Here is a 140913-nt window from a genome sequence, read left to right as displayed (position 1 = left end):
GTCGCTGATTTTGAGACAGCATATCACGCTATACTCGGACGACCGGCTCTAGCCAAGTTCATGGCCGTCCCACACTACACCTACATGATGATGAAGATGCCTGATCCTCGAGGGGTCATATCACTACGGAGCGACATCAAGCAGGCTGTCACATGTGACAAAGAAAGCTGCGAGATGGCCCAAACCCATGAGACTACTCTTGCTCGCAAAGAGATCCGACTGGCTGCAACCACGGCAAGCGAGGGAGAACTGCCTGCAACCAAGCTGACGAAGACCGAAGAAAGTGATGCCAAGACGAAAAAGATTCCCCTAGATCCCTCCGATCCTAATAAGACTGCTGTAATAGACGCTGAGTTAGATTGTAAATAGGAAAGCGCGCTCATCACCTTTGTTCAGAATAATAAAGATATTTTTGCGTGGAAACCATCCGATATGCCTGGTATCCCCAGAGAGGTGATTGAGCACTCTTTACATGTTAAGGAAGACACCAAACCCATCAAGCAATGACTCCATCGTTTTGCACAAGACAGGAAGGATGCGATCAAGGAGGAATTAACCAAGCTGTTAGTAGCAGGCTTCATAAAGGAAGTCCTTCATCCCGACTGGCTGGCTAACCCAGTCCTGGTTCGGAAAAAGACGGGGCAATGGCGCATGTGCGTCGATTATGCCGACCTCAACAAATCTTGTCCCAAAGACCCTTTTGGGTTACCTCGCATTGACCAGGTGGTTGACTCAACGGCCGGCTGCGAGTTACTCAGCTTCTTGGACTGTTACTCGGGATATCATCAAATCCGACTAAAAGAATCCGACTGCTTGAAGACCTCGTTTATTACACCTTTTGGGGCCTACTGCTACATCATCATGCCCTTTGGATTGAAGAACGCAGGAGCAACCTATCAACGCATGATTCAGAGGTGTTTTTCAACTCAAATCGGTAGCGATGTTGAAGCCTATGTTGATGATGTAGTCGTCAAGACCAAGCAGAAGGATGACCTGATTCTGGATTTAGAAGAAACTTTTACAAGCATTCGTGCTTTCAAGATGAAACTAAACCTGGAAAAATGCGTCTTCGGAGTGCCGTCAAGGAAGTTGCTTGGATTTATGGTATCTCAGAGAGGCATACAGGCCAACCCGGAGAAAATCAACGCCATCCTCAACATGAAACCGCCAAGCTCCCAGAAAGACGTCCAAAAGCTGACTGGTTGCATGGCGGCGCTCAGCCGGTTCGTCTCGCGACTCGGCGAGCGGGGGATGCCCTTCTTCAAGCTGCTGAAGAAAACTGACAATTTCCAGTGGGGACCCGAAGCACAAAAAGCCTTCGAAGACTTCAAGGAACTCCTCACCACTCCACCAGTTTTGGCCTCACCACATCCACAAGAGCCACTACTGTTATATGTGTCAGTAACCTCCCAGGTTGTGAGTACGGTCCTGGTTGTCGAGCGTGAAGAGGAAGGCCATATTCAAAAAGTCCAACGACCAATCTATTTTGTCAGCGAGGTTTTAGCCGACTCCAAGACAAGGTATCCTCGGGTTCAAAAGTTATTATATGGTGTCTTAATTACCGTCAGGAAATTATCTCACTATTTTCAAAGTCACTCGGTCACGGTGGTCACATCTTTTCCACTCGGGGATATACTTCATAATTGCAAAGCAAACGGACGGATTGCAAAGTGGGCCTTAGAATTGATGTCTTTGGACATATCTTTCAAACCACGAACTTCGATCAAGTCACAAGCTTTGGTTGATTTCCTTGCTGAGTGGACCGAGCGCCAAGAAGGCATGCCAGAGGAAAAGATGGAATATTGGACTATGCATTTTGATGGGTCGAAGAGGCTTACCAGCACTGGAGCTGGGGTCGTCCTGATTTCCCCGACTGGAGAAAGATTGAGCTACGTATTATGGATACATTTTTCTACGTCCCACAACGTGGCGGAATACGAGGCGCTACTCCATGGATTAAGGATTGCAATCTCTTTAGGCATTCGCCGATTAATCGTCCGTGGAGACTCTCAGTTGGTTGTTAATCAAGTCATGAAAGAGTGGTCTTGTCTAGATGATAATATGACTGCTTATCGACAAGAGGTACGCAAGTTGGAAGACAAATTCGATGGACTCGAGCTCACCCATGTCCTCCGACATAATAATGAGGCAGCCGACAGACTAGCCAATTTTGGTTCAAAACGGGAAGCAGCTCCTTCAGATGTATTCGTCGAACATCTTTACGAACCGACCGTGCCCAGAAAAGAGACAACCGAAGCCATGGATACTCAAGGCGTAAGCATGATTGAAGCCGACTGGAGAGAACCTCTCATAGAATTTTTGACCAAACAAGAACTTCCTCAAGACAAAAATGAAGCCGAGCGGATTTCCAGGCGCAGCAGACTTTACATTATTCACGAAGCTAAACTATACAAGAAAAGTTCATCAGGAATACTTCAGCGCTGTGTATCTTTGGAGGAAGGGAGACAATTGTTGAAGGATATACATTCTGGTATTTGTGGTAATCATGCGGCTGCACGGACCATCGTCGGCAAAGCTTATCGACAAGGTTTTTTCTGGCCTACAGCTGTGTCCGATGCGGACAAGATTGTGCGGACATGTGAAGGTTGCCAATTTTTTGTCAGACAAACTCATTTGCCAGCCCAAGAGTTGCAAACCATCCCGTTGTCCTGGCCGTTTGCGGTCTGGGGGCTTGACATGGTCGGCCCATTTAAAAGGGCAGTCGGTGGTTACACACATCTCTTTGTGGCTATCGACAAATTCTCCAAGTGGATTGAGGCTAAACCGGTCATCACGATCACAGCAGATAAAGCTAGAGATTTTTTCATCAACATTGTGCATCGGTTTGGGGTACCTAATCGGATCATCACTGATAATGGCACTCAATTCACCGGCGGAGCATTTAAAGACTTTTGTGAAGACTTCGGCATTAAAATTTGTGATGCCTCCGTGGCACACCCCATGAGTAACGGACAAGTTGAGCGTGCTAACGGCATGATACTGTAAGGGATCAAAGCACGAGTTTTCGACCGACTATGCCCTTATGCTGGCAAGTGGGTAGATCAGCTGTCGTCCGTACTTTGGTCTTTACGCACTACTCCTAGTCGGGCTACCGGCCAGTCGCCGTTCTTTTTGGTTTATGGCGCAGAAGCAATGTTGCCGAGTGAAGTGGAATTTGAATCACTACGATTTCGGAACTTCAACGAGGAGGGCTATAAAGAGGGCCGAGTAGACGACATCAACCGACTAGAAGAAGCCCGAGAAGCAGCTTTAATTCAATCGACTCGATATTTGCAAGGGTTGCGTCGTTATCATAATCGGAATGTTCGATCGCGAGCCTTTCAAATCTTGTCAACGAGTATGACAGTAGCGTGAGCGTTTACGACATTCAGGGCGTTAGCAATGCAATCGACGTGTTGTTCCGTACCCATGGCGCAAAAAAGGAAAAAAAATATTCGACGCTATGTCGTCCATATGCGGAGTCAAACGAAGAACACGGAACTAAAGATAGACACGTGTTCTCTGTCTACATGGAGAGCATGCGACGTAGGGAGATGGGCACACCGCCGTGTTGTGGAGGGCGGATCCTAGCGTGGCGTGGTTTTGCCAGGCGTACACGAGCGATGTAGTGTGAAGCTTGTTACTTACAACGATCTTGGGCATAGTTGGTCTCTTGGGCCTCTTGAATGCGTAGCCCGCATTGTGAACACCCTCACGATACACTTACGTGGAAAGTGAGACCTCCTTGTCAATTTTAAATCTTATTTTAGTTCAATACGTCCATCTAAGATACTCACCATTGGTTTTCGTCTCGTAGATACGACTCCTACTACCAAGGACACCAATATGGCATTCTATGATGTCTGCCCTAGCTATCTAGGGACTTGGGTACCTCACCCCTCTTCTCTCGAAGCGTCGGTTGAATGGAAGACAAACAAACGGTATTGTCGTCTCCTAGACGGATGGAAAGGCCCGTGTGTTCTATATCGAGGTTGAGCGAGTATGATATGTGTTGAGTGGTTGATTATGTAATTGTCCGTTGGCCCACTTCGTTTTATCTCAATTATCAACTCCAAATAGATTACAATCTCAGGAGCCGACAACATAACATTCTCAAAATTTTAATGTTTCTGTTGACAGCTAAATTTAGCACTAGATCAATTTTAGTCTAAATTTAGAAAAAGGATTGTAAACTTTACTGCCAGGCCGGCCTGACCGCTAATCTTTGAGCAATCAGACTGGACAATAATATGTGTTCAGATCAGTGTCCAAACGGTCAGACCTTCAACCCCTAGTCAAAGTCCAATTTAGTGTTTTTTTTTTGTGTGTGTGTTTTAGCTTAGGACCCAGGTTTTTGAGTTATAATCGATCTACAAGCTAAATAGGATCTGGTGAAGGCCTTGTAGATTATAAGACCATCCCTCTTATAAGGTCTCGGTTGGTAGAGCTCCAAACTCTAAACTTCAACTCCAGTAAGAGTTGGCTCCTTTAGGAGCTGAGGTAGGTATAGAAAGTGTTTGACTAGATTACTCAGCTCCATGTTACCATATCCCTCGTCACCATTTTGTCGAACATCTTGTAGGTGTCACCCTGCCGTTGCCGCCGCCGGGCAGCCTGCGAGCCGTCGGCATCGGTCAGCTTGCGAGCCACTGCCGCCGTAGCTCGCGCGCCGCCTCCCATGCTACCGCGCACGCGCCGCCGCCTGTCGACGCCGTCACCCGTGAGCCGCCCGTTGCGGCCGCCGCGCCACCGCCCACGGCTGCCGACACCGCCTGCCGCCGCCGACGTAGATGCCGCTGCCACCACCACAACCGGCCGTCGGAGGAGGATGGGGAAGAAGATGGAGAGGAGAGAGAACGGGAGGACAGAAGTAGGAAGGGGTATTTCAGTGGCATTTTGTATAAATACACTAAAAAATTAAAGGGTAGTGGGTCTTTTGGGGTGGAGTGGAGCTGTGGAGCAGAAAAACCCAGCTCCACCCCCGTAGTACAAATTTGTGGAGCAGCTCTGTAAACTCCGCTAAAAAAGGAAAAAACCGTTTGGCACAATATAAAAGTTGTTTTACAATTTTCTATATAAAAGTTGTTTTACAATATTACATAAATCTAATTTTATGTTTAAACTCATTAAATCACATGTTAAAAGGGTTTCTCGTTTTGCATGCCCATACTTAATATCTCCATCAGATTCAACCACAGGGCCAAGTGGGCACGCCGATTTCAAATATCGATCGATGGTAACAGCTCTGCTAGCATGTTTATCGGACATATCGTTGCACGTGGTATCATATGCTCAAACATAAAACTCCTCGATAAACCGGTGAACCAAAAAAATAATATTTTTAATAAAATTTAACTCAAACTCAAATTTGTTTTTTTGGTTGAGGGAGTTGTTATTCATCAGGTCCGGTTGTTGGGGATTTAATCCCAACGGAAACTACTATCAAGGGAGTAGGCCTCAAGTCATGGCCTTAGGCCACCCAGGCCATGGCCCAAGGCCAGGAAACGAAGCCCATTAGGTCTAGCAAAGTTTCACCATACTAGCTAAATCCATGTGCTTTGCTACATATAAAAGAAAAAAAATATCACAATATTTACTACAATAAATCATATTTACCATGAAATATGTAGCCCACTTTTTCCCTATAGGAAAATGTGGCTATCCATTTAAATCTAGTTGTATGTAATATTAAGAGGTTTAAAGCGTAATATGTAAAAATTACAACGGGGTAGGTGGGGTGACATATTCACTGTCAACACCATTGGATTATTTTTAAAGGAGTATATCTAATGGTGGTCTTGATCTAAAAATGCTATGGGCTTACGTAGGCCTCCAATAAAACCTAGTAGATCCGTGGAGTAATAACGGTAATTTCCAATTAATATCTTGTCGTACAAACAAAATACACTTAGTGGAGTAATAACTGTAATTTCCAATTAAGATCAAATATCACTTTTGCCATATTAGTTGAAACATAGCATTATTTAATATAGTTAGAATATCAACAGTCCTATGAGTCTATGCTTACTACTTTAGACACTGTGAAAGAAATGTGGGGCTATTCAGATTTATGCCATTTTCAACCATACAATTTTTTCTGGTAAAGTTATAAAAAAAGTGTCTACGTGTAGTTTATTGCTGAATTTGGTAAATACATAAGAAATCCTACCAAAATTTTCGTAAATAGGCCCTGCATTGCAGACGCATAATTGATCCTTCAGCACCCCTACAAAAAGATCCTACAGCCTTCCATTACATGATTTACACCATTATCTTCATCTTCTCCAACTGCCATCACAGGAGAATTTAAAAAAAAATTATGTAAGACCATAATATAGAAAGAGCACATCATGTAATGTGGCAATTCGAAATTTTAGCAATTGACAACTGCTTGTGGATAACGCCAAAGAGAGGTAAACTATAACAACTGAAATTAAGCATTATCTAATATAGTTTGCATGGAAGACCATACAAACTACTTGCAGCAATTTTCTGAAGTTTAACCATGGTCAAAACAATCTTTCCGAAATTAAGCAATCATGCTCCTATTCCCCCATGCATTTATATGGTGACATTAGTATACACAAAATGCCATTAACTTCAATCTACAGTACTTTGAGGAACTTATGCAACTAAACAAATAGCCTTTTGCAATGCCACAAACAAAAACTGTTTTTTTTTCTTCTAAAAATAGCATATAAGTTAGTTGTAAATGATCATTCTCCATCATGCATGATTAATATATATTCACAATAACACTTAAGACAAGAAAATAATTTACTGAGAAAATATTATATTCACATCACCAGAATGAATATTTATTATAGGGGAAATTGGTTCTATAACACTGAAAGTTCCCGACATCAGATATATAGCACCGAAAGATTCTAGTTCACTTTAATAGCATCGAAAGTTAACCTCCGTTCTTCACAGTAGCACTCCAGCCAACTTTTTGTTAAGTTTGAATATGTTCACATCACTAGGATGAATATGTTGTCAACTTTCAGTATTCTTAAACATGTTGAACATGACATGAAGTACTGAAGTTAATATTAGGATCTGTTTGCAACAATCTATTTATTGTTGTACATACATAGAAAAAACAGTCAACTGAAAAATGCTTTGCACATTACTACTACATCCTCCAAACAAACTCGTAATGTGTTCAATTAATTATATGCCTGCTACATAAATTCCACTCGAATTAGATTTGCACTGCTTAAAATTTGCAATGGCAGTACCATCTGCGGGCCAATTATACATGAGAAAAACAAAAGCTCTCCACCAAGTAGTTCACTCACACATACTTCTATGGATAAGGATCCGGTGCAGTCATAGTAGTGACTACTTCTATGTGTTTATCTGTACTGCATCAAGCATTGTGATTATTAAAAGCTCATCCCCATATAGATAGCCAAATGGGCCGCCGGCCCAACCCGGCCCAGGCATAATCAGGCATGGCCTGAGATCAGTCGGGCCGGCACAGCAGACACACCGTGCTCCTTTTTTAGAATAAGTCTATTTTAGCTCCCTCAATACCGTGTCTTATATGTCTCGTATCATGAGTTCGTGACATCAGAAATGAAAAAAAAAGAGAAAATCTTAAAAAAAAAGATACGGAAAATTATTACTAGCATTTTTAACGATGAAACCACAACACAGACCGAGAACATACACGGGCACGAGCTCCAGGGCCAGTGATGACCTGCCACGTCAGCACCTACTGACACTGGGCCCGGTAGCCAACCTGACACATTTTTATTGGAGCCCAATTCATTACACAACACACACGTACGCCGCCGCCGCCGCCGCCGCCGCCGGCAGCCATCAGCTACATCTCCGGCTCGCCATCTCTCGCCAGCTCACTCGGTGGCCTCGACGGCAGCCACCTCGGGTGCGGCCGGTGGCGCCGCCTCAGCCTCCTCCGCCACCTCGACGGGCGCCGCAGCAGCTTCTTCGACGGGAGCGGCCGCCGCCTCTGCCTCTGCCTCTGGCTCCGGTTCTTTCGCCTCACCTGCCTCGGCCTCGGCGATCGCCGGCGGCGGCGCCGTCTCCGCCTCCGGCTCGGCCTCCTCGGCGGCTGCAGGCTCTGCCTCTTTGGCCTCTGCCTCGGCCTCAGCCACAGTCTCCGCCGGAGCAGCCACAGCCTGATCATCTGCCGGCTTTGTCTCTTCGACCTGCGCAGCCGCAGCCGCAGCGGCGGCGGCGGTGGCTTCTTCTTCCTCAACGGCGGCGACGACCAGCTCCTGGTCCTGGACAGCCTCCACCACGGCCGGAGCCTCCTCCGCCGCCAGACTAGGCGCGGCGGCGACTGCTTGGACCTGCAGCATTTGAGCAGGTATAAGCCAGCTATAAACACATTTCGAGAAGATAAAAGAGAAGATAGAAGATCAGTGGACTATAGTGGACTATAGATTTGTAGCCAGCTGTAGCACAAACTTCAAAATACATGTGTGTTGTGATATGTATGGCCAAATATGAATTGTGTAGTAGTATATGTTTATAGGTAACTATTACTCCCTCCATCCTATACTGTTACAACCTAGGATGGGTCTCAGGACTATGAATCTGGACATGTCTCGTAGTCGTAGGATGGCATGTCCAGATTCGTAGTCTTAGGATGGGTCTCATCCAATCTTAGGTTGCAACATTATGGGACGGATGGAGTACATAAATTGGTTACTAAATTGACTCAAATGATTTGGAGCCGGTAGTTGGTTTTACTATTAAACTTGCTCTTAAGCAAAGCAACCATGCATGCATTCATCTCATCATCAGCACAACAAAATCACGAGATCGATTTCGATCGAATCGAAATTCAAACCTCGTCTTGTCACAGGATGAATGAATATGAATGAATGATCAGTAGCTAGCTACTTGCCTCGACGGTGGCCATTGGTGATGAACTGATGATGATGACAAGCGATGCGAGCAGTGGAAGCTAGTGCTCACTGCGTCACTGTGACTGATCGATGAGATCTCGTGTGTGTGTGTGTGTGAAGCGATGTGTTGAGGTGGAGGGGCTATTTATAGAGGGGTTTCGAGGCCAAAATGGTCCCAACTAATTCAATTATTTTCGAGATGAACTACTGCGATTAATTAAAAGCAATTAATCCAGCTTTAATTTGTGGCCCTGCGTGACCGGATCAAAAATACTGCTCCCATTCACTAATCAAAAACTGATCGGCCTTTTTGCTAGCTAGGCCTGTTTGACACCGCTCAGGCCAACTTAAGCTTCATTTCTTCTGAAGCTAAAGTACAATCAAAACGTTTCAGCTCCACATAAAAAAACGGAATAAGCTGGCATGCTCTTATAAAATGATCTAGAGAAGTAAAGCTCTATATCTAACTTTTAAAGTTAAATTTATGAGTTAGAGCATAATTAAACGAGTCTCTAATCTGTGCTGGGAATCTTGGAGAACAAAGCTGTACATACACTCCTACAAGCTCACATTGATTACATGATGCACTACTATTTTACATTGGATCCAAAAATTGATTAGTCTTGTTTATTTTTTTCCTATGGAAATTGATTTATTTGCACAGTTAAAGAACAAAGAGGCATAAATGGGGTGAAGAAAAAGCCAAGATCAAGCTGGACATGGCCATGAGGGGAAGCAGAGCTTTTGAGTTGTAAGGATTGGGTCATCGTGCTCATGACAGTGCAATGCATGCAGCCACGCACCGCCCTGACCTGACCACTTGTTTGTTCCTGCATCTGCATGCACGTTCTATAGTGCCAGCCCTTGTATCCTAGCCTCTTAATTTGCCAGCTACACTTTGGTTTTCGATTTCTCCAGCACTACACAAAAAAAGTAACCGTCTATATCCTGACATACATGGTACATTATTTATGAAATTTAGGGTATCTCTGGGATTTCAAACGTCTGAAAATTTGGAAGTTTTCAATCATCTAAAGCTGTATTACCTCCGTCCTAAAATAATTATAATTCTATGTTGTTTAGCATATATTTCTAATGTATGCAAGGTGTAATTTTATTTCTTTCTAACTGTAGTTTTGTTATTACATATGACTTTACTTTGTTGTTATCAGTTTGAATAATTTTTTCATGTAACTTTGTAAATTTACTTCATATGTGTGTGTGTTGAAGTATATCCAACATCTACCAATTGATCTTTAATTATGGCATTACTCAAATCATTTTCTTTTGTGCGCACGATCGAGAGATCAGGGAGATCGATCTTCATCACTCGATCGACACTAGCGTGAAGACATTGCAACTTGAGCCGATCGAAGAATGTGCGCTCGAATTCAGATCTGTGATTTGAATTGAAACGGGTGCAAACGCCTAGAGCTACGCATCAGCCGTAGCTAGTTTATTCGAGCTTGTGATGTGTTTGGAAATTAGCTCATCTTTTTCATCCCCAAAATGATGAGGTAAGTGTGTGTGCTAATCTACTGAGCTTATTATTCCCTAGCTAGCTTTTGGATGCATGTGCCCCAGCTTCTTCTTCTTAATTATCTAGTGTCATATTACTGATTTACAGCAATATAATGGTTGGGATTTGAGTTAGAAACAAAGAAATAATCCATGGACAGATTTTGTTAAGTGGATTATACTGATGATCGAGAAGTTGACATCAGAGGCCAAGAATTGTTCCAGGATGCAATAATGATATGTAAAGTAGCTTAGGATAGGAGTGTTATACGTTGCAGCTAGCAACATATAACTACTCCGTTATACGGCTGAAGTATTGGTTGACTGTAAATTAAAATGTTGGATATAAGAGAAAAAACTCTGATATTAAAATTTATTAATTAAGAGAAGGTTGAGGCTTGAACTCGAGTCGGCTAGCCCACAATTTATATTACGGTGCTAGCTAGCCGGAAGACCAGGGCCTTTCTCGCGACTAGCTTAACTAGATGGGATTATTGGCCATTTGGACTGTATCAATCACACTAATTATATATTCTTGTGATTTATTCAATATTGATCGATTGATGAGTTGTTTTTCATGTCATTGGATGGAAGTTCATTAATTTGGGATGATTAGCCCTAATTTGCCATGAAAATATGAAATACTACAGGTAGAGCGTTTTACAGCGAGGGTTGGGGGGTGAAGTGGTCGCATGTGTCATGTGGGAGGCTCCGTTGGCAACAATAATAATTACGGCATATGGAGCTGAGATCTTCTTCATTCCTCTGCTTTGAATATACTACTACGGCACTGAAACTTTCTTGCACCTTTTCCCAAAAGCAGCTGCATGGATGGATGGATCCGGGTGCCTTTGTAAAAGATGGGGAAATTTTATCATACAACATTGACACATTGTATGAATGATATTGATCGCCGCCAGTTCATCAGATTGATCGAACCATGCTGGAGGAGCTTTTCATAACTACACCCTTTTTTTTTTTCTAAGTCTTCGGTTTTCCCATACGGTCTAAATGTTAAGATTTTAAGAATTTGTAATTGTAGAATTTAGAAAATAAATAAGAAGCTAAAAACTAGAAAAAAAATTGTAGGTTTTTTATATTTTTACGAGCTGATTTCTCATTAGTTTCTTTTCGGAATTTCAAGCTCTTCAAACAAAACCATGGTAGAAAAGAGCTGAATTGTTTTAAGCGAAATTCTGACGATGCATTTTGGTTTGATTTTCATTCATTATAACTACAAATGCAGTTTGGAATCGAATTTTAATTTTTGGTTGGAGAAGAAAGTCAGGAGAATTATAGAGCTATAGTATCTATCTACATCATCGATCTTGAAGATGAACGTGGTTGGACAACTTTTTGTAATGAATTTGTAAGCTCTAAAAGCATAGACTAGTACGTATGAGGAGAGGCCAAAGGACGATAGCGAAATAGAGAAAATGAGAAAAAAGCGTTGTTTGGGAGAGTCCAAATTAAACCAAACGTCCAACGTGCAGAGTAGGATAGGTTGACAGAATTGGTACAGATTCGCTGGTGATGGATATGGCCGGTGATCAGCGTTGGCCCCACGGCCACGTACACGCCTACTGCCTCGCTTGATCTACCGTGGCAAGTACTCTGTTGTATTAATTGTTCTGTGGGCAATCGTGTTGTTGGAGCTGAAAACATTCATGTTGTAGTTTGAGTTAGAATGCTGGTGATTTTAGTTTAAATTGGGTTAACGTTTATTTAAAAGTTGCCTTGTCTATCATTTTCAAAAAAGAAACAGGAAATAGAAAACAAAATAAACCAATCCTCAAGGGCTTAAATTTATTATACAAGTAGCAATGGATGAGGTTCAGGGCCGGCCCTGAGGCAATGCGGACGATGCGCACTGGGCTTTCAAAAATTAGAGACGTCCAAAATATGTATATTACGATATCAGGTCTGATAGACTTAGAGGAAAGACAAGACTAATCGGTGATCGAACATATCGTGACTGCTTGATTGTACTTTAAACTTTTTAAACTTATTAGTGTGAAATTCGTTAATGACAAATTAGATTTTAAATATTATCTTGTATTTTTATGGTGAATGGGGGCCTTTTTTTTTCGCACCGGGCCACAAAAGTCAGGGCCAGCCTTGATGAGGTTGGCTATGATGTTTCAGCCTACCAGTTATGCGATCAACCAATTGTAGCAGCTACATGTTTAATGCGTCAGCTATATTTGCCTAGCGATAACTAGTTCATCCATGCATGAATATCTCTATTATTTTAAAAGTATTGTCATTCTCCCTCCATCCCCTCCCCCACCATGCGCAGCGAGCTTGCACGCGTGAAGTAACATATGTACGTAACCACCGGATCCACTGTTTTATTTTACAATCACACTTACAGTCTATTTTTATTTATGGTTCTATCCTATTATAACGTAAGAGCATGTAGTGTTTAAGAAAGGGTGAAGCTATTTTTTCTAACTCCACAACTCCAGCTTCATATCAGATTGGAAGCCTTCGGCCTTAGCTAGATATTATGCTACAAATAATTGAATTTTTCATCTTCAAAACAGCACAAAACAAGCATTTTTTAAAATCATTTTGCAGCATCGTTTTATTTTGGTAGGGCAACACATGTGGCCATGGAATGGCAGGCCACAGAGATCAAAGGAGGCAGATTATTGGAGCCAAACGGCAACCCAACTCTGACGTGGCAACAGAGCTAGGGCGGTGGAAGGGCCCCACATGCGTCCTCACAATGAACAGTACTTTGCACGGAGTACTATGGTGCCAACATGGCATGTCGCAGTAGGCGTGTATCCAGCTCATTTTGTATGCTAGATAAACCATAAACCACTTTAGTATCGATAGTCAAGTCACGTTCCTAACATGAAAATCTACTTTCGAATGTTTTATCTGTCAAGCTAGCTTGAGTTGTATTCTATCCGTCCCATAATATAAAAAATTTTCGTCCTATAATATAAAAAATTTTCGTCCTATAATATAAAAAATTTTGAGTTTTTGTTTGTACTGTTTAACCACTCGTCTTATTTAAAAAATCTGTGCAAATATAAAAAAATAAAAAGTTGTGCTTAAAGTACTTGGGATAATAAAGTAAATCAAAAAAATCTAAAATTTTTTAAATAAAACGAGTGGTCAAACAATACAAGTAAAAACTCAAAATCCCTTATATTATGGGACGGAGGGAGTAAGTTGTAACATAATCCAACTGGCCGTTCGTTTGAGCGTAAAGGTTTTGATTTTTTGCTAGTAATACGAGATGAATCATTAACTCATAACTAATTAACAATTAATTATTAAATATTTTGAAAAGTGATTTAATTTAAATAAAATCACTTTGAAAAACTTCTATATGGAAAGATTTTGAAGTAGCTTGGCGTGAACTAAACTTCATAATATATAATTTGCATGTTATTAAACTCTATAAATTTCTATAAATGATATCAAAGATAGAAATATTTAACTTAAAAGGAAACTGGAGTAACAAATAACTTAAAACAAGAGAGTATGATAGTATTTTTAAGACAAATCTCCCCCGTGTCATTTCTTTCTTTTTAAGCCTAGCTAGCATTTGATAGAATATCGACGAATAAAGCTTCAAAAGTTTGAATCAAATATTTCTCAATAGAGGTGTGTAATTATTCCAGGCTTCGGGACAGTCTGGACGAGATTTCAATTTCCTACCGGATAAGTCTATTTTACCTCCCTCTATCTTGATCTGATTGAATCGCATCCCTCGAAAACAAATTGTATAACACATATCCCATCTTTAAAAACCAGTGCAAATAGACTCCTTCGACGATTTGGAAAGCAGTTTCTCCTGACGTGGTAGGTTACCCATGGTTGACTCGCTGAATCAGCAAGTGGGTCCCACATGTCAGTGACTTCCACCTTATCCCATCTTCTTCCTCACCTCTCCCTCTCTCTCTCTCTTTCCTTTCTTACTCCTCTCCCACCTTTCATTAGTAACAAAGGCTGGGCGGCAACGACGGTACCAATCTTTGTAGCTCGTAGGGGAGTAGCTTGCCAGTCGGCTGCGCGCGGAAGGAGGAGCTCATCGACCAAGTACACAAGTGGGGAGGACCTGGCCTGTCGGGCACGCACAGGGGAGGTTTCACTAGCCGCAACTTGCGCAGGGAGGAGCTTGTTGGCCGGTCACGCTAGGAGGGAGGACTTGCTGGCTGGCAGCATGTGAGGGGAGGAGACGTCGGCCGGCCGTGCGCAGATGGGGGGAAGCTCGTTGTGTCCTCCACCACCTTAACGGGGGCGGTCAAAGAACCAATCCACGGCACCACCACTATGTCCGCTAACTCCCTTCAGTGTCGAGGCCTCGTTGCCACCGAGCGTCGCCTCCTCGTGCGAGTCAACTCGCCAAGACGACCATCGTCGCTTCTGCATGAGTAAACTCAGCCAGTGTGTGATGGTTGTGGATGTGTTTGGCGGCGGCTTCCTCTCTCTCCCTCAAAGGCCTCTCAACGACGACGATATTTACCAATTGGGGCACCTCTGGGTATGGCGGTTTCTGGGGCACGGACCTAGGACCGACGATTCGGGTGCAGGAAGGCGCTCCTGGGGACACAAGCGGCACCCAAGCGGTGGAGATCGAGCACAAGTTGCAACGACAACCTCCACGGCAGGAAGGTGCCGTGGCCTTGGGCGTCACGGCAGCAGTCCTGGTTAAGCACGTCGGAAAGAGTGGTGGTGGTCAGGGACGCCGAGGGTGCCATGTAGGCAAGAGGAGAAGGGGAACGATGCGCGCACAGTGTAGTAGCATGGGGTGGGGGTAGACATCACATGGGCGGAGATGAAACCGATAGGGCCCACCACATATGTTTATCCATATCTCACTGACATGTGAGCCCCACCTGCAAAAACTACTTCCAAACCACCGGAGTCTATTTGCACTGGTTTTTAAAGATGAGGGATACATTATACCCGGTTTTGTGGCAAGTGACACAACTCAATCTAGAGTAAAAGATGAGGAAGGCAAAATAGGCATATTCCTTTGCTATCCTGTCCAAGCACCAATAGTGCGGTACTGGGCTGCAACTTACGGTACTGGGTGTTGGTTCGAATCAGGGGTTGAGACCAGCTTTTTAGTGGCTATTCAATAAACATAGTTTATTTGATTTTTCAAGAAACTATTCAATAAAAAAATACATATACAGCTTAATATAGTTTAATAGTTTAGGAAGTGTGCTCATGAAAAAACGAGGCAATAGTCATCCCGAGAAGCTGAAGAGCACATCAAATTCCAATAAACTTCTACAAAAGTTTCAGGCATTTCGAAATTTTTAGACTGGCAAAAATAATGTACGAGGCGGCGCCGAGTTTGAATTGCACCCGCTACTTGTGCATGTCGACACCGTTCTCGTTGTACAGTGCTAAATCTTCATTGTTTTTAAACTCGAAACATTTTTTTCCCTTTTCTTTTTCTCTATTTTCTGAGACCTATTTCAGTATTTTGGAAAATTTTTGGCAAGTTCAGTAGTGGGCTATTGGCCAGCAGTGCAAGTGTGTAGTCCCTCCATCTCATAGAAAATCAATTTATTACTGGATATGACACATCCTAATACTATAAATTTAGATAATATTTATCCAGATTCATTGTACTAAAATATGTCGCATTCACTTGTAGTTTGTTTTTCGGGGAGGGAGTACAACGCTAAAGCTACTGCACTCACACCTAGAAAATAAGAAAAAAAAGATGCGCCCTTTTCTCCCTACAGCTTCACTCACCAATAATTTACAGCATCTTGATTCTTGCAGTGTGACCCAGCCACCGCCAAAAAAAGAAAACAGAAGAAGGACGACCTTCTCATGGAAGATTTACCCAGGCTATTAATCTGAAGACGATTGTTTCAAATTAGAACGATATATATTACTTTCATAATATTCTATAAGCTCTTGGAGTCGCTTAAAGCGATTGATGGCTCAGATAATTTCCATTATCGTTTGTACACTGTCAATCAAAGGAATTCGGTGGCCTGGGGATCAAAAATCTTCAGATGCAAAATGATGCATTACTACTCAAGCGCCTTTTCAGCCTCTACCGGGTAAACTCCTCCTGGTCCAATTGGCTCTGGTCAGAAGCAAATTCGAATTCAAAATCTCTCGTCGAACTCGGCAAGCTTGGACCTCACTGGCATTCTATATCTAGGCTGTGTTTAGATCTAAAGTTTAGATCCAAACTTCAGTCCTTTTCCATCACATCAACCTGTCATACACACATAACTTTTCAGTCACATCATCTCCAATTTCAATCAAAATCTAAACTTTGCGCTGAACTAAACACAGCTAGATATCTAAGCTCATTCCCCAGCTGGAAATCCTAACGAGGGCGCAGGTCAACAATGGACTTCGCACATCCTTTTGGAATGACTGCTGGCTCCCAGACAAATGCTTACGTCTACAGTACCCTGCTCTCTTCTCGCACTATCTGTTCCAAGCGGCGTCGGTTTCCTGAAGATCCATCTGTTCTACTCTGGCGCCAAGACTTTCCACAGCCGCTTCACAGGAGCTATCCCAGCTTACAATGACATTGCAAGGTACTCCCTCCGTTTCGAAATGTTTGATACCGTTGACTTTTTAGCACATGTTTGACCGTTCGTCTTATTTAAAAACTTTTGTGAAATATGTAAAATTATATGCCTACATAAAAATATATTTAGCAATGAATTAAATGATAGGAAAAGAATTAATAATTACTTAAATTTTTGGAATAAGACGAACGGTCAAACATGTGGTAAAAAGTCAACGGCGTCAAACCTTTCGAAACGGAGGGAGTATTTCCCTCTCTGAGGAGGAGGACCTCAGATTCTCGACGCTTTCACAGCAAGGTGATCTCACTGCCAGGGGGATATACCATGCCCTATTGCCTCCGTCAGAAATGGATCCAGTTCACACCTTCATCGGGAAGAATGCTTCACCGCCAAAGGTTCAATTCTTTGCATGGTTGCTCTCAAAGGATCGATTGCCAACTGCCAAAAACCTTTTTACAAAAACAAACCTGCAGTCACCTCTACTTCCTCCGTCCCAAAAAAAGACAAACCCTGGTTTCCGTGCCCAACATTTGACCGTTCGTCTTATTTGAAAAAATTATGAAAAATATTAAAAAGACAAGTCACGCATAAAATATTAATCATGTTTTATCATCTAACAACAATGAAAATACGAATTATAAAAAAATTTCATATAAGACGGACAGTCAAAGTTGGACACGGAAACATAGGATTTGACTTTTTTTTGGGACGGGGGGAGTATGTGCCATCTACTAGACAGGGGACGAAACGTCGAATCATCTCTTCTTCATGTGCCCCTTCACATCAGCTTTTTGGACGACCATCGGAGTTATACCCAATGTGGCCGAAGTGAGTAACATTCATCTTTTAGCCCGGCCACCAAACATACCTTCAAAACACTACAAGACCTTCTATCTACTCTGCTTATGGTTATGGCGTCTCTGGAATCACCGACACGATGTCGTCTTCCGCGACCTTCAGCCGTCAGTCCAACGGCTGATCCTGCGCTGCAAAGAAGAATCATCGCTCTGGGCAGAGCGTCTTAAAGTTAACGACAGATTAGAGGCTGATGCTTGGTGTAGTATTTTTTTCAAATAGTCTGTCTTCTCTACATCCATAATAGCTAGCCCTAGGGCTAATGCATGTACCCCCATGTAATCTAAACAATGCTTTTTCAATGGAAGATTCAGGTGGGGACCTCTCCCCTCCGGTGACAATTCAAAAAAAAAAACTATTTCACTCTATATGTTGTGTTGAGGTATTGTAAAAAAAATAAAAAAAAATAAACTATTTCACTCTATATGTTGTGTTGAGGCATTGTAAAGTACTACTTCCTCCATTCCACAATATAAGTTTTTCTAGCATTACCCAAATTCATAAAAATGTTAATGAATCTAGGCACATATACATTAATCAATGGATGAATCTAAGTAAGACAAAAAAAAAATCTTATAATATAAAACGGATGGAGTATAAAGAAGGAAAAGTATATTTAGGTCATCGGGGAATAACTATATCTCATCAGTGCCTTTCAGTGATATAAAAAAGATAAATGGTAAAAACAATTCAGGCTCCATAATAGGGTAAAATAATTCACATTAAGGCTGTGTACCTCATCGTACCGAAAATGGAACAGTTCATTAGTCCGTGATTAATTCAGTATTAGCTAATATTTTTGAAAAGTGGATAAATATAATTTTCTAAAAGCAAATTTCGTATAGAAAAAAATTTTGGCAAAAAAAACACATTGTTTAGCAGTTTGAAAAGCGTACGCACGGAAAACGATGTGAGCGAGTTGGGAATCAAAGAAAAGAACGAAGCCATCTGAATAGCACTATGCACTAACCAGTGATGACAATAAACATTGTCATGTGCCATGTTAAACCTGGAGATGAAGCTTTCTGAAGCATATTTTCAGCTATAGCCATGAAATGGCATGTAGCATTTGTAGGGCAATGGACCTCAAGCCAAGTTTGGAAGAGCATCCCTGCCTTGCCAACCTCGCAACCTCTTCTACTGCGGGCATCTCCTTCAATCGCATTCCATTCCATTCCATTCCATCCGATCCTTTGCTTTCTTCGCCGGAATAGTCCACGGATCGAATTCCAAACCCGCGAGGAATTCGATCATATATCTAGCTAGCTCCCCCTCGAACCGATCAACCTCGCGATCCCCAAGAAAATCCAAACATCCGAGACGCCATGGATGCAGCTCTTCTCTCGGCTTCGACGACAGCGCCATGTCGTCATCTTCGTCTTCGTCTTCTTCTTCTCCCATCGGCGGCGCCGCCGCGTGCCGGGACACGGAGCAGCAAGAGCGCGGCGGCGGCGGGGGTGAGGGGGCGAGTGCGCGTGAATTCGCTGTTCGGCGACGGCGGCGGCGGAGATGACGGGTTCCGGGCGGTGAGGAGGCTGGTGAAGCTCAACTCCGCCGTGCAGAACAGGAGCGTCAGGGAGTTGCTCGAGCTCGCCGGCGACGAGTGCCTCTACTTCTTCGGTAGAATCTCCTCCATTGACGTTTCACAAGTGAGCAAGGTACAAATTAACTACTCCCTCCGTCCCGTAAAAACCGAATCAGAACTGGACGTGACACATCCTAGGACAGAGATATGTTCATATTCGTTGTATTAGAATATGTCACATCTAGTACTAAATTGGTTTTTATTAGACGGAGGGGTAATAAGTGGATACATATATATATGGAACCAATGCTATCTTTTTTTTTCTTCAAAACAAAAGGAATCAATATTCAACTCTAGAAAAAAAAATGGGGTTCTTTTCAGGTGAGTGATTGCTCTGTTTCGAAATTAGAAAAATAAATGTGGTTCTTAAGAGGTAGTATACCAATTATTTTAGAATGAACTTTAGTACTTTTTTATATCTAAGAAGTGCTCCCTCCGTTTCACAATGTAAGTCATTTTAGCATTTTCCACATTCATATTGATGTGTTCACATCAATATGAATGTGGAAAATGCTAGAATGACTTACATTGTGAAACGGAGGGAGTACCAAATTTAACAGTTTAAAACTATGATATCTCCCTATCTCCTTTAGGACCGTAAAATCACACTGTCAAGAAATTGATTTAGCTGTCTCTATTGTTCAAATTTTAACCAAAATTTTCAAAAGTTCTCAATTAATCAGTTTAATAAAGAACAATATGGTTAGATTTATAGAAGATATGAGGTAGCATCCAACGAGTTTGGAGCAAGTAAAGGGCAGCATTTTTTTACACATTTCCTGATTTTAACAGAACATGTTTCTGCTCCTCCACGCAATGATGCTTAGGCACCACGTATCGTTCGTGCTCAAGCCGACTGAAAACGAAGGCTTCGACCTAGGCGTCAAATGGTCTCTAGGTTTGTTCAGAAATAACCTCACCTGAATTGGCTTTTGTTACTGCATTACAAATTAGTTTCAGAAAGAAAAAATTACTGCATTTAACTGCGTTTTGCCTTGCAGAATGGAAGGGCAAGAAGCTGCCTTGGGACCTAGACTGCAACATCACCACCAATCACGTCTACAGGGGCATGCTGCTCATTAAGTAAACTAATTTCAGATTATTATTTTTCAGTCTGATTAAATTGAACCTTGGGTCAACTTGTTACTATTTGGCTTACCCAGTAGTATAAACCATGATTAGCAATTTAGCAATATACATGTGAACATTTTTACATTAGTTAACAATGTTGGATTTACGGCAGAAAAAAAAAAAGAGATGAAGAAACTGATAGGATTGTATTCTTGTTTTGTTGTTGCAGTGAAGTGAACAAGGTTTATGTGCCACTACTTCAGAGGATTCTTGAGATAATTCACCAGGCAAGCATTTACAGTGCAGAAACATGCTAGCATTCAATAAAACTTTCTTGACCAAAATCCAAACACCTTAAAATTTTAACCTTTTTTTAACCGCTGCAGAATTTGGATGCGGTAATTTTGACATTGGCGAATAAGCTTCTGCCAGAAGGTACTCTTGATGAGAGTAACAGGAGGACAATAGTCGCATGTGCCATCATTGGTCTGGTGGTCATGGTAGTTTTCTACAATATGTTCAAGAACTTGTAGGTCTATTGGGACAGCAATAACACTTCATAAATCATAAGCATGGTCTACTGTGTAGAGCTACAAGAACATGTTGTAAATAATCAGCAGCAGATGTAGAACTGGTGGCAGGTGAAGCCACAACAGATTCTGAAACACCACAGCACTATGCAAGAAAACTTCAACTGATGCGTATAAGCAAAGGCTGCAAGAGTGCCTGTCTGATGATGGTTAGGAGCAACAACCATTCATTAATACGATGAACAGGAGCAAATGATTGATGTGTTGATGACAATCTAAAACTGTAAATTTAAATTAAGCATCACCGACAACATAATACAGGGAGAGCACAGGTGTCCTTTTAACAAGAGCACTAACAATGTAAGAGGCTTTCAAGCAACAAAGGTGAAAGCAACTACTTACCATAGAACGCACCTATGCTTGCTGATTTTTACATCAAACAAAGTTCATCAGCTTTAACTTTGCTTCGGTGCTGCTTTCTACTCAGTATTTAACAAGCTAGAAATTCAAGATAGCCTACCACATGTGACTCTTCCAAGAAGACTCAAGACTACATAATATGCAACAACTATCATTCTTTTTCCTTGCTACTGTGAAGAGATTAGCCTACAGCCTTTTTCTCATAAGTAAATCAGTTTGATGGATACAAAGCATAGAATAAACACTTTCAGCATTTTCTGTTGTTTCATCAGCGCCTACTACCAGGGTGTTAGACCAACTAGAGTCCAGTAAGACGATTCATCTGCAAAACAAAACAAAACACCATCAACTTCTGCCTTAACATATAAGATATGCAAGATAACACCTTGCTATAGATGAAATAGATTGAGTAGTTTCCAGCACCTAAGAGCCATTATAATAAAATTAAGGTGCGAACTCGGTGCAAGGAACAAACAGGGAAGGAGCAGATCCAGTTACTTTAAAAAATTCTGATATTGTTCAACATCTTCCTATACTAACTAGGAGTTGCAAGCAGGGATGGATGTCAGTCATCTAGCAAACACTAACCAGTGCAAGTCTCAATACATGATGTTGTTCTGAAAGGAAATAACTAACCAGTTAGAGCTTGTTAGGTTGCTTGAAAAGGTGTTGTGACAGCAACTCCGAAACACTCACGGCAGTTAGACTTTCACATCCAAAGAGTTGTTTAAGTTTTGAGTCGCACAATATCATGGTGGGATTTGCTGGATCCTGCAACAAAATCAAGCAAGATAGATATAAGACTGAATCCGCAGTAGTTTAATTGAACTAGAACAGCAAGATACAAGGATCTCTTGTGTGCTTTACAGAGAACATTGAAAATGGCTTCAGTGAGGAAGAGAAGTCACAAATATAAGCAAAAGCAATTTATACATTATAGTTTATGTTAATGAAATCCTGGATGGAAAATATAAAATCTCTTGCTAACCAGATGACTGAAAAATCCAACCTATAAATGCCTAGCGGCAACCTCTTGTCTTCATCTAGGTATGCCAACAGGCAGATTTTCAATAACTACCATACTGGACCATCTCCATGAACAGCAAAACAAACTAATATGGAGAAACTAGAAGTGGCGAATTCTTTTGCATGATGGATAAAATAGACCACAAACTAAGAGCAGCCAATACGTATACTCAGATTTTGCTTATGCTATGATTTATCAGTCATTACCTTCTTAGGTGGCAAACCACTAGTATTTAGCTATGAATGGGACACTAAAGTAAGGAGGAAAGTGACTTAAATGGGACATGCTTTGCTTATGCTTCACTCCTGTCAAAGGTCAAAAGATATAATAAACCAACTTGCACACAGAAGCAACTTGCGAAATCCTCGCAAATGGCTACACTGGATTTTATATAAGGTATGATAATCTATACAAAATTATATTGACCACCATGTACCAGTTCTGAGTTCAAAAATGAAAAGCACATGGGAATATACACCCAACAACTTATATCCGATACAACCACCATATGCATCTAGTTGATCAACCACCAACAACCATTCTACCAACCAACAAACAAAAGAAAAACTAAAAGAGAGAATAGAAAGTGAGAGATCTGCCAAGAAAATCAAAATAGACCAAGAAGGGCATCCAGTATACAAAATTCAGTTCATGAAACAGATCAGAAAAATCTACAGGCATATAACAGCATTGATACGAAATTAAAGAGCACTATTATCCTTATCTTAGCACTTACATTTGTTCCCTAGTAAGTAGTTCTTAGTTCTAACTACCTCACATCAACTTGATATGCTTTGATCCTAAAACACAATTTAGGTACTCGTTTATAACTGAAATATGCATTGCCTGTTGTAGTTCTCCATGCTTGGACATTTGAAATGACCACAAGTTTATTATAGCACAACAAATTCAAATGAGATGATGAGAACTATGTAATACACAAAAGTTTGGTAATAATCACTAACCTCTAAATTATTGCTTTTGATGTGGTCCCAAACACGCTTAACAGCCTCAGACGAGGGCATCTCTTTCTCTCCAGTCCCAAAAAAGCTCACAAGAGCATCAGACAAGATAATTGGAAGCTGGTTAACATCAGTTTCAGCAGGAGAAATGGGTTCGCTGTCGACAGGCTTCAACTTCTTTGAATCTCGATTTGAATCTTCTGCAAGAATTTTGAGCACTTATTCCACAAACAAAAGCTTGATTATTTTGCAGAACATAGCTTGAGAGTGAAGAAGACCTACTTTTTGCCTCAAGTGGTCTAATATGCTTAGCTAAAAGCTTGTTCATCTTGAACATATCAGTGCTATCTGTCTCAAAGACTAGACGCAGCTCATCATTGCAGATAATCTTTCTCTTATTGTTTGGGTCCTGCAAGTTGTTCCTGCGAATGTATGCCCAAAGCTGCTTAACGATCTGCAGTTGAGTCACAACGTCAGGGTTTCATACATGATGTAATAGTTAATACAAGATAATTCACTAGAGAGGTGAGCCAGCAGAACAAACCTCAGTTCTAGCCATGGTTGGTTCACCAACAATAGCTTGCAGCTCAGGAGAAACACCACAGACTTTGTTTAGCCCACCTGGACCACCTCTTCTCTTTACTCCAGTACTTGCACTGGTTCGTAAACACGACCAAGGAAAAAAAAAAGGTTCAATGAATAGACCGAGCAGTAAAATATGCTAGCATTTAGCAAGATAAGGGCACATTTATCTCTCTCATAGTCTGTACACCGGATTTCATATCAGGAACATTCTTCCATAAAGACACACTGATGCTTCTTGGACATTATGTCTGAACAAGCACATGCCGAATAGCAAATCTAAGAGAAGTTCCTTTTTTGAAAGTCAATCTAAATGAAGTAAACACAAATAATATGATTTGGAAGTTACTCAAGTGGAGTAAACAAACATGATAAATATGATCTGGAGGTTAAATTCCAGTTTCCAGATGAAATAATATGGAAAATCCATTTGTTTAGCACAATGAACTTTATTGTTACGATTCTTAGTTTCTAGGCCAAAGGAGGTTGCTTGCATGGCAATCATTTTGAGGAGAATGACGGGATCCATTATTGCCCCCCAACAAGTTCAGAGGCATTAATTATGCTGGTATGGTTGACATCCCTACGGCAGTATTCAAAGATTTTCTCAAGTACACTAGAAGTGATTCCACAAGCGTCCGTGGACATTAAAGATGTAGTACAAGCAGGCAAACCAATTGAATCGCTCGGAAACCAGTTCCTTCCAGATTACCCCACCCCCACTAAATCATCGTGATAAATATCTCGATCCACAGTAGTAATAAAGATTAAACTCATCAAGAACTTTGTGAGCGTTAAAGAGAAAAAAAAACTAGTAGTAGCGTTTTTAGTCTTGACCTAACCTCAATGCGCCAACCAAATCTGAAAAATCGGAGCGAGAACCTAAAAGAACATCTAATCCAAACCCTAACTCGAAGCGAAGGTATGGGAAATCGAAGAGGAAAAACAAAGCGTGGGAGGCACCACCTCTCTTTCTTCGATGCCGCCGCGGGGCGCGGGCTCTCCACAGCCGTGGGCGGCGCAGCGGCCACCCCCGCCGCCGCCGCCGCCATCTGCTGCTGCTGCTGCTGCTGCTGCTGCTGGTGATGATGCATCTGGACGAGCCTCTGCAGATGCGCCCCTTCGTCCTGCGGGAACGGCTGCCCGTACCTGTACCCCGCCGCCGCCGCCGCGACGCCGTACGCCGACGGTGGCGCCGCGGCGGCCCCCGCGCCGCCGCGGTGCTGGTACTGCTGCGACGCCGTCAGGAACGTCTGCAGCTGCTGCTGCTGCTGCTGCTGGGAGAAGAAGTGGCCAGCAGCGGCGGCGGAGGCGGAGGCGGAGGCGGAGGGGGAGGGAGCGGAGGAGGTGAAGGGGGCCCCCTGCGGCGGGGGGGAGAAGAGGGCGAGGAGGATGTCGCGGATGAGGGGGGCCTTGGGGGTGAGGTCGAGGCCGAGCTGGGGGCCGAGCTGGCGCGCCACGGACTCCGCCGATATGCCCCCCGCCGCCGCCACGGCGCCCGGGACGGCCGCCGCCTGGCGCACGAACGACTCCACGTACCGGGCCAGCTCCTGGTCGGACAACATCGGTGACCCCTCCTCGTCGGCGGCGGCGGCGGAGGCGGAGGCGGAGGCGGCGGGGTTATTTTGAAATGGGGATCGCGGAGGGGGTTGGTTTTTTTGGGGTGGGTGGTTTTGTGGTTTTCTCCGGTGGGAGCTCAGGTGGGGATGGATGGATGAGGCCGTGTGAGAGAGGGAGGGGAAGGGTTGTTTTGATGGTTAGCCCCTCGTTTTATTGTGGTCTTACGTCTGTACCCCTGACTTTCCAATTACTCCCTGATTACCGGTTTATGCGGGCTCATATTTTCGCTTATACTTATACTTATCAGTTAAAATTTAAATTTTCAACCTTAAATTTGAAGCTGATTTTAAGGTTTTTCATCGAAGTTTATTTTTTAGCCTTTTAGATTGCTAAGAACACGTATATAAAAGTTTTATTTACAAATTAGTTTTTATTTATAAATATACCGTTTCGCTTATACTTAAAATCAGCCAAACAATGGCTCTGATGGAGTAGGGGGGAAAAGTTATGGACTCATCAATTACCCAAAAGTATTTATAAGTCGTAACGGTTTAGTAATGAATAAAAAAATTATATGTAAAAAATTTATATATTTTTTATCATAAAAGCTAATATAAAAAAATAAGTTGAAAGTATTTACTTTCAACTTAAAGTTTTAAAACTATTTTAATGTTCTAAAATTCAAATTTTGATTTTGGCTTATTCTTTTCGGGTAACCTATGGGATGGTTAGACAAACAATAGTTTTGACCTTCAGTGTTGGTGGTTTCATAGTGTTGGATTTTGTAGGTTATTCTCTGCCCACCTAGCTATTGTTAAAGGGGGTTAGTTACAGTTGTTTATTAAATTGAACTATGGTAAAATGAGAACTACACAATTAGTTGGTTGCTAGTTATGAGGTTATGTTTTACGCATGATAAGGAAGCCATGTAAAGTGGTGAAGCATACAATAAATAGTGTGAGGGGATATAGAAATAATGAGGAATGAGTCGTTTATGTTGGTAGTATCTCCTGCTTTAACAGTCTATTCATTGGATCTTGATCCATGGTTTTACTGGAAATGATCGAAAATTATCATGTCCTGTATTTGGAGATAGTAGTTGTGCTCAGTGGCGAATCTACCATGGGGCGGCAGGGTCTCGAACCTCCGACCCCTCACTACCAACGTTTTAACCATGGAAGTCTCTATTTAAGCCCCGCTAAAATTTTCTGTCATACATCTATTAAAAAGGTTATATAGTTTTGTATAGTTTATTCAACCTCTCCTTTCTGGATCTACACCTGGTTGTTCTATATACAATGTGCTGCTTCGTACTATAGTTAATAACTTCAATCGAAGACTCAACATCTCAAATTGATTCACTAAACAAATCCTAGGATATCCTCTCTTCCAGTACCGATTGCATTGATAAGTTAATATCAAAGATAATGTCGTTTAGCATTAATTCCTTGAAGCAGCTAAATTCATCACAATAGCATGTTACCTTACCTAGCGTAGAAAGTGGATACTCGTTGATACGGTGGTCTTGTTAATTAAATTTCTCACTTTGGCAAAAAAAAGTCCATACAAAAATGAATATGAACACCAATAATTTGAGGACCTGGCTTTTTTGAAGCCTAATTAGTCCTGCTAACAGAAAAACCACCTTTGATTCCCTATTTGCTAGAAATTTAACCACCGAGAAAGATTTTGTACATAACTAATCGAGCTAACCGATATTTCATAATATTTTTATCGACCCATATATAAAAACCGATATACATCTGACAATCAAGACTTACATGTACACATCGCCAACCATCTCAAGGAGATATCACTTCCTCCCTCCATTTCAAATATATATATATATATATTCCTGCGTGTTTTTAATACGAATTTGGGCCAAATTAATTTTGAAAAACACGTGAAAAACGCTGGCATGTTCCAAACTTTCACAAAGCCTTAGAAAATGAGCCGAAAAACCCAGGTCAGAGTTCTCAAAAAAAAGAAGAAAAGGTCAGCTATCACACCTTGCTACTCACACAGGTCAACCTACCAAACATACACAACACAGAAGAGAAACTTTTAGAAAGAGGAGAAAAAGAAAATGGGTAAAACCCCATCAGAAGCCACAGTGCCGGATAGGGTCCAAACCGCAAAAGGCGCAAGGGCGTTGGCACCGCAAGACGCAAACGCAACCACCCCGGCCCCGAGTTGGCAGAAGCGCACCACCACCCCAGTCTCCCAGAGTCCCAGACCTCCTCGCCGTACACAACCCCCCCTGCACCCAGTCCACCGTGCACCACCCCCGGCCCTATGGAAAATCATTCCCTCTGGACGAAAAATGGAGCGATTCATTAGCGCATAATTAATTAAGTATTAACTATTTTTTAAAAAAATAGATCAATATGATTTTTTTAAACAACTTTCGTATAGCAATCTTGTTAAAAAACACACAGTTAAGTAGTTAAAAAAAGTACGCGCGGAAAACGAAAGAGAGGGATTGGACGAACGCAGAATTTTCCATCATCATATGTACGAAATAAACTCCCTTTAATTATTTCCACTTTCTTTAAGGTTAACCGAACAGTGCCTCACGCTGCTCGCAGGCAGCTGCAGTGTTTACCGTTTCAGGCAGCTACGAAAATATGTAGTACAGACCACGTATATAGTAGAAACTTGAAAACTGTCGTTGGATCGAGAAATGGACGTCCGAGATTCGTCCATGTCACCATGAGTTAAAATTTAACTCGTGGATTCACTCATGAGTTAAAATTTTATTGGGAGTTAAATTTTAACTCACGGTGACGTGGACGATCTCGGACGTCCATTTCTCGATCCAACGGTAATTTTTAAGTTTTCACTATATATGTGGTTTGCATTACATATTTTTCCTGCCTGCATTGCATGGCCATGCTATTGGATTTCTTTTTACCTTTTTAATTTTAAATTTTAAGAATGAACTCTTTTAAAACTTATTTTCAAGACATGAATCTTTAGGCCACGTAAGCTGAATTGTGTGCAGTGTCAATATTTTTTTTTCACGTTAGACGGACTAATGTGATCTCGAAATAAGTTTAGAATCTCAAAATAAGTTTTTGAAGATTTTATTTTTAAAATTAAAAATAAAAAATTTCACAAAAGAAAAAGAAAAAATCCATATTTTTGTGTAGGAGTAGTACGGTAGTATCAGTCAGGGCCTGTTTAGTTCACGAAAAGAAAATTTTTTGGATATCATATCGGATGTTTGACCGGATGTCGGAAGGAGTTTTTAGACACGAATGAAAAAACTAATTTCATAACTCGCTTGGAAAACGTGAGACGAATCCTTTAAGCCTAATTAATCCGTCATTAGCACATGTGAGCTATTGTAGCACTTATGGCTAATCATGTACTCCCTCAATTCTAAATTGATCTACATAGATACACCAAGACCAAGTAAGACTAATAACTCTCTCATACTATATTTACTCTAGCAACAAACTCGATACATGCAACATCCCCAATATTTCCTAGCCAATAGCAAATCAAGATATTGCATGTGGGTTATAAATACTTGTGTGCATGGATGCATGCATCAATGTCCATTTACTCCAATGCACAAATAACGAAAAGACTTAATAAATGAACACAAATATGTAGATCATTTAAGAATAACCTAAAAAAAACTATATGTAGATCAATTTGGAATGGAGGGAGTACTAATTAGGCTTAAAAGATTCATCTCGTGATTTCCCCCTAATTGCACAATTAGTATTTTTAATCTATATTTAATGTTTTATGCATGTGTTAAAAGATTTGATGTGATATTTTTTAAGAAAAATTTTTGGGGACTAAACCAGCCCTAAGCTTGCAGCTTGCAGCGCCATCATGCCTGTCTGTCTCGCGACGAGAGGCAGGCAGGGGCCGCAGGGCAGGCATCCGATGCCAAGCGAGCATAGTAGAACAACAGCACAAACACCTTTTGATCATAGTAGCAGCAGAAGCTGGATTATCAGTTCTGAATATATTTGTGATGTTGTGCTCCTGATCTGTAGTAGAAGAGATCAGAATGATGCGTGTGCTCGGTTCAGTGCTGCGCGCGCGCAGCAGGCCAGCAGCATTGCTGCTGAAATCGGCCCCTTTCATTTGCAGTACTCCCGGTAAAAACATACGAAATTTCAGGGATTTCAAAGGCAAAATGCTTAGGAAGCTTTTGAAATAAATGATTGAATCACATCTCTTATTTGAAATTCATATGAAATGAACAATTCCATAGAGATTTTGAAAGAGGGTTAGCAAGAGCTCTAGTCTCTTTGGAAAATTTCCATTCAAGTCTATATGTCTCATCTGATTCCTATATTTTTCCCGTGGTCTATTCAAACGATCATTCTATTTTTTTCATGTATGTTTTGCAATCATCTATTTTACACTTGTGTTCTTATCAAAATCTTACATTTCTTCATATGATTTTTTTTCAATCATGTGTTTGCAAGGAAGCCTAATAGAAGTATGTAAACATAGTCATGTTGAGAGGTTTTCTTCGACGCGTGACCGTTGGCAGAGACCAGAAATGTAAACCATTTCCATCGTTGAAAGAAAAGTTAGAGAGTTTTTCATTAAGTCGCATTCAAAAAAAAATCCATCTTTTTCAGTCCGGTGAATCCTGCATGATCAAGGCATGATCCTGATTCAGTTCTTGATCCTGTTTCAATTCTTGATGGATTTGTTCATGTGCAGTGATAGTGCTGCTAATACGTTGTCTATATGTAGGAAAAGGAGAACATCCGTATATCCGCATGGCATGCAGAATCTTCTTGGTCCACGGTCTCCTCTGCACTCTGCACTATACCACCCTTTTGCTTTCTCGTTCTTTCTTTCTTTCTTTCTCTCTCCCTTGCTCTTTTTTTGCATGTTCCAAGGTGACCAGTTCTGGAATTTGGGCGTAGGATTTGTCGACGCAATCATTGAGCCACAAAGAAATGCAGATGTTTCCTCCTGCGAAAATGGACCCGTCGGAGACGAAATTTGTTTCTGCCTTTTTGGGGTCCAACGAAACAAACTTGGAAGCTGGTTGGGATTTGAAGGTGAAGAATTTGTTCATGGGGAGCAAGGTTTTTAGTCCATGTTCAAAATTCAGAGACTATGAATTGCTCCCTGGCCGACCGTTGTAGTAGCTTTCTTGGTTACCAAATGGAGAGGCTGAGGAAAGAAAGGACTAGTTTTAAGACATAAAGGGCCTCATTGTTTTTTTCTCTACAAAGAATCAGCCCAAAATTTGAATTTGAAAAGTTAACTTTAGAATTATTTTTACGATATTGTCAACGTGTTTCTTTTTTAACATTGTCTTTACACACAAATTTTTTTTCTTCCCCTAATAACTCTTAGCCAACCGAATGACCGATAGAACCGAAAGAAACTTCATGCCCGGTTGGGAGGGCTTATTTTTGAAGGCTACAGTTTGAAAGTCTCCATTTTTTCGTTCTGGCATAAAAATTGAACTTTTCTTTCTTTAAGCCTTTTAGCTGTAAACACAACTTTAATACCCAATTGGGTATCACTTGCATGTGGTTCTTCCTTGAGAGTACATATGATCAGTATTCAGACTTCGTATGTCTGAACATGCGCTATGCGTCTAATTAAGAAAAAAAGCCCAGTAGCCCACTTTTCAGGTTATGTAACATTTTTTTTAGAAAATAGATTAAAATGCGGCCTCTACATCTACAATGGATATACACAGCCCAGGTTCTGTAACATATGGAACAGATACCATGAACTCATCAGAATAACGAGCAAAAGGTTCATATTTCAGAATTCAATCTTTTCTCGGCTTCAGCTACAGCTACAGCCTCACTCAAGTCACTGCATCAACGGACATGCTAAAGCCAACCTAGACACAACATAGTTCATACAAAGGCGAAAAACATCAAAGCGTATAAGTGAATCGCCTGATTTTTTTCTCAGGTTTTAAAGGAGAAAGTTCATACGAAGGCGATAAATATCAAAGTAAAAAGTGAATTGCCCGATTTTTCTCACGATAAAATCTCGTCGGTACAGCTCGATTCCATTTCCACCTACACTAGCTATCACCTTCCTCCCATCTGTTCGTTTGTGGCCTCGCCGTCATCCTCTCCCTCTCAACCTTCTCCAAGCATATGGCGATTACAATTTAACATCATCTTTTGTCTTGACCTCACCTCTGAAAATAAAAACGAAGGGAGAAGGAAAAAAAATTGCTGGGTTTCCACGGACACCGCAAAGCGAGATGGTAGGGGATAACATCCGACGTGGACGCTCCTGCGCCCTTGGCTTGCAGATTGGCTCTGCTTGGACTCAACCAAACCTGTCATTTTTCTCACTCACTCACTAACTCACAGGCCATACAGCTCTATCGCCTCAGCCAGCCAGCAAGCAAAGCGAAACCGGATTATTATTATTTCTCTCCCCTTTCTAGCTCCAATTTCTACTCAAACAGTAAGATCACCTCTGCAGCTTGCTTAACTAATTATCTCTGATGCAAAGCTTTCAACAAAAAAGAAAAAAGAAAAATAATTTCTGGTGCAGCTAACACCTTATCAGATACAGGGAAATTAAGCAGACATATACATGGGATTGACGAAGCCAGATTACTGTGTATGAGTAGTCGTTACACACTCTCAAAATCCGTGCACTTTGTTAGCATGCTATGCCAGTGATGGCTGCAGCTAGAGCTAGAGCAGAGCTAAGTAGCAGCTAAGCACCACTCCATGAGGCGAGCTACGAGGGCCTCACGAACAGAAGGCACCGGCAAGGCCCCTTATCTGCCACGTCGGACGGGTGTGGGCCCCACGAAAGGACACCATGGCTCCCTATATAGCCTTCTTCAGCACCCTATCCATCCTCCCTGCCTCCTCCTTCGCACGTATTACGTGCGAAAAAAAAAAAATCATCAGCACAAGATCGAGGAGGCTTTATCTGAACAAGGTACACACATCCATCTCCATTAGCGTCTTCTATTAGATCATCAATGATCGTAGGTGTATGAGTAAATTCAGTTTAGCCATATGGTTGGATTTTGTATGTGCAAGAAGAAATTGAAACTTAGACTAAGTTCAGAGAAATTTTGCTTTGTTATTGTCTAGAGCTAGCAACTTGAATTTTCAAAACAGAGAGCCAGTAGCCGCATGAATTGATTTCTTCTGGATAAGCACGAGTTAATCTGTCAAGTAGGATCAGAGCACGCACTAATAGTCGTTTCTTTAATTAAAAAAAAGGAAGAAAGGACTAATGGTTTCCTTGGATAAGTGAAACTGTCCAAATTGATAACGTCTTCTGCGTTATTAGTGACAACTAGTACTAGCAAGTACTCCTGCCTTTGTTTTTCTTTCGAGATAGTAGTGTACTGTTATGTCTAACTAAAGCCATGTATTAATTATATGTTTGCTATGTTATATAGTCGGATAATTAGAGCAAAACAATTAACAAACCGTATATAGTACAACTAAGATAGTAAGATGAGATTATCACTAGTCATTTTTCAAAGAACACTTTCAGAAGTATATTAGGCAGGAGTTTTTATTGCTGTGGGACGAATAATTATTTTTTGTTTGGGCCTGATGGGCCTTTGTGTGTGTGTGTGTGTGGGCAGGGAGATGGCGGACTACGTGTATGGGCCGGGGCGGAACCACCTGTTCGTGCCTGGGCCGGTGAACATCCCGGACCAGGTGATCCGCGCCATGAGCCGTCAGAACGAGGACTACCGCTCGCCGGCGGTGCCCGCCCTCACCAAGACCCTCCTCGAGGACGTCAAGCAGATCTTCAAGACCACCACCGGCACCCCCTTCCTCTTCCCCACCACCGGTAACCCAACCAACCTACCTACCTAGCTTCATCGATCGACCACGTCCATAGCTAAGGGTTTTAACTGGCTAACCCGCAAACCCGCTTACAGGTCAATAAATGGGTTTACGGTTTATTTTAATTTATAAGTGGGATCGTAGGTTAACCGTTTACACCTTTTTTATCTATGGTGGCGCCCGAAGATTGATTGATTGCTTGCTTGCAGGGACGGGGGCGTGGGAGAGCGCGCTGACGAACACGCTGTCGCCGGGGGACAAGATCGTGTCGTTCCTGATCGGGCAGTTCAGCCTGCTGTGGATCGACCAGCAGCAACGCCTCAACTTCAACGTGGACGTGGTGGAGAGCGACTGGGGCTACGGCGCCGACCTCGCCGCCCTCGACTACAAGCTCCGCCAGGACCCCTCCCACTCCATCAAGGCCATCTGCATCGTCCACAACGAGACCGCCACTGGAGTCACCAACGACCTTTCCGCCGTCCGCAAAATCCTCGGTAACATCTTGAGCTTTTTATCACTTTCTTGTCTTCTTTCTCTTGATGAATTACTCATGCTCATCCATGGCAACGATGGACGACGATACGCGCAGACAAGCACAGGCACCCGGCGCTACTACTGGTGGACGGGGTGTCATCGATATGCGCGTTGGACTTCCGCATGGATGAGTGGGGAGTGGACGTGGCGCTGACGGGTTCGCAGAAGGCGCTCTCGCTACCGACGGGTCTGGGCATCGTGTGCGCGAGCCCCAAGGCGCTGGAGGCGAGCAAGACGGCCAAGTCGGTGCGGGTCTTCTTCGACTGGAAGGACTACCTCAAGTTCTACAAGATGGGCACCTACTGGCCCTACACCCCATCCATCCAGCTCCTCTACGGCCTCCGCACCGCCCTCGACCTCATCTTCGAGGAAGGCCTCGAGAACGTCATCAAGAGGCACAACCGCCTCGGCACCGCCACCAGGTCGGTCACCGAGGAAGAACATTTTGACGTTTAGAACAAGATTCGGTCAAACTTTTGAACGTGAGATTCTGACGGCGTGATGTGCATATATAGGCTGGCCGTGGAGGCGTGGGGGCTCAAGAACTGCACGCAGAAGGAGGAGTGGTTCAGCGACACCGTCACCGCCGTCGTCGTGCCGCCGTACATCGACAGCGCCGAGATCGTGAAGCACGCCTGGAAGCGGTACAACCTCAGCCTCGGCCTCGGCCTCAACAAGGTCGCCGGCAAGGTGTTCAGGATCGGCCACCTCGGCCACCTCAACGAGGTCAGTACACACACAACTCTGCAGATCGATTTGCAGATGAAAATTATTGCAGCAACATCTGACTCATCTCATTGATCTCCATAACTCTGCAGCTGCAATTGATGGGTGCCCTGAGTGGAGTGGAGATGGTGCTCAAGGACATCGGCTACCCGGTGAAGCTCGGCTCCGGCGTGGCGGCGGCGGCGGCGTACCTGTCGAATTCGACGCCGCTCATCCCGTCCAGGATCTGAAGCACAACGAACGAACGAAGGAAAGCAATTCTCAGCAGCGATGGTTCTGCCTGCAGTTTGGCAGAACGGAACAGCGGCAAATTAATCCTATTGCATATAATTTGGTCTCTGTATGTAAAGTTAAATTTTTATACGCTCCATCGATCAGCTCTATGCTAAGGAGTAAGGAGTATAATTTTGTGAAGGTACTGCAGCTTTTACTTAATTAATCTTGAACCTCGATGTATACAACAGTGAACAGTTAAATTAATCATCATTCCCTAATGCCTCTTAATTTTAACTATATATAGATCGATCGACTGATCTGTTTCTTTCTTCTTGTTCTTCATAACAAAAGTACCTACTCCATTTTATACTGTAGTTGCTTCAATTTTTTTCATAATCAAACCTTTTAAATTTAATCAAATTTATAGAAAAATATATTAATATTTCTAATACAAAACAAACATATTATCGAAATATATTTTATGTTGTATTTAGTGAAATTAACTTGGTGTTGTAGATACTACTAATATATTTTTTTATAAATTTGGTTAAACCTAAATAAATTTGACTCAGAAAAAAAGTCAACGACTTATAATATGAAACAGAGGGAGCAGTGCTCCGTAAGATTGTAACAATGCAGTAGTTCAAATCCAAATTAACACCAAATTCAATAAAATTTACCAAACAAAGTACTCAAATTAATCGTCGTGGGCTAGTTCAATGTGGTTAATTAGCTAGCTAGGTTATTGAATTAGGCGGCCTTGGCGAGCTCCCTGTCGACGGCCACCTTGAGGAAGCTGCCATCCTCGACGACCATCTGGACGGGGAGGAAGCCGAGGCCATTGGCGACGGCGAGCATGACCTCCTTCATCTCGGCGCGGAACTCGTGGAGGCCGACCTTGCCGTCGCCGTCGCGGTCGAAGCGGGCGAAGAGGCCGCGGTAGAGCCCGTCGTCGGCGCCGCCGTGGCCGTCGTCGACGCCGAAGTGGGTGTCCAGCACGCGGAGCGCCATGAGCTCCCCGGACATGTCGGCGTAGGAGAGGACGCCGTCGCGGTCGGCGTCCAGCGCCGCGAAGCGCCCGTCCACCGACGCGTTGAAGGCGGCCTCGTCGTCCACGAAGCTCCGCACCGTGCTCCCGTCCACGATCTCCACGCTCATCTTGACAAATGTTGTTGTTGTTGTTGTTGTTCTTGATCTTGGGGGTGGTTTGTTGTGTGAGTGAGATGCAAGCGTGATCGCCGCGTTTTATAGCGACGCCGGCGAGATGGAGAGATGGCGCGTTTGTGCGCGCGTATGGTTTTTGAAAGGCTGAGAGAGATCAGAGATGCTATGGGCGCCGCCGCCGGGGCGTGTGTGCTTGGAGCGAATTGAAGCGAAGATTTCACGGGATTCGCCGTGTTTTTCTTTTTCTTTTTGGCGTGAGATTTGTGGGCGAATGAAGGATGTGCGGAGACACGGAGTTAGTATCAGTTGGGGTGTCATGGTTTCTAACACTTTTGGTTGTGTTTGGATAATGGGAAATGAGGGGTGGGATTGCGATAGTAAAATGAATGAAGGGTTTGGATTAAATGGAAAAGGGAGAATGAATGGTTAGGATTTAAAAATGGATGGGAAATCATTTCCCTTTCCCATTTGACAAACACTTCCTTTGTTCACGTGTGGGTCACTAAAACCTCTACCATGAATAGAAATTTAAGCGGATGTGTAAAGACATGCAATTCACTTATATTCCAACATTCTTTCTCACGCGAGAATCCTTAAGCCTCTAGCGCAGAATATAAATAGGTTGTAACTTTTATTAAAAATCAATCAGGATTTGAACTCGAGACATTGAACTCTGATATCATGTCGAGTTATAAACACATAACAGCTTAACTCGAGAGTTTAAAATAATAAGAAAATATGGATAATTTATTTATTTTTGAGTGTCATTATGCAAGAATAATGAGTGTATTTTTATAACTTGTTAAGATATGTTTGTGTTCGATTGAATTGGTGTAATAATTGATCGTAACTATTTGAGTAACGACCTAGATTATATTTCATTATTACAAAAAGAAATAGCTAGAGCAAAGGGCTTTGGAGTTTGGAGGTGGTGGACGGCGGTTGGGAATCAAAAAAAGGCGGGGCAGAGGTGTCAAGGTCGGCACGGTGCATTTGGCAGTGTGACCGCGTGGGAGCGAAATGCGGTGGCTTTGCCGGGTTGCCCCCGGCGACAAGCATGGAACTTTCGGCCGACGAGGCAACGAGAACGATGGGCTGCCGCTGCGTTTTATGTTAGGCCGAAAGAAAACCACCAGGGGTTCACGATTGAGCATGCTGTACGCTGTCAGCTGTGATGTGCGTATGTACATGGTTGCTTGCTTGTGCATTCCGCCATCTGATTCGGCCCATATGGTTGGATTTCTTTTCTAAATGAAAATATATACATTAACCAAATAATTACGGGAAATTCTGAAAGAAAAGATGCCCTTGTTCCTTATTAAAAAAAAGAAAGAAAGATCGCACAACTACAAAACCCCTAATAGGGACACCCTTATATGTATCGGTTCATTTAAAACCGACACATATGAAGCTTTTCCCGTCCATCCGACATCTCACATAAGGCTAAAATTTAAAACCAGCACATATAAGTATCTATATGTGCCGGTTCGTATTAAAAACCTGTATATATAAGGTTGTCATATTATATGTGTTGGGTTTTTTTTTTAAAAAAAAGCCCGAAACATTAAATCACCAAGCTGAGCTAAGCCACGGTCCGTTCGCCCTGACTTATCTATCACCCACCTCATTTTCGGTTTTGGCATCTCCTCACTTTTCTCCCCACACTCTCTCTCAGCTCTTCACTCTTTTCTCCTCAGCTTCTCCTCGCTTTTCTCTACCGAGTCATCAGCAACGCGTGATTCTCTCCTCAGCGGCAGGCACCTTCCCCACAACGGCGCCTCGGCGGCGGCGCCCTCCTCAAGGCGATGGAGACCTCACCACGGTGGTGGCACCCTCCTCTCGGGCAACGCCACTCTCATGGTCTCACCACGAATGCGCCTCATCAGTGGCACCCTCATCACGATGGTTGTGGCAACCTATCCACAACACGGTGCCCTCCCCTTGGCCCTGCGTCCCCACAAGGTCAGGGTTGCCAGATCTAATTGCCACAAGCTCGAGGTCAGTGAGATCCAAGCGATACGGTGAGCTCGACAACGATAGTTCCCCGACCCGATCTAATGGTGGTAATTGCGGTCGAGCAACAACGACAGATACACCTCGTCCTATCCCCCAAAATCCCCCTCTCGGATCTCTCCCACCACCCACTAGATTTGGTCATGGCCTATTGGATTTTTGAGCAGTGATGATGGTGGGCGGCGGTAACGACCTCAGCCTCCAGTGAGATGCGGCGGCGGCGGTGGCCTTGGCCTTTGGTGGGCTACGACAATTAGGCTTCCATGTATTGATTTGTTATTTTGTTTTGTATGAATGGTATGGGTTTGTAATGTTTGGGATGATTCTGATTCATTGCAGTTGGATTTGCGATGATTTTGAGGCTCAATTTCTGAATATTGATCTTGGTTCGAAGCAATCAACTCGTCTTGATGAATCGAGTCGGGCCCGATGCTTTTTTTTAGTCATGAACTCCCCATAGATGCCGATTCCCAATCCGGCTGCGATGAGTCCCCTCATCGTACCGTCTTCGTGTTACTGGTTGGAGAGTCCGATATCTATGTGAGATTCCCAACATCTATTAGGTTTTCTATAGTAGTGTCAGGAAAAGTTATAACTTAACTTTATTTTAAACGTACCCTTATTTTTATCTTAAAATTGAAGTTACCACATACGTCCTATACTTTGCTCTAAGTTTCCATCAGTACCACAATTTTGGACTTTCTAATGGCAGACGCATCCTGAATTTGTGGAGGTTTTGCTTTGATCCAGATGGGCCAGATTGACGTAGGCCCATAGGCAAACTTTGTCCAATAAATGGGCCAATCCAAGTCTAGAACACACTCTTGCTCAGTTGGTTGCTCTTGCTTGGTCCGTGAGGAACAACACATTACCTCATCTATGGCGCATCCAATCCAGTATGACGGCGTCCAGTCCAGTACCAAAAGCAACACAGGATTAGCTCGTCGTACCCACACGTACTAGAGTTGTAGTACTACTACGTTGCGATCAACAAACGAAACGGACGCCGCTGATTGCCGATTTGGCATGGCTTGGAAGAGAGCAAAAACACAGAGAGAGAAAAAATCAGAAATAGTACTAACCTGATTTAAAATGTTGTTACATAGTATTGGATGTGACACATCACAGCATAATAAATCTGAATATGAACCAATAGTCCAATTAGTATGTAGCAATATTTTAGGACAGAGCTACTAGTTCATTAGCGGCCAAATAATTGAACCGGTGATTATGCTTGGGACGTCTCAAACCCGCATTTGAATGCTCTTCAGGCATCACAGGGATGGGAGCTACAACTATTACGACAAGCCTGAAGTGGTAGGAGCAGTCAGTGCTTCACAATTTGTTCAATTTGCTGGAAGTTTTGATAGAGTTGCAATGCATCCGAAACTGTGTGATTTTGATAGGAGAACCGATAATTTTCGTAGCACACAAACCGATAATTTTGATAGGACTGTCCTGTTTATTTCCAGTAAGATAAAGTTTTGGATATTCGTGGCACACTTTTCAAACTACTAAACGGTATGTTTCGTGCGAAAACTTTCTATGTGAAAGGTGTTCTAAAATATTAGATTAATCTATTTTTTAAGTTTGTAATATTAAAACTCAATTAATCACACGCTATTACCACATCGTTTTACGTAAAACACTTAATCTTTATCTTCATCTATATCTTCAGGAGATTCAACCAGTCCCGTTCTCTTCTCCAACAAAAGTTGGATGAAGACTGAGATTTTCGTGGCACGCTTTTCAAACTGCTAAACGATGTGTTTCGTGCGAAAACTTTATATATGAAAACTGCTCTAAAATATCATATTAATCTATTTTTTAAGTTTGTAATAATTAAAACTCAATCAATTATACGTTAATACCACCTGCGTAAAAAACTTAATCTTCATCTTTAGTAAAAAAGAACACTAAAGATGAAGATAAAGAAGTGTGCATTTTGCAGATCAAGTAAACCTTGTAGTCTTGTAGTAGTTGGTGAAAAGCAGAGGAGGCATACTGAAAGCCCCCAAGAGGCCAAGAACAAGGACCAAGGTCTCTGCTCTTCAAGTGGTCCAAGAGAGCATCAAAACCTGGAACACTAGTACTAGTACTCCTACTCCAAGATTAAGAGAGAGGTTAAAGAAATTGAAAGTTGCTGTGGGTCATTAATGGCAGTCTTAAAGTGCAGTAACACAGATGCCGCTCTGGTTTCTTCAAACTGAAGGGAAAGCAAAACAAGAGTTGAGTAGGAGTACAATGTGGAATGATACAGCATGTGATTGTGTCCATGAAGAAAAAACTTGTGCTTAATTTCGGCATGCTGGGCTTTACGTTCTCACTAATTCTGCTTTTGTACACCATGTGATCCCCATTTCCAAGCCATTTGATTATGTCGATTGCAAAGTAAGTTATAGGAGTGATGCTTGGTTTAAGCTTGAGAATTGAGAGCCCAGCTGAGCATGACAGCTCAAGAAATGCATGCTAAGTCCCCTTTCATGATCAAGCCTTCCTCACCTACCGCCGGAAACAGCTAATGACTCTGCAAATTTTGTCTGATTAAGTACTATACTTAACTACACCGGATACGAGCCACCGTCAGGGCAGGCAGCTGGTCCTCCACCGACACAATCTGCTGCGACCTCACGTAATCAAATCCAGTTTAGAGCTTAATTACATGGAGCTTGTCGAATTAGAGTTAGAGGTAGTAGTTCAGAACTTCAGAATTCAGATTCAGGAATGTTTAGAGTTTCAGACTGTCATGCACTGTCAATCGTGTGGAAAGAAAAAAAAAAGAAAAAAAGGAAAAGGAGAAGAGAAGGCAAGAAAGAGAGGAGACATAGGACATGTTAATCTTATACTACATTTTGCTTGTATGACTTCTAGTGGTATACAGCAATGCAAAAGCTGTTACTTATATGGCTGTATTAAGCATGTGCAGTTGAGCATCCTTCAGAAGACTGAAGGTTCTATTCAGAACTAAAATTCTCCAGACAATAACTCTGAAAAAGCAGCAGGTTTCTTCTACCCTCGATTTTTTTTAATGGTGGTGTCCGGTCTGTTTCAGGAAAATTGCCGATGGTGTGTTTGTCACACTCTTCCTTTCCCTAGACAAATAGAATGAATTCAGTAGTGCTTTGCTGTTCAGCACATGTTTCGCCTACAACAGATTATATTATGTCATAACACTTATTAACGATCAAAAAATTATTTATGTATAAAACTTTTATATGTATTCTTAGCAGTTTAAAAGCCACTATAAAAAATAAAGAGTAAAATGTATCAGCGGTTCTTAAACTTGTCAGGAGGTTTCAGTTAGGTCCACGAACTTGCAAAGCGCACATCGAAGTCTCTAAACTTGGCTTATTGTATCATCCCGGTCCAAAACCGCGTTTGACCGTGGTCTTGCCTACATGGCATGCCAAGTGTACGATGACATGGAATAATTTTATTTTTTTCTCTCTTCTTCCTTTTTTTTCTCTCGTGCCTCCGCCGGTCGACGCGGGAGCAAGGACGGCGCGGCACCGGAGGGAGTGGAGGTAGAGGACCTCCTCGGCAAGGAGGCGTTCGCGGTCGGCCTTGGGAGGCAGCTGGTCACGGTGCCGCCCCCGTGGCGACGAGTGGCCGGAGATCGGCGGTGTGCGGCGGAAAAAAAAAGGAAGGTGGTGCCACGAGCAGGGCGGGCGCGAGCTCGACGGCGGCAGGGCGAGCTTGAGCCGACCGCGCCTAGGGGGAGGGGTTGCCGACAGCGGACACGTGGGGGCCAGCGCCGGAGTTGTGGGGCGAAGAGGCCGGCGGCGAGCGCGGGGGGAGGCATCGGCGAGCTTGGTGCACGCGGGGGGAGGTGTCGCCGGCTGCGCCCGAGGGGAGGGTGCCCTTGCGTGCTCACCTCCGACATGGTGGCTCGGCGAAACCGCGGCAGTGGTGGCGCCCATGGCGTGCAATGGCGGTGGCACGCGCGCCCACAGAGGAGAGGAGAGGGCGGCGGCTCGGTTGCACAGGAGGGAGAAAAAATAAAAAAAAATTACATGTCATCGTCCATGTGGCATGCCATGTAGGCAAGACCACGGTCAAACGTGGCTTTGGAACGGGATGATACAATAAACCAAGTTTAGGGACTTCAATGTGCGCTTTGCAAGTTCGTGGACCCAAGTGAAACCTCCTGAAAAGTTTAAGGTCCGTTGGTGCATTTTACTCAAAAATAAATTACAATAAAAACATAACAATCAAATTTAAAATTAGATAAATTTTAGCTGCGGCTGACAACACGATGACCAAACAAAAGAGCTGGTGAGGAAGTTTGAGGAATCCTGCTATCTAGATTTTATAAAGAAGGCCAAAAGAGGCACATTAGTGCTTTTGTCAGTACATTCACATGAACTCACTGAGTCACTGGGTGGTTTGTTGCATTGATCATCTTTATAACTTGATAAAGCAATAAGTTAAGCAAGCATTGTTCATCTTTACAACATCACCCTTTTTGGATCACCACATTCCAGCTCTCCTGCTTTTTTTATTTACACTAAAGCAAAGGATGATCAAAGAAGCAAACAATTCAGTTTTTTTTTTGGAAAAGCAAGAAACTTCCTTACTTGCAAGCATTGCAATGCCACTGAAAAGTACCAGCAGTTTATGGATGCTAATGCCATCACTAATCATCCACCAGAAGCAAATGCAATCTACTCCTACTCCCCCAGAAAACAAACAACAGAGAGCCAGGACAGAAAGGGGCAGCTCCTATCTGGCCAGCTTTTATTTAGCTGTTCTTCTTTTGGATTTACTATCTTTTTATTTTCTCCAGATGAAAGCCTGAAAACAGTAGTGAGCCCTCTCTGTCCTCTACTCAATCCTCATCAACAGCTGCCACCCATGATTTCATTATCTTTTAACTTTCCCCACATTTTATATAGCCACTCTCCTCCTTAACTCCCCTCCTACTCTCCTCCTTTCCTTCACTGCCTTCACTTCCCTGCTCAGCTCAGCAGCTCAGGTCAGTCTCCTCAGCATTGTTTCAGCTGCAATGCCATGCTCAGAATCTCTTCTCTTAATTTTTTGGTTTCCATGAGTTCCAGTATGATGTTTCATGGGTTGGTCGTCTTGGAGGCAGCCATTTGTTTAGGGCGCATTTGGATCTGTTCCTCGCAGTTCTTGGCCCGAGGAAAGAACAGATCTTTGCGCCTCTCTTGAGCTTGGCGTCTCTTCTTGGTGCTCTGCGTTTATGTTCCTTCAGGTTGAAGGGAAATGCTAATGCAAAGCTTAGCACTTAACTGTTCTTGGCTCCCAAATTCCAGAGATTTGGATGCTTCCAGTGGTGCTGAGATCTGCAGGATGTAGTAGTAGGAGTACTGTTTTTGTTCTTGTGTTAGATTATGTGGTCTCCTGATTTGGTTGGTGGCACCTAACAGTTGAAGTAGTAGTATAATGCAGTGGTCAATTCGGACTAGATCGAGTCTTGAAAGTGCCCCATCTTGTGCATTTGTCTCTCTTGGTGACAGGGAAAGGGCCATTAATTTGTGCTAAATTTCAGTAATCTGAAAACTCTGCTCTAGGAGCTAGAAAGATCTGAACAATAATGAGCCTGGTTAAAATTCTCAATGTTCAGAATTACCACGAACTGTAGTAATCTGAAGCACAAGAAGTTGGTTTTCTGGCATTTCAGAATACAGAACAACATTACAGATCTCTTGTATGTTGATTTGAACTTAAGTACTCTACTAAATGTGTTCAGTAAACACTGTAGAATTCACAAGATTAAGAGTAATTCTATTCAGCAGTTACAGACTTGTGCTCCAGAAACGCATGACAAAAAAAATTCAGTGCTGAATGCTTCACTTCACTGTTCTTGCGTGACATCAGGGACTTCGAGGATGATGGAATCCAAAGCAGCCATGATGGTGACCATCCTGCTCTGCTGCTCCTCCATCTCACCGGCGTTCGCGCAGAAGCACAAAGGCCCGCCCGCCGCGGCGGCCGTGAGCCTCCCGCCGTCGCCGGCGCCGTCCCCGGCGGCGCCGCGCCACGTGGACCTCGCCGACCTCCTGAGCGTGGCGGGTCCGTTCCACACGTTCCTCGACCTCCTGGAGAAGACGGACGTGCTCAGGACGTTCCAGAGCCAGGCGAACGGCAGCAAGGACGGGATCACGGTGTTCGTCCCCAAGGACGCGGCGTTCGCGTCGCTGGCGAGGTCGGCGACGGCGAACCTCACCTCCGACCAGCTCAAGTCGCTGGCGCTGTACCACGCGCTGCCGAGGTACTACTCCCTCGCCGAGTTCAACAGGCTGGGCGGCGCGGCCAGCCCGGTGCCCACGCTCGCCGGCGGCGAGTACACGGTCAACGTCACCGACGACATGGGCACCGTCCATGTCGGGTCGATGTGGTCCAACCCCAAGATCAGCAGCAGCGTCTACTCCACCCGCCCCGTCGCCGTCTACGAGGTGGACAGGGTGCTCCTCCCGATGCAGATCTTCAGGACCGACCCGCCCATGGCGCCGTCGCCGGCGCCGGCGCCGGACGCCAAGCCGGCCTCCGACGCCGCCAGCCCGCTCCCCGGGAAGTCGTCGAGCGCCAAGGCGAAGGCGGACGACAAGAAGAGCTCGTCGTCGCCGCCGTCGTCGCGCCGCGGCGCCGGCATTGCCGGCTACTTCTTGGCTCTTGCTGCATCTGCCTCAGCTGGATTGCTGCTCCTGTGTTGATGCTAAGAAACTTTTCTAATTCTTTTTTTTTTTGCATGAATTGTTGGTTGCTGGATAATTTTATTCTTTGGACATAGTAGGGGCATTGTGTTAGGATTAAGTTTTATGGGAGTATTTCCGTCATATGCTTGTATGATTAGTCGATGATTACTTGTTTATCCGATGCATGTTGCGAATTGCAGAAGGTATTTTATAGGGTTAATTTGATCCATGCCACTCTAAATATGGCAAATAAAAAAATACCACTACTATTCGCGTTATCGGCCGAGTGCCACTGAAAATTTTTAAAATTGGATCCATGCTACTCCTGTCACTTTTACCGTCCTCCTTCCTCATGTCGGCATCCTCACCGTCACCAGCAGCAGCAGTGGAAGTAGCAGTGGGAGCGGGAGTAGCGGCGGCGGTGGCACGGTGCACGCGAGGCGCGGGAGGAGAAGTGGCGGCGGCCCTCGCCGACCGGAGCTGGAGGAGGAGACAGGGATCGGGAGGAGCGGCAGCGGCGGCGGCCCTTGTCGGCAAGGTCGGCGGTGCCTGAGCTAAAGGAGGAGATGGGGATCGAGAGGAGCAGTAGCGGCGGCAGCCCTCGTCGGTGGGGTTGGCGGCGACGGAGCTGGAGGAGGAGACGGGGATTGGGAGGAGCAGCGGCGGAAGTCCATCATCCGCGGTGCCGTCGGTGTGGAACCTAGTGCTCGCCGGAAGCCCATCCTCCTCGCCGCGGTTGTGGGGTGTGGAAGGTGGCGCAAAGGGCTGCGAGGTCGGGGCAACGTCCTACACGGAGCCCCCTCGTCCCATGGGCGTTCGGGACGCGACCTCGTCGGCGGCAACCACGGTGAGGTTGGCGGCGTGAGAGAGGAGGACGGAAATAATGATGGGAGTGGCATGATTTTAATTTTAAAAATTTTCAGTGGCACCCAGTCGATAACACGAATAGTAGTAGCATTTTTTTATTTACCACATTTGCAGTGGCATGGATCAAATTAACCCTATTTTATACTGCACCGGCAGTGATATGCATGCTCATGATCTGTAGAAACAAACCGGCGGCTAAAAACGAAAACTGTTTTGTTTTAAGATAATATATATGATTTTCTAGCATTTTTTTATTTACCACATTTACAGTGGCATGGATCAAATTAACCCTATTTTATACTGCACCGGCAGTGATATGCATGCTCATGATCTGTAGAAACAAACCGGCGGCTAAAAACGAAAACTGTTTTGTTTTAAGATAATATATATGATTTTCTATTAAAGTTGGTTAATTATATATCGAGATGATATAACTACGGTGCACACTCGCGGTCCCTTAGTAAAAACAAAAACAAAAACTAATGGTCGGGTGGCCGACGGCTAGGGCTAGTCTTCCTGCGCATCTTCGTAAGGTTTCGACTCTCTAATCCTCATGGTTTACCGTAGCTTTGGAAAGAGCGGAACGTTAGGGTTTTCGATTCTTTCGTTTCACCAGGGTTCTTGATTCTTCCGTTTCATCGGTCTCGATGGTTATGGGGTTCATCCGCTTCATTGGGGACCTATTTGGAGATTAGGAAGCTCCTCCTCCTCCGCCACCCCCTCCCGCTAGATAAAAGCAACAGCTTTTAGTTTTTACTCTTTTTTCGGTTCGAAATCCTTTCCTTGTAACTGGCAACGACCAGTCTGGTCGGCTGCATTGCGTAACAACAACTCTATTTTCTTCTAATATACTGATGTGTAATATCTATTTTGCGTGTTTACGGAAAAAAAAACTATTGGTGTGTGGTTAAACGTAGGCCCCTTGAAACGTTTTGACAGTGCGAATGCTAATTAATATTAATGAAAATTGTTTGGCGATTCAAGAATATTCTCAGGGGGGGTAAAAACGCTACAGACAAGGAACACATTTTCATCTTTGAGCCAAAACCTGGCTACTTATCAGTTCACCGCCGGAGCATGGCTGATATCTTCGGTGGCCGCCGGCGGCGGCGAGGCTGAGGCCGGCGCAGTGTGATTAGTGGGCCAACGTTGGATCAGCCAATGGCCCGGCCCAGATACCACAAGATTAGCCATCAATTAGCAAACCGTTGGTTGTTTGGCAGATAAAGTTTATTTTAGATCCCTCAGCTAAGCATCGAGTTTAAATTGTGTTCGTTAACCATAAAACCGGATATAAAACATCCCTTATCTTTTAAAACTAATTATTAGAAGAGAGACCTAAAGTGAACATTTTTCTTGTTCAGCGGCCTATTTGTCTAACCATAATTTTCCAAGCTAGGCCTTTGCTCGAAAGGCCGAAACAGTGATGAATGGAGTGGTAAGAGAAGTACTAGCGGTAGAGGCCAAAGCGGTTGGTCGGATGACACGTCACCTCTCGTGCTAAGTTGGTTAACTTTGGTTATTACTCGCACCGATTAGGCGAAGAGTGCATTGCAAATTTAAAATGCTTATGTAAGTACTCCCTCTGTCCACAACTACAGGGGATAAATGGCCCTTTGGTTTGTCCAAGATTATAAGGGATTTTAGTTATCCCGAGAGAATGGTACAACAGAGATCAGTATTATCCCGAGACAATGGTACAATAGAAATTAGTAGTCACCCGTTTCCATCTGAAAAAAGAACCATAGAGAAAATCACGTGTAGTATGCGGAAAGAAACATATAGAAATATAGAGTCCCCACCACCCCTTATCCGAAAAGGAAAAATATACGAGAAAAAAAATCCCAGCCTCTCACTTGTTATCCTATTGTATATCATGCACCACAGCACCAGCGATGCTGATGCCGGTCCTCGCTCCTCCCTCCTAGCGGTGGCTGTGCCATTCGAGAGCCTCCTCCTCCTTCCTAGCGGTGGTTGCGGTGCTTGAGATCCGCCTCCTCCCTCCTAGTAGTGGCCGTGCCACCGACTTCTCCAGCCCGCTCTGCCTTTCTCCACCAATGGCAACGCCTCTCGGTGCTCTATACCTCTTCCCTCCCTTTTGTCGGTGCCTGAACACTATACCCCTCACTACCTCCCCTTCCCAAGCTGATGCGGCGCGACGCTCCTCCTGCCACCCTTCCTCGTGAAGGGATCCATCATCTCCTTCCTTTCAACCTTCCTCTCCGGAACCATATGGCAACCGTCGAAACAAGTGATTCTAGGGTGGCAGCGGGCTTGGAGGGTGTTGTCCTTGCAAATTAGATGGCTATATCGGCGTTAGAGGGATGTGGCTCAAATGCACGTGTTGAGGTACGACGGCTTAGCCCAGGGTTGGAGTGTGGGGCTGTGAGAAGCAGTGTCGCACGCTGTTGCAGGCTTGCCGCCACGATAAACGGCGGGACACTTGGTGGAGCCACACTAACGAGTACCCTGTTCAAGGAGTGGATTTTGTCTAAGATACAGAAGATGTGGGCAGCGATGAGTTCATTTTCATCCTCAATGGCAAGTTTTTGGTTGAGATCATGAATTCCTTCCTGTTCCTCTATTAGGGGCAATTTTAGATCGATTGGCATGAATTAATGGTTATGTTATAGAACTTAGAAATATGATTGCTATTGATTGTATTTTTTAAACAGGAATACTAGATCCAGGGAGTAAAGAGGAGAAATGTTAGGCAAATAAGCTCATATTTATAGTAGTGTTGTTTCATTCTGGCGGCATGTTTGACATTTGAGTTTTAAACTGTGATATCTGTAAGTCGCGCCAATTTGCAGATGTGGTAGAAAATATGTTCTGACAGACTCATTAGTGTTAATTTGGTCTGATTTTTTAAGTTCATTCCCAACCCGCCAAATGCAACAGTTTATTCTCCAAATGAATATATTTTGCAATTCAATTAATATGCCATTGTGTACTGCGAGTGCGAAGAATAAAATGCTTGGCTCTTTCTGTCAAGCGGAAGCCGACGGAGTTATTTACTGCGAGAGAGAAAGGGGCAAAAGGGAGCAGTAAAAAAAAAAAAAAGCTTCAGCTCAGCCTCGTTTCCACGGGACAAAAAAGGGGGTCACACAGTAAAAAGAATCCCGACGCTGCACCTTCCTCCACGGCTCCATCCACGCCGTCCACGAAACACGTCCAACCCAATCCCCACCGTCCGTTCCTTTCACCAGCACGGCCACCTGCCCGCAACGCAGCCTCCCCGCCTCACGTGTCAGAGCCCATCCCGATCCGACGGCCCACGCGAGCTCTACGCCCCCGGAAGGCTGGCCTATCCTACGGCCTACGTCGCCCGGCCCTACCCCCATGCATCCGGAGCCGTTCCACCCTCACTGACAGGTCGGCCCCACCGGAGGATCCGCGACTCCTCCCCACGTCGATGGAGGCTACGCTTAGCCCATGACCACGTGGGCCCCACGGGTGGTGGGGCCCACCTGTCAGTGAGGTGGTGGGTGGACGGGTCGGTAAGTGAGGAGGAGAGAGAGGCGAGCATGAATTGGACGTGACCCTCTCTCCTCTCTCTCTCCCACTTCGTTCAAAGCGTGCGTGGTGTTCAGTTCATCTCTGTGCGAGAGAGAGAGAGAGAGAGAGAGAGAGAGAGAAGTGGTTGGGTTTTTGGCTTGTGGGTTTTGTGCAGGAGGAGGGGATTCGGATTCGGATTCGTCTCTCCGCGGCGATCGAAACCCTAGCGAGCGCATCCCGATGGTTTCCTGCTGCGAGCTGCTCGAATCGTGAGGTATGCGTGCTCGATGATCGTTTTCGTGTTGTTCGTGGCGAATTTTGGGGGTGATCGGTTGGCTCCGGTTTTTTGGGAGGGATTTTTGGGCGGAATGCTTGCGGTTTTTCGGGGAGGAGATTTTTCTGGGTGTGGTTGAGGAAGGTTCTGATCGATTGAGGTGAGGAGGCACAGCTTCGTCGGATGACCTCTTGGCTTCCTCCGTGGTTGGTTTCACGGTTCGTCTCCTCCTCACCGGAGAGGAGCGCTCGGAATCAGCCGGCGGTGGAGCAGCGGTGAGGTGGGCGACGCGTCGGCGGAGGCGCACTGGCGCCGAAATGTTTTGTGGCTCCGCGGCTTCCGCCATTGACGCGTTTCTCCACTTCCGGCTTCCGCGGCTCGTGTTCGACTCCCGACTTCACTGGCCTGCATTTTTCAGTTTAGATGAGCTGAGGGAAATAAGGATGTCGTAGACTCTTAATAATCGCATATCCACTTTCTGTGCACAAATGTGGCCATGTGGTGTGGCATGCCTGATTGCTTCGGCGAGCGGTTCTCCCTGTTAGACATCATGCACGGTGTTTCTTTTTTTTTTTTTCTGGTCGATGGCGTAAAAAAGCAAGTATAATATATTTTTCCATTTGAAGCGGTTTGGATCCTGATCCTGCAGTTTGGTAGTTTCCCTCAATTTTGGGATGTGTCGGGTGGATTTTGGTTCGTCCATTTGCAGATGTGCTGTTTCAAGTTCATCTGTAAACCGAGTCTGTAGCTTTCCGATGGAATGTTTATGCCATGCCATAATTTTTGCATGACAAATAGTAAGAAACTAGAGGCTGCACTAAAAAAACAAAGGAAAGAAACTAGAGGCTGATAGGAGAAGGCAGATTACCTTGTTCATATTCTTCATGGATATTGCGCTCTGGTGGAGAAGGCAGGTTAACTTGTTCATATTCTTCATGGATATTGCGCTCCGGAGGAACTAGATGAGCTTTTCTTCGTACTTACTAGGTGGGGTCCATGGGTGTAAGGTTGTTGCTTTCTATTTGCTATTTCTTTGGAAAGAAAATGATTGTTTGGATCATTTCATCCAACAATGAACTGCTAATGCCTTGAGCCTGTCTGTATAACCAATGGAGTGGTCAACTGGTCTCTGCTTTAAATTTATACTCCTGTTTGCAGCCAAGTGGGAACTTCTTGTATTCTGCATACTTGTAGTTTTAACTTTGACAGGCATAGCTACAGCCTATTAATTTAAGATATACTTACATGTTGCCACTTGTACTGTTTATAGTGCTTATTTGGATGAAATGCACTTCATTTTTGGCAGTTGTTAACTTTGCTATGAGAAAAAAAGAATCCTGTTTCTATAACAAACAATGTAGAACATTTAGTTTCATTCTGTAGTTAATTACTTTAATGAGGGTCTCATCATACAGCATTACTTTTGATTTATTGGTATTGTTTCAGCCAGAATAATTTGACTAAAGCAAAACATATGTTATAGAATATGCTACGGAAAGAGAAATAATTGTAAATTTCAATTACAGTGCTAAATAATATACTGTTTGGATGCTTAAACAGGTTTTATAAAAGGCATAAGAGTGAAGCAAGAATTTGCAATTGTAAACTCGAAGATATGACTGATAACGCTGAAGGCGAGAGTTCTGCTAATGTTGATTTGGTTTGTGCTTTATGTGATAATGGTGGTGAAATTGCAAGGTGCACGTCCTTTTCTTTGCTCTTGGATAATTTTTATATACAGCAAACAGATATAGTTCCTGCATTTAGAAATTCCTGAACCTTGCTCCCAACATTTATACTGGTCATTAAACATTTCTTGTCAAGTTATAGAAACTGTTTACAATTCTGGCTATGGATTTATTTCATTAATTCAAAGAGGTCTTATATTTTGGATTTTCTGTCTTTACAACTTAGTGTCCATCAGGGATTGAAATTTGGAGAATTTCGGCTGGATTTTTTCAATCCGTTGTGAATTTGGCCAAAATTTATTCAAATTCAGTCAAAACTTGTTTAAATTTTAAATACTTTCATACCAATATTTTCTGGAATTCCCGAAATTGCGGTCTTTTACGGAATAGTAAACACTGGTGTCCATTAGTCTGCAGAATTGGATTTAACTGCACCATACTTCGTAATTCTGATCTTGCAATAATGTATGTATACCAACAATTTCGTTCCTATACCTATATGTTGCCACTTACTAGTTATTCTTGTGCTATGGAATTGGCCACTTTACTGGCAACCTTGGTTTTTAATTCCTGTACAATGAACTACAGAAAATAAGGAGAAATAATTGATTTAATGGGTGAGTAAGATAGGTTATTCTACTTTGCGCTCACCTGGAATAATTTGTTGTCACCACCTATATGATCTGTTGTGCACCCTTTTGTTCGCTGAAACATAATTTGTATGTTTATCTTATCGATAGCACTATTGTGCTTGTAAGTGTGGTATATTATTCAATTAATCAGTAAAAATCCTCACGATTTTGTTTGAGTAAAGCATAAGCTATTGACACATGTATGCCAAGAGTAAAAAGTATACAACCTGAGAAAATGAGTAAAGTCCATCACCGGTCCCTAAACTTGTACCGCTGTGTCATCCCGGTCCCTAAACTCGCAAATCGACCGTTCAGGTCCTCAAACTTGTTCGACTGTGTCATCCCGGTCCCTAAACTTGCAGATCACTCGTTTAGGTCCTCCAACTTGTTTAGTTGTGTCACCCTGGTCCCTAAACAGGACGGCCTAAAAACTTTATATCAAAAAATAATTCATAACTTTTTCATGTGAACTCTAATGAAGACAAACTTTATATCAAAATTGTAGCCCTCGACACGACCTACAACTTTGTAGTTGAAAAGTTTTTTAATTAAAACTGTTTAGGGTCCCAAAATATTGTTGCATGTTTATAGATTTTGAAATTTTAATTTTAAAATTACATTTTGGGACAAAAAATGACTTAAAAATAAAAAAAAATCAACTACAAAGTTGTAGATCACGTAGAGGGCTACAAGTTTGATATAAAGTTTGTCTTCATTAGAGTTTACATGAAAAAGTTAAGGACGGCCTAAAAACTTTATATCAAAAAATAATTCATAACTTTTTCATGTGAACTCTAATGAAGACAAACTTTATATCAAAATTGTAGCCCTCGACACGACCTACAACTTTGTAGTTGAAAAGTTTTTTAATTAAAACTGTTTAGGGTCCCAAAATATTGTTGCATGTTTATAGATTTTGAAATTTTAATTTTAAAATTACATTTTGGGACAAAAAATGACTTAAAAATAAAAAAATTCAACTACAAAGTTGTAGATCGCGTAGAGGGCTACAAGTTTGATATAAAGTTTGTCTTCATTAGAGTTTACATGAAAAAGTTATGAATTATTTTTAAATATAAAGTCTTTAGACCGTCCTATTTGACCCAGATAATATTCAAATCCAAGTTTAGGGACTGGGGTGACACAACTGAACAAGTTGGAGGACCTAAACGAGTGATCTGTAAGTTTAGGGACCGGGATGACACAGTCGAACAAGTTTGAGGACCTGAACGGTCGATTTGCGAGTTTAGGGACCGGGATGACACAGCGGTATAAGTTTAGGGACCGGTGATGGACTTTACTCTGAGAAAATCTTATGTGCTGTGTAGCAAAACTTCTGGGTGTAGAGGAAGTTTTTTTTTGCTCAATTTTACAGCAGGATGTTTTGGATGGGAGCAAACATTACACATTCTTAGTGGCTAAAACTATTGTGCCATTGCGTCAATTTTTTTTAATTGCGTAAAAAAAAAACACTATTGTGCCAAGCAGCACTTTTGGAGAGGGCTGTTATGGAGCTCTTCAAGATGCATGAATGGAGATCTAGTATGGTTATGTGCGAGTTGAAATTTTGTATATCATATATTGGTATAGCTTCTTGTCTTAAATTTGTGAATCCCATTTGGTGTGGACGGTTTGTAGTGATTTACATTGACTTTGTGCAGCATTAGATGCAGTGGCCAGAATTAATAGAAAATTACACATTCTTTGTACTTCTCGTAAAATTTATGTGTTCTTTATTGATTGTATATTAGAGGCTTGAACCTCAACTATTGTCACTTGTTTGCTGTGAAAAATGCTCTGTGATGTATTCATTCATAACTTACCAATCGTGATGTGCATTTCTGCGACACTCTTGCAGCTGCGAAGGCAAGTGCCTCAGATCTTTTCATGCCATCAGGGATGCTGGTGAAGATTGTCAAACACTAGGCTACACTAGGCGTCAATTTGATGTATCTGTTCTGAATCTTCCACTCATGAATGATACCGTTTTTACTTCACATGTTTTACACATATTAGATGGTAACATTCACTTAGCTTTCCCATATTTACAGGCATTGAATCCTTTTTTGTGCAAGAATTGTGAGCTTGAAAAATATCAATGTTTTGCATGCATGAGGTTGGGTTCAGCTAAAACAGATACTCCTGAGGTTAATCTCTTTTAGCCCTTTTGTTATGGAATTCCAAGATTAGTAATTGATTGCACTCCTTCAAAATTATTCTATAAGTCTAATATGTGATTTATTCCTTCCTTTTAAAACTGTCTGAATTTCTTTTGATCTTCTGACCTGATAAATTGCTTTTATTTTTTAGGTATTTCCCTGTGCATCTGCGAATTGTGGTTATTTCTACCATGCTAAATGCGTTGCACAGTTACTCTTTACTGAAAATGAAGCCAAAGCATTGGAATATACAACAAAGATAGCCAGTGGGGTAAAATTTGCATGCCCACTGCACAAATGTGATGTTTGCAAGTATGGTGAAAACAAGGATGAAAAGGAGCTACAGTTTGCTGTGTGCCGACGGTGTCCCAAGGCATATCATAGAAGATGCTTGCCAAGGCAAGGATTTCTCTCTTTTTCATATTTTGCAGGAAGTGGATTACTAATGCATATTCTTTATGAGTTGATCATGAATGCATTCTTTGTGAGTTGATATTTATTTAACTTTATTCTTAAACTAATACATGCAAATCTATACATAGGAAAATCGCCTTTGATGACTTCGTTGACAATGGTGTATTTCATTTCCAAAGGGCGTGGGAGGGCCTTCTTCCCAATAACCGAATATTAATATTTTGCCTGTATGATTTCTCAGTTTTTTTTTATAAAATTGTTGCATTTGTTATTCAAGTCCACAAATTTCTGACTAAATCTTGTAATTTTTGCATAGGAAACATGATATTGATCCTAAACTTAGAACACCGACAAGAGATCATATTAAATTTCCTGATAATCCTGCTGTCACGAGAAAGCCCTTCGATGTAAATGGAATGAACAAGAAGGTGGTTAAGATACGGCTTCTTGAGGATTGTCCACCTGCCCCATTGTCCAGTGACAAAAAATCATTTGGTACAGTCAACCGTTTTTCCTCAAGTGATGTGATAACCAAAAAGAGGAAAGTGCTTGTGTCTGGAGGTACAAAACATTGTGCTCTTAGTGCTGTGGCTAGGGAAAAAACATCAGTTCCGTCATTTATCCCCTTGAGCTCATTCCCTGTTATTGATAAAAGCACTGAGAGGAGGTAAATCTTGCGCACTTCTACTGTTAATTGTTTTCCTCTTTCTTTCAGTTCTCATTGTTTCCTTTTGTTATGCAATCAACTTTGACTGCAAAAGTGAAAACCAAATGTTTGTTCCGCATAAAAACAACTCTAGTAAAGCTGTTGAAACTAAAAATTATACAGTTATAATTTGGGAGTGGCTATGGTACATGTGTAGTTAGTTTTATGCAATCTTGTAAACTTATCACATAATCCACTGATCATCCTACGAGTGGGAATGGTAGGAAGCAGAAGCAATATTTTAGGAGGGAAAACGAATCTTTGGTGGAAAATTTTACCATGTACCATAGCTACTCCTTTTATGTTTTGCTGTTCAACTATGTTTGAAAAAAAAATAAACTGCAATTTTTTGGATTGGTGTACCAGCAGTGAGTGCCAAGTTTATTTTGCTTAACTGCTTTGGGGTTTATTTACACTCTGTTGTAAAGGTACTGACTACTGAATCACATTGAGAAAAGTTGAAGAGGTAAACAGAATACAGAAATTTATTACAAATCATATGGGGACACCTGGAATTTCCGACAAGATTAGCATCCATTGTGGATGATTAAATGGTTGTATTCAAATTTGTTGGATTTCTGGCTGCTAACAAAGAATTCAGAAATGATTTGTTCCATGGTTTATTCAACAGACAAAATTTCATTGTACATGCAGTTTGCATGATACCCTTTAAAATGTCTGTTGAAGCTGAACTTAGGTGATGTTGTGTTTTTATTTACTGCAATCCGCAAAAGCTGAGATTATCCTTTAATTCAGGATTCATGAGTTCGCACAGAAAGTGTCATCTGATATAACCATTGAGGATATACAAAAAAAGCTAGTGGTTCCATCTACACACACACCGGTTTCGAAGAATACTGATAAGATTACATTGGGAATGGTGCAAAGATCTGTTGAGGTACTCTTCTGCGCTTCCTTAAAAGAAATGCCATGAATTTGGTTGATTCTTACATATTGTCCTTGCAGGCTATAAATGCTGCTCTGCATATGTTAGAAAATGGTGCATCCATAGAAGATGTCAAATCTGTATGTGCACCTAGTGATCTTTTCCAACTTGCAAGGTGGAAGGTACATGAATATATTGAAAACACACTTCCTTGCTGTAACAATGGTTTACTGCTGAATATTATGAACTCCTGTGTCTCATTCTTATATGTAATAGGCCTTATAGTTTGTTTCTCTTTATGCACAATGAGAATGGTCAACATCACACCAGATAATAGAAAAATTCCTATGATTCTAACATGCTTGTAATTGCTTATGATTGTGTGGAGTGATATATGCTAAAAGCAAGTTTGTAGTCTGTATAGAAATAACAAAACCTCTTCTATCCATGATATCATGAGCTATTGTCTGCAGAATAAACTGAATATATATCTTGCACCATTTCTTCATGGCATGCGCTACACATCTTATGGGCGCCACTTCACCAAACTGGACAAACTCGAGCAGGTTGGTATGCAGATCAGTAATACTGTGGGTTGGTTATTTTGCTGTACTGATCTATCATCCTTTTAATTTTCCTTTGGAAGAATAACATTTTGATTTCGGAAGTTATAAATATTATTTTTAAATGTTAACCCAAAACAGTCTTGTCATGAAATAAATATTCTTGCGAACGGGTCTGTAGCCAGTGGCCACAACACTCTAGTAGCACCTACCAGCGTCTAGTTCAACTCCCCTTGGGAGCAAGTTTTCAGGGTTGGTTTTAAAAAGGACACTCGCTGGCCCCTCGGTTAAAACACGTGTTAGAAAACAACCTGTGGGCAAGCCCTCGTGTACGGGACAGGGGCCTCAAAGCACAGATTAAGGCCCGAACCATGGGGGGCAGGTCCTCGTGTCAAGGGACCAGGGTTCATGGCCTTTCTTGGCTGGCTTTGGCTGCTGAGGCTTCTTCGTGAAAAAGCCGTGGGGGTGGTCTTTCCCCCACCGGTCAAGTTTCTTTTAAATGGATATTCTTGCCAATTCTTTGCTCATTATCGTCAGTTTTAACAAAGTTGTACTTGATTTTGTAATTGGAAAAAGAAATCTATATCTCGTCCTTCAACTCTTGTTCAGTTTACTCTTCATTACTCAACTATAAATTGTTTGAGGTTCTGCATGAATTAAATTGTTTCGTGATGAATACTTGGAAAAACAATGTTCCAATTATCAAATAGCCCTGCAAATATTACTTGTGAATCCAAAGTTCCAGACAATTACTGTGTCAATGAGGTTTATGTTTGGACCTCTGCACATTCATATGCAGTGGTACACATCACTTGTCAAATATTTTAATTACCACTCCCTTTGTCTCAAGATGGAGAGATGATCATCATTTCATAGAAGGAACTGTTTGGCCTCCCGCTGTTTAGAGAAGAAGTTGCCATGATTAAAATTAAGCAAGAACAAATTATGCTACCCCTCTACCATTCCTTGGCATGTACCATTTTTCTGTATTTTTATGTGCTGAGAGTTAAACGTGGACAAATGAATCAAACACATTTTTTTTTAAATCTTATTCAAGTGTCAATCTTGTCTTGTGATTTGCTTGCATAAATATGTCCACTGCACCAATAAACAAAAGTAGGAATTTGTTTCATTTGGTATTACCAATGGAAATTTCTAGAGATCTATATCCTTTTGCTACTTTTTACCACTTGTGAATTCAATTGTGATGAATGAAAACCAAACTTCACATTTCAATTTTCATAACCACTGTTGTTTGATTTCATGCCCTGTTTTTATTAGCACTGAAAAATAGTGGTTATTCTTACCTCGGGGTTATTGTTATGCTTAACTATTATATACTCTAGTTTCTACCTTCTTCTGATGCTGTTTTTAGTACTGACATAACAATGTTTAAATTATGCAGATTGTAGATAGGCTACAATGGTATATTGAAAGTGGTGATACGGTACATGTTTGTTCTGCTTTGTTATGTAAATCTGGTCATCATGAATGTGCATAAGTGATGCAACATACAGGTTTCAATGTGCTTGCTTTTTGTGTCATGCATCTGCATAAATTCTGGTGTTCGATTGTAGCGATATTGTATCGATGCTTTATCCTTGCCAAGCTTAGATATCCAGGTTCAAATGAAGTAAATTAGCTCGAGCAGTTGTTTATTTGTACTGGGAGTCTGGGAAGAGCCTGCTGGCTCTCAAAAACTAACACGGAGATATATTTTCATTTATTCGTGCTAATCTTGCTCTATGGATTTTGATATTATGCCGAGTCATGACAATGGATAACCTCAATGTCCTAATTTCGATACTATGCAAACAATTACCCTAGCTGCTTAGCATAGATACTAAATGATTGCAATAATGTAATAGTAGGATTTATGTGTCACCGTCTGCTCGATCTGTCAAGTGTTTAATGTCACTTGCTTTATACCCTTGGATTAACCTCTCAAATCTTCATACTGTGTTTCAAGAGAAGTAGATGATGGCAGATTTTCTATTTTATTGATGTCTTGATTTGACTCTTTGTAATCGTGCTTGCAATGCTGTTGATCTACCAACTTAATGCTATGTTTAGTTTTCCATCTGATATTGATTGTACCAATTTTTTTGGGTTCATAATAAAAATAGAAGACCTTTACACATGATCTAGATGTGCCACTTCTAACAATTCACTACACATTCCTTTTCCTGTCTGTTTTAGGTTGTTGACTTTTGCTGTGGCTCAAATGATTTTAGCTTATTATTGAAGGAAAAGCTTGAAGCTTCTGAAAAAAGTTGCTTCTATAAAAATTTTGATCTCATTCAACCAAAGGTGGGGGTAATATATGATGTTTTTTTTTTTAATATTGAACAAGTTACCATGCATGAAATAGATACGTTCAGTAAGATGGAAATACCGGGGAGATTAAAAGGGTAAAAGCTACATATATGAGGGCCTAGTCATGCACATGATAAATATTTTTGTCACACCCTATCCTGTGTTGAAGCTGAGACAACATACCTCTTTCCCTAGAATGACTTCAATTTTGAGAGACGAGACTGGATGACCGTTCAACCAGATGAATTGCCCACAGGATGTCGATTGGTATACTCACAACCCAGCCATTCATTTTATTTGTTCTCACAGATTGTCCTAGTCAAATTCTCAGTTTTCTCTACTTGATATTTGCTATTTCCCTCAGATCATGGGATTGAATCCTCCGTTTGGGTTTAAAGCTTCTCTTGCTAATCAATTCATTAATAAAGCCCTCACTTTCAAGCCCAAGCTGATCATACTCATTGTTCCCAAGGAAACTGAAAGGTACTGTCCCACTCTCCATATATACTTGTGGCTGTCATTGATTGTTAACACAGCTCCATTTTTTAATGTCTGGTAGGCTGGACAGGAAATACCCACCATATGAGCTAATATGGGAGGATTCTCATCAGCTTGCAGGAAAGGTACGATAGTACTCTCCTTGGTACAGTTGCATGTTATCCTTTACATGGTGTTGCAAAATTCCGTTCTGACTGTTTCTTTGGAAAACTGTAGTCGTTCTATTTGCCTGGGTCGCTTGATGCTGATAACAAGGTTATGGAACAATGGAATATGTCACCACCTCCTCTTTCTCTATGGAGCCGTAGTGATTGGGCTCGGAAACACAAGGAAATAGCTAAAACAATGGGGCACATCAGTAAAAATGTGTGGTACTTAGATGATACTCAAAGGTCTGTTGTAAACACAGGGCATGCACAAATGGCTAATGAGGGGGATGATGACCTTGACAACAAAGAAAGACAAGAAGAGGCACCACTAAATGCCTCTGTTATAGATCAGTTGTTGTCTGACACATACCATGATCCTACTAGCTCGCCAGGGGACTACTGGACAGATACCAATGGAAGATCACGGCAGCCTTGCAACTACGAGGGAAGAAATGATCCAACCCATGAATATCATGCAGGCATGGGTTGTGGATCTGACATGAGCATTTCATCATCTGACAAGAGCGATTGTGAAAAACAAACCGAAACTATGTCAAACTCAGAGCATGGGCATACTGGTTCAGAAGCCCACGATCATGTTGGAAGTGCACCTGTGGAACAACCAACTGGTTTTGCGGATTGTGATGAGGTGACATCAGCTGGCATTGAGTACCATAGCCTGGAAAATTCACCACTCACAGAGAGACCTGCAGATGCAGCTGGAGTTCAATACAAGATGCTGGAAGACACACCACCTCCTCTGGATGAACTCGTACCTGGCTTTTCTGTGCAGCCGATCGTTTCACTTCCTGGAGGAGGCAGGCTTTCAGCTGGGTTGCAATATCAAAGGCTGGAAGACACACTGTCCAGAGGGACACCTGAAGCTGGTGCTGGTTGCAGACAGCTGGAAGATTCACTACCTGCACCCCCTGCTGCTTCTGAGGTCGATGCAGTGGTTGCAAAATATCTGCCACAGACAACGAGTGATCTCCCTGCATTACCGTTCGTTCCTGCTCCAAGAATTCCCTTCCCTGGACTCCAGTTCGCCCCAAGAAATGACTTGTGGCAAGGATGGTACCCACCTCCAGAATTTCTGTCCAGAGGCATGGACCATCCGCCTTTCATGCACGGCTCCTCTGGTTGGCTCGACGACTAGAGGAGTGAGACATTAACCCAAGCCCTAGTAAAGATTACTGACAGCCGCTGTTAGCAAAGACCCACTTGTGCAGTTGTGCTTCAACCTGGCGAGGAAGGTGAAAAGGTGAAAACACCAGACTTGGTTCTTCTCTTGTCACGAGCCACCGTGTAGAGTGTGTAGAGTACAGCTACTTGTGCTGTGCCTCGGCCTATCTTTTCAAGGTGCGAGCTTGTTTTGTTCTACGGCCTGCTTTTAGAATACGCTGAGGCTACATGCTACTACCAATTTTCTGGACAGGAAACTTCCAAAACTCTCCTTGCCAATCCACGCCTGTTGATGTACTAGGACGTATTTTGCCTCTTTCCTTGTTGGTTGGTTGGTTGGTTGCACTCTGATGATGTGTGTGTGTGTTTTTTTTTTGGGTCATGGTGGTGGATTGGTGCGCTGCGCCCCTTGTATTTCTCCACAGTTGCCGTTTTGTCTCTAAGCCTAAGGTGATGCTGCTGGCCGGTTTGGGAGTTGGGACGGCGACAACGCAACGCTGCTACTGCTATACTTGCTGTAGTATGGCATGGACGGGAGGGAGACGGAGGTTGGCGTCGGGATTGGGAGGAATCGGAATGGAAGCTGTGTGTCCATCGAGTCATGGACCATCATGTTTGTGTAGCCGCGGGGGCATTATCGGTGGAAGAGCCGGGCCGATGTCGCGGGATTCGGTCCCGCCAACGTCCGACCGGTGGGCCCGATCCCCCGCACGTGCGACCTCCGTATGGGCAATTGCAATTCATGGCGCGCGAAATGACCTTCCTGCCCCTCCTCCTTACTGACCTCAACGCCTGCGAGCGAATTCGCGTCGCGATTGAACCAACCGACTGAGAGTCTGAGAGAGTGAGGGGGGCCTGCGACGGTGGGCCTACCACCGGTGGTGGGCCCGGGGTGCACGTGATGCGGCAGGGCCGGGAGGGGAGTGAAGCCATGAAGTGGCGGCCCCGGCGGTGGTGGTGGTCAAAGTGGTGCCCCCGTTGTTGCTCTGTACACCGCTTTGTGCCGCGGTGCATGGTGGCCCATGGCCTTGCCCTTTCCCTACCTTTCTCATCTCCTCAATCCTCATCTTATTTGGACTATTATACTCCTATCAATAAATATAGACATTTGTAAGTTGTTTAGTAGAGATGTTTGCTTTTTTAAAACAAAGGATAAATGGGGTGGGTGGTTAATGGTAAGGTAAGACGAAATTCAAATAAGAGGTGATTGATGAATAAGTTTTACTTTGGAATGCTTATATATTTGTGAACGAACTTTAGATACTTCGAATACTTATATCTATGAATAGAGGGAGTAGCTTTCTCGGTTTGGTTTGGTCCTATTTCTTCCTCACACACGTAGCCAGATTCTACTCCTTCTCTCTATGCCAAAAATTATTTTGCTTATGTTGGTATCCGTGAAAGGGCATATAGCCTAGTGGTTGCAATGAGCTGAATAACACTCCAAGGTCCCGAGTTAAAATCTCCATAGGAGCGAATTTCGGATTGGGTTATTTGAGGACTAAGTTTCTTATTCAATAGGCTAAGTTCCTAATTTAAAAAAGACTGCATATATCTGGTTGGGCCCAACCCGTCTCTCTGCATGCTCTACTCACAGCCAATTTGAAACTGCATGCATGCATCATTAACAGGGCTAATCTCGGGAGAAACAGAACAAATTTGAACATGCGCCTTCTATTGTGGGACACCGGTAGAAATATTTAGCGCCCTCTAAACTGGGACGGAGGGAGTATTTATTTTCCACGGGGACATCTCACTGTTCCATTTCTTCTCATGGTGATATCTCACGCGATCTGCTTTTGCTTCCTTATCCATAAAAATAATGTGAGATAACAACACGAGGGAACAATATTTCCATGCACCTAGTTTCGCTATAAGAGGGCGAATATGGTGAGGTAGGCCCTAGTTAGCTGTTCATGTGAGGAATCTTTATTGTATTTTATCCTCTATAATTTATATTTTCTCTGAGACATTTAGAAATAAACATTGTAAGTAAAGGTACCATTTCAATGTTTTTTCCCTACTAGGTTATGTGCTCTTTAGACCGTTGGATCACCTATTATATATGACAACTCTAATAGTGGACCATTGGATCTCAAGTACCTACGGCAACCCTAATATATAAAGCACTACCAAGTTGCCTTCTCTCTATTCCCTCGTCGCTGTTTTGACTATTCATCCACGTCATTGCACCATCACCAACCTAGCCCACCTATGAGCCTTCTCCATGGATCACTCTTAGATCTAGCTTTTTGCGGTCTTCGATTATGGATGAAGAAAATAGGTTGCAACTACCAGTGATTTCATCACCCAATGTTTTGGTGAAAATCAGGTACTACCTCCGTTATATGTTATAAGACTTTCTAGCATTGCCCACATTCATATAGATGTTAATGAATCTAGACACATATATATCTAGATTCATTAATATATATATGAATGTGGATGATGCTAGAAAGTCTTATAATATAAAACGGAGGAAGTGCATTTTTTTACTAGGTTATCCCTTCTTTGCAAGTTTATATTTTACAATTACAAGGAAAGTGCACATGCACAAACATCACCACATGTACATGTGGAATCGCAACGTGTTACCACATATCAACATATGAATCGTACCCTACTACTGCTTATTGGAGCTAGGATAAAAATCTAGAGGTGATTTTGAATATTGTTATTTTTGTTGTCTGGCTATCATGATCGCTAGAAAACAAGTACAAAAGCTAGCTAATTAAAATTATTCTTTTAAGAAATCAAACCTAAAATTCAAAATCGACTCAAACCCAAGACAAGCATGGCCAACTATTATTTCTTACAGTTCTAGGCTTCCAACATGATTAGAACTGCAGGCTTGCAATCTAGAGGAAATGTTTGATTTTTTTTAATGGAAAACCAAATGATTAGATTTACTTTTAAACACACTCATATATCTTACAAAAATAGGGATTTGCTATTGCTTGTGTTCCACATGAAAAGGTGCTGGTCAACAGCACATGCATACACATATTGTTCAACTCTCTTCTCAAACAGAGATTTGAATGGCAAAACAGAAGTCACCCCTGCTAACTGGCAAGCCTAAAAAAACCCTTCTCTTAGAAACTCACTGTGTGAAAGATGGAATTGATCCCACGTGAGATTGGAGAAAAAAGACGGTGTTCTTTCACTTTTGGACCCCTACACTTCTGCTTTGATCAGCAAGCCAAAGCCTTATAACTCGTTCTCTTGGTCAGCTCCTTATGGGAACAATCTTCTCCCTTATCTCTCCTAAAAGGCTTTGATTTTCTGCATCATAGTCTAGAATTAGAGCGAGCTCATTGGTAGTCATTGCATTTGTGTATGGTCTGGTTATCTGACAAATTACTAAAGTCTAAAGGCAACTGATTTCTTTTCTTATAGTTGTAGCAATGTTTTCTTCTTTGGTTATTTGACAAATAACAATAGATTTAAACCATTTTGCGAGTAGTTATAATTTTCGCATTATGTGAAAGACAAACATACACATGCAAATGCAAGTTGTCACTTGTTCGTTACTAAATAATATAAAAAAGTTCCTTATGTACAATTTTTATGCATTTTATATTTGTCCCCTCCAATCAATTAACCTCCATATCTCTAGCAATCTGCTAAATTATACTTCCACTGCTTTGTATTTTGGAAATATGTCGCATTAGATGTTTCATATATCCATTCACATTTCCTTTATATGACAACATTATAGTATCTGGGTTTGTACAACAATAATATAGAGCGGGGTTTTCTCTTGTACCTAGAAAAAACAACATTGCAGTATTGTTCATCTAGATTTCATTTTTCTTCTTGAATTGTTGATAGTGGTAAAGTGTAACAGAGGTAAACATCCAATAGTTTTTACACCCTTTTAGAAAAAGATACAGTAGAGGGCTCCATAAAACCTTATTTTTTTTATGGTATGGTTAGTGAACATGAGCTGATAGCTGTCCACATGGACTGCGGCCACAGATGATCCTGATGTGTAAACTCATGCTACTGCTAAGCTAGGTTGTGTGTGCTTAAAAACCTCTAGTATTCTAACCAAAAATACATTTACATCTAGGTGCAGAGAGAAACCTCCCTCCCTCCACTCTCTCTCTCTCTCTCTCTAACCCACACGCTTGTGCTTTGTGCAAGTAGCACCAGTTCATTGGGACATATGAAGAAGGAAGAGGAGGATGCCAATGCCACCATCTCCTTCAACCTGCCTTCCCTTCCTCACCATGCTTCCCTGCTCCTCCTCGTCTCCGGGAGGCCATTCCGGTGACCTCGTCGTTGCCGCCGCCGCCGCCGCCGGTCGTCTTCTCTCAGTAGTTCTTCTGCAGAGCCAAGGCATGGAGGCCGCCATGCGAGCTTAGCTCAACAAAATGGAGGAGATCGAGTTTTGGTGAAGAAGAAACCGTTCCATGGTACTGATCATATGATGGTATGCAGGAAGGCCAGGCATTTTTTTTCTCTCTCTGAATTAATTCAAATCCTCTCTTTTTTCTTTCTTTTTCTTTTCTGCTTTCCTCTCCTTGGCACCTGTTGCCGTTCTTGCTGCTTTAATTAGCTTGCTGAGACTGTCTTTTAGCTCGTTTGATTATGATGTAAGGCCATTGGTCTTATCACCAGAAATTGAGATGGTCCTGAAGATTTCATATATATGACTATATATATGTATAAAGTCACCTTTTAATTAGTATGGAGCTCAAGTGCAATATTACAGCTTTATAATTTAATCATTTGCTTCTGCATTTGAGATGTTATTGTAATGTTCTTCAAGGAAGAATCATCCATGAGACCATGAGCATACATGTGAATCATACACGTCTCTATCTACTCTAGAATCTAGATTATTCCCTGGTTCTGGAGTGCAATGCAGTTACTGTTTACTAACATAAGTACTGAAATATATTATGAATTTTCTCTCTCTAGTCTCTATGCAGTAGTTTCCAGTAACCATATTATGTCAGTCTAGAGTAAAATCTTCAAGAAACTTAGTCCTGCATATAATTTTGCAATGCAAAATTGATATCTCCTGTCATTGCAAAGAATCATTGAGCAAACGTTATGCTCATAGCCTTTTTGTCTTTTAGGTGCCTTTAGCGTGTGGTTTTGAGACTCTTGATCACTCTTGACTAATGGACCAGTCATGCACTTTGTGTTCTGTTGTGACATAGCTTCTATGATTGAGAAGTGGTTGTTGAGAACTACTAATAGTTTTTTTTAGCTAGCTTATATACATTTGATTGTTTTGTCATTTATTTCTACTGGTTTTTATACACACTTGCATTTTGTCATTTTTTTCTTGTAGTTTGGTTTAATATGCTGGTGATGTACAGCTAGCCTCCTTCTACACATCTACTTGTTTGTGCCCTAACAACCACCACCAAGGACACTTCTCATAAATATTTGTTTTCTCTCTTATGTTGCATCACATCCTTGTCCATAACCTGTTGACACCACAACTGTTCAAAGCTTCCCTTTTCCTGTTACTCCCCTGTAAGCTCTTTTTGACTGGTCAAGCCACTTAATTAGCTTACCAGACTTACAATTTAGAGTTTGTTTTGCTAGTGTTTTCGACTTTAGAGGATAAACAAGGTCAATATCCTTAACTTTTTATGGTCCTCCTCATGTATCAAACCTTTCTCTATGCATAGTAAATTTGCAGTAGTACAGACAATTGCAGCCACTACATATGTGTTTTCAAAGTACTCCCCATTTTAGGGGATAAAGATAATAATATCTTAGTTCGAATTATTTTTTCTTGGCTGCACACGCACACTATATATACTCATGCACAAACACACACACCTATAAGTGCGCTTTCAAACACACGCCTACTGTATCTGTAGCTTTACTAAATTCTTATCGAAGCCTACTCACCATATGCGTAATATATGTGGACACCAAACTTTATACGTTGATTAGTAGAGTTGTTAACCCTGATGACTGAAGTCATGTACCCCTAACACATCATCATATTATCTATGCTTCCTTTGAACCCACGAAAAAAACTTAAGCACTCATATGTAAATAACTGAATTGCTAATTTGAATTCCCAAATAACATTAAATGTGTCTGTTTTTCATTGTAAATGAATCAATTATTTGGAAACTCAACTAACTTGCATGGAAAAAAACGTCTTCCCTTAACTCCTTATGAACTTCGCACCGTCTTGTGGGAGTCGTTAAAAAAAAAAAGAAACATTGAATAATTTTTATAATGGAAAAAATTAACCAGCAATCTCTTACAAAGTTACTGTAGAAATTCTGTAAAATTCCTATGGCTACAGCGCTGTGTGCTCCGTTCACAGCGCCACGGCAACATCGCTCGAGGAATTAATCCATTTTAAGAAATGGACACGAATCCAAGAATTTACCGTCCTCGGGATTCACACTCTCCCCGACCAAGCGTATGACGAGAAATATACAAAGGGTAGAGCAATATGCAGCACGAAACGTGGATCACTATTAATTACTAATTAAGGCGCGGCATTAGCGTCGCTATCTTCATCACCTTTGTTTAGTCCATATATACGAGATACTGCCTGTGTTCTTGAGCTGCTGGTTTTGACTTTTGGATCTGATGCTGGCTACCTACTTACTGCAAAAGTTTACCTGCCAATGTGAGAAATTGGCGACCTAAGGGGTTGAAAATTTTTAAGACCTATAGCTGCTGGTAGCATCTACTAGTGTTTACACTTGCACTTTTTAAGAGTTTTTTTTAGCCAAATATGTTCCATTGATCTGCATTTTGTCATAGTTAAAGTCGGAGATAGTGGTGGATCATATCGATAGCTAGGACTTCATGGGGATGTTTTAAGGAGCTTTAAGATTATTAGAAGCAACTAGTGAGAATTTATAGAGTAAGATCTGGATAAGCTGAAAAAATGTTTTCTGGTTTCTAATTCATTATCAGATTATGCAACTATATCATCATAATTTGGACGAAAAGCTAACTGTTGAGGAAAACTTTTGATTTGAGAAAAATTTGCAACTCCCAGAAGCTCTCCAAAAAGGCTCATGTGTCTCTATCCATACATAGAGTATCTAATCACCTGATAAATATTTGTGTGATATACTATCTCCATTCCAAAATATAAGGCACAGCCATCCTTAACCCAAAGACCAAGAAATAATTATTATCATCTTGTAGTTTGGATCATCCTAATAAATACAATGCATGTATCCAATAGGATTAGATAACATGAGAGTGGAGGATTTAAAAAAGTTATAATTTAATAGAGAAGATGTTATAGTTAATTGCATGCTTGCATGCATGCCTTATATTATGGAACATTTAAGAAAAGTGGTTGTGCCTTATATTATGGGATGGAGGGAGTAGATACGTGGATCTATAGCTGATGTAAAGAATAGAAGGTACCTTTATTATCAAAGAAATTTATTGTGTAATTACTGAAAATAGGAATATGAAATCCGAACCTAATATATGTTAGCTCGGAGGTGCATTTGAGTTTGTTTTAGCTATGCCCCCCAAAGAGTCCTATGTTCTATTCTTTTACCTAAATGCACTTGTGGTTGATTTGTTTACTGATAAATTAGCCATATTCTTTTATTAAGTTTTACTCATACTCAAAAAGTTTTATATATTAGTACATTTTGCACTTTTAATACTTTAGCCATTTTAGAAACAAACCTCTGAAAAACTTATTCGGGTCCTGAAGCCATGGAGCTGGAGTCCCTGTCACCGAGCCCCAACACATGTGGTGGACCAAGCCAACCTAGCGTGCCTAGAGATCGGTACTAATGGCTCTGGTGCCGACCCCCGTCCCCCATGCTGCGTTACCAGCTGCCATGGATGTTGCAAGTAGAGGTGAGGTCCAACCTAGTAAGGGACAACACATGCGGAGACCTAGCTTGGGGACGACAAGGGTGGAAACTGAGCTCGAGCCTATGATAGAAGGGGGGGGGGGGGGGAGCTCAAGCCTGAGAGGGCATGGGAAGATCCCGATGTCAAGCTGGCTAGCTACGCTGGCAGAAATGGATGTCAAGCTCAAGAATGGCCAAGCCCGAGATGGTACGGGCATAGGATTACATATTGAGCCTGAGACAACTTGGGCAGAGATTGAGCTTAGAGATGTCTTAGATGGAGGCTGGCGTCAAGCCTAGGGATAACCTGTCTGGAGGCTAGAGGCTTGGACGATTCTAGACGTGGTGTTTGTGGAGGGCAAGGTCGAGCCAGGTGCCCATGGACGATGTCAATGGAGGGCAAGGTCGAGCTAGTTACCTAGAGATGGTGGGTCTGTAATTTTGCGCTACATCTCATGAGATGGCCTTCACCTTTGACCATCTGTGCTAGGCTTCTTGAAGCAACCTCTAGCCATGTCAACACCAGTGTGACTCTTGGCAACTACATGTTGGTGCCAACGTCTATCATGTATATACATATAACATCGATACCAATGTCTTTGGTGGCAAGCTATGGGTCTATTTTTAAAGAGTAAATTGCATGTTGGGCCACATATTTTTACCATGGTTGCAAGTTGGACTGGGGTAAACACACATTATCACTTTGGACCATCTGTCTTTACCAATTATTTCAACTCGGACCTGTTCTTCCTCCAGCAGTCCAGCTCCATCTCTCTCTTCTCTCCCTCTAATGGCTCTCTTCTCTCCATATGGCCAAAGCCAAGCACTGTCGATGAGGTCGTCAGTTCCGGTTGGCACCATTCCGATGCTCGATCTTGAGTCTAGTCGGTGACACCACTATGCTCAACCTTCAGCCTGCAAACCACCCGTCGCCTTGCATGACCTCAAGTTAGAGCTTGTCCATGGGCTTGGTGACATCCCAAGTACACAGCTAATGCCCTTGGGGGGAATACTACTATGTCCCCCACTACGATCTCCACAAAATCCTCCTCACTGCCGACATCGATCAGAACACCTTCACCAAGCCAAAGCCAAGCCAGCCCGAGAAGCAGGTCGCTCATGTCCTTGGCCAAGGATGTACACGGAAACTTGCTCTTCTCACACCCCCACCTGACCACTAAACACCCTCTCCACAGCAATGGGGGAAGTTTTTCTCTCTTTTCTCTTGTTCATTCCTAAGCTTAAGTACGAACCCAGATAGGGAGATTGACCTCCATCATGAGTATGCGCCTTCAATGCTAAGTAGCTGACCCTAGGAGAGCTTGGCACGAGCACGGTGCTGACGCTAGCTAGGTATAGAAGAACCAGGACCAAAGTGAATCATTTGGTAAATATAACCAGTCCAATATAAAAATGTTGCTTTACCCTGGTTCAGGCTACCACAATGGTCTCATAAGGGGATCTAATACACAATTTACTCATTTCTAAATTAGTTTTTAGAGCATATTTTATAAAATAAGTTTTATATGAGGACCATAATGTCAAAAATCGCGATGGAACCTCGGTCATGCTGAATAGGGGAGGATGGAAACAAAGGCTTTCTTTCATCTACCTACCTCAAGTCCTTCAAATAAATCTATCTATTGCCATGTCACTCGGTATGACAACTGACTTCACTTTCAGGCCAGTGAAATTAGGCAGGCATAAAAGGAGAAGAAAGAAAAGAAAAGGCTTCTTTGCTTCCAACAAATCTACTTTCCCCAAATGATTAGCTATTTGACTGAGAAATGAAGGCAGAGATGCGCAGCCGACAGCTAGTGCGATGGACAAATCTTGCTTAGTACTAATTGTACTATATGCACCCAAAAGTACACATTTTCTCCACATGATTGCTGTATTATTTAACAAGAGATTCTACAAACCTATGATGAAACACCATGTACAGTACAACCTCTTCCAATTATACCACATGTTAATTTAACAAGACGCACTCATAACAGGAAAATTAATTTATGCCTTTAATACTAATTAATACGAGTAACTTACTGATATGTTTCAACGGGCCTGTATAATTAGAAATGGGATCAACGGGCCTGTATAATTAGAAATGGGCTGGTAGCGAGGAAAGCAACTAATACAGCCAGTTTTTTTTATTAATCAATTGCTTGGTTTTTTTTGGTGAAGACAATGGTTGGGTGCTAATATATATATATGGGGAGCAGCGAATGGGCTTTAAATTAATAGAGATATAATGATGGTTTTTTAAACATCACCATAATATTATATGCTACTCATTCCTTCCAAAAATCTGAGACCTATTTCTTTTTCATCAAAACCAAGAAGCAATTAACTCACTCACCATGTGGCAAAAACAATGAACATGCAACCAATAAGTACTAGAATAGCTTCTTGGTTTCTGGTCAACAATTTAATTTAGCACATAGTGACTCCAAATATGACTCAGATTTTTAGAGAAACCAAAGAATAAAATAGGTCTCAGATTTTTGGAAGGAGAAAGTACTATGCTAGTCTGGTTATGACCATGAAAGCATACTATCTCTAAAGTCAAACTTTTAAAATGAAAAAAAAACACGCATTCTTTTAATATCGTAAGCTCTTCCAGTTATATGTGCAAATATTTACGATAGGAGTTAAAATTGTATTTCCGAGCTGTACAGATACATAAAAAATTAAAAATGACATGTTAAAATTGAATATATGTTGAGACCGTGCCAATATCTAAAACGGCGCATTTTCATAACCAAAGAGGATGGAAAACGTCCATGAATCAGGAAAAGAAAAAAGAAACAGGATCTATCTAGGGGAACTCGAGAGAGTGGTCGTGTGGGGATAGCACTAGCACTAGCACTGGCCGGGCTGATTGGTGCATGGTCGTCCACCGTACATTTGACTCACGAATCATTCATTCATGTCGTCGTTGTCGATCGACCTCGCCGGAAAGGGAAGAAAAAGCGAGCAACACCAGCGATCGATCCGGCCTGTCGCGTCGCCGTCGCCGCCGCGGCCGGCAAGCGCCCGCATGCATCGGCTCGATCGCACGCACGCCGTTGATGGCCATGCATGAATCATGATGTGATTGGACTCGTCGAGAAAGAAAGAAAGAAAGAAAGAGAGATATTCCATTGACAAACGGTCGCGGCCAATCGACCGGGAGTGTCCTGTCATCGTCGGCGACGACCTAATATCGATCGATCGATCGATTTTGCATGCTTGCGTATGTGCGTGCTTGCAGTGGGGGTTATCTGCAGTACTGTATATGTAGTAGCTGCCACTGACATGTGGGACCGGTCCATCTGTCAGTGGCAGCTACTGTATGTGCAGTACTGCAGAGGATCCATATCCGCGTGCTTGAGGCTGTCGCGCAAATGTATGATCTAATCATTGTAGAAAAATTCATCGAAAATTTCAAGTTCAAAATCTCCTTTCTATATTTTGCTTGTTTTTGAATAGAGAAACTTCCTATAAACTCTACAAAGCTCGACTCGGGGAGGAAGAATACTATATAGGTCAATCTTCTCATGCGGACGAGATAACACGCTGCCTACAAAGATATAAGCGGAGCTCTTAAGATGGATATCTTCCTAGACGGACGGTCATCTTGCCCCTCGCCCCTATATTGCAGGCGGACATATGGTGCAAAAAAAAAAAAAGACCACCTGAAAAGTTAAAAGCACATCGTCTACGAATTTTTTTTTCTAGTAGTGTCGGGTAGGATAAGCTGTTTGTCTATCTCTAGACGACGAAGAGGCAGCTCGTGACTATTGCATGGTCGAGTATGGAACACATATCCTCTGTACTGTAGTACTTTTTTTTTTTTTGTCTAACTTTAAGTATGGCTGATATGTAAACCGTTTAGAGGGTATATATATCAGTGACCAATGTTGCGTGGATTGAGATGGAAATTAACTGGTTGTTTTTGTGGCTGTTCCTTTGTCCATCCGTCGACCGATCGTCCGTGTGTCCGTGAGAGGTTGAGATGGAGATGGGCCAGATGGCTGCGAGCTGCCTGCCGGTGGTGTCGGCTAGTGGTGCCTTCGTTTCAGTTTCATTTCACCGTGTTCGGAACTTAGGGCTCTTTTGTAACAAAGAAAAAATAAAGAAAATTTAGGGGATTAAAATTCTTTGGAACACATTAATTCCTATAGGGTCCTTTTCGAGAAAAGAAATGTCCCTCTCGAAATTGTTTAAAATTCCTATCGAATAGCTTATTTCATAGAAATTTTAAAGAAAATTTATCAGGAAGATACGTAGATCTTATTGTTTCTCTTCTCCTTTCTCAAAATTCCCATGTTCTCCGATAGTGCTATTGACCACATTCCAAAATATAAATGATTTACCGGCTTTCTTTTTTCTTTTTCTGTTTTGTACAGTTTTCATATTTTTGTACATTGTTTCTCTCTCTATTCAATGAAATTGGCATATTCTAAGTGCATGTTTGTTAAAATTTTATCTATGTAGTACGAAACATTTATTTTAGAAAACAAACTTGTGGATTCATTTTCTGTAGGATTCAATGAGCCGTCAGGAGTAACATTATATATTTCTATTTTTTAAAATCTTGTGTTTCAAAGAGAAACTGCTGCAGGTGTCTTGGATCCATCCGAAAATTTTCCAGGGAAAATTTTGGATTTCAAGATGGACACAAGTGCCGGCAACTTCACCGGCGGCTGTGCTGATGGGTAGGGGGTATCTTTGGTTGGGGTCGGTGAATTGTTCTCCGAACCCCTGGTTTGCTCGTCTCATCCGTTGGATGGAAATTATCTGGCTGAGATTCAGGTTTAGAAAATGCAGGAGTGATTCATTTTCTTTTCCACCTTTCCCTGTCATTTCCTTGAGCAGACATGAAAAACATTTCATGGGATTTTTTTTTTCTAGAAGGAACAAAGCTATTCTGAAACTGTTTACCTCAACAAAGCACTTGATGTTGTTGAGGCAAAGACAGCTACAAAATTCTTATAGTCATATACTGGTATTCTGCACTTTTCAGAGCAGTGCAACACCTCCAGAAATCAGAATTCTTGCATGTCAGACATATCTTTCTTATCTTTTTTCGCTAAGAAAGCAATAGTTCTGAATTTCCATTGTTGCACATGTTCTTTACAACAGTAGATACATCAGTGATCCCTGTAAATTGATCAGCAAGATTGCATACTCTACAAGAAAAAGTTCCCTTCTGATTTCTTCTGTTTCTTTTCATAATATATCATGATTAACAGGAGCGTACCTAGCTTGATCAGTTCTCTCTGCAATTTGCACCAGTTCCACTCTTCAGATCCTGCATGTTTCACTGCCACTAGAATCATCGTCTGAATCTGTCCTTGTAGGAATGATAAACACATCGGACTCATAAAGCGTTCTGAACTTAGTTACTAATGAATTACTATTCAGTCACCTTGTGTTGGTGCACTGACAATGTATAACTGAATATCCATTGTAAGTTCAGTTAACTGTTCGGCATAGAACATATCAGTTTGGCAGATCTATGGTGATAACTGCAAGGATCAAAGGGAGGCAAACATGTTGCTTCGTTTGAACTACTCCTAAAAAGCTAGTAATCTTTTTCTTCGTAGTGCTAGAATGTGTCACATTCCGTATTAGATTTATTTTTTTGGACGGAGGAAGTATAAGTTATTACACGAACAGTACAGGACTGCAGGGAAGTGTCAAGTTCTCAAGTTTTGTTGAAATCGCGCTGAGTTGTGGAGGATCCTACTAATACAGCTTGGAAGTTCCTTGCAATTGCAGATGTTCCATGAGAAACTTATAAAAAACACCAACAAAACAAAAAACCTTATGAGCTGGATGAGAAACAAGCTTGTCAATAGGGATGGCAACAGGGTGGATCGGGAGCGGTTGGGCTGGAACAACCCTGGCCCCGCCCCGACCCCCGAACTCTCCACCCGCCCTCGCCCCCGAGTGGACATGCTGTGAAGAGGAGCTGCTGCCGAGTCCAACTGTTGCCGTTGGTGGCACCGGTGGACGGGGACGCGGGCGGTGCCGGAGGATGGACGGCGAGACGGGGCCAGTGCCGGCGAATGGACCCGAGGGGAGGGGAGGGGGCGCCGACGGATAGAAGGGGATGCGAGCGGCAGCAGACGGATGAACGAGACGAGGACTGACATCGGACGGAGTGGCATAGAGTGAAGAAAATTCACGTCCCAGTGACATATTTTAAAAGTAGTACGAATTGGATGGCATATCCTAAAGACGGTGCGTATTGGATGGCAAATTCTGAAAATTCTCCGGAGATGGAGCGGAGAAAAAATGGTAAAGGGAAGATGGAGGACTCGATTTTCTAGAGAGAAATGGGCCGAGCGGAGAGGCGTCCGGAGCCTCGGACACTCCGGCCGAAGCATTATTTTCACCGCTTCGAGGGTGATAGGACATAGTTTTCATTCCATCCATGTTAAAAAAAAAATAAGTAGAAGTGAGTTTTTTCCCTTTTTATTCTATAAGAAAGAACGAAATTATCTTTCTTCGCGGGTGCGATAGATAAACTGTAAAAATGAACGCCTACAGAGCCGATGGGCTCTGCAGCCGCTAGCAGAATAATTCAATGAATAATGAAAACACAAACGGCACTCTGCAATTTCAGTCCATTAGAGCAAACTGATCGAATCAGATGCTTAATCAACATGAACTAAACCACAAGTACTTCAAAGTTCTGACACGACACAATTTTTCTGTTGCATTATTATTGTTTTACAGCAAAATTACTTTAGCAATCATTTAGAACAGAACAGGATCGATGTAACTAAGTTTCCGGCTTTCTTGCAAGGCGTTCTCGTTCAGGACAGAGAATGATTATCGAGAAAACCTTGACGACAATGGTATTTCCTCTTCCGTGCTGCTTTTTGTAATTGTAATTGTTTTGTCCTTGGTAACTCCTTCGATCGACATGTAAAGAGCTGAAATTCGATTTTCATCAGATCTACTACTTGATTGACTGTTCTTGTTATAGAAGGAGCTTTTCTTTGAAACTATGCTTTCTAGTGCCATCTCTACTTCTCTCATCGTAGGCCGCTCTTCTCCTTTAAACTTAGTACATGTTGTGGCTAGTGTTGCCACTTCTAGGACTTCTCCATCTTCCTCTTCTTTAACTTGAGAATCTATTATATTATAAAGATTACCTTTTGAGAGAAGTGAGATAAAATGTGAAACAAGACCATCGCCATTATCAAATGTACCACCGATGGGTTTCTTTCGAGTAAGTACCTCCATAAGAAGAACACTAAAACTAAAAACATCACTCTTGCTCGTAAGTCGTCCCGTATAATAGTACATAGGATCCAAGTAGCCAATCGTTCCTTGAACTGCAGTAGTTATTCCTGTTTCATTGATTGAGATATACCTTGAAGCTCCAAAGTCGGATACCTTTGCTGTTAGGTTGTCATCAAGAAGTATATTGGAAGATTTAATATCTCTATGAAATATTGGCATTGATGCCGATGAATGCAGATATGAAAGAGCTCTAGCAACTTCAAGAGCTATCCTTAATCTATCATCCCAAGGTAATGATATAGATCCTTCAACATGAAGATGATGGTAAAGGGTTCCATTTGAAATGAACTCATAAACTAATAATGGAACTTCTGTCTCAAGGCAACATCCGAGGAGCTTTACCACATTTCTATGGTTCACTTGGGAAAGAATTGCGACTTCATTTATGAATTCATCTATTTCTCTTTGCACAACAATCTTTGATTTCTTGATGGCCAGAACATGTAGATCTATAATCCCTTTATACACGACCCCATGTCCTCCAGTACCAACCTCACGAGATTTGTCAAAATTGTTTGTAGCAATCTCAAGCTCTTGTAAGGTAATGATCATTCTTTCGGCGAAGTCTGTGTTTCGTGATATTAACTGTTGTAATAATAACCCATGGTTTTGCATAAAGAATTTATCCCTCATTTTCTTTACCCTTTGTAGCTTGACCTTGCGAACTATGAAGGGAGCAGCAAGCCCTAGAAGTAGAAGGACTGAACCACCATTGACTATTAGACCAATGGTCAAACCTGAAGAAAGGATACATTAAGAAACTAATTTCATGATTATGCAGGGATGAACTTTTAATTGCGGAACGAGAGTTACATTAGCACAATGATAAAAATAAATAATTGGGGCATTGTGGTGCGCCTCGGTACACCTCCTTTGAAAAATCTATACTACATTATGAAAAGAAGGCTAAAAGCGCACGTACGCACACAAAAGAATTTCGTCTAGTTAAACATCTTACTTGGCAATGATTTTGTTCTTTTTTGAAAGTAAACTTGGCAATGGTTTTGTTGACATATTTTGTCACCATATCCCTTAGTTCTTCCTCGATCGACCCCTTTCTTTCATGCCCATCACTGTAGCCATGGCTAGAGTGGCACAGTCGCAGCTGAAGACTGTACTAACTACACAAATTTTGACAATTTAACTTTTTGCAAAAACTAATTTTACAAATAAACCGCCGCCAAAACTTATTTCAAAAATGATCATTTTTTTCAGCGCCAAATCATGTGGCGTTGAATTTAGACACCTCAGCGTCACGTCAACTGTCGCTGAATGCCGTGCCACCGCGGATGGGAGGCTAAGTCAGCGTGCCAACATACATTCAGCGCCGTGCTATTTGGCGCTGAGGTATCTAAGTTCAGCGCCACACGATTTGCCGCTGAACAAAAGGGTCATTTTTGAAATAAATTTTGATGGTGGTTCATTTGTAAAAATAGTTTTTGCAAAGGGTTAAATTGTCAAAATTTGTGGTACTAACTAATTCAACCCATTCTTAGTGGCTAGCTTTTGGGGTAAAGAAATACCCTTTACGATTCTACATTAACATTATATTTTATTAATACAATTATTTATAAAATAAAAATGAAGAAGTGAATGTCTCGATTTATGTTTTTCTCAATGTTCAATAATTTTAGAACACATAATTAATAAATATAATGTTTTACCTGCGTTTGAACTCTCAAGTCAGTATATTTTTAGTATAATTTTGAATTTTAAAATTACTGATAATCAACTTGTAACTCGTAGGGGTTCCTTCTTTTTAATTCACCCATTAATTCGGCGGATGATTAGAGTTGTGCACTGTTTCTTCGGTTAACGTGAAACATCTTCGAAGTTTCTAATTAACATAGGCATACATAGATAGATTAATATATAGCCGGTACGTAGTATAGTTGTGCAATAATGTCACCTTTAGATGAACGGCACCCTTCTTTTGTGAAGGGATCACCGTAGCTTCCGTCGTGGCAGCGGCAAACAAAAGCTCCTGGCGTATTTATGCAGAGTCCACCATAGCATGAGTATTTTTCTGGTTCCGCACACTCGTTAATATCTAGACAAATACCACGGGAAAAATAAAATTATCAATTACTCTCTCTATTAAGAAATATTTGATGCCTAATGAACTAAACTAAGTTATATCAACGTCAAATAAATTTGCCCAGAAGAAGTATAAATTAGTAAGCATATATAATGGAAGGACGGGTAGCAATGCTGGAAAATTATGGGACAATCTATTAAAAAAATTGAAAGTAAAACTTCATTTTATTTTATTTACATTACATAATACAACGGAATTGAAACTAAATAGCTTAGTATCAAAATTATGGGTTGCCATGTTGGAAAATTATTATGCAACTCTACAAGGCCTTGTCTGGCAGGCTATCCCCAACGATGGGCCGGGATATATATGGACTTCGCCAAACAAGTGTCAATTAAAACAAATTAACAAAAAAAATCTAATTATTAAATTTCTCTATGAAGCTACTCTGCCTGTCTATTACGTACTTCTCTGTCAATAGGGAGAGGCATAAAGTAATTGTAGTTTGATACGATGGGAGTATATATGCGTACCTTGACATCCATTCAGTATCGAAGCATTTCCCTTGTATCCATGATGGCACTGGCAATCATACCCTCCTCGTGTATTTTTGCAGTCGCCGTAACAGGGGTAGATGTGTGGAGATTTGCATTCATCGATATCTAGACGAACAGAACAAATTAAGTTAGATTAAATAAGAGAAGGGTAGACTAAAATAAGAACGCACTTATTACCACTATGTCGGCCGGTAAGACAGAGGGTATACGTTATTAGACTTTTTACAGTAAAAATATGACTAAGTCTTTCTACTGTAATAACTCTGTAAGAAAGTAATAAATATAAAACTTAATGTAAGTTGATAGCATCCACCAATCAAGGACAAAACCGATAGCAAAGGTTAGTCGGTTTTCACTTATAAATAGTTAAGGCCTAGTTTGTTCAGTTAATCTCATCTCACGAAAATAGAAGGACACTTGTTGGAAATGATTAATTCCACACTTGCTGAGGTGTGGAATAAATCCCCGGTCAATCTATTAACTTATTAAAGTAACAGGGAAAAAAACCTCCACGTTCGTTCTCATGGTTTAGAATTTCTCATATTAATCGGAAAAAAATAGAGTCCATGTAGAAAATACAATTTAAAAATAGCTGAAATTTGGAATTAAGAAAAAGGTACTACCTCCTTTTTTAATATATTACACTGTTGATATTTTAACAAATATTTGACCATTTGTCTTATTCAAAATTTTGTGTAAATATAAAAATATATATTCAAGTCATACTTAAAGAATATTTGATGAAAAATTAAGTCACAATAAAATAAATGATAATTACACAACTTTTTTAAAAAAAGAATTGTTAACGTATCTTAAAAAAAGTCAACTATGTCATATATTAAAACAGAGGGAGTATATTGAAAGAGGTGTCTAGAGTCCATATTGTATGCAATTTTGAACCAACTAAAATTTGGAATTAAAAAAAAGAAAATTAAAGGCAAAGGGGTAGAATCCATATAGAAATACAATTTAGAAATAACAAAAAAAATCAAAATTTTTAAAAAAGGAATATTGAAGAATAGTATAAAGTCCATATAGAAATTTAGAACTAACTGAAATTCAGAATAAAATATAATAAAATTAAAATTGTATTTTAGACTTTAAAGTGCATATAGAAATACAATTTAGATATAAGTAAAATAAGAAATATTGGAAAAATAGTATAGAGTCGATATAGAAATACAATTTAGATATAAGTAAAATAAGAAATATTGGAAAAATAGTATAGAGTCGATATAGAAATACAATTTAGAATAAATAAAATTCAAAATTATAAAATAAGAAATATTAAATGATGAGTTTAGAGTTAATATTGAAATACAATTACAAATAAAAAAATATTGAAAGAAGAGTCTAGAGCATATTATGTACTTCCTTCGTTTCATATTATAAGACTTTCTAACATTACCCACATTCATATATATGTTAATGAATATAGACATATATGTGTGTCTAGATTTATTAACATCTATTGAATAAGACAATGCTAAAAAGTCTTATAATCTGAAACGGAGGTAGTACTACATACTTACCGCGGCATCCACCATCAACATAAGGATTTCCTTCATAGCCATCGGAGCAGTAGCACCGACACCCATCGTAGTCAGCAGTAGTACCGTTGTAACCTTTGCAGAAGCTGTTGGCGCTGCGACATTCGGGGGCAGACGAAGGTGCAGAAGCATTGGTCGATGCCGAGCACGCTGATGAATTGCTGAGTATAAGCCAGTTTAACATGGCTGGGAGCGCTTCAGGAGTATTGCTGATGCCCTTAGTAACCATGTTGGTGTTGAAATGAAACGACGCCTGATCTACTATGTACACGAAAAAATTTCGTTCCCTAGGGTCAGGTCCTACACCCCAGTCCTCCACTAGGGTGGCGCTAATGTCGTAGACCGGTAAGCGCATAGCAATGCTTGCCTGACAGCAGCCAATTCCTGAGCAGGAGCCATTACCGGGCTCGAGTGATAGAGGGCATGACGTGATGCAGGAGTTGATCAATGTATCGCCCCCACCGCGGAGGAAGACCTGGGCGTTGCATCCTACCAACGATATAATGTTTAAATCCGACAGGAAGTAGGAGTTGCCCACCTACCACTGCATGGTTCCGGTGCTGTTCTCTGGATAGACAGCCGGAAACACCATGCGGCTGCTGTTGATGCGCACGGTGCCGTTGGGGATGGAGATCTCGAGCACCTGATACATGGTGCTGCTTTCTTGGCCCAGGAACAACCTGGGCGGGCTGTACGAGTGGTCGCAGGTGAGATCTAAGCCGGGGTGGTAGCACCCGGCCTCCACGCCGAACGGGTACTCGAAGATGACGTCGCCGCAGCTGGTGGTGCAGCTGCTGACGTTCCCCGCGGTGGCTGCTGCCACGGCGACGAAGGCGAAGGCTAGAAAAGTGAATGCTGCTAATGCTACGGCATGTTTCTCCATCTTTGATTCTTCGCAGTGTGCCTCAAACCTGCTTACAAAGTGCTAGCTGCTAGTACCTTTTATATGCGATAGAGATGATTGATTGAGCCAGTACGTACCAGCTGACAATGTGCACACCGGATGTTCATTCGTCGACGTATGGTCCATCGTAATTAGGGCAAGTGTTACGGTAGATTAGTAGATTTGACCACCACATCCAAATTTTTCCATAACATTCACTCATAAATTAGGGTATCCTCAATGTTTGTTACAAAAGTATCCCCTTCATCCCAAAAAACCTAATCTAGTTGAGGATGGAACATTACCTAGTCTAACGTATGTAGGCATGGGGTTTGTCCGGATACATTCGACTAGATAATGTCCCATCCCTAATTAGGTTGGGTTTTTATTTGGACAGAGGGAGTAGGTAGTAAGGTGGGCCCATGTAAGATGGTAGTAGTAGATTGAAGATGCACCACAATGTATATGTGTAGAGTGGGTAATAAGGTGGGACCCATCTGAAAAAAAAACCCCAAATATGAGCCGTGCCACAATTAAAAAATAGGTAGGACCCACCACAAAGTGCTATAACCTGGTAGTAAGCTTATACTAGCTTGGTAGTAGCTATTTACTACTTCCACAATATATCTTACCTAGTAGTAAGTATATTTTAATCCCTAATACCTACTTTTCCACTGCATTGTGGATGTCCTTAAGAGCAGGTACAATAGCACGCTATAAGCTAGCTATAAACATATTTTAAGGAGATAATAGAGGAGAGAGAAAAGCAGCGGGCTACAGATTTGTAGCTAGCTATAGCACGAACTCCAAGATGCAGTGTATATATGACAGGTGGGACTAGGTATTAATAGTGTAGTATGTAACTATTGTATGAATTGGCTATTAAGTTGACTATAGGTAATTAGGAGCTAGTAGTTGGCTATACTATTAAACTTGCTCTAAGGGCACCCACAATGGTTATCTATATGCTCTCTACAAGAGATCCATGTCAGCATATTTTCCTACTTGGAAGGTATTAAATGAAGAGAGAGAGCAAAACTATCTACTAACTTAGAGATAGTCTATAGAGAAAAACGAGACAATGCATGAGAGAGCTATAGATACCAATGTAGACATACTATTAAGGTGGTTTACTATTAATTGAGTCTATTGCTGATATATACATGTTTTATAGAGAACACCTTACTTTACCATTGTGGGTGCTCTAAGAGGCAACACATATAATATGTCACCTCTAGTACACAAATATCAATGTAATACTCTTATACTCTTCTTAAAATTTGTGTGGAGGTTGCCTTTTAATTTAGTGATGGTTCATCATCTCTCTTCTCACTTCTCTCCTCCATCTCATTACTCTATACAATGTGGCACTCTCAGAGCAGGTACAATAGCAGACTATAAGCCAGCTATAAACATATTTTAAAGAGATAAAGGAAGAGAGAGAAGAGCAGCGGGCTACAGATCTGTAGCCAGCTGTAACACGGACTCAAAAACATAATGTGTGTATGATAGGTGGGACCAGATATTAATAGTATAGTAAGCAACTATTGTATGAATTGGCTATTATATTGGCTATAGATGATTTGGAGCTAGCAGTGGGCTATGCTATTAAACTTGCTCTTAGGGGTAGCATAAGGAGCATTATACTTGCCTTAACCACTACACTGTGCATTGAGTTTGTTCACTGCTAGTTTAGTTAAGGCGTCGACGTCAGCGTTCAATTTGAAGATCAAGTTGCACTAGGAGAGGTCAAGTCAATGCTAGCGTACTATAAATCATTAAATTAACGAAAGGAAAATTAATGTGTGCTCATCTACTACTGGCTTGTTTGACCTCAGGGGTCCGCGCTGGATTTAAATTCATCGTACTCTCTTTATCATCCAAGGCTGAGTTTAGATCCAAAGTTTGAATCTAAACTTCAGTCCCTTTCTATCACATCAACCAATCATACACACACAGCTTTTCAGTCACATCATCTTCAATTTCAACAAAAATCCAAACTTTGCGCTGAACTAAACACACTCTTAAATGATAGGTGGAGCTTGCATTCTATTTCCGCTTATGCTTATATTTATCAGCCAAAATTTATATTTTTAATCTTAAGTTTAAAGTTGATTTAGAGGTTTTTTATTTAAAGTTTATTTTTCAGTCTTTATTTTTAGATGATTAAATATATATATATATATATATATATATATATATATATATATATATATATATATATATATATTATTTATAAATTATTTTTCGTTTGCAAATTTTCCGTTTGCCATTTCCTTACACAAAAGGAAGTCGTCAAACTTCGTTGTCTTTCCGCAGTATGTGTGGGTGGGTCAAGCTTGCAAACCCCAGTCCGAGCAAAGGCAAGAGGTAGCATCGACGATCGAGTTGATTGTATGTGGTTGTGTTCAGTGAATCAAGAGTTAATTATAATCAGGACTAAGGACAGAGAGGGGGAGAGAGAGAGAGGGGACATCAGCCAATAGTTGATGGGCTGCCGCGATGGCTCATTGGGATTGTTACGAAAATAGATGCATAAGTGAGACAAAAATTTTACGTGAAAACACCGATCAGCAATAATCACTATTGAGTAGTTGATTATAACCGTATGGTAATAACAATGGGAACATCACCCTATAGGATCGAACAAGATCAACTTAGTACTTTATTAGGGACTTGCCTAATACCGAAAGGAGGGATCCGACCCGAACAAAGCTACCAGAAGAGGGTGAATGGTAGAAAAAATCAAAAACCTAAAATCTTTTGCGGAATAAAAGATTTAACTCGAACGGAGTAGATGATGAAGCCCTGTCACCACCGGTCGAACCGCCCTTCTGCCTCCGGTTAGACTGCCATAGCCTCATCGGTCAGACCGCCCATAAACATGCGGTTAGACTACCGCTATCCCACCGGTCAGGCCGCGCGCACACTTGCGGTTAGACCGCCGGGACCCAGAAACACTGGTAGATGACAAACACAAAGATGTAGATTGAAACTTTCGACTTTATTGCATCAACCAATGTTTACAAAGTGCACCAACAGCACTACTCACAAAAATCTTGAACTAAACTCAAAACCCTAATTTTCTCTCAACTCAAGTCTCTCTAAAACCGATACCGGGAGGACACACCCTCCCCCTCTATTTATACATGAGGTAGGCTGTGCAAAACTCACGAATCTAATACAACTTAAGACTCCTAGCCACGCAGGAATCCCTCTCTTGCAAGTATCCAACTTATCCCTTTCCTTATCTCTCTCAATATTCCTGAATTCGGACTCCTTTCTAAATTCGACTCCTCTTTCCATACGTACACAATCCCTCTTGTATACCATATGGATTCTTCATCACCACATGCATTGTTCTCTAGGCTTTTAGTATCCCGCATGATCTCTTGATCCCTAGACATCAATTTCTCCCAAGTCGACTCCGATCTATCACCAGTAACACTCTCTCGAGGCCTCAAGCAACACCTGCACATGCAACAACCAAGAAACCATATTTCGAGCACAAGTTCGTCCCAACTTAACCCACATTAGTATAACAACAGTATCCATACGCATAGAAACCATCTAGAAGTCAAATCCAACAAGACAACCTGAAACCGACATCGAACAGGATCCTGCCAGTCAGACCGTTGGGTTGGCCAGTCTGACCGCCACATGACCTGCGATCTGACCGGCGGCACCCGGTCGGTCTGACCGCCAGGGTCAACCGAAATCACCCACTTCACAAAATTAACCATCTATTAAAACTCCAATATATCATCAGCAAATCACCAATATTTTTATCACAAAATCTAAATCAACACCTTGATTTTACACACCCCTCCCATACGGCTTACAAGAGTATATATGTAGGAGAGAAAAGAAAGACACCTAATAGAAAAAGATATGGAATCCTAGTAGGAAACTAATCCGAATAGATTGTAGGCCTAAAATTCGGATCACATATTTAACAATCTCCACCTTGAGACAAATTTCCCTTGTAGCATAAAAATATTCAATCTCCAAAGAACCTCCTTATGAGATAAAATCACTGCGCGTCAAATATTCCCCATGACTATACTGTAAAACCCTTGATCCAGAAGAGATGGGCCATACTTCAAACTTGCTATTGAGAACAAATCCTAAATCTGCTAGTATGATATTGTGGAACCCAACAGAGACGTGAAATTGATGCAAAAACTTCAAACAGAGTCTGTCGTTGCTGAAACGCGAAATATTGTGCATAAAACTAAGTATTTTGATCTCCTTATTAACCTTATGATACGTTGGGCAAATCGATGTAGCAAATCCGTTGGAAATTTGACCACTTCCATGTGATCTGGACAAGAACCTTGAGGCTCCCTCTCGACAACTTTGCTTGCGTGTCTTGAAGCATGTATACGTGTTGTAGCAGGGGGCCAATACCATCCTCCTTATTCGGCCTAAACACTAAAGAGAATGAGGTCTTGAGTCTTGAGTTTTTCTAAGTGCTCAAATGGTAAAATACCATTCGAGTGGTAAAATGGTAAAAGACCATTTGAGTGGTAAAATACCTTTCGAGTGGTAAAATGGTAAAAGGCCATTTGAGCAGGGAAGTACCATTCGAGTGATAAAATGGTAAAGCACCTCTCCAGTGATAAAATGGTAAAATACCTCTCGAGTGGTAAAATGGTAAAATACCTTTCGAGTGGAAACTAACATTCGAGTAAATATATACTACTAAAACAAATCGTCTCTTTTGAGTGCATTTTTAACCAGTGACAAATAAAATATCAAGAGCTGAGTAGGTGGAAAGGAGTGGTCGAATACCCAAGATGGAAAACATGATCCAAGATGGAAAAGATGACCCAAAATGGAAAACACTACTTGAACGATAAAGATGCCAAAAGAAGATCCCATGGGGACCACTCTCAACCACTCCGGCTAGCTGGCACCAAAAGATCTTAATGACCCCCCAAATGTACCAAAATTCCCCTAGAGTTCTGACATAGTAAGGGCATAATTGTAAACTCACAAAGGCCCACGGGGGGGCAAAGTTGTAATCTCACATGTACGGCTATGGACTATAAACACCGGCCAAAAGCCTGTAGCGGGGGGGAGGGGGGAGGGGGAGCCATAATTGAATAGAGAAGGATTAGCCATCAAATTTGTGCATTTTGTGTTCGGGCTCATTTTCTAGGATAGGCGGGAAAAGGAACTTTCCCGTTTATCCCCAAACTTGTCCGTGACCTAAGGTCACGATAGTGGCGCCGTTTGTGGGGACGTAAAGTCTCTTTGGAGTGGGCGTGAACAGTAAATGCGACGTTCTCAACGGTAAAAGGCCGTGCCAGTTCGTTACACGGACACCTTTGTAAGCGCGACAACATCACTTGAAAGAGAGTGGGTGGAAATGACGGGGCAATCCACACAAGCACAAGGATAACACAAGCACTTGCAGGAATGATAAACATATCGGACTCATCAGGCGATCTGAACTGAGTTATTAATGAATTATTACTACTCAGTCACCTTGTATTGGTGCACTAACAATGTATATAACTGAATATCCACTGTAAGTTCAGTTAACTGTTCTGCATATAACATATCAGTTTGGTAGATCCATAGTGATAACTGCAAGGATCACTTGGAACTAGGACTACTCCTAACAAAGCTAGTAATATTTCTCTTCGTAATGATAGGATGTGTCACATCCCGTACTAGGTTTATTATTATTTTTGGGACGGAGGGAGTACAAGTTATTACACGAACAGTATAGGACTGCAGGGAAGTGCCAAGTTGTCAAGTTTTGTTGAAATCGCACGAGTTGTGGAGGATCCTACTGATACAGCTTGGAAGTTCCTTGCAATTGCAGATGTTCTAAGAGAAACTTAAAAAAGATCAACAAAACAAAAACCTTATGAGCTGGATGAGAAACATGCTGGTCAACGAGGAAAGCTCATAGATGACCAGAATTCCTCCTCCATACTGAGCCGCCTGCTTGAGTTGTGATAACCAGCGTCACCAATAGCAACGACGTTGGAATTGCTCTCTTCAGTTGATGGAGAATTCAGCTGAACTGCATGCTGTTGAGCATTTTGATCACCTCTGATAGTGTTTATAGCACCATGCAACCCTTCAAGTTTCACCTCAACCTACCGCATTGTCGGCCTGTCTTCACCCTTTAAGTTTAAGCACATAACAGCAATTTCTACCACTTCTCTGGCTTCTTCTTCTCCCTGCTCCTCAGTGATTTGACTGTCTACTATTTCACAGAGCCTGTCCTCACTAACTAGCAAGATAAATTGTTCGGTTAGATTGAAGCCTTCTAGTGATATGTAGGAAGTTGGCCTTCTTCGTGTTATTAGCTCCGCAAGTATGACACCAAAGCTGTATACATCACTTTTCTCCGTAAGTCGGCTTTTACGGTAGTACTCTGGATCTAAGTATCCAAAAGTTCCCTGGATAGTAGTAGTTACAGTATTTTGATCAATTGGGATACCTCGAGAAGCTCCGAAGTCGGATACTTTTGCTATGAACCTATCATCAAGTAGAATGTTGGTGGTCTTGATATCTCTGTGGATGATTGATACCGAAGCAGTTGAATGCAGATAAGCAAGAGATCTAGCTATTTCAAGTGCTATCCTCAGCCGTTCCTTCCATGGGACTGATTGTGCAGAGTTGACATGAAGGTGTTCATGAAGTGTTCCATTTGGAATGAACTCATAGACTAACAATGGAACTTCTGTCTCAAGACAACATCCAAAAAGCTTCACTACATTCCTGTGATTTACTTGGGAAAGTATGGCAACCTCGTTAATAAATCCATCAATTTCTCTCTTAATAGCATATCTTAACTTCTTGATAGCAACAACATGTTGGTCAGACAAAATCCCTTTATAGACAGTTCCATGGCCACCACCACCAAGCTTTCGAGACTCGTCAAAATTGTTTGTCGCCTTCTCAAGCTCTTCTAAGCTGAAGATCATCCTTTCAGCGATATCCTTGTCTACAAGTTGATGAAGCAACAATCCTCGGTTTTGCTTCAAGAAGAATTCCTTCAGTTTTTTGGCCCTTCGAGACTTGAACTTTCGCCTTACGACAATTCCAGCAAGAATTAGTACCACGATGATTAGACTGCCACCAAGTCCTATTCCAATGATGAGTCCTGGATATGTAAGAAAATGTAAATTTTAAATCGTTTACTCCGTTAAATTGATCTCAACAAGAAACATAGTAGTGAACAGTACCCTCAGACATTGACTGAACTTTCTTTCTGTTACCTGAAAATTTAAGTTTGCTTGAAACACATCCATTTTGTATATGGGCGTTACCAGATGTGCCACCTGGACAGATACACTCATATGATCCTACTGTATTTATGCATTTCCCAAAGCATAGGGGTGGATTTGGCAGCATGCATTCATTAATATCTGTGAAAAAGGAAATAAAAATTAAATTGTGCAAAGTGATCACGCAATAAGGTTAAATGTATCTGAGCTGCATTTTACTGTTTAATCTGGGTATGTGCCCTTGCATGCTTCTAAGTTATAACCTCTCAAGTGTCAATCGAATAGTTCTGAAAATTTCTTAACTCCAAAACCGATACACGTATAGAGGAACAAAAGGAACAGATTAAACCTATGAAAAGTAGAGGCACTATTTATAGCCAGTTCTGTTGTTACAACTTGTAGAAAACTTGTAGTCTTACACGCTTGTGGAGTGATATGAGACAATAATCTACGCTCTCAAATTTTTTTATAACTCTTTAAGTGACATCAAAACCATGAGTGCACATACTGACATATCTGCAGAGAGTATCATACCTTGGCATCCATTTGGCATGTAAGGGTTACCATCATATCCTGAGCGACACTTGCACACATATCCTCTCCCTGCAGGGCCATCAAAGCAGTCACTGTTGTCACTGAGACACCCAAAATCACTCAACTTCTTAGCTTCCACGCACGACGAGTTACCCAGCATCCAGTTAACCACAGTCCGGACACCCACATTCCTTGCAGCATCCGGCGCCCCAGCGATGGCACCCAGCCTTGACAGGACCTCTTGCTGCAGCAGCATGGCATTGTCTGCCCTCCTCCACCACTCCCCCTTCACCACCACCATGCTCGCGTTGAACGGCACCGCCCTTGGACTAGACTGCAGGGAGAGAAGCTTGATCGTGTAGGAGTTGTGGTCTTCAACCACCGATGCGTTGCAGCAGCCAATGCCATAGCATGTGCCGTCGGTTGCCAGTATGGGGTAACCTGGGCGGCAATTCGAAACGCAGTTGCTGCTGCCAGTAGCATTGTCTCCTGCTGCTGCAGGAGAACTACCTATGAAGAAGTGGAAACCACAACCCAGGGTGATGAAAACATTCATGTCTGCCGATACCCGGAAGAGTTTGTCATCCAAGTCGAGGATCCATTTCTGGTTGTAGCTGTCTCCCCCCAACATTTGGGTGATACCGGTATCAAGGTGCAGAACTCTACGTGCCAGCTTTATCTTGTGAACTTCATATCCAGGGCCGTTCATGAAGAGCTTGGGGGGATCATAAGCTGGGTCGCACACTAGTTTGAAGCCCTCGCGGAAGCACCGGTCGTCACCGATACCGAACGGGTAAGGTATGGTTATGTTTCCGCATGTGTCAGTGCAACCAGGCAATGCTATGTTATATGAAAGTATCAGGGGCATTGCTGCTAGAAACTGCAGCAAGTGTAGTGTGGCTATGGCAAGAACATGCATTTTGGTATAAGGGAATAGGTGCACTGATCGGTGTGGCTTGGTGGTTTGGACTTAGGACACAGTTCATGTCACATATATAGGCCTTGCTAAAGCATTTGCAGGAACTGGTCTTTTGCTTCCTTGGAAAATTTCTTCACCAGTTATATATTATACTATAAAGATGTTATCAGATTATAGACGAGTGTGATTGTTTGGTTATCCTCCCATTTACTGACACCGATAATTGTTGGGTATCAAATCAGGGTGGTTATATATCACTTTATCAACCTTAAAGGACAGGGCAGCAGGTTTAAAAACAGTCAATCTAGGACATGAAAGGAACCACAATACATTGGAAATTTCATTTCTTTTGAGTTTTGCAGTTTGGAGCTCCCCAAACAGCAAATCTGAAGAAAGCTCAGATATATTTATCTACTTCTGTATCCACCACAGAAGGCAAAGACTATGTCCAGTCAAACTGCTGACCTCATTAGATTGCAGAAAATTAGATTAATTACATTGAAGTGTTGAACATACGTTAAAATGGAAAATGAACGGCAGTGACAAGGACGGTCCGGCCGGCAGGCCAAACATGATTAGGAAATTTGAAAACAATTTCCACCCGTTCAAACTTCAGATACGCATCACCATTATGAACTATTTTTTGAACACAACATAGCCATGATGAACTTTTTTTTACCACAACAACACCATTGTGAACTACTCCCTCCGTCCCATAATATAAGGGATTTTGAGTTGTTGCTTGCAACGTTTGACCACTCGTCTTATTAAAAAAAATTGAAATTATTATTTATTTTATTTGTGACTTACTTTATTATCTACAATACTTTAAGCACAACTTTTCGTTTTTTATATTTGCAATAAAAATTTGAATAAGACGAGTAGTCAAACGTTGCAAATAAAAACTCAAAATTCTTTATATTGTGGGACGGAGGGAGTAGATTTATAGGGTTTGATTCTCAAACAGACAAATTTTGCAAAAAAAAAAAAAGGAGGGAGAAGAAGATGTCAAAATGTCATGGCGTGAACAGATCGAACGGTTAAATTTAACAGGTATTGCACTTCGTAGGTATGTATAATGCAGAATCACCTAGGAATTTTACATTAGTAAGATTTTACCCAACTAGGCCACAGTGGTACTACCAAAACCTAACCTAAATGCAACAATCACTTAGAGCATGTATAATAGCAGGGCTATAAGCCAGCTGCAATCATATACTTCCTCTGTCTTAAAAAAACCATTTTTAAGGTTGGTACGGTTATTAAGAAAGTAGGTGAGAATGATTGAAGGAAGTGTATGATTGGTTGAAAAGAGAAAATAGGTGAAGAAGAATGGTTGTGATTGGTTGAGAGGAGGAGGTAGGTGAAGAAATAGCTTTATTTTGGACAAGACACTGTGCTAGAAATAGCTACATTTTGGGACGGATGGAGTATATTTTAAGGAGATAAATGAAGACGAGGAACTGAACCGCGGCGCGGCGGCGTGCATGGAGGCGGCGGCTCCGATGGAACCGGTGGCCGCTCCGGCCGCGGGCTCCGGCTCAGCCCCACCTGCTACGCGGAAACGGAAACAGCGGCGGCGGGGGGAGCCATGAGCCATCGAGGGGAACGACGCTCACAGGGGCGCTGTCGCGGTTGCGGACGTTGAAGCGAGCGGCGGCGGCGTAGATTCCGTCGGCGGGGGAATCGAATCGGGCGGAGGGGCCATGCCGGGCGCCGGCTGGTTGTGCGCCGACGGCGTCACGATCGGATCGGCGCCTCCGCCAACTTCGGTGTGACTCCGCGCTCTCCATCGATTTTAACCAAGGTTTCGTAATCATCCCCCTTCTGTATTTACCATAGCATGAGCAATTTGAGCAGCCATCGACTTTGTGAACTACCTTTGCATCTAGATTTATTTACTCTTCCAACTGAAACACAAGTCAGGATTCCTACTCGTAGTCATCGAAAGCATGCAAAAGATTAAATCTACTTTTATAGTTTTATTTATTTATAATGTAACGACCACGTGGTTGAATGATGCAAATGCCCCTTAATTTTTATCTTGCTACTAGCTGTTGTTAATTCTTATTTTGAATTGGAGTCCTGTCGCTTTCTCTGAAAAATGGGGAGTGCTGTGCTGTCCTATTTGGGTTGTTAGCTGCAGGGAAAGGAAGGCTGTTCAACTTAATCAAATCGTGTTGATAGTGCCCGAATTCCTCGTAGTTTCATTTGGTAGGTTGGATGCATATGGGTAGAGTAGTGGTTAATTAGCTTGGGGAATGGAGACTACAAGAAGCTCAAGTGCCATCTGCCTAGTCAGTGGAGATTGAGAGAGCATCAGTTCAACATATGGAGAGGTTCGCAAGTATGAGAGTTGTGTTTTCGCTATCTGTACTTGCAGTTCTGCTGCTACAGCTGCTGTTGGGTGTAGCAACGGCGGCAGCAGCTAATTGCAGCACCCACTGTGGCAACATCGGAATCTCCTATCCATTTGGAGTAGAGCCTGGCTGCTACCACGAGGGCTTCAACCTCACCTGCGATCGCTCGCACAAGCCGCCCAAGCTGTTCCTTGGTGATGGCTCCGTTGAAGTGCTCGAGATCTCGATTCCTAGTGGCACGGTGCGCATCAACAGCAGCAGCATCGTTCCAGTATCAACATCAAGTGCTGTTGGAACTGGCAGTGTCAACAAGACAGGGAAATACCACACATGGGGTGGACTGAGAAAGGGCGGCCCGTTCTTCATCTCGCCGTACAAGAACAAGTTCCTGGTTCTATCATGCAGCAATGTTCAAGTTCTTCTTCTTGGAGGCAATAATTCCACTGTCAATGCCTGTGCTACTTACTGCCCTCCAGCCCCCAAGAAAGGCCAGCCTTTTCAGTTCCCAATGCGCAACGAGTGTTCTGGTATTGGCTGCTGCAGTGCGGCCATCCCCAAAGGCTACACATCCTATAGCATCCAGATCCAACCTGCCAATGAAATTTCAGAGTTTGATGCAGAGTCCTCTGTGTACATAGCTGAGGAGGGGTCCTATAATGCCACACGACTTATCTTTGAAACTGTCAGTGCACTCCCAGCTTTGCTGGACTGGGCTATTAGCAATTCGTCATGTGGTACGAAGCCATCTGCAGCACCTGCATGCCGCAGCAGTAACAGCTATTGTCAAAACTATACAAGCTATGTTTACAATGGCTATCAGTGTCGCTGCAATGCTGGTTATCAAGGCAATCCCTATGTTCCTAACGGATGCCAAGGTAAACAAGTTAACTCAACCAGCTTTTATTTTCTTAAAGGCATACAAAGTTCAAATGGAAATCAGCTGACAACAGCTCACTGCCTCGATCTATATGTGGCTATTTTCCCAGTCTAACTACATCATGCTTCCTTGTTATTTGGTTAGACATTGACGAATGTGCGCACTGGGAACTCCATTCATGCTATGGTACCTGCATAAATATACCCGGAACATTTCATTGCCGCTGTCCTGATGGGACTTATGGTAATCCCTTGATGGAAGGGGGATGCATCAAGATCAAGAAGTCCTCTCAAGGTGACAATCACTCGCTAATTACCTTGTGCTCATGATATCAATTCTATATTAGATTTGTTTAGTAGCGACAAACTGCGGGACTGGTGGTAATGCCCTCTATGTAGCTGACATGTGGTAATTATCCAGTAATTGATATTTTTTTTGGACATGAGTGTCCAGTATTTGATATTAGTTCTCTACCAATTAAACTTTTCTGTTGTTCTGTGCCAGCTTCATGATCTGAGTGTAAACATTTGTGCATTCCAGTTATTCTTTTTTTTTTCTCTGAAGGAACTGTTTTATTCATTTTACATATACCCTTCGATTATTTGTTTACAGTGGTTTGCTCTTACATGTCACAGCACCCACTACTATTTTTTTTGTTAAATAAAATTCCTCAAAACAACAGTCTTTGCATTCAGAATCAGATTGGTCTGCACTTGTTACTTCTTCCGTAACCATTTGTTCAGGACCATATCTAATTTGCTAGTGACTAGTTTAAGATCACCATTAAAATGCAGGAAGCTACATGATTAAATGAGCTTGATTGCTTGCTTTTAAAGGAAAACAAGCATACTTCTGCACTTTGAACAAATAATACGGCACTGTGGTGGTATATTGAATGAACTAAAAGTAGACTCTGTGATTCATTATTTGAACATACAACAAATATTATTGTGTTAGTATCGTACCTCGAAAAGCATGGTGTATCGCATCAACAGATTAAAAAGTAGACTGTGATTCACCATATGTGTATTGCAACTAATTTTGTTGTGTTAGGTCCGTACCTCAAAAAGTATTATATCAATATTTACAGGGTTTCTACCACTATTTATTATAGTTCTTTCTTACTACCCTGCATAGGATCTTTACTGGAATTGTCTTATAGGATCGTGTTTCTGTAACTCATATGATCCTATGGTAAAGATCATGATATTAACAACTTCTAGTGCACAAAGTCTATCGTCTAGACAAGTCTCTTACCAGATATCTCGAACTGTTTTTTCCTCCCTAATTTTTCAGGTTTAAGCATTGGCCTTGTAATCAGCGGTGGCACAGTTCTTTTGCTTCTGGCTCTTTGTGCTCCCCTTGCAACACGTAAGATTAAGCTACGTAAGAAGAAGAAAACGAAAGAAAGATTTTTCAAGCAAAATCATGGGTTGCTATTCCAGCAGTTAATATCACAAAAGGTGGATATTGGGGAAAGAATGATCATTACCTTATCAGATCTAGAGAAGGCCACAAACAATTTTGATAAAAGCCGTGAGGTTGGTGGGGGAGGACATGGCGTTGTGTACAAAGGAATACTTGACCTACATGTTGTGGCCATCAAGAAATCAAAGATAGTAGTACAGCGAGAAATTGACCAATTCATAAATGAGGTTGCAATTCTTTCCCAGATCAACCATAGAAATGTGGTGAAGCTCCTAGGATGCTGCCTTGAGACAGAAGTTCCATTGTTGGTTTATGAGTTCATTTCGAATGGAACACTTTATGATCATCTTCATGTTGAAGGGCCAATATCACTTCCGTGGGATGATCGACTAAGGATTGCACTTGAAGTTGCTAGAGCTGTTGCGTATCTGCATTCAGCTAGTTCTATGCCAATATTCCATAGAGATATTAAATCTTCCAATATACTTCTTGATGATAGCTTGACAGCAAAGGTGTCAGACTTTGGAGCTTCAAGGTACATTCCAATCGATCAAACAGGAGTGACAACAGCTGTTCAGGGAACATTTGGATATTTAGATCCAATGTACTATTACACTGGAAGGCTAACCGACAGGAGTGATGTTTTTAGTTTTGGTGTTCTTCTCGTGGAATTGCTTACTAGAAAGAAGCCGTTTGTACACACCTCTAGCAACGGCGATGCTCTTGTTTTACATTTTGTTTCACTACATACAGAAAACAACTTGGTCGACATATTAGATCCTCAAGTCATGGAAGAGGGAGATGGAGAAGTCCAAGAAGTAGCTGCACTGGCAGCAACGTGTATTAAATTGAAGGGAGATGACCGGCCTACAATGAGAGAAGTGGAGATGGCACTTGAAAATCTGCGAGTTAAGAAGAAGCATGCTACACTTGATACAACATCAAACAGATATGATGGGGACCAAATTGCAGCTGATTATTTGTCGACTAGAGGAATCACTGACGAATCAACCAGACAATACACTATGGAAGAGGAAATATTGTCGTCTGGTACCTATCCTCGATGATGTTTGTCTTTGGCCTGAACTAGAATTACTGTTTGTTATATGTACATCTAGGGCCTCATCTTTTAGCTTATACTTATACTTATGAGCTAAAATTTGGAGCTGATTTTAGGGGTTTTTTTTATCGAAGTTTATTTTTCAACCTTTGTTTTTAGATCGCTAAGAACACGTATATAAAAGTTTTATTCACAAATTACTTTTCATTTGTAAATATGTCGTTTGGCTTATTCCACGAATAAGCGAAATGATGGGCTGTTAGACGTTTGTAAAGCATGTCAAAGTGGTGCAAGAAGTGATCTTGCTCTATTGTTTTGGAAATAAAGAAATGTTTCTATCTTGCCATAAACAATTCTCGAAATCTTTTCGTCACCACCGAATGTTTGACTCAGTTGAATTCGTACATTCTCTTTTGCAAAAGAAATCAATGCATGTAAACATAACAATGAAATGCAATGATTATTCTTTATGCTGTATCTGAAACGTGCAGAGTTATTCGTTACTGGGAATAAATCCTATGCGCACAAGCATTCACGTATTTTTATCGTGCATACCAATTAACAAATATCATCGATAAATAAGAAAAAAATCTGTATATATATACTTTTAATAGTATTACATCTACGTGTAAGCCACATCTTCAAATTCATCATACAGAGTAACAAAAAGATAAAATTCTGATGGATTTATAGCCTCAAGACTGTTAGTTTTATTTTATTACAGCTAAAATATGATGAATATGATGTTAAGATTTTACATGCAGGTGTAATATTATTAAAAGTATATACGTATTTTTTAGATTTTTTTATGACATTTGTTTATCGGTGTGCACCGACTGCGCACGTAAAACTTGTGTGTATAAGATATGTTTTCTTGCTTACCTTCCTCGCTAATTTACCTAATGCCTTACTCCCTCCGTCCCTTAAAAAATCAACTTCTAGGGATGATCCTGGGTCTGTCTCATCTGATTTTTTATGGGACAGAGGGTGTATGTCTCATCTGAAGTATGGAGAATAGATGGCTGTTTCCATGTCCTGGCTGATGATGGGTAGAAGCATTTTTTATTTCTGCTATTATTTGTGTCGTACTATCATGCGTAGTTTGTGGTTTGAGAGATTGCATGCTCCTTCTGTACTCAAATACTTGTAACTAGTATACATTCTCATACTCTGCTCGTCTCTTTTAAAGAATACATATAAATATATACTTATAAGCACTACATAATATTGTATCTAATTTAATATTCTAATGCTGGCTATACTCAGCAGCGTTAATTGGCTCACGTGGCGCCCAAACTTCCCAAATAAATCACGAAATTCTTGTGAGAAAACGTTGGGCTTTCATTTGCTGGGATTGGGACGGACGGCTTGGCCGAAATGTGGCAACAGGCGTGTGCAGAAAAAAAATAACTGAAAATAGACTCTAGAATATATAGCGATAAAATAGAGATAAGGCAGTGCATATAAGATACTACATTACAAATTACAAAAGGCTGAAAAAAATAGATAAAATATGTAAATGTAAAAAGAATAGGATGAGAGGAAAGTTATAGAAATAAAAAAAACAGAGAGAAAAGCAGAGGTAATATTATGATTTTTGGCATTTTCAGAATACAATGGATTTTGCTAGGATGGTTCTTCATAAAAATACATAGGTTGCGTGACAAATTGATGAAGGCAGTTCAACTGTGCTCTTTTTGTCCTATATGGCTTGAAAATGAAAAAAAAAAGTGTAACCACAAAAAATAAATTTATAATAAGTGGTTCAAATTAAAAACACGTGTAATTTGTAAAAATTGAACAATCCATAATCAGCCATAGATTACTATCCTAATTTGATTATGTCCTTAAAAAATACATTAAGGTGTCCGAATGTAGGACTTTTTATGAATTTTACTAAAACTCCTATGTTGCAACTTGCAACGACCCTTAACCCATACAAGAGTTTTATCGATAAATTAAAAACCAAAATTATCTTTTACTTAGATTTAAATTTTGGTGAAAACCTTTTGTTGATTTTGTCAAATCTTATGTACAATTTGTTTATAAATTTGAAATTACATTTTTCAAATTTATGGTCAAATAGTTCTATTCTCATTGTTTTTTTACAAATGATTTTCTTTCATGTTGAGAATTAATTATGTTTTTCTCAGTAAGCTAGCACATAAATATGAGAGAGGACAATACAATCATTTTAAAAATAAAATTTTATGAAATGAGTATAGATGACATCAATTTGAAAACTGAGGGGATACAAGGGGTAAAGTTAAATGCGGTGGTATAGAAGAAATTGAGAAAAAATCAGGGAGAAATAAAGAAAATTTCCCTTTTTATAATGCTGAGCTGCAAGCTAGGGGAGAAAAATGGAAGCATCAAGCATGCCATTGCCATATGCTAGAGCCGTGGTCATTGCTCGAAACGTGTTTGCCAGCAGGATATATAGCCTCACGCTGCGCGTTCTTGTAACGTTTTCTTTTATATATATATATATATATATATATATATTAAAATAAACGGATTTTTGCAAGGGGAAGAAAGTGGTTAATTGTGCCGTTGAGGTCAACCGGAAAAGCATAGGAGAATGGTTTACCTCAAGGGGAAGATGCACATATGACATGTTCATGTTCAAAACAGTAAGCGTCCGTGCATATGTGCTCCTCTAGAAATACGCGCCAAGAATTCGGACGTTGATTACTTGATCTCTCCTATATCTAGCTTGAATTGATCGCTTCAAATGTGCATGACCTCCTACTTAACACAACTTACTACGGTTTAGAGATTGAATGATCGAAGATTTCACCTTAATGTTTTTCTTAGACTAATATATTAGATATTAATTTATATTGTTATTTTTTTAAAAAAATATAACCATTTAATTGATATATAATAAATAAGTGTATTGATTAGTAGTCATTTTGTAATAAATTTGTAATTCTGCATATATGAAAAAAGAAAATATTACCTCAGTCCTAAAATATAACAACTTTTGACTATAAATATAGATAAATACATGTCTAGATTCGTAACTAAAGTTGATATATTTTTTGGACGGAGGTGGTATTTTACATAAAAACATTTAATTATAGGGACAATTTTGTTTTTGCCCCCACTTTAATCTCTAATATTGATTTTGTCCCTACTTTTTAGGGTTTTCATTTTTGCCCCTATTTTTTAACCGAAAGAGGTGTTTACCCCTGATTTGTATGGAAGTTAGTGGGACCGGGTTTATGGCAGGAAATAAAGTTTTTTTTTTGAATTAGTGATTTACCTTTTTACCCCTGTGAAAGAGTTAACCCTTCCAAACTATCTCTCCTCTCCTCTTCTCCTGTTGCATAGTCAAACTAACCTTCCAGATTATGTTGTCATGCGTTGTGATACTTGTAAGGTACAATATGACTTCATATGATTGCTCTAAAATGTTCAGTAACCGTAGCAAAATAATTCTCAGAAGTTGAAAAATCCGAGTACTAGATAGTCACAGTCAGCACATCAACAGTCCAGTGCTAGGTCGCAGCCTAGCTACTACGTACGCGCATTCGATCGCTGACTTAGAATAGTATACTGGTCATAATATTGCTGATTATAAAAAGGAACTAACGCTAGTTCTTTCTGGCCACCCCACACGTAGAGAACGATGAAAAAAGAGATGGAGAGAGTATCAAGCAGCTGGATATCATTCCCTTGTTTTCTAGCTGCCGCGCTGCTGCTGCTGCTGCCGTTCTTTGCCGTGGCAGCAGCTGCAGCGGGGAGTGACGACGGCAGGAGCAGCGGCAACTGCACCAGCCGGTGCGGCAACATCAGCATCGAGTACCCGTTCGGCATGGAGGCCGGGTGCTACCGCGACGGCTTCAACCTCACCTGCAACCACTCGTATAACCCGCCCAGGCTCTTCCTTGGCGATGGCACCATTCAGGTAGACGGGTAATGGGTTAAGGTCTATATGGTTTTTTCACAGCCATACCTCGTTTTTAAATAGTTTAGGCTAAAGATATATAGAAATTGGGTTCACTTTATTTTGTATGCAACCCTCAAATTTTATAGCATAAAAAGTTAGATCCATTAACACCCTATGTGCAGGTGCTTGACATCTCCTTCCCCAGTAACGAGGTGCGCGTCAACATCAACCGGATGGTATTCAACTCTACCGAGAAGCGCATCGTCCAAAACAAAACATTGGACGTGGGAGGCCCGTTCGTCGTGTCGAGATTTGGCAACAAGATAGGTTTGGTGGGCTGCAACGCGCGGGTTGACCTACGCGGGGGGGAGAACAACAGCTTGATCAGCTCCTGCACCGCCGTTTGCCCATCAGAAGATGATAGGTTTACCCTCTCCGGGCTCGGTGATAGTGCTTGTTCATCAGGCCTTGGGTGCTGCCAAGCAACGTTCCCTCTAGATTACTCTTCGTACAACATCCAGATCCAGAATCTGCAGCGGCAGAGCGTATCAAAGTTTGATAATTTAGTCTACGTAGTAGACGAGGAATTAAAATTTAGTTACACGCCTGAGTCACAAAACTTCCCTGAAGCGCTCCCGGCCGTACTAAATTGGTTTATAGTCAGTAATTTCTCATGTACACCCACTTCGAGTGCGCCCATAACCGGCCCGGAATGTCGCAGCGCTAATAGTGGTTGCTCTGGTGTCAATGGTGGGTACAAGTGCTACTGTCCCAACGGTTATCAAGGAAACCCCTACGTTTCTGGTGGATGCCATGGTAATTTCCTACGACTTCTAGCCAACCAGCTATTGCTTACCACCTCCGTTCCAAAATATAACAACTTTTGACAGATTCATAGCTAAAAATGCTTACATTTTGGGACGGAAGGAGTAACTATTTACTCAATATTTGACGTTTATAATATTATAGTTAATTTTTTTGCGAGAAATAATATAATCAAATTGATGGAATTATGGCTGTACATAATTACTCATAAACTTATTTTTTTAAAAAAAATTGCTATGCTTACGGGGTTTTATGTAGGTGCTATTTTTAGTTTGTCTTGAAAAGCACAATCATGAAATCATTGGTTTATTAGATTTGATAAAAGTATTCTAAATTCGTGAGCAAAGTCTTAAAGGTTTGGCCGTTTCTTGTTCTAAATGTCAATATTTATAAATGCAGAGAGTAGTTTGGTTCATTTTCGGATTCTTCAATGATTCAACACGATCCTAACTCGGTTTTTGCATTGTTAGATATCGATGAATGCCACTCTCCAGATTACTCGTGTTACGGCGTGTGCAAAAACACGCCAGGATCGTACAGTTGCGAGTGCAATCAAGGCTACGAGGGAGATGCCTCGGAGCCAAACGGATGCAAAGGTGAACTAAAACTAATGTAATCAGATTGATAGGGAAATTTGATTATAATAAATAATCGATAGTAGCTACCACGAGATTAATTAGCTACATGCAGTTAGTACATATTGAAGACGACATGCAAATCCAATTTAATTGTAGTTTCTACTAGTAGTTTCAATTTATATTCTTTCCATATTGTATTTATCCAGACATCGACGAGTGTGCGCACCCTGAAAATTACACGTGCCACGGAGAGTGCCAAAACTGGCCTGGAGGTTATACGTGCATTCCTGCAGTATCAGGTGATAATAATTTCTGTAGAAAGCATTTATTCCCTTCTTTCCCAAAAGTAACATCTATTACTTTTATCACCAAGATTAAGAAGAAATTGACTATCTTACATGTAACAAAAAGTATACACATATGCAATTAATAAGTATTAAGATGACTCATCGGGTTTTAATCAACAATTAATTTACCTATCTATTTAAGTCTTACATGCATAGATACTATAAATAGAAACAACTTATTTGAAAAAATCTTAAATATGAAATATATCTATCGTGGATGGAGGGAGTACCATTTATGTATTTCCTTCATTTCGAATAAGTGACACTAGTGCTAACTGCTAAGCTAATATTAAAGTTAAACTTTGACCAATTTATTTTAGCAAAAGAATTTTGACACTAGTGCTAAACTCTAGTACGTTCCATATTTTCATCGTTTTGGATTAATTGGGTTGTCTATACCTTGCTATGCCCATATTAAATATGTTTGGACTCATGCGTTCCTTTCACGTTGGAAACAAATAGCAACACTAAATACATGGGTAAACTCGTCTAAAATGTTTATTAATCCCTCCAACGTCAGAAATTTCATCCATCCCACCACAACATGCTTCAACAATACTAGGAAATGGGGAGCTGTAGGCCGGGATCACTTGAAAATATGTTATATATCATTTTAAGGAAACATGTGGTCCAAATGAGATGGCAATAGTCAATAATCTTATCTGAGCTCCCATGTACTTTCTGTTTCCTTGTACATACCTTCTTTTTTTTTGAAAAAACACTAATAGGCAGAGCCCTAATAGTTTTCTTTCTTTCATAATAGTCAATAATGTGAGTTATTAAAAGTTGAAGGAGTACTCACTATATGTTACAATTTGGTAAAAACTATCCATAGCACTAAAAATATAATTCATTGATAATCCTCACTAACAGTTTCCTTCTCAAAAATTCTGTGTTAGGTCGAGATTTAGGCTTGCGCATTGGTCTTGGGGTTGGCGGTGGCACAATTCTTTTACTTCTTGCATTTGGTGCTCCATTCATATCAAGTAAAATGAAGCTGCGCAAGATGAAAAGGATGAAAGAGACATTTTTTAGGCAAAACCATGGCTTGCTATTAGAACGATTGGTATCACAAAGGGCAGATATTGGTCAAAGGATGATCATGACTTTACAAGAGCTAGAGAAGGCCACAGACAATTTTGATAAATCTCGTGAAATTGGTGGTGGAGGACATGGTGTCGTGTACAAGGGAATTTTAGACCTACAAGTTGTTGCCATTAAGAAATCAAGGATTGTAGTAAAAAGAGAAATCAATGACTTCATAAATGAAGTTGCAATTCTTTCTCAAATCAATCATAGAAACGTGGTGAAGCTTCTAGGATGTTGCCTTGAGACAGAAGTTCCACTGTTAGTTTATGAGTTCATTTCAAATGGATCTCTCGATCACCATCTTTATGTTGATGGACCGATTTCGCTATCATGGGATGATCGAATAAGGATTGCTCTTGAAGTTGCTAGAGCCTTGACTTATCTACATTCAGCTACTACAATACCAATATTTCATAGGGATATTAAGGCATGCAACATACTTCTCGATGAAAATTTAATATCAAAGGTATCAGACTTCGGAGCTTCAAGGTATATTCCGGTTGAACAAACTGAAGTGACTACAGCAGTTCAGGGAACAATTGGCTACTTAGATCCCATGTACTACTATACAGGTCATCTGACAGATAAAAGTGATGTTTTTAGTTTTGGTGTTCTTCTTATAGAATTGCTCACTCGGAAAAGACCCATGTATATGACTGATCACGGTGAAAGTCTTGTGTTGTATTTTGCCTCGCTTCATAGACAAGGTCAGCTGGTCCAAATAATAGATCCTCAAGTCATGACAGAGGGAGATGGAGATCAAATCCAAGAAGTAGCATCACTAGCTGCAACATGCACTAAATTGGATGGACAAGACCGGCCTACTATGAGAGATGTGGAAATGACACTTGAAAACTTGCTAGTCAAGAAGAAGCTTGCTTCACATAGTGTAAAATCAAGTAGATATAATGCATCTGAAATTACATGGCATTACATGTTAGCTGCAGGCCAGGAAAGCAAGGAAATGAGCAAACAATACAACATTGGAGGAGGAGATGTTGTCTGAAAGGTATCCTCGTTGATGTTGTGTTTTTTTGGCGTCACCACTTACCACCATATATATAGTGTTATATAGCCTTTTGTCCAATTAGGTGATATACAATGATCTGCATTTCAAAAGGAAATTGTATTATTCCTCTTCTGATAAATAATTTGATAAGTTAATCTTTTGGTCAATGTGTTTATTTAATTCAAATAAAGTCAGTCATGTGTAAAAATAATAAAATTTGTTTTGGCCAACGATGTTTGTGTGTTTCAATGTATAAAAGTTGATTGAACTCGATCCGAATATTTGATTTTTCATGCGAAAAATTAAGAACGATGTCAAAAATGGTAATGTATATATGCCTTGGTATCTGTTGTTAACTTCATCGTGGATGCGGAGCTCCTTCACTGCCCCGGCCCACTCCTGGCCGTTCACCGAGTACTTCCTCTCTATTTCTTCAGAATTCAGACAAAGCAACTGAACTTTTATTAGAGTACAGCACATATACATCCTGCTTGGTTGCGAATTAACATTTGCTTTCACCTCTTCTCGCCACTACTCCTTTGATGGCTAGCTGAGTAGCTGGAACGAGCCTCGCGTTGCCCTTACGGCAAACAAACTGCTAGCTAGAATGTACCTGCATCCCGGTCGGTCCCTTCAGGGTTAGGTAAGAACACAACTCTTTCTCCTGTAAATCATCGATCTGTGCAGGCTAAATTTTCGCCAAACAAATCATCAAGCCCGGCCACCCCAACTCCTCTAAAATCCAAAGTGTTTCCAATGCGGTTTCAGCCCTTGCCCCGGTCGCCCTAATATACAGTGCAGTGCATATATTTCGAACAATCAATATAAAGTTGATATTTATTCATGTTGATTTCGAAATTGTTAGTAAATCATTACATATAATAATTGAGATTCCCAACTGAGCATAATTTGATATTTGTTAATTTTTTTCGAATTTTAAAATTTTAACCTTCGTAAATCATGAAAAAAGTACTATAGATTCTAGAAAAGTACAACTCAATATTTTAATAATTGGTTAATATTTTTTATTAATTCCACATTTTGTGATTATTAAATTCAGAAAATACTATGATTTAGACTCTAAATGGATTTTCAATTTGGTATTTATTAATCTCTACTACTTGAAAAATAAAAAAATAAAAGATGTTTCCGCCGTTCGTATAAAACTAAAAAAAGGGCGAGAAAAAAATTCTGTCGTAAAACGGTGTTAATGACCAAATTTAGTAATATCAGTATCGGAAAAGAAAATTAGATCGAAGTGGAATCGGAGGCAGAGATCAATTTGGGAACATAATGGGAATCGGCTAGAGTCCGGATCGGCTACGGTCGGGATCGGCAGAGTTTGAGTCAGACAGGGCTAGCCGATACAGCTGATTTCAAGAATACGACTTGGTGTACATCATCGGGTTGAGTTATTATGCTTCAAGATGATTGCCACGCATGGATAGAGTCCCGAGAAGGCAATTGTATCTATTAATTAGGATATTTTATGTAATTTCCTTAGAGATATGTTTGGGCAAAAGTCTGCCGCAAAGACTTATAGTATCTTAGGGTTGTTAGAGACAATAGTCGTGTTCGGTATGGACATATCTTGTAATTCTCGGGTATAAATAGACCCCGAGCCCTATGTAAAAGACAACACACACGTTCAATACAATTTCGGCGCATCGCCACCCTTTTTGCTTTAGTTTTATTTCAACGAGTTATTGCTTTCGGGTTGAGCTGCATCGATTTCGATCTTCAACAAGAGGTAAAACTTGTTATGGCGGCTTGTGTTCTCGAGATTAGTGCTTCCATCTTAATGATACTCTAATCTTGTTTATGTAATCCGTCAAGTTATCATATATCTTGCATAATCCTTGACAATACCATCATCTAACCTACAGTCGGCTAACATCTGTTACCAGAAGGTAGCCGATTAGGTTAAATAACGACGTTGTCTTAGATTATATGAGATATCCACCACTCTATGAAACATCCAGCGGCTTGATTGTCTAGATATTGTTCTTCTTTTCATACTTAATGCTGTATCGGTTGAGTTTGATCTATTAAGTCGTGCTTAGAATTTCAATCTCTAGCCTGCCTACTGGTTGCCGATTAGGGTAGTATCGGAGTTTCAGCCGATCTTATCTGATCCAATTGCTTTTGTTCTACATGTTCAATTAACGTGTTAGATTTGCCCTTCATGTTAAGATCTTGTTGCATTTAAGTATATTAGATTTCTGTTTAGTATATTCTATTTGCTTTAATATCTTAATATAAAGTAGTATTGGAGTATTAGCCGATACACGCTAGATCTATCTGATCGGCTATGCTATGAATATATATATAATCTCATTATTAATATATATTTCGATCTAAGTGATTTATACTGTCTCGGCAAGGTGACCGATCTATCCCAATCACTTGATTCAAGTATATATCGATATAAGGATTATATATCATTGATATCTACAGCCGATCGAGTAGATTTAGTTCTGATTTGTTTTCTTAACAATTGATTGCCGATCGATTTACATATGACATCGGCTCAAAGATAAATGATACGTCGTCGGCATTTAGCCGATCGGCTATCATTTATGAATTTAATTACGGTTTTTTTGTCTTTGTTTCTTGTTGATTGCAAGATCAAATCAACTAGCACGCTCATACATCCGAAGGCGAGTTTTGGACCTGCACTGGAGTTAAGCAGATCTCTCAGGCCTCGTGTTTTCTATCAACAAACGGAAAGAAAAAAAAATTGTCCGACTCCCCTAATAAAAAAACGTCCGACTCCGGGAAAAAAAGGACTTCTCGTCCGTTAAAAAAAAAGAAAAAGAATCCGACTCAAAGTCTGTAAAAAAAAAGAAAAAAGGTCCGCCCCAAATTCTATAAAATGTATATCCATATATTTTCTCCTCTTACAAAAATTGATTCTCTATTCCTTCCACATCCTTTGCCACATGATTTCTCCTTTCAATTTGGCTTTAATTTGCCGGATAAAATCTCCGTTTAACGGTTGTCAATGATGGCCGACCGACGACTTTTTTCCTTTTTTATCCCAAGTATTGCGAATTCGCTCTTATTTCGGGAAAAATGGAAAGAAAAGATCAAGTGGATCAAAAACCTGAATAAATTTTCAGAGGTTGAGTATATTTAATGGGGATGATCGGCTATGTCATTATACGGACACAAAACTGTATTCCGGAAGCTAGGAGAGGCAAACTAGGCAAAGGGAGGTAGGACGCAATGCTTTTTCAATTTATTCCTCAACTCCTAATAGTTATTGTACTACTGGAAAAAAAAAAACCTTTACCCGTTGCAACGCACGGGCAAGTTTCCATCATCTATAAATAAAGGGGAAAACAATAGACCCAAAAGCAAGAAAAATATCATTTATAAGAAAATCTGATAGAAAAAAATTACTTGACTCAACATGAGAAAAAACATTGTTTATAAAAACATTGGTCCGAGAAAACGACCGATTCAACGTGAGATAAAAAATCATTTTATATAAAAAACAGATAAAAAAGTCCGAATCTACATGAGAAAACGCGGATCGAAAGAACCATCCGACTCCTCGCGAGAAAAAAAACATCGTTTATAAAAAAACTGCTCTAAAAAAATTGTCCGATCCAACGTAAAAAAAAAAAGCCTGCGCTTATAAAAAATCCGGTTTGGCATTATGCAATGCGAAAAAAACTGTCTGATTCCAGGAAAAGAAAACATCTGATTCCATGAAAAATAATCATATCGTTTATATTGTTTTACGTGCGTCTTGATAGCTAATATCTGTTTTGTCTAGTCTAGAGTTGACCATACGAGACAGTGTAGGATTTGATTAATCCTATTATTAGTTACAAGAATGAGATTGATGTATTTCAGATTATATGTGTACAACAACATAAATAATCCAATTCTTTTGGGTAAAGGTGGCATAGGTAATGTTGCCCCATTGTCGAGGTTGGGCTATTACATTGAACATGTTTCAATTTTTCTTATGATATGTCTTAGTTAGAACGATCAATACAAACATTATCATTGATATGGTTATACATGTGAAACGTATATTGTCATTGAATTTTTTTCACCCGTTGCAACGCACGGGCAATTTTGCTAGTATCATAAAAACATATCTTAATTTGTGAGTTCAACCCTATGACATGGTATTTATTAATTCCGAATTTTGGAATTATTAATTGATAAAAAAAGTTTGAAACTCTAGTCCAAGTGTACAACTCTATATATTCATGTTAAAATTAATTTTGAAAATATTAAATCATTTTAAACTATAAATTGATATTTATCATCAAGTACAACTAATACATCTATATCCATATCCATATCCATGCATGCTAATATAAAAGGATGAGTTTATCTCTTTGCTAGGTGTAGCCACAAAAATGTACACAAAGAAAATGACAGGACATCCTCAGCCGTTTGATTGGCCCATTCGACGGTTCAGATTGAAAACCCCACATTGTGAGTTGCAATGTAACAGGTGAAATCACACGTCCACGGATCCACAGTCTATCGGAGCAGTCTCCTCCCCCAATTCTCGCCATCTTTCTTAGAATAAAAGGGAAAAAAGAACGTGCTTCTACTTCAATGGATGAAATGAATACTCTGTCCTGTCACCCTGCAGTCGAAACGCCGAAACCGGTACAAACTTCCGTCCATCCGTCGCCAATATTTCATTGCCATTTGGTAGTTTTGCCATGGCCCATTGGCTCCTAGAGGCTGGAGGTTCTCCTGTGCAGACCAAGCTACTCTTTTATTTTTTTTTTCACCAGGTCGGCGACAAAGAAATGCCCCCACCAAATATTTTAAGATTGAGAGAAGGTAAAATATTTTCTATGGATGAACATGACCTTATATTGCCCAGGTAAACATGTATACCGGCTTAGCCACCACTCATTTTACTTATGCCATCCCATGCTACAGAATCATACCCGCTCCGTTTATATGTGTTGGCGATGTCGGCGTGTGGGGGATTGTTTTTTTTCCTATTTCCTGGGTACGACCCTCCAGGGTTGTAATCTTGTAATTTTTTCCTACTCTATCAATAGAACTTCACACCGTCTTGTATGAGTCGTTCAAAAAAAAACCTGAAGATAGAAACCTGAGCTACACCTATTTAGTTTAGTTGCCTCGGCTATGCTAAACTACCAAATCTTTTGCTTCTCATGTGGTGGCGAACCATGCTGCTAGCTTGCGTAGCAAGAGATGCCCGTCCATCAAGTCCGGTCTGCTTCCCATCCGAAAGAAGGCTAGCCAGCCTAGTGGTAGGGCCATCCAAAAACCCTACCTTTCGAACCCACCCGTTCATTATATCTAAGGATGTTGTTGCACTTAAAGCCGGTATCACACATGAAATGTGCCTGGCAACATCAGCCGGATTCACAGCTCGTCCAATATCTCTTCGATTACAATGCCTCTAACCGGCCGCTCGCGTCAGACGCACCATTTTTCCATGGCACTACCCCCAAGCGACCTCTATCGGGGTCATGTTGGCACCATCAAAGATCCTAGCGTCATCAGCACATAAGCAAGCAATTCTTTGGAATCTTTTTGGTATAGCAGCGCGTGTCTGACCCGGCCGGTTGATTTCAGTACTCTCTTTTTGTAAAAGAAAAGTTGATATAAACATAGAAAATGAAGGCGATGATTAAGCGTATAGAGTTGCTTGCGTTGATTAATTCATTTCTTCAAGGGAAAAGAGACATTTGCGCCTTTGTTTCCTCGTACCGTTACTGTAAGTCTCTACTGTTGACTCGAGAGTACGTACGTATATTCATGTTGCAATTGATGGGCAGAGAGGCTTTGTTATTTGTTTGGGTCTTGTACGGCCAATTAATGTTGTTTCAAGCCAGCTTACGATGCCATATATACTGCTGTTGTACATGTGGGAAATTTCACATGGACTAATTTCTCACCATATATAGAGAATTAAAGGAAACGAGACATTACCCACTCGCTGGAAAGCAAAAGCAGCTAGCTGCATGCCGAGACTGCGTGATACACGATGCGCACCCAAGTATAGTGAACAAATTTATATTTCCTTTATATCATCATTATAGTACTACTCCTTCCTTCCCTAAATGTTTGACACCGTTGACTTTTTTAAACATGTTTGACCGTTCGTTTTATTAAAAACTTTTGTGATATGTGTAGAACTATATGTATACATAAAAGTATATTTAACAATAAATCAAATGATAGAAAAAGAATTAACAATTACTTAAATTTTTTAAATAAGACGAACGGTCAAATATTTTTAAAAAAGTTAACGGCATCAAATATTTTAGGATGGAGGTAGTACTACATATTATCTGAGACCTCCGTGTAGAATGGAACATATATATGATTGTCATTGACTGACGACACAATTAATCCATTCATCTTAGTACATGCTAGTAGTTAATTTCGTTGGTTAGGCACGGCCGCACGATAGGGACTACTTCAGTCGTCTAGAGTACATCTGTATATATAGTTAGTTACACGGAGATTAATTACAAACCAGCAAATCCATATCAGGATCAGCATTGATATAGAACGTTCGATACATAATCTGTTGCGATAAAACATACTCTCTCCGTATTTTAATGTATGACGCCGCTGACTTTTTAATCAACGTTTGACCATTCGTTTTATTCAAAATTTTTATGTAAATATAAAAATATTTATGTCATGCTTAAAGAACATTTGATGATAAATTTTTTTAATAAGACGAATAGTCAAACGTTGGATAAAAAGTCAATAGCGTCATACATTAAAATACGGAGGTAGTATATACGGAGATGGTCAGGGTGGTGGTGGGCAGCAGGAGAGTGCATGTTCAGTTGCTGATTCTGCAGCTGCTGGCCGCGGTGGTGGCTGCGGCGGAAGAACCCGCGGTGCCACCCGCGAAGAAAATCGAGAGCTGCACCACCAGCTGCGGTAACATCAGCATCGAGTACCCGTTCGGGGTGGAGGCCGGCTGCTACCACGCAATCGGCTTCAACCTCACCTGCGACCACTTGTACCGGCCGCCCAGGCTGTTCCTCGGCGATGGCACGGTGCAGGTGCTCGACATCTCCATCCCCAATAGAACCGTGCGCATCAACAGCGGCCGAATCTATATCGAGAACAATGGCCATGGAAGCTCGAACAGGACATGCAGTGGTGGCCTCCCAAAGGGTGGGCCGTACTTCCTGTCGGAGCCAGAGAGCAGCCTGGTGTTGATGGGCTGTAACTCCCAGGTCGTTGTCCGGGAGCTGGGAGGAAACCACACATTGCTCGCCTCTTGCAGTGTTATCTCCCCATCATTTTCCTTACAAAGAGGCTTCTTTCAAATTTTCAGGATAAGTGCATGCTCGGGCATTGGTGCTTGTCAAACAAGCATCATTTTTGGCTACTCGACCTACCTCATCCAGAATCACAAGGTGGATCAGAGTCTGGACGCTAGCTATTCCGAAATCTACTTGGTCGACCAAGGATTCAATCCCAATTCCGACGAAGATCCACAAGCGCTCCCAGCCTTGCTGGAATGGATAATCAGTAAGTCGACAAGTAATTGTCCTAGAAATTCATCTGCCTCCGAGTGTCGCAGTGCCCACAGCTCTTGCCGAGACACGGATGCTTGGGCACACAAGGGGTATCGGTGTGAGTGCTCTGATGGTTATCAAGGCAATCCATATATCACTGATGGATGCAAAGGTATATACATGTATACATTATGAACATGGTTCCTTCGACTTTGCATTAACATGGATTATTGATTATTATTTTTAGATAAAGATAGACCATTGATTATATAAAGGATCATATTGAATATCATGTACAATCAACCATCAAATGGGGAAACTATTTTTATCCTTCGAGGGGATATCCCCTCGTTTGCATGTCACTCAAATGGTTATGAAAAAATTTGAAAAAATTGAGAGGATGTATCAACATGTGATATATCACTCCACAAACATCCAAGTTCAAATTCAACTCCTACATCTCGTAACAAAAAAAACAAATTAATACATCACATGTTATAGTTAATTTGTTTTTTTCGTTGCAAGATGTAGGAGTTGAATTTGAACTTGCATGTTTGTGGAGTGATATATCACGTGTTAATATATCTTCTCAATTTTTTTTCATAATCATTTGAGTGACATGTAAACAACAAGGGGATATCCCCTCGAGGGATGAAAATCCACTCCCCCATCAAATGATTTTATTTTTCATACATACTCTTACGGAAATGAACTATCAGATTTATAATTACCAACGTACAAAAGAAATTTCTAGTAGTGCCCAGTGATGCCAGTAGTGGTCCAATACACGTGGATAATTTTAAAACAAAGGGTAAACTTTGTGCATTTCCATATATGTTTTCTTCAAAGTATGGTTTTGGGATCATTTTGCACAGATACCTTTAGTTATAATCACAATTATATTTTATTTTCCAACCTATACTTTTCCTTCTTCATTTTTTAGTAGAAATACTACCAGGCGCCGCCTAGTAGTTTAATATAATAAAAGAGAGATCATTTACAAAATGTACAAGGAAACAAAAGAAAGGAGAAGAATAAACAAAGAGATTACAAAGTTTGTAACCGAGCAGAAACTGAATCTAACACAGAGCTGTTCATCCTGCATATATATCCTCTTTCATTACTTCCTTCGTTTCACAATGTAAAACTTTATAGCATTTCATATTCATATAGGTGCTAATGAATCTATATAATATTAGCATCTATATGAATTTGAACAATGCTAAAAAGTCTTACATTGTGAAACGGAGTTAGTATATAGAAAGATCAGACATTTCCCTCTCCTCACCAATACAATTTTGCATGTCTAGATATCAATGAGTGTGATTCTCCCCATATATATCCTTGTTTCGGCGATTGCAGTAACACGTAAGGAGGATATAATTGTCGGTGCCAAGATGGCTTCAAGGGCAACGCTACTCAGCCAAACGGATGCGAAGGTATGTAGATAAATATATGAGTGTTTCAACTTAATGACATGGATAACAAAACAAGTACTTGCTTAGATTTATACATAATTGAGTAGACTAATTGGTAACCCGCCTATATTCGCACAAGCAATTTATATTACATATTTTTGCACCCATTTTTTAGTTAAAATCTATATAAATTTGTTTTAAGCACTCAAGAACAAAACGATTTAATTTACTAATAGTTCAAAAAATGAAATTAATAGTTTTAAAATTTTATATATAATCCACACTACCAGAGAACCGCACAACTAGCCTATTTATCCCTTGATTTCTCAATATTGTTTTAGATCTCCTTCCTAGGTGTGTACTATCAGGAGTAAGTTGTATTATTTGTGTAGACATTGATGAGTGTGCAGACCCAGCGGCGCATTCATGCTATGGAATCTGCAGAAATACGCGTGGGTCATTTCATTGTCAATGTCAAGATGGAGCATATGGGGATCCCTTTAAAAAGGGGATGCATCACATCCAAGAATTCTTTGACAGGTGACAATTCGCTAACTAAAAGAAAATAATACTACCTCCGACTCCGACCCATTTTAACTGCAGCCACATGAGTTTCCATACACAACTTTAATTGTCCGTCTTATTTGAATTTTTTTTTACAATTAGTATTTTTATTGTTATGAGATAATAAAATATGAATAGTACTTTATGCTTGACTTATTTTTTAATTTTTTTTAAAAAAAAATTTTCAAATTAGACGGACGATCAAAGTTGGAACACGGAAAATCATGGTTACACTTAAAATGGGACGGAGAGAGTATATTTTACTCCCTCCCATTTTAAATGTCACATGTGGGTTTTCGTGTCCAACGTTTAACGGTCCGTCTTATTTCAAATTTTTTTAATTAATATGTTCATTGTTATTAGATGATAAAACATGAATGGTACTTTATGCATGACTTATTTTTTAAAAAATTTTAAATAAGACGGACGGTTGACACGAAAACCCACAACTGCACTTAAAATGGGACGGATGGAACCAAATTTATGTATTCGTATCTTTGCATGATTATACAGACTCAATATGTATATAGAGTCTATGATAGTTTGATCATCATTCCAAAATTTATAGCTAGTAGATCTTTCTTACTCTAACATATCTCAAAAATTTATTCACTAGATTTGTCTCTTCATGGATCTTCCTTTTCAAGGTTAAGCATAGCTCTAATAGTTTCTGGTGGATCAATTGTTCTTATTCTGGTACTTGCTACTCCCCTAGTAGCACGTGTGGTCAAGCAACGCAGGGACAAAAAGCTGAAAGAGAAATTCTTTAAGCAAAATCATGGGTTGCTGTTGCAGCAGTTAATATCAAAAAACACAGATTTTGGTGAGCGAATGATAATTACCTTAGAGGAGCTCCAGAAGGCCACAAACAATTTTGATAGATCTCGACAAGTTGGAGATGGAGGGCATGGAGTCATGTTTAAGGGGATTCTCGACCTAAATGTTGTGGCCATAAAAAAAATCAAAGATTATAGTTCAACGAGAAATCGGTGAATTCATAAATGAAGTCGCGATACTTTCTCAAATCAACCATAGAAACGTGGTGAAGCTCCTAGGATGTTGCCTTGAGACAGAAGTCCCGTTGTTGGTTTATGAATTCATTTCACATGGGACCCTTTATCATTATCTTCATATCGATGGTCCAATCTCACTGTCATGGGGTGATCGATTAAGAATTTCACTTGAGGTTGCCAGAGCTTTGTCCTATCTACACTCAACTTCTTCAATGCCAATTTATCATAAAGATATTAAATCCTCCAATATACTTCTTGATGATAGTTTAACAGCAAAGGTATCGGATTTTGGGGCTTCAAAGTACACCCCAATAGATCGATCTGAAATAAATACAGCCGTTCAAGGAACAATTGGTTACTTAGATCCCATGTACTATTATACTGGCCGATTAACTGACAAGAGCGATGTTTTTAGTTTTGGAGTTCTTCCTGTGGAGTTGCTTACTCGAAAGAAACCTGTTGCTGATACATTTGATGGAGATAGCCTTGTTTCAAATTTCATTTCACTATTCTCAGAAGGAAACCTTATTGACATAATAGATCCTCAAGTCAAGGAGGAGGAAGGTGGAGAAGTCCATGAAGTAGCTGCACTAGCGGCACTGTGTACTACTCTCTCCATTCCAAAATATAAGGCACAACCACCTTAATCCAAAGACCAAGAAATAGTTATTATTATCTTGTAGTTTAGATCATCCTAATAAATGTAATGCATGCATCCAATAGAGTTAGAGAATGTGAGAGTGAAGGATTTTAAAAAGTAGTAATTTAATGGAGAATATGTCATAGTTAATGACATGCATGCATGTATGCCTTATATTATGGAACATCTAAAAAAAGTGGTTGTGCCTTATATTATGGAATGGAGGGAGTAAATTGAAAGGAGAAGAGCGGCCTTCAATGAGAGAAGTAGAGATGGCACTAGAAAACATATCATCAAAAAAGGGCTCCTTCCATATGGAAAATAGAGAATCAAGTAGACCCAGTAAAAATCAAATATCAGCTCTCTACATGTCAATTGAAGGAGTTGCCACAGAAGGAAGTAGACAATCTATGGAAGAGGAAGTGCTATCGTTTCCTCGATAATTATGCTCTAGCTTCAGCTAGGACACTAGCAAGCTTGCCAGGATCCAATAACTTATGTATGGATGTATATTGCTAATGTTCTGTACTAAGTAAGTCCTAAGATATTTTGCTTTGGGACAATAATGCATAATAAAAATTGCAAGTCATAACTCTAAGTACTTGCAATCCGGTTTGGGCTGATTGAGTTTGCTTTACATAAGCGACTACTTAGCTTCTTCATGTTTCATTATCTATCCGGTTTGGGCTGATTGAGTTTGCTTTACTCAATCATGGTGTTGAGGGATATTAGGAACTGCAGCTGAGCATCACAGTGTCACTGTTCCACTGCAATAATGAAACTGCATTGTTCTCTCTAGTCATGGACCTCATGGTTGCGTATATTCACGCATGGTGACTCTAAAATATAGCCGTCTTAAGTCGGGAACTCTAAAATGTAGGTTTCCACAACCGCAATCTGCATATATATGAAAGAAACGCAGTTTGACGGTATATTAACCACCTGCCCATCTTCCTCAGAACATAGAGCAAATTGAGCGGGGAGATCAACACAAGAAACAACCTTAATTGCTTCGAGAATCATCTAACCCAAACTCAATACAAAAATGTAGTAACTAAAAACAAAATGGAGGAAGAGTTGGCAGGAACCTTTCTGTCGGAGAGGGTTCTCTAAGAATGGCTGTCATTTGCACCATCCCCTTCTTCTATCCCTCTCGCATACTGAAATTTGCAAGAGAACTTTTAAAATCTCAAAGAAAACTTCAGTTGGGTTAAATATTAACACCTTCAGACCAAACAAGGATGGAACATATGGGAAGCATGGTAATCAGATTACACATTGAAAACCTGTGTGATCTGACCAGTTTTTACTCCCTCTTCGATCGACTTGGCTTCAGCCGATTACAACAATTCCAAGACTAAAGGGTACAATGGACCCCCCCCCCCCCCACCCCGCTCTGTCACACACACACACAAAAAAAAAAACTTGGTGCATGCAGCAACCAGTATGCTTCCGCAAGTCGCACCAGCAAACACTGGGGTTTCTAAGTATCGGCCTATGCGCATGTCATTGTTGGAGCAAAGTCACACAACAAGCGGTGAGTTGAACAGCACAAGATATTTTGTTTCAGTAACAGCACCAGACATGTTATTTATCTCAATTAGTACGAGTGACCTTCATGCCTTGGGAAAAAACAATGCAGGCATTCTAGAAGCCTCATTACGTGCATGCTGCGCAGCAATCCTTGAGGTAGTACTATGAGTTAAGTGTACTCGTCAGGGTTTGTATGGCTTCTAATAAGTGGAACACCATCTTCTCTCCACACAACTCGGTCATCACATAGGGCAGCAACTGCCTCAACATAAACCTGATGTTCCTGAATAATAAGGTTAATAAATGAGCAAAAGAACGTGTATCATCAATTTCAGTTGCAGCTAAGTGAATATGTCATAGCCATGTATCATCAAAGAAATCTTAGCGGAGCATAAGATATGTTACCTCATGAAGGACTCTTGCAGCCAATTGCTCTGGAGTATCATTGGCTAGCACAGGTACAACCCTTTGGGCTAGAGTCCTTCCTGTGTCATAGTGCTCATCCACAAAGTGCACAGTTGGACCCGAGTACCTGTGTATAGTTGACACTTAACAGTTATAGTACAAACAAAGATCATTCTCCAATTAAGTTAATAATCAAGATTCAATTTTCTTCTACAATGTGAGATATCAGCTCAAATTGATTGCCAAGATATTTCTTTCCATGGAAATAGCATTGAGTAGATATGCAAACTGCACAGAAGTTGCTTGTGATGGGTGATAGAGAAATTGCGAAGTACCTAGCCCCTGATGCGATGACTGCTTTATGCACCTTCAAACCATAATAACCTTTGCCTCCAAATGCTGGGAGTAGTGAAGGGTGAATATTCAAAATGGATTTTGGATATTCCTGAACTAGCTCAACTGGTATAAGTTTCAGGTAACCAGCAAGTATAATGAAGTCTACCCTGAGTTCCCTGTTTCACATAAGAAATAAGGATAGATTGAGAATATTGAGAACTATTGCAAGTAACCAAAACAAATCTCCGCAGTAGGCGAGCCAGTCTTGTAGAAGAGGATATAAGTGAATCTACAAACACCATAAAACATGCAGTGGCTATTCGTGAAAAAATCAACAGTGGTACATTACAGTATATCAGCTAGGCAATAACAAAATGGAAGCTAATCTGACTGACTGTGTGGGCACACTGTACAACTGATGAAGAACACACTCCAACAGATTCCTGACTAAACGTCAACCCAGAGCATAAAACTGATATCAAAGTTCATCTGGCAAAACAACGTACTGACACACATTCAATAAGTAGACACTAAAATCTTTGGAATAGTTATCAATTCATCTTCATTTGACAGCTTCGAACAACAGTACTCGCGCACATAAGACAGGTGAATGGATTAGAAAACTTTTATCAGCACACAACACAACAATGTATCATGTATGCATTTTGCAAACAAGACTAAAGGCAAGTGCGAAAAATCTCGGATGCTGTCTGCCTTGTGTCAACCATTTTCTCTGCAAATCCACTTATTTAACACCTACCTAACAGATGAACTATAAAGCTACTAGATATCGAATGCCAAAGCCTGAAGGTGAGATCAAAGCAACCAACCTCAGAGCATTCAACAGCTCATCAGTAGAAACCCCCTCTGGAGCAGACTTCGACTTGGGGAACACAACGACCGGTATCCCGTTACCCCTCGCATGCTCCGCTCCTCCACAGCCTGCAAGCCACATCAAAATCCCCAATAAATCCCAAACAATTCCACCCACATCGCCACCCAAAGAGCTCAAGGAAGCAAAGCATCGTCGTCGTCGTCGTCGCTGTCGTCGTCACCTGGTTTATCGGTAACCAACGCAACCACATCGCCGTTCACCTCCCCACCCAGAGCGGCCTCGTGGATCGCCCGGAAGTTGGAACCCCCACCGGAAACGAACACCGCGAGCCTCTTCCTCTCCACCCCGACGCCCCCAGCCTCACCCCCCTTCGCCCCCACCACCACAGCCGCGTAGGCGCGGGCATCCGGATGAGGCGACCGCCTGCAGCGGACAGCGCGAGGTCGCAGCTGGGAGACAAAGCCCACTCGCGCACTTCGCCGCTCGTGCTGCTGCTTAGGCATCGGATTGGGCGAGCAGCGCAGGCCGGAGCCGGTGGAAGCGACGGCCGCCTCCATCGCGCCCCGCGCCTCGCCTACGCAGTTTATCCTGCGGAACCCGAAGAAACCCTAGCGCCGCCGATGGCCGCCGGCGACGAGCGGGAAGTGGGAGAGTGAACTGCCGCTACGCATCCGAAGCGAGCGGCCGAGGTGGATATTGCGACGGGACGCATGTGGGCCTTCTCCCGTTGTTAGACACCAAGCCCACCGAATTTACAGCCCGGGATTTTGTTGGGTTCGAGGTTGAAAAGGCCCAATACACAACAAAAAGGGTAAATTTAAGATTTGAATTTTAAATTTCAGTTCCTAAAATGAGAGCTTTTGTGATTAGATTTGGTTTTATATACTTCAGTTCCAATTGACATCTTCGTGATGATAATGGATTACACCGTCTAGTCGAGACTTTATTCGTGGATACGGTTGGCTGGCATTTGTGAGCATCTGGAATCAATTTCTATCAGAGTCCACACAAAAGGGAAGATGTGTCCATTTTGCCAGGTAATTTATCTGCAGTTTGTATATTTGATGTGAAATCATGAAGTGTGTTGACAAACAGTATAGACCATTTAGTGTTTCCATGTACAAACAATCTTCGTGTAGGAAGACCATACTACAACAGTTGCCTAAGAGCAGCATATGAGCATCCCCACAACAGTAATGAAAATGATTTACAGGTATACAGAAGCAGTAGGAGATTGACCGGTGAAACGATTGTCAGGCCATGGAAACTTCAAGAGAGGACTTTGCAAGCCACAGCAAGCCAGGATCGTTCCTTTTCAGTACCAAGTAAGTCTCTGCACGACCAATCTCATCCGAGACGACATCCTCACAGAAACCAATCAGTTCAAGGACCTCCATTGCAGCTGTTTTTGGGGAGGTGAAACAATTAGGAAGTTAGTTAGAGTAGATTTTGGGAGACCTGAAGAAAAAAAAAAGAGCTTATAAAGTAAATAGATACCTTTGTAGTTCGCCACACTCTTTTGGAACTGTGGATTGGACTGCATATTTGAAAAATGAAGAATTTATTTTAGTGGACCAATGGAACCTAATAAAAGAGCATAAGAACAGCCAAGCATACTTTACGCAGTCTCCTGTACTTGATATCATGTGGATGCTCTATCACATTCTTGATGATCTTAAAGAGTGTTTGAAGAGCAGAAGTTGCCTCTGCAGGTGTTGCTTGTGAGCGAAGCATTTCAATGGCCTTCTGGAGGCGTGCACAGAGGGCTGCCACTGGTTCTTCAATCCTCTGGAGCTCAATGATGTTTGAATTAGCAGCATGATCATCAGGATCAGGCTCAGATTTTGATATTGTCGAGTTTCTGCTCTGTTCAGTCTCCACTTCCATCTTGTTTCCACATTCTTCTACAACAGCTTCGCATGTAGTTTCATCAGACCTGTCAATTCCCAGCTTCTTATTCAGAATAGCATTTGAGGAATCATCAGGATCAGGTTCAGAATTCAGAACTGCGAAGTTACTTCCCAATTCAGTCTCTACTTCCATCTTGTTTACAGGTTCGGGAATAAATTTGCTAGTACCATTATCATCAGGATCAGGTTCTCCATTCTGCTTCCCATCAATCCTCAACTCCCAGCTAAGAATATCAACATTTGAGGAATCATCAGGGTCAGGTTCTAGGCAACCAGCAGTGCTCTGCTGGCGAATATCATCAGGGTCAGGCTCTGAGTGACTAATGGTATCTTGTTCTGTAAATGATCTAGAAACTGAGGACCAAGATGCCCCAGTCCCTACATCCACGTTCATGTCATCATTATCATCTGGGTCTGGCTCCACCTTAGCGTTCTCCTGAGAAAAATCTTGACCAACATCATCTGGATCAAGCTCAAATTTTGTGCCAGGCACAAGAATTTCATTTCCAGATATAGTAACGCTGTCTTTGGAACTCTCTAAATCCGCTGATGCATTCAAAAAACGCTTATAAGCAGCAGACCCAGACAACACACGAGCACTTGCCAGTGAACTGGATCCTCCTCCAAGTTTGTGGCCAACAACAACACTGTCTGGCTCCAGAACAAATTCGTCTTCATAGGAATCGAAGATTTTGCGACCACTCAGCACATGACCTCTTGACTTGGTCCAGTCCAAGGAAGCTGCTTCATCATTCAACTGAAATTGGCATTGTATTAAAGAACAGATTAACTCAAAAACATAAAGAGACAGTAGCCGACTATGAAAGGATTGTCTAGGAAAAAAAATCACCTGCTTATTAAGAGCAAAAAATTTTGCATCGTGCTCAGAGTGCACCATGTGTGCCTGAAATCACCAAGTGCAAGTGTAAGATACAATAGGCATGATTACAGAGGACAAACGGAAGATCTGCATAAGAAATCTCCATTTCATGAAAGCAGAAAACCAAGAAGGCATACAAATTCATGGAGTAGAGTTCTCTTGATACTTTCATATTTCCTAAATCCTTTCAAGTCATCAGTTCGTAGGCGAAGGGATATCTCCTCTCCCATGTTCTGTATTAACAATAAGGAAGACATGATGATATAACCTCAGAAATTGTTGTGTAATAAGTATACATGTGTGCAGTAGTAAAAAGCTTATGCAGTTATACTAACCTTATTGAAGCCTAGAATGCATTTTGGACTGACGCCTACATACCCTACTGGTGCCATTTCAGTCATGATTCCCACTCGCCATCTATGCTGAAAAGGCCAACAGGATAACTGTAAAATAACGAATGTACACAAAAATAAAAAGCAGAAACGCCACTTGAAAATATTGCTACCTTGTTCATGATCGCAATTATGCCTGGGTCACATGCTAGCATGTGCATTCTTTTCAGAGCTTCTGAAGGTGGAGGATTCAACTGGCATCAAACAAAAGGCACGTAAGCAAAACTCGATAGTTCAAGATGCTGTGATTGGCCTATCCATTATCATAAAAATCAGGCATATCTGTTTTTTCTACTAGCATGCATGTGTTTTTTTACGAAAGAATGAGGTATATATGAAAATAATGTCTAGTGTTCAAATCTAATGTACTATATATGATAATCCTATAGCAAGTTACAGGAATCATATACTGATTTCATTATAATTGTCATAGTGAACTCATTCATTTCATACATATACTGATTTCATTATAATTATTATAGTGAGGTCATGTCATGAAATGAGAAGGTGTTAACTATGAAAATAAAATGAGCACACCACATTGTTTAACGTTGTCTTTTCACAAAGTTTTGGACAGAAACCAGTGCAAACTGCACAATGGTCCAATTCCTTCAAACTATTTAATCCACAATTTATAGTGTGCATACTGTTCAAATGGAACACTTCGTGCACTGCTTGCATCCTAATTCAAGCAGGAAATTGCGAGAGTTCAGACTTCAAAGGAAAATGTGCGCGCTAAGGTTTATGATAATCCGCGAGGAGACAAATGATATGTGGAGTATGGAAGGAGCGGATTGGCATGCCTACATGAACTGTTTCTTATAGATTTCAGAAAGCACATAGGGAGTAGAGGCTAACTAACCTCAATCCCAGGTAAGTGAAGTGTCCGAAAATCACAGAAGATGTATTGGCCCTGTGGAAGTTTGAGTGGAACTTGGGGCCTGCCTGATGTCCGTTGCCTCAGCCGTTGTTCTTCCTCCTCAAATCCAATTATCCGTAGATCTGTTCTTTTGCCATTGTCCGATACTTCCTCGATTTCATCATTAAAAACACCCATCATTCTAATAGGCTTCCCCTGTAGCAAACAAATGATTGAATATAAATTATTCCATTCTCCATTATAATATCCATAATGTAGCAACATATTGCTAAGCAAGTACCACTCTTGTGCATCTTACATCACTAATAGCAGCTTCTTTCAATGTCAAAACTGAATGAGGGACAGAAAACGGTGTGATCAGCTTGGAGCCTTTGTTTGTAGACTGCGGAACAATAAGCTTCAATGTCTCTGGGTTAACACTAGTCAAATCCTGCAAAAGTTGCCCGAATTCTTTCACCGTACAGCTCGGGTCGGCATCGACATCGAGCTGTCTGCCTCTCCAAGTGACTGAAATCCGAGCTATTCTCTTCTCTTCCATCTTATTCCTAATAAGAAAAAAACACGTTATGCTATCAAACTAACTTCATAGTATGATGATGTTATAACAGAAGATCATAGTGGCACCTACCAAGAAGTTATCAACAAGACAGGGAAGAAAAAAAAATTACTACCCTATCTTGCTATATCAATATGAAAGCATAAGACCACTGCATCTAATGAGCAGGGGGCGGCTGAACCATCGATTTTATTTTGGGGCAGCTTAAGTTGCTACTCCAGTAGTACTACACCACGCGCCAAAAAATTCCAGAATAAAAACTGGATGCTTAATTTGAGGAAAATATTATAAATCAATCAGAGCCCCGTATGGCTCAGCCAAGCAGGAGGGGATGGGAATACCTTTCGATTCGATTCCCAGCCGAGATTGGGGCACGTGGAATTGAAGGAGGTCAGCGGCGTCGCACCACTCGCCCCCCTCCCTCAAAAAAAATCCTTCTCGTCGGCCGCCGCGCCGCGATCACACCGGTCGCACCGCGGATCGGGAGGCAGGCAGAGAAGCGCACGGCGATGGCGGCTGCGCACTCGCGCACGCGCCGCGGTGGAGGAGGAGGGAAGACGAGCGAGGCGGCTGCGCCCCCCTCGAGGGGAGAGGGGAGGAGGGATTTTTTTTTTTTTTTTTTGGGGGCGGAGGCGAGCGAACGGAATGTTCCAGAAGGCGGCGGCGGCCGTACGGCACTCGGAGGTAAGGAGGGACGACGATTCTGTTCGCCGGAGGAAGGTTTATAAACGCCGTCGGTCTCCTGGTGATTGCGTAATAGCTGACGCCGTCCATCTTGCTACCCTTCTTTTACCGCAATTTGTTTTATCAAATAAATTCTAATCCTATCTTACTATAAACTTATACCCCACTAACTCTTTAAGCTTAATATACAAAGATGCCATATCGTCATCCACTAATTAACAAGATGCCACATCATCATCCACTAACCATCATCATATTTAAAACATCATGCAAACATGCTATATCTTTATAGTTTTTATAATTTAAGAGATTTCATATACAAACATGTTAAATTATCATTCAACATAATTCACTTAATGTTTCAATGTATATCTTTATTATATTTTATGATATCCTATATACTTATATAGTCATCCTCACTTAGGTAGTGCTTAAATGATTAATCTATGGTACAAATTATCTTTCTTATTTTTTCCTCTAATTAAGTCATATCACATCAATTGTTTTAGCCTTTAGATAATTAATCTACGGTCAAAACTATCTCCATAATTTTCTTCTTCCATAAAGTCATACCACCTTACTTTTTACGTTTGAATTACCATTCTACATACTATTTAAATTTAAATTATCATAAACCACATTAATTTACTTAATCTGATATTATCTAGCTATCTTACACGTTATTTTTTATTGTTATCGTACTAAATTTCCGCAGCAATGCACGGGGTTTCACCTAGTACTACAATAATAACAGTGCCCATCGGTTGGCTTATACGTAGAATAAGCCAAACGGCATATCTATAAACAATAAATTATTTGTGAATAAAACTTTTTTATACGTGTTCTTAGTGATCTAAATGCAAATGCTGAAAAATAAACTTCGATGAAAAAACTTTACAATCAACTCCAAATTTAAAATTGAAAATTTAAATTTTGGCTGATAAGTATAAAAAGATGAGACCGCATATTTGGTTTCTGTGTAGTATTCCAAAAGTTTCATATGTGTATAGCATCTTTGCTCATATACTAGTATTTGATGGTTGAGAGTGTTATTGCTTCTTTTATTGGATAATGAAGCCTAGTTGTGGCCTACGAACATAAATATATGATTTTGATGTTCAGTGTTAAATTTACTCGCATGAAAAATTACCTTTGTAGCAAAATGTCACATATGCTCAGCAAAAATAACGATTTCCACATTTTTTAGGTTGTTACTGCTGTGATTATTAACTTGCAATACCAGGTGATTTTTTATAGGAGTAATATGGGAAACATATACTCCCTCCGCCCTAAAAAAAACTCAATCTAGACATACTCCTAGGGATGGCAATGGGTCGGGTTGGACACGGGTAGAGCGATTCCACGCTCGACCCGAGACCCACGTGCTCGTGCCCGACCCATGCCTGCAAGGTCTATCGGGCAAAATCCTATGCCCGTGCCCATACCCGTCGGGCACGGGTATGCCCGATGGGTACCCATCAGGCCTGCCTCTCCGTGCGCCACCACCGCCGTCGTGCGACGCCGTCTGTGCCGTGCGCCGCCACCGCCGTCGTGCGTCGCCGCCAACGCCGCCGTGCGCCACCGCCTGAGCCGTGCGCCGTGCGACGCCGCCTACTCCTGTGCGTCGATCCACCGCCGCCGACGCCAACCACGCAGCCGCCGCCACCACCGCTGCCAGCCGCGCGGCCGCCGCCATCACCGCTAGCCCGCGCGCGCCCCCGCTGCCAGCTGCAGCACCGCAACCGCCGCTAGTTCACGCCGCCACCGCAGCCGCCGCTAGCCCGCACCGCCACCGCAGCCGCCGTTAGCCCGCGTCACCACCGCCGCCAGCCGCGCAACCGCCGCTAGCCCGCGCCGCCATCGCTGCCAGCCGCAGCTGCCGCTAGCACGTGTCGCCAGCCACCATGGGGATTGGGGTAGGAGAAGGGGGTGGGGATTAGGTTAGGGTTTGGTGAGAGTATATATATGTCCCTGGCTAGTGGGCCAAATGGGCCAAAAGAAAAGGGTACGAGGAATAAGAGATGGGTCAAAATTAGCAAACACATTTGTTCGGGTCGGGCATGGGTTATCCGCGGGTAAAAAAACAATACTGGCTACTGCCCACTATGTTCTCGGGTCTCGGGCCGGCATGCCCACAGGCAAAATATTACACCCATGCCCACGCCCATCGGGCCGAGTATCCGCGGATACCCGAATCCGTGGATAAAATTGCCATCCCTACATACTCCTGTCTAGATTCGTGGTACTATAAAACATCAAATCCAATACAAGGTTAAGTATTTTTTAGCACGGAGGAAGTATAGAACAGCAAAGCGAGGAAGGCACTTCTACTGCAAACAGATTCAAGTTGAAACTGGGAGACATCTAGAGAAGATATATTAGTACCGAGGACTTTAATTTGTACCTCGAGTATCTCTTTGGAACTGTTTAGATTGTAGCCAAAATAAACCTTACTAAATTTTGACAATACCAAAATTTGGCAAGATGGTAATATTGCCAAAATTTTAATAGGATTTATTATGTATTTACCAAATTTAGCAACAAACTAAACGTAGACATTTTTCTAATAATTTTATCAGAAAATAATATGTTTAAAAATGATATCAAAGTAAACAGATTTGTTCTGGCTATGTTTAGTTGATACCCTCAAAATTTTGGACACCAAACGGTCCTATCCACATCATTAAACCATACTTAATTCCATGCTTTGTAATCCCTTGTTTTCTTGATTAATCTTGCAGCACTCCCTCCTTCACCACACATTGGACAGAAACTACCATTTTTCACATCCCAAAATGGTGACACTGATGATCATCAGGATTCTAGTAAGTTTGGGCTGACTGAGTCTGAATGCAAAGCAGATGAAGGACCAAGCAAATCTAACGACTTGCGAGACTTGCAGAGCCATGGACTGGAGAGATGAAGTGACCAGCTTCATTTCGAAGGAATTACACCACTGTTCCCCATTTACTAGGTCAACGCCCGGGCTGACCGATGACACTAACAAAGTACAACAGAAAATTTCACCATTCTACTCCCTCCATTTTAGAATAAGGCCCTGTTTAAATCCTACACAAAAATTTTACACCATGTCGCATTAAACATTTGAACACCTACATAAAGTATTAAATATAGTCTTAGAAAAATAACTAATTACACAGATTGTGACTAATTTGCGAGACAAATCTTTTAAGCCTAATTGCTCCATTATTTGATAATGTGGTGCTACAGTAAACATTTGTTAATGACATATTAATTATGCTTAATAAATTCATCTCGCGGTTTACTAACGGATTCTGTAATTAGTTTTTTATTAGTGTCCAAACACCCCATGCGTCACCCTATATAATATCCGATGTGACATGCTAAAGCTTTACCCCTCTGGATCTAAACACCCCATAAATCAACCATTTCACACGAATCTACACATGCTATGTTTAATTTTATGTATAAAAGTTAGCTTATTTTAGAACAGGCAGAGAATGTGCTATATATATACCTCGTAGATCCATATGTACATGATAGGCGTATATACTTTCATTTTGTTGTACGAAGTTCCTCTCGGAACAAGCTTGACATCTTGTGCCTTCTTTTCTGGCCCTTCAGCCTATGGTCCCCGGGATTGATTCCGTCGCCTTGCCAATTGCCAAGCAGTGAAGCAAAGCACAATGCCTTGCCCCTTTTTTGTTTCCTTTTGCGTTTGTGCAATTCTGAAAGTCCAGAGTTGGATACATTGAAATCTAAGTTTTTGTTCATGAATTTGAATTGATATATTACCACGTCTGCATTCTGATCTCGTTTGGTTGCCTGTGTCCCTGTGTGTTGCAATTGGCTAAATTATTTTGTTGATATGCGAAAACATGCCCTACCAATACTTTTAGAAGTTGAATAGTGCACATATGGTTTTGGTTTGAAACCAAATAATTGGCATTGCCAATTTCCAATTTGATACTTTCTAGATTCTACTAAATGTTTGGTTCCAAATTAGTTCTGCTGACCAACCAACCTAGGCCGTGTTCTTTGCAATATTATCCCAACTTCAATTACTCATTTCTCACATGTATGTTTCTCAAACTATTAAACGTAGTTTTTATAAAAATATTATTTTAAAAATCATATTAATATTATATTTAAGTTTTTTAACTGATACTTAATTAATCGTGTCATTAGGTTGTTCTGTTTTGCGTGTTAGGAGGAAAGGTTTCCAACCTTAACCAATTAACACAACCCTAAAGACCACAAGTCTTCATTCGCTTCCAGAACCTTCTTGCATCTAATCTGCGATGTGCAGTTGAACCTTCCAAAATTCATCCTGTAATTAAGTTATTTACAACGACTATATTCACTATTCCCATACATACAGTAGACCATAGAGATGATGGTCTTCTTAATTTAAACCGACTCCAAGCTTCTCCACTCCTCCAGAACCTTCCAAAATATAAAAACCATAACCAACCAACTGACATGTGGGCCCGACGACTCGTCAAGTCGTCCATCTCCCAACTCCCCCGCTCCCGCTGGTTCGAGCCCCTGGTAGAACGTTCGAGAACCCCATCTCCCCCTTATATATCGCCCCCTTCTTCCCCATCCTTCTCCAATCGAATCGCACACGCCACGCGAGCTCCCTCTCCTAAAGCCCTAACCCTAGCCTCCAAGTCGTCGTCCTCCGGAAGCTTCCGGCCTCCGCCGCCGCCGCAGCGCCATGGCCTCGGAGACGGAGACGTTCGCCTTCCAGGCGGAGATCAACCAGCTGCTGTCGCTCATCATCAACACGTTCTACTCCAACAAGGAGATCTTCCTCCGCGAGCTCATCTCCAACTCCTCCGATGTAAGTGCCCTCGGTTTACTGGTTCAGATCTGCACGCGCGCGCGTTAGAAGGGCCTTTTTTTGGTCCGATTGGTAGATCGGTTTGTTCACCCAATCTGGTTCTGTGTGTTGTGATGTGTGTGGGTGTGTGAGGGGGTTTGCACTGCAGCACTGGTTACTGGTTACTGAGACATCATCCCAACATAAATCTGCGATGTGGTGTTTCACTCCCCATTTTTTAAGATTATGTTTCGATTCCGACGTTAATTACGTTTCTCAGTGTATCAATCTGTGGATCATGCTCGCAGTACTTAATTTTGTTAGTGTAATAATCTGTGGATCATGCGGTCCTTAATTTTGTTAAGAGTCCTGAATTTTGCTGCTGATTAGAATGTTATAAACATAACTGCAGGCATAGGCAGCATTATCTGTCATTGTTCTGCTAATTAATCTCGTAGCATTATTTACGATTGCTCTGATAAAGTCGCATCTGAAAAGTCTCACATGCTTTGAGTGTTGATGTTTAAATGTTGTAAAACATATCCCCTATAAACATGGAGGGTTGTTATTTTGCTAGTTATCATTTATTTGTCATTTATTTTGCTAGTTATGTCACATTCTAAATTGATAGGAGGGTTTGACCATATATAAGACAAAAACACCCGACTAGTGCTTTATTTTGCTGATTCATTGTTAAAATTGCCTCTATGAAACAAAAACACCCAACCAGTGCTTTACTTTGCTGATTCATTGTTAAAATTGACCCTATGGAACAAAAACACCCAACCAGTGCTTTACTCTGCTGATTCATTGTTAAAATTGCCCCTATGAACTGAGGATTGGTCTGGTTCTCTATCCTGCCAAAAATGTGGTAAATCCCGAAATCTTTGGAGTTGCTAAATTTGGGTAGGGTAGAGATGTCCCATTTGGTGTCAAGATTGAGCTGTGAGAATAGATGGGGATAGCTGAACTTTTGGTGTGGAAACATTATTAAATTATTGTCGGATAGTGAATTGGAATTGCTAGCTGCTTTCATACAAAACCGGCCACTTATCTTATGCTTTTGTGTTCTGCAGGCGTTGGACAAGATCAGGTTCGAGAGCTTGACGGACAAGAGCAAGCTGGATGCTCAGCCAGAGCTGTTCATCCATATTGTTCCTGACAAGGCCTCCAACACACTGTCGATCATTGACAGTGGTATTGGTATGACCAAGTCAGATCTTGTGAACAACCTGGGTACCATTGCCAGGTCAGGGACTAAGGAGTTTATGGAGGCACTGGCTGCTGGTGCTGATGTGTCCATGATTGGTCAGTTCGGTGTTGGATTCTACTCTGCCTACCTTGTTGCCGAGAGAGTAGTTGTGACCACCAAGCACAACGATGACGAGCAGTATGTGTGGGAGTCTCAGGCTGGTGGGTCCTTCACTGTCACACGTGACACATCTGGGGAGCAGCTTGGGAGGGGTACTAAGATCACCCTCTACCTCAAGGATGATCAGGTACTAACAGAATTTCATTGAATTCTTGTTCAATTTGTGCTGCTTGTATTGCTGAATGCCCTTATAGTTTATGAATGTGGCTTGCTATTGATAAATGCATCAACTAGTAATTCTGTCCTCGTAGGATTATTACGAATATTGTTGGTACTTGATTTTATAGCCACTTTTAGAAAGAACATGTTGATGTGCCTCAAGTTTTCACCATAGGCATGCTTGAGCCAGGTGCTTAATCGGTCTGTTTAAGACATAAAAAATGTCTCTATGTAGGGGCATTTGGTGAATTGATTGAACAGAATGAACATATTTTTACTTCTATGTAGGAGTTTTCTGATTGGAATTCACACACTGTTGACATTGTGATAATCTAGATAGATGCCTTAACATTTCGAACTCCTGCTGTGAAAATTATGTTAGTATGTTTCTGCCTTGGATGTTATGAGTAATCATGTTACACATGTACTTAGGATCTATAAGCTTATTGTTGAGCTCATAAACTGATTGTGTATGCATTTTTTTTCCTTGGGTCTGGTTTTGTGTCAGTTTGATGTGTGGTTGTCTAATACTTCCTCTGTTTCACAATGTAAGTCATTCTAGCATTTCCCATATTCATAGTGATATTAATGAATTTAGACATATATCTCTATCTCTATCTAGATTCATTAACATTAATATGAATATGGGAAATGCTAAAATGACTTACATTGTAAAACGGAGGGAGTACTATGAATTAATTAGTAACAAGTATTACTGTTCTACTGTTGTGAATTTTTAGAATCACCTGAACTCCTAAGTTGAACTGTGAAATGTGCTATAAGGTGTCCTGGCTCTAATGTGTTCATTTGTTATTGACAACTTGCTCATGCTTCCTGCAGTTGGAATACCTTGAAGAGCGCCGCCTCAAGGACCTGATCAAGAAGCACTCTGAGTTTATCAGCTACCCTATCTCTTTATGGACTGAGAAGACCACTGAGAAGGAAATTTCTGATGATGAAGATGAGGAAGAGAAGAAGGATGCTGAGGAGGGCAAGGTTGAGGATGTTGATGAAGAGAAGGAAGAAAAGGAGAAGAAAAAGAAGAAGATCAAGGAGGTTTCTCATGAGTGGTCCCTGGTCAACAAACAGAAGCCTATCTGGATGAGGAAGCCTGAGGAGATCACTAAGGAGGAGTATGCTGCTTTCTACAAGTCCCTGACAAACGACTGGGAGGAGCATCTTGCTGTCAAGCACTTCTCTGTGGAGGGTCAGCTGGAATTCAAAGCTGTTCTCTTTGTTCCCAAGAGGGCACCATTCGACCTCTTTGATACGAGGAAGAAGCTCAACAACATCAAGCTCTACGTCCGCCGAGTCTTCATCATGGACAACTGTGAGGAGCTGATCCCTGAGTGGCTGAGCTTTGTCAAGGGCATTGTTGACTCCGAGGATCTTCCCCTCAACATCTCCCGTGAGATGCTGCAGCAGAACAAGATTCTCAAGGTCATCAGGAAGAACCTTGTCAAGAAGTGCGTTGAGCTCTTCTTCGAGATTGCTGAGAACAAGGAAGACTACAACAAGTTCTATGAAGCCTTCTCCAAGAACCTCAAGCTCGGTATCCACGAGGACTCCACCAACAGAAACAAGATTGCCGAGCTCCTGAGGTACCACTCCACCAAGAGCGGCGATGAGCTGACCAGCCTCAAGGATTACGTGACGAGGATGAAGGAAGGCCAGAACGACATATACTACATCACCGGCGAGAGCAAGAAGGCCGTGGAGAACTCCCCCTTCTTGGAGAAGCTGAAGAAGAAGGGTTACGAGGTCCTCTACATGGTTGATGCCATCGACGAGTATGCTGTTGGCCAGCTCAAGGAGTTTGAGGGCAAGAAGCTCGTCTCTGCCACCAAGGAGGGACTCAAGCTTGATGAGAGCGAGGACGAGAAGAAGCGGAAGGAGGAGCTCAAGGAGAAGTTCGAGGGTCTCTGCAAGGTCATCAAGGAGGTGCTCGGAGACAAGGTCGAGAAGGTGGTGGTCTCGGACCGTGTGGTGGACTCCCCGTGCTGCCTCGTCACCGGCGAGTATGGCTGGACGGCCAACATGGAGAGGATCATGAAGGCCCAGGCGCTGAGGGACTCGAGCATGGCCGGGTACATGTCGAGCAAGAAGACGATGGAGATCAACCCGGAGAACGCCATCATGGAGGAGCTCCGCCAGCGCGCCGACGCCGACAAGAACGACAAGTCCGTCAAGGACCTCGTCTTGCTCCTCTTCGAGACGGCCCTCCTCACCTCCGGCTTCAGCCTCGACGACCCCAACACCTTCGGCAGCAGGATCCACCGCATGCTCAAGCTCGGCCTGAGCATCGACGAGGACGAGACGGCGGAGGCCGACACCGACATGCCGCCGCTCGAGGACGACGCCGGCGAGAGCAAGATGGAGGAGGTCGACTAAGCGGGTTTCCTTTTTTTTTCCCCTCTCGTCAAATCCTTCGCAGCGAAAGTACACCATGGAGCATTGGAGCTAGCTTATCTGTTTTACCTTTTGAACATCGCGTTGTTGGGTCGGTTCGGTTTATTTTGTGCGATTTGCTTTACCTTTACCTAGCCTGCAATGCATGGGGCTAGAATGTGCTATGGGTTCTCGAACTGCGTACGTTAATTATATTGCTAAATATGAGTATTATATTAGTGTCCTCATGAGTTGTCTATTTTTTCCTTTGCAAGTTAGATGTATCAATTAATTTTGCGAATATTCTTCTGCCTCAATTCCACCTTCGAGCACCAGCTTTGCAATTTACAGTTACAGAAACATATGATTGCGTAGTGTGAATGGGAGATCTTGTCACGCTGATCAAATTGATCAACAGCAACGGGAGGAGTTCATTGCAGCGAATGCCCTTGGCAATTTATACTGTGCTTTGTTGGTGGTTTGCTTGCTCTGGTGTTTGTTGGCGATTGCCCGTTGGCGTCCAATCCTTGCAGCTGATTTCTTTGGTATCCTTGGAGCACCTGATGAAAATTTCTTCAGCTCACGATAACAATTAAATATATCTGTTTTCTGTTAGCAATAACAATCAACTTTTTCTTCAGAGCAAACAATCGACTGTTTCTTCAGAGCAGCTCACTCCGGATTACCTGACAAAAACACAATTAGGACTAGTAGGTACCTGACAAAAACCAAAAAACAACATGACACTCGGTCCTCGTTCATATTCACATCAGCTAAATTTTATACTTCCTCTTCATCATATTATAAATCACATAGTAGAAAAAACATAGTAGCATCTATAACACAAAATAAACATATCATTACAATATATTCAATGTTAAATTTAATGAAACTATTTTTCTATAAAATTGGTTAAATTTAAAAAGCTTGACTAGAAAAAAAATCAAAACAAATTACAATATGAAACAGAGAGTAACAAACACTGCTAACAGACGAGTCTCGAAGACCATGAAGTGGGATTATGTGTCTACGCTTATGCACGTATAGCATATTGTCATTGGATCTTCTATAAGGGTCAAGGAAACACGACCGCTGAAAAAATTCTGATGATTTAAATAAGTTTTGCCTATGTTTTGATGCTCAAGGAAATTGATGGTCAAGGAAACAAGACCAACTGAATAACTTCTGATGAATTTTAAGTTTTGGCCTGTAAAGACAGATGCTGTGACATAATCCATCTTTGGCGTTATGGCAATTTCAATCAGCTCTGAAGCATAACGAGCATAGTATTTTGCTATCTGGGGCTTATGAGTTATGATGTTCTAACCACATTTCCGATAACTTGTAAGCATTAAGCAATATACCCACCAGTGCCACCACTTCCATTGCTCAAAAGCGTAAAGTCAATATCAGGCTTCTGCAAGAATCTTAAACCTATCGTGTCCATTTCCTGATGCCAGACCTCTCTGCACAACTTGCCTCGCCTCCAGAACATCGAACCATTTACCAGCAGCAGCATAAATGTCAGAAATCAAAACATGGCAGCCAGACTGCTGGGCGTTGAGATTGAGGCTATGGATCTCACTCTGAACTCTTTCAGCCACATCAAATCTCTTGTGCATTCGACAGGCACCCAGTAGAGCGCCGAAAACCATGACATCGGGTGCCATCGGCATGCTCCGGATCAACTCCTCTGCCTCTTCAAGAAGCCCTGCTCGGCCTAACATGTCAACCATGCAACCATAGTGCTTCACCTCCGGCTGCACTCCGCAGGTAGACGCCATGCTCTGGAAGCACCGTCGACCTTCATCCACCAGCCCACCGTGGGCACAAGCTGTGAGCACACCGACAAACGTTATGTCGTTCGGCTTTTCACCCGTTCTCTTCATCTGTTCAAATGCGTCTACGGAATCCCGAGCATTGCCGTTCATTGCCAACCCGGTGATGAGCGCGTTCCAGGCCGAGACGTTCTTTCGGTCCAGGGAGTGGAAAATTTTGACAGCAATGTCAGTTCTCCCGCACTTGGCATACATGTCAATAAGAGCAGCACCAAGATTGTACTCGTTGTTGAGCACCATTTTGTGCTTGTCGATGAAGGCATGGACCCATCTTCCTTCTTCCAGTGCTGTTAAATTTGCGCATGCTGAAAGCACACTCACCATGGTCACCTCATTCGGCTGTACATTGCTCTCAGTCTGCATTGCGCGAAATAGCTCAAGGGTATCCTGATAGCGTCCAGCCTGAGCATACCCTGAAATCATGCATGTCCAGGAAACCACATCCTTCTCTGGCATGACATCGAACAACTCCCTCGCGCCATCCATGTCGCTGTTCACTGAATAACCCCGGAGCATTGCATTCCATGACACCAGATTCCTGACCGGCATCTCATCGAACATCTTCCTCGCTAGCGGCAGCAGCCCGTGGCGCGCGAACCCTGTCACCATGGAGTTCCATGTCACGACATTCCTCCCAATAGCTGGCATCCGATCGAACATCTCCCTTGCCACATCCAGCTCACCGGCCGCGGCATAGCCCCCCACCATGGTGCTCCAGGACACCCCATTCCTCCGTGGCATTTCGTCGAACACCCTCTTGGCACTCTCCATCTCCCCGCACTTCACGTAGCCACCGATCACCGTGTTCCACGACACCACGTCCGCGACCCCGGCGCACGACCCGAACACCTCCCGCATCGACGCCGCGTCCCGGAGCGCGCCGTACATCGCGAGGAGCGCGTTGACGACGAAGACATCCGCCAAGAACCCGCGCCGGACGGCCTGCGCGTGCGCCTGCGCGCCCGTGCGCGGGAAGGCCGGGAGCTTACCCGCCGAACCGAGGAGGGGCGGCAAGGTGAACCTGTCAGGGACGAGCCCGCACCGGAGGAGGGAGGAGAAGGCGGCGAAGGAGAGGCGCGGGGACGCGGAGGAGGCGGAGGCGCGGATGAGGATGTTGTGGAGGAAGGTGGCGGAGGAGGAGGGGAAGAGCGGGAAGTGGACGGCGCACAGGGCGGCGGCGAGGTGGGGGTGGGAAGGGAGGAGCGGGACGATGCGGCGGAGGTGGGCGGGGCACCGGCGGAGGTCGCCGGAGACGACGAGGCGGCCGAGGAGGAGCGGGAGGAGGTGAGGCGGCGGCGCCATTTTTATCTTCTTTTTTTTTTCTCGCCGCGTGGAGGGGAGAAGGCTTTATTTGAATATTTGAAAGCTTGTGATTAACGTGAGCCGTTGGATGCGCATCGGATGGCTGAGATCAGATAAAGCTGGAGAAAAAGAAACATTTATCACTAGCTACTGGTTTTTCTATACTACTGTATGAGTGGAAAATTGTACACATTTTATGTGCAGAACTTTCATTAGTACAGAGTTAGGCTTATCCTAAGTATTTAAATTTGATCATGTTTATATGAAAATATGGTAACATCTACAATATCAAATTAGTTTCATTAAATCATCATTATATATATATATTTATATATATATATTTATATATATATATTTATTTATAGGGTTTTTTTAAATGATGCTATATTTTTCTATAAACATGATCAATCTTGAAAATATTTGACTTGGTACAAAGCTAAAATGGCTTTTTAGTATGATGAAACGGAGGAAGTACATTGCAAGTCAACAGCACTATTTTAAAAGAAAAACATTAACACAATGTATATATCTAAGTAAACTGCGGCTCATCTGGAAGACGAGGTATTCAGGGAGGGATGTGCATGATAGAAAGCAGAGAATCTGAATGCTTTGCACTAGAGATTCATGTCATTTTGTCTACTATCAAATTTAACAATGAATGCACTCTACCTGACTTCGAACCAGAACCCAAAACAAAAGAGAACATTTTATTTACTATGTTAGCTAGATGTTCATAAGCCATGCTCCAATTTCTATGTTCAGCTATCCTTGTTCTCAGCTGCCAATCTTCAAAGCTTGATTGCCTTTGATTTTTACATTTGCCACGCTAGCCAGTGCGCTCAGAGGCTCTGAATCCACCATAGTTGATTTCTTGACAGGATCAACAAGGTCAAGCCTCTTCTGCAGCTTCCTCCTTTTGTATGTGAAAGGGTACCTATGACCTTCTTCAACTTCTGTAACTGACTGGCTGGCAGGAGTCTTCAGCTTCAATCCTTCTGGGTAACGCATTGTTTCAGACTGCTCCAATAGGTGTTTGTAAGGGCCAGCGGTGTCTGTACCAAGGGTCAACACCTCAGAAATACTTTCAGCAGTTTTCAGACCATGCGTCATGTATCCATTTGTTTGATGACAATCAGTATTCCTTGTAAATGGATCAGGAGAACTTTCAGGAATTACGGCATTTTGTTGACCAAAGTTCTTCAAAAGGTTCTTCTCGTGGGGTGCTTCATTGCAATATTCCGGACTATGTTTGGTTGTTGACTGATGGAAGGAATTCGGCATTCGAGAATAGTAACCCCTTTTAAGCTCCTCTGGAACCATAATTTGCACTCCAAACGGACTTTCAACTGAGTGAGGGTAAGTATCAAGTGTGCCTTCTCTTTGGTAGGGACGCACATGTAGATTTCTCAAAGTACTCTTGCTTGTGTTTATGTGGTAGCAATAAGCTGAATTCATCGCAAAACCATGAACATCCAGTGCAGAAGCGCAAGGTAAGCTGGAGACCTGTATTCCCAGTTGGTCTGCTAGCATCGGTTCTGGTGTACGATGAATTCCTTCATTGTGATCAATGAGGGAAGCACAATCGGTCTTTATTTTCAGCACACCTTTGGGCAATCTAATACATGTAGTAAGCTCACCAGGAAAATGAAAGACAGGACTCTTCAATGAGCTCATTTCCATTGATTTGTCTCTGTAGACTATTCCCTTGCGCTTGGCTGAACAATGAGTGGTTACTGTCCCATCCATTCGTTTGGTTCGCTTCAAAGGTGGAAGGGTTGCATCTTTAACCTCATTGGCAATTGATAGACTTCTATTGAAAGGAGAACCGCTTATGTCAACACCTGTGAGGGGATCTTCATGTCTTCTGTCATTCCAACTGTTAACCTTACCCTGAAGACCAGTACTCGCCCCACATTGTCCTCCTACCTTGTCCATGGATGCAAACTTGAAAATCATGCCATCATGATGGGACTTCAGAAAATGATAATATCTTCGTCTTTCAAAGATCATCAGTAATTCTCTAGCCTGGGAAACTTCTGGAGAATAAAACCCACCATTCAATCTGTGGAAGAAGCTCTTCATTGGACTCCCAAAGAACAGGTCACTGCCACTAAACAGCTCCTTCATTGTTACAAAGAAATCATGTTGGTCCATGTCTGGGAGATAGGCTGCTAGACGGAATCTATCATCTTCTGTTAGACATAAGTTCCATGTCTCCAAAGAAAGAATATCATTCAATTCAGGCAAATCATAAAGCCCATAAGGGACACTACAGATCTGATCTCCAGACTTTGCAAGCTCACAATTGACCTCTTCATGTTCATAGTCATCGGATTCATGAATAGGAAAGCTCTGAAGCAGCATTTTCTCCTCTTGTGTAATGTCCTCGTCTCCACAGCTGTAAGCCCGCTCTTCTGTAGGCGCACAACTTGCTACCTTCACAATGCCCATTGATCGAAGGAAGAGGTGCAATGCTCCGATCGGTATCAGAGATAATCATAGAGACGAAAGTCAACAGTGTGTCCAGCACAATACCATACTATCCGACGGAAGATCCCTGTGAAGAAAAAGGAAAAGAAAAACAAGGAATATCAGCATCACAATTCATCTATAATTCAATTTGAAGACCATATTTCATGACCTCATGCACCAAGTAGGCTGGAAGGAAATACATTGCAGAGCGAAGCCTAAATAATTCCTGGAAATAGAATGCTATACTGGCCTTTATTTGTTTAAAACATTGGGTGTCATCTCAATTTCCATTTAGCAGCACAGAGATATACTGGTTGTTGGTAAGCACTAGTATGTTACAACTTATAACTGGGAGGGCAGCATTGTCTAGTCCAGTAACCAAACTGATTACACATAAATCAGAAATGCTTCCGCTTGCGAATAGCACCACCATATAGACATCATGTCTGACAGTCTGAGACAAGCTAAAAATGCTAGGCATTCTCAAAGCAAGGGTTTTTCAACAGTAAAACACACCGCAAATTTATCAACAAATTCTCACGATCACGGATCACCACAAAAACTCGCCCATTTCTTACCCAGGAGCGGCTACTCCGCGAGAATCACACACCTATTCGCCCCAATTTCACGCCAAACCAAACCCCCAAAACAAAAACAAAAAAACTCAAAATCCCCATACAAACCACACCATCCCACCGAATCGGGGGGCATCGCGATTCACCGAAAGTCAGCGCCGCCGCTCCACGCGCCGGAGCCAAGCACGAGGTAAACCACGGGTACCACCACCACCACCAACATACATGTACCCCAACCAATCCGCAACCCCTCGGCGCTGACCCCAACCCTAGTACCCAGTACCCACCCAACCACCGATCGATCCGTCGATCGAATCGTCCCACGGCGCGGAATTCGGTAAGGCAACAGAGGAAGGAAAGGGGATCACTCACCGGCTGCGGCGGCGGATCGGCGGCGAGGAGAGGGAGGAGGAGGGGAAAGGCGAGGAGGAATTTGTCGCGGGGAGGGGGGGGGGGGGGGGGGGGGGGACACGCACCGACGCGTGCGTGCGTGGTGGCTACTGCTACTGTGGCGCCGCGCTGTTTGCTTGGCTGTGGCAGCGGCAGCGAGAGGGGTGTGTTTGCTTCCATTTTGGCAGCGACTGCGAGTGCGAGAGGTCTTCCCTTGCTTGCCATCTCCAGCAGCGGAGAACACGCGGAGACACGACCTGAAAAAAAAAAAGCGCCTCTTTTGTTTCAGTCCTCTCCTCACCATCTCTTTTTTTTTTCTTTTTTTTTTTTTTTTGCTCAGTGCTCTCACGAGTCAAAGTTACGGCCTCAGTCCTCTCCTCACCATCTCTCTCTCTCTCTCTTTTTTTTTTTTTTTTTTTTGCTCAGTGCTCTCACAAGTCAAGGTTACGGCCGCTTTTTTTTTTTCTAGCTTGTTGTGGGCAGTTCTCAGGACTGTTAAATTTTTTTTGGCCGTGGATCCCGTGCTAAGATTTGTGCTGAGACATTTTGCTATTGTATCTAAACCATTTTTTCACAAACTAGTGGCACTAGCCAGTTTCACCATTGCATGTTTATGTTAGATTTCTTTAAGTTTTTAGGAAAAAAGGGTTCTTACCCAATTTACCCAAAAAACTGTCCAAAAATTGATTAAACCAATGAATTTCGGTCAACGCCAAGCTAAAATAATTGATCTGTTTTCACAAACCGTTCGCCGGCGATTTCATAAAAAAAACGAGCGGTTTTCGAAAAAAAAATTGATTTTGTGAGCCCTGGCCCGGTCAATGATAGTTCTTTTTTTTTCACCTCATAATATTCGCTTTGAAAAATACGATGGCCTATATTAAATCTAGGACTAAGGCTCAGATAGATGGGTTCCACCGTAAAGAAACAAATCGGTCGAACTTTAAATTTTGAGAGTTTGAACTAGTGGTACCAATATAGTTAGCACATGATTACAAACTTTGCATGTAAAATTCGGTTTTACCATGTGCAGCTGTGGCGTGAAACTCATTTTTGTAAGAAATGCATATCTTTGTTTCTCTTGGCCATTCCACGTGATCCCATGTGTTATCGATTGTTTTTCTACATCAAGGGTAACCTTTGTTCAGTAACATGTAATATATTGGATCTTGGAGAGCAAAATCAATTTACTCTAAGAGCTAATTGAAGCAATCCAAGATAACTTCGTAGCAAATCAAAGTTATTTAAGAAAGAAGTGGAGACAATTTTATAGCAAATAGAAGTTATTTCAAGAGCAAATCTTAGAACTGATTGTTATTTCTCGATGAAAAACTAAACATGGAAAGATATATGCACTAGTAATTCAAATAAGAGCATGTACATTAACCGACAGTAGTACAATCACCTCTCCTTTAGTGATAAGTTAGAGAACGGAGATTAAGAAAGTAAGTAGAAATGATTAGTCACCAGTTATACACGTGCTCAATGGAAAAAAGAATGCAAGGTAACAATGCAGCTAACAGGTATGCTTTAAAGATAGTTGCTTACTCTTCTCAAGGCCGTACATCCATATGTATAAAGCGTAAATCTAAAAGACGTGAATATTAGAGAAGGATCTAATATCAAATAATTAGAAGGGGTGAGGCTTCGAACCTAGTTCGTCTAGTCCACCACCTTGTGGAGCTAGCCGGAAGACCCCTGGGCGTTTCTCGTGTAAAGCGTAAATCTGCTCAGGGTCTTCAAAATTTAGGGCTCCCAAATCTATAAGTACTAGTACTAATTAGTTATCCAATCTAATAAACACTATTGCAAGTATGAAAAAGCCCAACAAGCTATTCTAGCATCCATGATAAAGTCCAAACAACAAGCTAAATTCTCTCGTTACCTCGTTTGATCAAACCAACATGCACCGCACACCGCACTTACTCGCCTTCTTGGCTCCTCTGAATCCCATCACCACTACAAATTTACCCCTTTTTTCAAACAATTAATGCTACCTAAGACTAGGCAATGGGCACGAACAGACGTCACAAATGAACATGCTCCCAACCGCCGCCACACTTGCTGGTTTTTGTTTGGGGCATTTGCAAATTTGCCACTGGTTTTTTCAATTTTGCAAGGATGCCACTCGAATGACATTTCCAGTGGCATTTTTTCAATTATCTAGTGGCAGTTTTGCAATAACGATTCAAAACAGTGGTAAATTTGCAATTGCCCCTTTTTGTTTCTGACTTCTACGTGCCTACGACTATATGTCGCCAGCCATGACAGTGTGCACCGTGCATGATTATGACTACCCGCCATCGGCCACCACGGCTTTCAAATTTTAGGACCCAATACGTATATTCGCACCAGGGGCCTCTGATTTCTAGTTATGGCCCTGACTCTTCTATTGACCTTGCCCTGACCCAATTCTCCCTTGTTGGAGAGTGGTTTTACATACTTACCTTTCTATCCTATTAATGACCACATGTGTTTCCCTATTCACTCATTTATCTCGCTTCTTTTGTTGCTTGTCCAGCTCTCAAGGCATGATCAATGCCACATAGTTGCCAAGTCAGTTGGAGACATCTTTTTTAGCATGGTGCTTGACATTGGCATAGGCCTTTAGGAGACTAGCAAGAGAATGGTGGTGGATAGCAAATGGTGCAAATGCATATTGGGCATCGATTGGGTTGGATAAAAAGGTAAAAGCAAACATTATCGCAAGGTGGTTCTTTACTAAAATTCCACTATAAAATTAGCCACCATTAGACCAGGATTCACATGATTTAGATAGTCAAATATGCAAGAAAGCATCATATATGTACTGAGCTGAATGCCTGAATGGGCTAATGCCCAATGGTTAGTAGATACGAAAGTCACATATTGATATTGATTTGATACGAAACCTACTTTTACACTAATGTTATGATTTTACTAAAGCTTGCTAATACTGACACAAAATAATGGGAAAAAAATATGTTTTAAATACCATACCAACGTCTAAATTAAATTGATTGGGCCTTTTTATAACCAGAGAGAGAGTTTCACTTTATTTCCACAGGTTGTTATTTGGCTGATATCTAAACATTGAAATTTAAAACTGTATAAACAACCGAACACTCCAAGATTGAGCTGCAAAGTGAAAACATCGGTACACATATAGGATTGAGAAGCCGAGCTAATGCGGAAGTAGCTATGCCTTGAGAAGTAGGGAGTTCAGCCAAATGGCTATGCAAATATGTAGTGGGCTGAATGGGCTAGCGTGCATGACTGGTTTGTAGT

The 140913-nt window shown here is 41.5% G+C and overlaps 15 protein-coding genes and 2 pseudogenes across 18 annotated transcripts; 8 read left to right on the top strand and 9 right to left on the bottom strand.

Moving 5' to 3' along the window:
- Nucleotides 1-7615: 7615 nt before the first annotated feature.
- LOC127783236 (uncharacterized) lies at nucleotides 7616-9002 on the bottom strand. Its single transcript, XM_052310472.1, has 2 exons — nucleotides 8882-9002; nucleotides 7616-8321 (listed from the first exon to the last, which is right to left on the bottom strand). The coding sequence occupies exons 1-2, from the start codon at nucleotides 8894-8896 to the stop codon at nucleotides 7863-7865; spliced, it is 474 nt and encodes a 157-aa protein (XP_052166432.1). The 5' UTR covers nucleotides 8897-9002; the 3' UTR covers nucleotides 7616-7862.
- A 9797-nt stretch (nucleotides 9003-18799) lies between these two features.
- Nucleotides 18800-21171, top strand: LOC127782448 (uncharacterized). Its single transcript, XM_052309638.1, has 5 exons — nucleotides 18800-19449; nucleotides 20169-20274; nucleotides 20378-20459; nucleotides 20677-20734; nucleotides 20834-21171. Exons 1-5 carry the CDS (start codon nucleotides 19117-19119, stop codon nucleotides 20978-20980), a joined length of 726 nt encoding a protein of 241 aa, XP_052165598.1. The 5' UTR covers nucleotides 18800-19116; the 3' UTR covers nucleotides 20981-21171.
- A 70-nt stretch (nucleotides 21172-21241) lies between these two features.
- LOC127782447 (uncharacterized) lies at nucleotides 21242-25673 on the bottom strand. Its single transcript, XM_052309636.1, has 6 exons — nucleotides 24935-25673; nucleotides 23931-24042; nucleotides 23669-23840; nucleotides 23390-23586; nucleotides 22034-22168; nucleotides 21242-21719 (listed from the first exon to the last, which is right to left on the bottom strand). Exons 1-5 carry the CDS (start codon nucleotides 25531-25533, stop codon nucleotides 22037-22039), a joined length of 1212 nt encoding a protein of 403 aa, XP_052165596.1. The 5' UTR covers nucleotides 25534-25673; the 3' UTR covers nucleotides 21242-21719; nucleotides 22034-22036.
- A 6668-nt stretch (nucleotides 25674-32341) lies between these two features.
- On the top strand, nucleotides 32342-35096 carry LOC127782749 (serine--glyoxylate aminotransferase). Its single transcript, XM_052310017.1, has 6 exons — nucleotides 32342-32449; nucleotides 33114-33325; nucleotides 33531-33815; nucleotides 33911-34277; nucleotides 34371-34581; nucleotides 34674-35096. Exons 2-6 carry the CDS (start codon nucleotides 33118-33120, stop codon nucleotides 34809-34811), a joined length of 1209 nt encoding a protein of 402 aa, XP_052165977.1. The 5' UTR covers nucleotides 32342-32449; nucleotides 33114-33117; the 3' UTR covers nucleotides 34812-35096.
- Nucleotides 35097-35370: 274 nt separating this feature from the next.
- On the bottom strand, nucleotides 35371-36226 carry LOC127782953 (uncharacterized). Its single transcript, XM_052310246.1, has one exon. It carries the CDS (start codon nucleotides 35953-35955, stop codon nucleotides 35548-35550), a length of 408 nt encoding a protein of 135 aa, XP_052166206.1. The 5' UTR covers nucleotides 35956-36226; the 3' UTR covers nucleotides 35371-35547.
- A 6480-nt stretch (nucleotides 36227-42706) lies between these two features.
- Nucleotides 42707-44839, top strand: LOC127781224 (fasciclin-like arabinogalactan protein 7). Its single transcript, XM_052308152.1, has 2 exons — nucleotides 42707-42949; nucleotides 43816-44839. Exon 2 carries the CDS (start codon nucleotides 43827-43829, stop codon nucleotides 44649-44651), a length of 825 nt encoding a protein of 274 aa, XP_052164112.1. The 5' UTR covers nucleotides 42707-42949; nucleotides 43816-43826; the 3' UTR covers nucleotides 44652-44839.
- A 4185-nt stretch (nucleotides 44840-49024) lies between these two features.
- On the top strand, nucleotides 49025-60868 carry LOC127782346 (protein ENHANCED DOWNY MILDEW 2-like). 2 transcript variants are annotated; one of them, XM_052309515.1, is made up of 16 exons: nucleotides 49025-49272; nucleotides 50833-50970; nucleotides 53451-53541; nucleotides 53644-53739; nucleotides 53903-54150; nucleotides 54294-54392; nucleotides 54482-54832; nucleotides 55628-55769; nucleotides 55838-55939; nucleotides 56231-56323; nucleotides 57726-57767; nucleotides 58520-58630; nucleotides 58832-58903; nucleotides 59001-59119; nucleotides 59196-59259; nucleotides 59351-60868. In XM_052309515.1, the coding sequence occupies exons 2-16, from the start codon at nucleotides 50888-50890 to the stop codon at nucleotides 60437-60439; spliced, it is 2802 nt and encodes a 933-aa protein (XP_052165475.1). In that variant the 5' UTR covers nucleotides 49025-49272; nucleotides 50833-50887; the 3' UTR covers nucleotides 60440-60868. The 2 variants fall into 2 exon arrangements, with proteins under 2 accessions (XP_052165475.1, XP_052165476.1); XM_052309516.1 differs by lacking the exon at nucleotides 58520-58630.
- Nucleotides 60869-75026: 14158 nt separating this feature from the next.
- On the bottom strand, nucleotides 75027-80600 carry LOC127781496 (putative wall-associated receptor kinase-like 16). Its single transcript, XM_052308456.1, has 4 exons — nucleotides 79718-80600; nucleotides 78162-78290; nucleotides 77500-77640; nucleotides 75027-76327 (listed from the first exon to the last, which is right to left on the bottom strand). Exons 1-4 carry the CDS (start codon nucleotides 80088-80090, stop codon nucleotides 75114-75116), a joined length of 1857 nt encoding a protein of 618 aa, XP_052164416.1. The 5' UTR covers nucleotides 80091-80600; the 3' UTR covers nucleotides 75027-75113.
- Nucleotides 80601-86524: 5924 nt separating this feature from the next.
- Nucleotides 86525-89324, bottom strand: LOC127781495 (wall-associated receptor kinase 2-like; annotated as a pseudogene).
- A 1449-nt stretch (nucleotides 89325-90773) lies between these two features.
- Nucleotides 90774-95389, top strand: LOC127782513 (wall-associated receptor kinase 3-like). 3 transcript variants are annotated; one of them, XM_052309753.1, is made up of 4 exons: nucleotides 90774-91131; nucleotides 91471-92559; nucleotides 92706-92855; nucleotides 93858-95389. In XM_052309753.1, the coding sequence occupies exons 2-4, from the start codon at nucleotides 91656-91658 to the stop codon at nucleotides 95054-95056; spliced, it is 2253 nt and encodes a 750-aa protein (XP_052165713.1). In that variant the 5' UTR covers nucleotides 90774-91131; nucleotides 91471-91655; the 3' UTR covers nucleotides 95057-95389. The 3 variants fall into 3 exon arrangements, with proteins under 3 accessions (XP_052165713.1, XP_052165712.1, XP_052165711.1); XM_052309752.1 differs by having other exon boundaries at nucleotides 91465-92559; XM_052309751.1 differs by having other exon boundaries at nucleotides 90774-92559.
- A 3306-nt stretch (nucleotides 95390-98695) lies between these two features.
- On the top strand, nucleotides 98696-102789 carry LOC127783123 (wall-associated receptor kinase 2-like). Its single transcript, XM_052310376.1, has 5 exons — nucleotides 98696-98962; nucleotides 99127-99760; nucleotides 100240-100365; nucleotides 100554-100646; nucleotides 101594-102789. The coding sequence occupies exons 1-5, from the start codon at nucleotides 98696-98698 to the stop codon at nucleotides 102787-102789; spliced, it is 2316 nt and encodes a 771-aa protein (XP_052166336.1).
- Nucleotides 102790-109571: 6782 nt separating this feature from the next.
- Nucleotides 109572-114497, top strand: LOC127783121 (wall-associated receptor kinase 3-like; annotated as a pseudogene).
- A 994-nt stretch (nucleotides 114498-115491) lies between these two features.
- LOC127781914 (phosphoribosylglycinamide formyltransferase, chloroplastic-like) lies at nucleotides 115492-117727 on the bottom strand. Its single transcript, XM_052308983.1, has 5 exons — nucleotides 117262-117727; nucleotides 117037-117148; nucleotides 116206-116382; nucleotides 115871-115997; nucleotides 115492-115748 (listed from the first exon to the last, which is right to left on the bottom strand). Exons 1-5 carry the CDS (start codon nucleotides 117596-117598, stop codon nucleotides 115635-115637), a joined length of 867 nt encoding a protein of 288 aa, XP_052164943.1. The 5' UTR covers nucleotides 117599-117727; the 3' UTR covers nucleotides 115492-115634.
- Nucleotides 117728-118045: 318 nt separating this feature from the next.
- On the bottom strand, nucleotides 118046-122355 carry LOC127781913 (uncharacterized). The gene is made up of 10 exons (XM_052308982.1): nucleotides 122001-122355; nucleotides 121402-121648; nucleotides 121086-121298; nucleotides 120337-120417; nucleotides 120167-120253; nucleotides 119969-120064; nucleotides 119802-119855; nucleotides 118659-119708; nucleotides 118539-118578; nucleotides 118046-118443 (listed from the first exon to the last, which is right to left on the bottom strand). Exons 2-10 carry the CDS (start codon nucleotides 121639-121641, stop codon nucleotides 118295-118297), a joined length of 2010 nt encoding a protein of 669 aa, XP_052164942.1. The 5' UTR covers nucleotides 121642-121648; nucleotides 122001-122355; the 3' UTR covers nucleotides 118046-118294.
- A 4566-nt stretch (nucleotides 122356-126921) lies between these two features.
- LOC127781569 (heat shock protein 81-1) lies at nucleotides 126922-131317 on the top strand. Its single transcript, XM_052308538.1, has 3 exons — nucleotides 126922-127171; nucleotides 128227-128649; nucleotides 129522-131317. Exons 1-3 carry the CDS (start codon nucleotides 127046-127048, stop codon nucleotides 131070-131072), a joined length of 2100 nt encoding a protein of 699 aa, XP_052164498.1. The 5' UTR covers nucleotides 126922-127045; the 3' UTR covers nucleotides 131073-131317.
- Nucleotides 131318-131398: 81 nt separating this feature from the next.
- Nucleotides 131399-134470, bottom strand: LOC127781570 (pentatricopeptide repeat-containing protein At2g44880-like). The gene is given in 2 exon segments (XM_052308539.1): nucleotides 131399-132533; nucleotides 132536-134470. Coding segments are annotated over 2 exon segments (1704 nt in total). The 5' UTR covers nucleotides 134210-134470; the 3' UTR covers nucleotides 131399-132503.
- Nucleotides 134471-134704: 234 nt separating this feature from the next.
- LOC127783218 (uncharacterized) lies at nucleotides 134705-137832 on the bottom strand. Its single transcript, XM_052310452.1, has 2 exons — nucleotides 137629-137832; nucleotides 134705-136766 (listed from the first exon to the last, which is right to left on the bottom strand). Exon 2 carries the CDS (start codon nucleotides 136658-136660, stop codon nucleotides 134984-134986), a length of 1677 nt encoding a protein of 558 aa, XP_052166412.1. The 5' UTR covers nucleotides 136661-136766; nucleotides 137629-137832; the 3' UTR covers nucleotides 134705-134983.
- Between the last annotated feature and the right edge of the window lie 3081 nt (nucleotides 137833-140913).

The sequence above is a fragment of the Oryza glaberrima genome, chromosome 8, assembly GCF_000147395.1.
Source record: "Oryza glaberrima chromosome 8, OglaRS2, whole genome shotgun sequence".
Taxonomy (NCBI): Eukaryota; Viridiplantae; Streptophyta; class Magnoliopsida; order Poales; family Poaceae; genus Oryza; species Oryza glaberrima.
Note: the sequence above shows the minus strand (reverse complement) of the source record. Positions and strands in the feature narration are given on the sequence as shown.

Coding starts and splice junctions, on each gene's coding strand:
- LOC127781913 (XM_052308982.1), bottom strand. CDS start 121,641: ATGGAAGAGAAGAGAATAGCTCGGATTTCAGTCACTTGGAGAGGCAGA. Junction 120,065..120,166: donor GCATTCTAGGCTTCAATAAG/GTTAGTATAACT, acceptor TTGTTAATACAG/AACATGGGAGAGGAGATATC. Junction 118,444..118,538: donor GAGTGTGGCGAACTACAAAG/GTATCTATTTAC, acceptor CCCCAAAAACAG/CTGCAATGGAGGTCCTTGAA.
- LOC127782346 (XM_052309515.1), top strand. CDS start 50,888: ATGACTGATAACGCTGAAGGCGAGAGTTCTGCTAATGTTGATTTGGTT. Junction 59,120..59,195: donor GTTCCCAAGGAAACTGAAAG/GTACTGTCCCAC, acceptor AATGTCTGGTAG/GCTGGACAGGAAATACCCAC. Junction 59,260..59,350: donor CTCATCAGCTTGCAGGAAAG/GTACGATAGTAC, acceptor GGAAAACTGTAG/TCGTTCTATTTGCCTGGGTC.
- LOC127783218 (XM_052310452.1), bottom strand. CDS start 136,660: ATGGGCATTGTGAAGGTAGCAAGTTGTGCGCCTACAGAAGAGCGGGCT.
- LOC127783123 (XM_052310376.1), top strand. CDS start 98,696: ATGGAGAGAGTATCAAGCAGCTGGATATCATTCCCTTGTTTTCTAGCT. Junction 98,963..99,126: donor TTGGCGATGGCACCATTCAG/GTAGACGGGTAA, acceptor CCCTATGTGCAG/GTGCTTGACATCTCCTTCCC. Junction 99,761..100,239: donor CGTTTCTGGTGGATGCCATG/GTAATTTCCTAC, acceptor TTGCATTGTTAG/ATATCGATGAATGCCACTCT.
- LOC127781914 (XM_052308983.1), bottom strand. CDS start 117,598: ATGGAGGCGGCCGTCGCTTCCACCGGCTCCGGCCTGCGCTGCTCGCCC. Junction 117,149..117,261: donor GTTGGTTACCGATAAACCAG/GTGACGACGACA, acceptor TGTGGCTTGCAG/GCTGTGGAGGAGCGGAGCAT. Junction 115,998..116,205: donor GTCATCGCATCAGGGGCTAG/GTACTTCGCAAT, acceptor AACTATACACAG/GTACTCGGGTCCAACTGTGC.
- LOC127781496 (XM_052308456.1), bottom strand. CDS start 80,090: ATGCGCTTACCGGTCTACGACATTAGCGCCACCCTAGTGGAGGACTGG. Junction 78,291..79,717: donor TGTTGATGGTGGATGCCGCG/GTAAGTATGTAG, acceptor CTGTTCGTCTAG/ATATCGATGAATGCAAATCT. Junction 76,328..77,499: donor AGGGTGCCGTTCATCTAAAG/GTGACATTATTG, acceptor TCCTTTCTTCAG/GTTTGACCATTGGTCTAATA.
- LOC127782447 (XM_052309636.1), bottom strand. CDS start 25,533: ATGTTGTCCGACCAGGAGCTGGCCCGGTACGTGGAGTCGTTCGTGCGC. Junction 23,841..23,930: donor CAACCATGGCTAGAACTGAG/GTTTGTTCTGCT, acceptor ACTCAACTGCAG/ATCGTTAAGCAGCTTTGGGC. Junction 23,587..23,668: donor TAGACCACTTGAGGCAAAAA/GTAGGTCTTCTT, acceptor AAATTCTTGCAG/AAGATTCAAATCGAGATTCA.
- LOC127782749 (XM_052310017.1), top strand. CDS start 33,118: ATGGCGGACTACGTGTATGGGCCGGGGCGGAACCACCTGTTCGTGCCT. Junction 33,816..33,910: donor CGCCGTCCGCAAAATCCTCG/GTAACATCTTGA, acceptor CGATACGCGCAG/ACAAGCACAGGCACCCGGCG. Junction 34,278..34,370: donor CGCCTCGGCACCGCCACCAG/GTCGGTCACCGA, acceptor GTGCATATATAG/GCTGGCCGTGGAGGCGTGGG.
- LOC127781224 (XM_052308152.1), top strand. CDS start 43,827: ATGATGGAATCCAAAGCAGCCATGATGGTGACCATCCTGCTCTGCTGC.
- LOC127782448 (XM_052309638.1), top strand. CDS start 19,117: ATGGATGCAGCTCTTCTCTCGGCTTCGACGACAGCGCCATGTCGTCAT. Junction 20,275..20,377: donor AGGCGTCAAATGGTCTCTAG/GTTTGTTCAGAA, acceptor TTTGCCTTGCAG/AATGGAAGGGCAAGAAGCTG. Junction 20,735..20,833: donor TTCTTGAGATAATTCACCAG/GCAAGCATTTAC, acceptor TAACCGCTGCAG/AATTTGGATGCGGTAATTTT.
- LOC127782953 (XM_052310246.1), bottom strand. CDS start 35,955: ATGAGCGTGGAGATCGTGGACGGGAGCACGGTGCGGAGCTTCGTGGAC.
- LOC127781569 (XM_052308538.1), top strand. CDS start 127,046: ATGGCCTCGGAGACGGAGACGTTCGCCTTCCAGGCGGAGATCAACCAG. Junction 127,172..128,226: donor TCATCTCCAACTCCTCCGAT/GTAAGTGCCCTC, acceptor TGTGTTCTGCAG/GCGTTGGACAAGATCAGGTT. Junction 128,650..129,521: donor TCTACCTCAAGGATGATCAG/GTACTAACAGAA, acceptor TGCTTCCTGCAG/TTGGAATACCTTGAAGAGCG.
- LOC127782513 (XM_052309753.1), top strand. CDS start 91,656: ATGGAGAGGTTCGCAAGTATGAGAGTTGTGTTTTCGCTATCTGTACTT. Junction 92,560..92,705: donor TGTTCCTAACGGATGCCAAG/GTAAACAAGTTA, acceptor TTATTTGGTTAG/ACATTGACGAATGTGCGCAC. Junction 92,856..93,857: donor GATCAAGAAGTCCTCTCAAG/GTGACAATCACT, acceptor CTAATTTTTCAG/GTTTAAGCATTGGCCTTGTA.